The sequence below is a fragment of the Colias philodice genome, chromosome 16 (genome assembly GCF_061535455.1).
Source record: "Colias philodice isolate Cphi_HAF_F1 chromosome 16, ilColPhil1 Martin Lab GWU primary, whole genome shotgun sequence".
Lineage (NCBI taxonomy): Eukaryota > Metazoa > Arthropoda > Insecta > Lepidoptera > Pieridae > Colias > Colias philodice.
Window position 1 is genome coordinate 9,460,303 of NC_143101.1, and position 121,896 is coordinate 9,582,198.

Here is a 121,896-nt window from a genome sequence, read left to right on the forward strand (position 1 = left end):
CACAAATTAAAATTATAAGAACAAGGAAAAATGCCATTCACAAAAAAATAAATAGGTCGTTTCCACATTAGCCTCCTTAACAGTATCGAGAGTAAATTCCTTACACATTTCTAGGAAAAAGCTGACTCATACTCTTAGCAGGTTTAACAATTGCTTACAAACTCCAATATAAACCCACAACTTGCTGACGAAAAATAACATTTATTCCAATCCAATACAATTCATATTTATAAGTAAAGCAATGGTTTATATGACGTTATAATTAAAACGTATAACGGTCTGTTAAGGAAATAGTACAATGAGTGGAATGTAATTGTAATACTTGGTATAATAGAAAAACCCGTCAAAAAATGTAGCAACTATGTTTATAAAATAGATTTATAATCCAGTTTATGTGCTTACCAAGACCTATTATATAACATGTGTAACTTGTATAAGCAGTATAAGATAAACTGTACCTATCTGTATCTTAAATTTTGTTTTTTAGTAACATCGACAAGTTGTAAAGTTGCTGTCAACAGTTTCCAGCAACGTTTTCGCCACTCTTCTCAATCTCTTGCTCAATAATATTTAAAATGAATCTAAAGTTATATAAGACACCAATTTTATCATGATTTTACCACTTTATACTTACTTAATAAGCACCTAGTTACTGGTTAGGCATTAGGCAATACAGATAAAATGACAAAAAGCGTTTGTCGCTACATAATATAAAAAGTCGCTACACGCAGTCTATCTGATTTCAAAGAAATACGCACCAGATTTCGATAAGTTTTAATTTTAATCGGGTATGAGGAATTTATTAAATTTTAGATAAAGCAGGCGAAGCCGCGGGTGGAAAGCTACTTTGTATAAATGGAAATATATCTAGATATAATGCAAGTACCAGGACATCAGAATTCAATAAGAGGTACGTACGTACCTACAAGTTGCTCAATACTCAATAGCAATCAAATAATAGAACAGTAGCAGCTGTTGTCCAATTTGGAAACGTGAACGCAATCGTGCTGTCGAATTTAGACGGCCATTAGCGGGTTTCCCGCTCCTCTGTAGACTTTCAGCTAACATGGACCTAGCTCGTCTGGAAGCCCCTTTAAAAGCTTATTTTATGAAAAAATGATAATGCACCTAAATATAGGAATTTTAAATTTATAAATATATCGTTCTCCTTTAATTTCAGTAGCTTTGAAAAATAAGCTTAGGAACATGTAACTGAAACAAAACTTGTTGCGAAAGTGTTTCCAGTTTCCACCCGTTTCTATCTGAAACTACAAAAACAACTAAGATCCACAATAGATGCAAATTGCAATGAGAAATTAATGAGTGTCTTCAGCACGAAATACGAATGCTTGTGATTCGTGAAACAACGTGTATCGATGTCGTGTATTATCAAATCACGACATCTTTTCTGTTGCTGCAATGCCACAGCCTTGCCACAGTACACACTACACAGACCATATACCATCATAGATTTACTACAACTTTAACAGCCAATTATTGTATGTATTTCAAAACTCGCCAATAAAATTTAAAATGTCGTTAAAATATTACCAACAAACATATCAAATACCTCATTTATTAATAATTTAAAGTTTTACTAAATGAATTTAACAAATATTTAAAATAAAGGTCGCTTCCATGTATTTATTAAGTAAACATTTAGCGAACACTAAACAGTGCTGAGTTAATTAGCACTGTTTTTACAACACAGACTTGAAGTTGTTTTTAAATCCACGAATTTATTTCGAGAAGCAATAACCTCGAATAATGTTTGTGCTTAAACTAAATGCAATGAGGTTTATTTGCCAATTCGTGTTTCGTATACCTACATATTTATTTTGTTAGATTCTAGCTTCTGTGTTTATTTATTTTAAGAAAATGAAGCTAGGTATTAGAAAAGTTTCAAATGATGTGGAGGAAAACTCAATTTTTATTTTTATTATTTTTTTAAGCGAGTTTAATAACCCGAATACGTGCCGAATACTGATCCTGATAACGCTAGAACGAATGTATTCTATTCTATTCTAATTTCTAACTAAGTATAATGCGGCGATTACACCTAACGAGTACAGTGGCGAGTCAGTGTCCTCGGCCGAGTGCTCGGTTGGTATAAACACTTCAACGAGTGCTCGGCCGAGTACTCGGCCGAGAAGAGTGGCGAGACAGTCACTAGAATTCCAATTTGTTTACTCGGCCGAGTACCCACTCGCTATCCCGCTCGGCAGGTATAAACACGCACTCGTCGCGTCACTCGGCCACTCGCCACTCGTTCGTTTCGTCATTGTATTTTTTCAAAGAATTATTATTTTTATTTATTATTTCTTATAAATCCCACAATTCGTTAATAATATCTGGTAACAGCCGATTTAAAACCCGTTTAAATTCTTTTTTTTTTCGATCCATTGCAGACGTCCGCGTCGTGATCAAAACTGAACTGACTCGCCACTAGTGAAATACGTGTAAACACCCACTCGGTTCGGCAACTGTCTCGGCCGAGAGCGTATTTACTGACTCGCCACTGTACTCGTTAGGTGTAATCAGCGCATAATAGAATACAGTATTCAACGATTGGTTGTAACTTGTAAGTACATGTCCATAAAATTTTTGCATCTCTCGATTTTGGGATGAGTTTAGATTATTGTACATCTTTATTATATGTTTCCTCTTAATAAAACCATTTTTAATGAAAGAATGAGGACACAAATAAGGACATAGTATCTCTGTATTAGCACAGTATAAATATATGGCGTAAGGCCTCTGCAAATGTTCATGGGTGGTAGAGGCGCTTACCATGACGTGTATAATAATAAAGTGTATAATGGCTTAAATACAATCCAATTGAAGCAGGTTTTTGTTATAAAAATTAAAAAATTATATATAATTGATAATTTGAAGTTTTCAGAAAATTTAATAATTCGCGCGCTTCAACTTTAAATGTAGGCGTCACAAGATGTCTATCCGGTCAGTGCTTGCTACCGTGTATCAGTGCTCCTACAGTTGGATGAGTTGTGAATATAGATAATATAGAATACAGATATAACTTTATAAAGAATAGAAAAAATTCGATCACGAGACGGGACTCGAACCCGCATCCTTCGCGCCATTCCGGGGCGGATGCCTAACCAACTCAGCCACTCGTGACCCGCCAGAGCAATCGAATTTATTCTATTCTTTCAGTTTTATGTGTCTGAAGGGACACACCGCGCGCCATCTATTGAGATGATTAACAACCATTTCAACCAATATGAAGCACTTTTCGGTGTGCGCTTTTTGCGGTGTGTCCCTTCAGACACATAAAACTGAAAGAATAGAATAAATTCGATTGCTCTGGCGGGTCACGAGTGGCTGAGTTGGTTAGGCATCCGCCCCGGAATGGCGCGAAGGATGCGGGTTCGAGTCCCGTCTCGTGATCGAATTTTTTCTATTCTTTATAAAGTTATATTTATAAAGCATTTGAATGCCATAAAACCAAAAATATAAATTCAACAAAAAAGGTCGTGTTCCATCGCTACAATATTGTATTCACTGAAAAGTGCTTCATATTGGTTGAAATGGTTGTTAATCATCTCAATAGATGGCGCGCGGTGTGTCCCTTCAGACACATAAAACTGAAAGAATAGAATAAATTCGATTGCTCTGGCGGGTCACGAGTGGCTGAGTTGGTTAGGCATCCGCCCCGGAATGGCGCGAAGGATGCGGGTTCGAGTCCCGTCTCGTGATCGAATTTTTTCTATTCTTTATAAAGTTATATTTATAAAGCATTTGAATGCCATAAAACCAAAAATATAAATTCAATAGAATACAGATAATTAATAAAATTGACGTAACCGCACAACTGCGTTCTCACCTTGACAGCGCCGTAAACAATTTATTGTCTATTTTTACCCTTGAATAAGTGATTAATGTTTATTTTAAATTATATGCAGGAAGCAAAGATGCTCGCACAGTGCTGTTAAAAATAACAAGTGTCAATATTTGATTTGTCGTAATAACTAATACTGGAAAATATTTTTTTAAGATTCTTTTCCGTGTTGATTATTCTAAGGCAATATCAAGATAACCAAAATATATTAGTCTAAATTGTTTTACATCTTAATTCTAGCAGAACCATAGTAATAAGCAAATAATTACTCTAAAGTTCATGCAAATACAAACCTATGTAACTAGGTAGCTTATATAAACTTAATATTTATGAATATGTTGGTATAATTGTAGAATTAAAATCAAACAGGCCATGACATTCCAGAAAACGGTCAAGTGCGAAATCAAACCTACACTGTGGGTTCATAATACAAATACTTAAATGCTATGATTCAAACATTAGATTTATGGTTATTCTTCTGTTTGTACATATTAGGTCTATGAGACGAAAATATTGTAACTGAACCAATGATAGAGATGTAAGAAATCTACAAGTGTGTCTTTCTGATACTATACTTTTTTCGTTCATAAATTTAACTTTATCCATCTTATTTTCTTTATCCATTTAACATAATATTTACTTTCATGTGAACTCATTATAATTAATTACTTGATTAAAATACTATTTATTATCTAAACACTTGGGAGTCTAGCAAATGGGTCAAACGTGGCAAATTACGTTTCATAGATAATACAAAACTTCGCATTGTCTATATATGATTTTAAACGATTTTAGACCTTATGAAATTGACATAAAGACAATATAGTTTTTTGTAGGTACGTTTTTATTTATTTAGTTCTGCAATGCGTGAGTCACACCCTTTGGGTTGGATGAGTTCTGAATACTATAATATTTATGATACGCCTTCTATGGACTAGCTTGGACTATGGACTTCTATAAAATAACAATTTGTAAGTACAATCTATAAATTATCACTTAGCAATTAAGTCAATTTATATAATATAAAAATGTATTGTTTATTATCAACGAAATTAAACAAAACTACAAGACAATTAAAGATATATTTTTTAATTTTTACTAAATTCTAAAATCTCGTTTATTGTTTTTTATATTTCAAAAGTTATTGATTACTGAGTATTCATTAAAATTAAGATGTGTTTTATAACATTTTTTTTTTAATAATCTTATTGCAAGTACAACAACTGGTAATAATAATAATAATTGGTCTCGCATTTAAGAATTCGGAATTCAAAAATGACATAACCCTCAGGGCTCAGACCTCAGTGATACCAGTTTCCTTAATCTGATACAAAAAAGTGGGTAATTAAAACAATAACAGTTAATTTGGAAATAAAATGATAATTACACAGCTGTAATGTAGCTTGGTAATTAAATGGTCTGTCAGAATGGGCTCGGCGACTCCACCTCCTTGACCCACTTGTGAAAGGACAATGTCGCGCCCATATTCGCTTTTATGGTACTTATGTATTACAATTTTATATACCTATTTCATGATTTCATAGACCATTGGACAGCCCACTTGTTAAATGTCAATGCGTTTGACACATGCAGCCATATTGCAGATACAGAAGGTGAAGATTTAGATTTATGTTTATTCATAGGTAGTATAAAACAAAGTCGTTTTCCCTTTGTCCCTGTATGCTTGTATCATTGTATGTATGTATGCTTAAATCTTTAAAACTACGCAACGAATTTTGATGCGGTTTTTTTAATAGATAGAGTGATTTAAGAGGAAGGTTTTTTATCCTATCTATAATTTATATAATTTATTAGGTTTAAGTCAAAGCGGGCGAAGCCGCAGACGGAAAGCTAGTATGGTGTAGGTAAATAATTAAATAAAAATTGAATTGAATCAATATAAATAATTTGTAATGTTCGAGATACATTACATTATCTGTATTATATAGAATACTTAAGTTGCATATACTTTTGCGGTTTGCCTATTTTGGCATCTCGCATGGTACTTTTGCAACTTCAATATTTAATTCTTAAAACTACCTCACTTCTGATTATTAGAGCAGGCTCCAAGGAGATGTTCGTTTGCAAAAATAGCGGACCTAAATCTGACTTCTGATATATATTGTATAGATCCCAGACATCCTATAGACAGATGTTGCCAACCAGTTTTGTGGTCCCCCTCTCCCCACAACGGTAATTAAATATGACATACAAAGAAAAAAATAAAAATTTCCAAAACATGCCGTGTGGGGTATCAAATGAAAGAGCTTATTGAGTAGATCACGAATATATAGCATACTATAACATTTCTTACACTTTCTCTAAGATTTTTTAGAAAATTTACGAAAATGCTCCATTTTTGAGTTAACTTTAAACCACTATAGATTGAAAACCCATGAATATATTTTTTAAATTATTATTTTAAATAATTAACAATAGTCCATTGTTTACGATTCAATAGTTCGTAATATATGTGGTGGATTTGATGACCCCACAAAATGCTTCAAATTGCAAGGCGCAACTTTCACTGAAGTTACCGATTTGAAATCACACAGAGGCTGATTCAAGAATGTTCTGCCATATTTTTCATTCTGTCAAACACAACGACAGTGCAGAGATAATTATTCGAAGCCCTGATACCGATATTTTTGTATTAGGCCTTTATTTCTGGCATTAACTTGAAAATATACTCGCCATCTTTGAATGCTCCCCCCACTCCCCCATGCAACTATTTCACTGTACGAAATATTGAATCGTAAACAATGGACTATTGTTAATTATTTAAAATAATAATTTAAAAAATATATTCATGAGTTTTCAATCTATAGTGGTTTAAAGTTAACTCAAAAATGGAGCATTTTCGTAAATTTTCTAAAAAATCTTAGAGAAAGTGTAAGAAATGTTATAGTATGCTATATATATATTCGTGATCTACTCAATAAGCTCTTTCATTTGATACCCCACACGGCATGTTTTGGAAATTTTTATTTTTTTCTTTGTATACCATATTTAATTACCGTTGTGGGGAGAGGGGGACCACAAAACTGGTTGGCAACATCTGTCTATAGGATGTCTGGGATCTATACAATATATATCAGAAGTCAGATTTAGGTCCGCTATTTTTGCAAACGAACATCTCCTTGGAGCCTGCTCTATATTGTAAAAGCTTTTTCAAATAATAAGTTAATCAGTGTACCTGAAAAATCCTTCAAAAATAAAAATAAAATAAAAAAGGCCCTTTGCTTTCTCAACGCTAATATAGGTAGTTATCCCAAACCTCATAAAAAGCAATGACTTGTGAGCTTCCTTTGCCAATGCCGAAGAAGGGCTGTTTCTGTTTATTTCATATCGCGATATCACAACTTAATTTTATTTGATTTTTTCTGTTATCTTTGCCTACTTTTTATATCAATGAAATCCATAAATAAAACATGCCAAAAATATGAAAATAGTCGGATCTAGGCCTAGCTCGCTTACCGTAAACTCATTAATTCTAAAATTAAGTTGTTAAAAGGTATACATACAAACCCAACGTTTTCCTTCTTCATTAAAATATACTAACTACGCTCTAATCTATTAACACCAATTACCTACCTTAATTATGTAAGAAACAGACAATCAACATTGTAATTTAACCTAGAATTTACAATGTACCTAGGAAGCTAAGTAGGAAGCCTAGAAAATCTAGGTCTTCATTTGAGTCTAAGCCTAGACAATAATAGACGCGGAGTACTAGGATATCAGCGTCGGCTAGGAGTTACTTCAGCTCTTAATTTTATGTTTGTGCTATAACAGGCTTGCGAGCATACGGAGAGACTAAGGATAAGTGCATCATGACAATGTTATATTGTTTCAAGTTATACTGGTCATTATTAAAAAAAATCTTTATAAGACATTATTATAATATACTAGCGGTCCGCCCCGGCTTCGCCCGTGGTACATATTTATGTTTTCTCTGCATAAGAACCATCCTGGTACTTCAAGGAATATAATAAAAAAAGAATTATCGAAATCGGTCCACCCGTTCTCGAGTTATGCGCTTACCAACACATTTTGCGATTCATTTTTATATATAAGACCAGCGGTCCGCCCCGGCTTCGCCCGTGGTACATGTTTACGTTTTCTCTACATAAAAACCATCCTCGTACTTCAAGGAATATAATAAAAAAAGAATTATCGAAATCGGTTCAGCCGTTCTCGAGTTATGCGCTTACCAACACATTTTGCGATTCATTTTTATATAATATAAGATTATAACCAATTATAACATATTTTTAACGCTTTTTTCACAGTTCTTTGTGACCGAAATTACTATCAGAATATATGTAACATCAGCTCACTGCTCACTGCTGCTGCTGCGTCACTCTTGTCAGTGTGCTTCCCAGGTAAAAATGGCATATTCAGATTATCATCTATCTTGGTAACCAGTAACTACCTAGCTAATTTCATACGAATCTTACAAAGAAAGCAACAAAATATTATATCCTTAAAAAATTTCACGTTTACATACTGCGTTTATTTACAGACTGTAAGCATGGATGTATCAACCAATGTGACCCAACCCTTGCCAAAAGGCTGTCATTCGAGAACAAGAGATTGTGCAATGCAGACTAGAATGGGGTCATTTCCGAACTACATCGACGCAATTTGTCGACATTATATTTTAATCTCAGTTCCATTGGCATAGAGCTTAATTTCGTATGTGTACAGTAAAAAAAACAATTTATAGTCCATGAAATTTATTTCCTTCACAGATCTGTGATTTCCTATACTTTTACAAGCGTTCGGTGCTTGTCTGACGCTATCAGCTATGCCTAGATTAACCATAATATTTATAATAATTTAGCTTTTACTAATAAACTAATTTAAGGAAGTCGATACAAATGACCAAAAATATAGTTTCAGCTTTTCATCCTTAGTTTCGTTTCATTCTAAACACAAACCACGATTTCATGTTTATCACAAATAGTAACTAATTACTGGAAAACGTTTATCCTGTTACTCTAAAATTACTGTTAAATTATTTTATTTCCCAGTACAAGTTCTCAAGTACATAAGTGTCACTCGCATATCAAAACAATAAAGAAATAACGGAAACAATATAATCAGATAACATTCACGGAAATAAATGTAAGGCATTCTTGGCTTGAGGAAAACAAAGGTGTGACATGTTTTTAATGTTTTAGTGTTGAAAAGAATTTAGGTACTAAAGTACAAAACAAAACAGGTAGGTAACTAATGAAAAAAAGCGTGTATGTCGAGCACACGTGTCAGAAGTGCAACTTCCTTGACAAGATTCAAAATATTAAAACCATCACCTGATTTGACGGTATTGCCATGACTGTAATATATCTTTCGTAATATTCATATGTACCTAGATATTATGGTTGTATTAATTAACCTGGAAATACTGCACCGAATTGTAAATATTATTATCTATTATTATCAAAATAGAAATCAAGCAAGGAAAATCATAAAGTTTCAATCTTACCGCTTACGCTAATAACCAAAAAATATTTCATAGAATAAACACATATTCAAACCTAATATACTGTATATAATTTAAACCGGTTTTGGCATAGAAATATATTATATATACTTAATATTATTTTAGTGGTTTTCCCTTTTTCAGATAATGTTATCAAGTTGGAGCGAAAACATAATAATATTTAGGAGTAAATGTATTTAAACTCGATACGGTATTTTAGCACTCAAAACTTCCTACTAATAATTAATTAAATAATAACATAGAAAATTACTCTGTCTGATTTCACGACCGATGATTTGCTCAGTTTTGTAGAAATGTTCAATCTAAAATATATAAAAAAAACATACTTACCTATGTACCTAGGTATTAGTTAATAATATTATTAACCATTAACCACTAATTAAACTTTTTTACAAAAGCATGGTAGATTCATCCTAATAAACGTAAAGCGCACGAGAAAAGCCGCAGTGCAAAGCATGTATTATAAATATCTGCAGTATAAATCCTTATTCCTTTTTGAGTCAAGCGTGGGAGGGCAGTATGGTAACTTGGGCCGTTATGAAGCTTTCTCTAACGTTTTTTGCAAACATTTGTATTTCATATTATATTTTCTTATGTGTTTTTAAACAAGTTCTTCATTTATGTTTTTTTATTGCTCCGAGTTTAAATTAGATAAAGTTTTTAAATGTGTAAATATCTTTATCTTAGATCAAACAAAGGATAAGCATCTGCGACTGCATACAATCTTATTCGATATTATTAATTATTAATTACTAGCGGTCCGCCCCGTCTTCGCCCGTATTGTATTTCGCAATAAAAGGTAGCCTATGTTCTTTCTCAGGGTCTAAAGATTATCTGTGCCAAATTTCATCAAAATCGGTCCAGTAGTTTATGCGTGAAAACGTCTTTATAATATTTAGTATAGATTGTCATCAAGTATAATTATAACAGATTTTAATCTACATGTATTGCAACAGTTCACTAATAAATCGTTAATTATAGTAACAGAATTAAGTGGAACCTATTTTTCCACGTATTGTATTTGAATAAATATTACAAAATATAAAAAAACTCAGTATCTGACCTTTATTTCTTATCAACGAAAGAAGACTTTCTAAAACGTTAATATATTTTCAACTTCCTTATAGTTTTTGTTGTTTTTTACAAATTCCGTGAAAAAAAGACAAAATTCATTCAAATTGTAACTGTAGGTATTGCAAAAACTTTATCTTTTTCAAGTAAGTAGATTTTATGCAAAATTATAATAAAAACCTACCAATTCTTTTGATATAAATTGAAATTCTGCGAATTAGGTACATACTTTACGAATAAATTATATTTTCGTAGAAAATACCTACACTTATTAATAGAAATTCGATAATTCTGCAATCTTATAATAGTTACTATTGATACATACTTTTACGAATTAATAAATTACATAGCTGTTGTAATCATGCTTATAATATGAATGTATCATTGGAAAATCGTCAATTTTTGATAGTCATTTAATCTGCATGCATTCAAGATACCGTTTGTCCGCCCACAGAATTATTTAAAAGCCATTTTTACACAGGGTGTCCCAAAAAGTAGTGATATACTGAAGCTGGGAGGTAGAGGACCTAGAGGGCTATCTGAACCACCCCCATGTATGTAATGCGATTTTTCGTATATTCGGAATTACCTATGACTTTTTTTTTAATTTTTCGCCCTTCGACGAGTACGATGAGATTTTTACTCATGGTGATTATTGCGGTATAAGGTATATAGGTACATATAGTATATAGAATTGTACACATGCAGTGGTTTTATTTTTAATTTTTTCTCATGAATATAATATTATTATGTTATAGATATAAGCTTTGTTATCGTCGGCCTTTTATGGAAGTTGATTACAAATTGCCAAGATAATACGAAGCCAAACAATTTAGCAACCAGACTAATCAAATATTGTTTCGTCGTTTTATAATTTGTTCCTAGAATTATTCCAGGTTCTGTATTGTCCATTCTACGACGTTGCGAAATACGTCTTCGATAAGAAGATAAGATTAGATAAGTCGCAAGCAAGCTTTACAAACAGGCTATCTTTGCTAATGGTTTAGCCAACTTATGGATTTCGAAATTTTTAATCTGTATATTTTTTTTAAATCTGCAGACGTGAAACTTCACTTTGACAGAGCGGCAAATGAACATGCGGGTCACCATTCGAATATCGAATACAATGGTAATTCTATAATAATTATTGTCACCATTGGGCGTATTCAGAAAGAAAGCTTGAAACTTATAAGCGCTTATAAGCGCCGATAAGCGCTAAGCGATTTGTTGAAACTTGTTGAAACTTGTCGGCGCCTATCAGCGCTTATAAGCGCATGTTCATATATTTTCCTGCGCGGGTTACCAGCGCTTATAAGCGCCGATAAGCGCTTATAAGCGCTTATAAGTTTCAAGCTTTCTTTCTGAATACGCCCATTGTGTTGAACAATGGCCGTCTACCAATTATATTACCTACGTCGGGTTTATTGTTCATTTGCTCAAATATTATATTTAATTCTAAGCGAGGGAATTGAACAGTCAATTATGGGCTAGATTTTTCTAATTTATAATTATTATTAAGATGGTCTTCGTTACATTATAAATTGAAAACAAAATAACGATCAGGTTTTTTTTGAGATGTATGATTAATAAAATGGGAAAACATAAATAATTTCGGCATGGCCTGTAGAATGATATGAAATGGATATCAATTATCAACAAATGCTATCCTGTCGAAGCAGACTAATAGAATTTTCTTTTTAAATAGTTAATATTTTTTACACCACATTCGCGCTTTGAACTAGAGGAACACTACTAAATTAAAATTGCGTAAAAACGCTACATTATTTACGGTGTATAAGCAAAACAATTTGAAGTAATTAATTTTCCTTAATTTTGTACGTTTTACCCTAGTGATAACGGCCTATAAATATTTACCTATTGAAAAATTAAAATATTCCGTTTCAGCAGAACAACATACTACGTCACAATGGTAGAAAACCAAAGAATAATTCAATTTGGAAGCACGTACACTGTTTCGAATTAACCGGGTGTAACGACCGACCGTCCATCGACCGATTATCATATTATGTCTTTGAGCGAAGTAATCAGTCAGTGCTGACAATATTTTGAATCCTTTTTTTATATTTCGAAACAAGTAAAGATTAAAGAATATTTTATAGAAAGTATGAGAAAGATGAAAATGTAAAAAATATACTTTTATAAGTAACACCCTAGCGTCATGATTTCATTGGTAAGTTAAATTAAATACGTCTGTGTCTCTGTGGTATTTTTATAAATATGTAGGTTTAAATTATAAAATTAAATAATTGAGTATAAGCTATTTCATTTACTAGGCTTTTAAGAAAAATGATTACTTACCACTATCATGGGGAACTTAACTCTAATAAAGAATTTTTGTTGTCTGCTGAAGTCTGTACGCAATGAAAATGTCTGCCGTGACGAAAACCAATAAGTTTTTAAGACCCTAATAAATAAAATATATAATACTAGCGGTCCGCCCCGGCTTCGCCCGTGGTACATATGAAAAATAGATGTTGGCCGATTCTCAGACTTACCCGATATGCACAGAAAATTTCATGAGAATCGGTCCACCCGTTTCGGAGGAGTATGCAGACTAACATTGTGACACGAGAATTTTATATAAGTACTAGCAATGCCCTGCGGTTTCACCCGCATAGATAGCGATATCGTTACAGTGAAAAGTCTACTATAGGTTTAATTTTTAATCACATGAAAATCACCTTTAGGTACCCCGTCCCGCACTACGGCCTTTTTTTTTTGTTTTAGTGGGGAAATCTTTCATAGATACCCACGGCCTCCGGGGGAGGGGTTATGTCGGATTCCTACCGACCAAAACCCCACTGTGTCACATGAGTAGAAAGACGGAACAGAGACTAAGCTTCTTAAGAACGTGCAAAATTGTTACCTATTTTGGTAGGGTTGTCACAATAGGTTAAGACAAATTAAACAAAACTACCTACTACAACCCAACCTAGGTATGTACACACTTACAATACATACATACATACTTACAAATGCTAAACTTGTAATAATAATGAAAGGTAAAAACGCACCATGTACAATTCTCATCTTATTAAAAAAGGACCTAATAAAATAAACGCAAGTAGGTACTGACTTGAAAAAGTAATAATCAAAATATTTACTCACCTATTGTACTCCTTGAGATAGTTGAAGTATGATATATTTTTAGTTTTTCTACTATTATTCATACACACAGTACAATAAACAACCATTTTTGACAATGAAATATTACGTTTTATATTAAAATATTCAAACTTGCAAGCTGCAACTAATAAAACAAACAACGTGCGTCGTATCAACCCTGAGACTGTCCTCTGCCTGTGCAAGCGCAAACCGGTTTTTTCCAGAATCGCTGCGTACGCGACAAGCGGCCAGAGTCACACACACATGGCCCCGCGTACTTGTAGTAGTGCAATCGATTCTCGCGTTTGTTTGAAGCTTAGTCTCTGTTCCGTCTTTCTACTCATGTGACTGTGTTCCGTCAAGACGCATATTGGTAGAATTCCTCCGTGACCCCCGCACTACGGCCTGCTCGAACAGTATACCTACTATTTTCTGTAGATTGACACTTTTAAAAATTCGTTATATCTTTTGAATGGAATATCCAATTCTTTTCATTTAAAAAGTATTTTGCTGGTATTGAAACAGTCTATAATAAAACATCATTTAATGGGATAAGGATTAATATATGTGTATGGATAACATGGTTTGATTACTGTCGGCACTTCTATTTACTTTGAAAACGTAAAAAAGTTGTTGTAGTAACATAACTACTGAAGATGGACATATGGTATCGCGGACTTTCTTGTAGATATTGATCCATTCTATAATACCGTAGAACATTTTTTTGTTCTATCTTCAATAGATTCCGCAGCGCACGCGATGACAGAAGTTTTATTGAGGATTTTTTTACACCTTGGGTTACATTATTGCATTTTTGGTAAGGATCTCTAATTTTTTTGAAAATGCAATATAGCCTATGTTGCTCAGTAAAGATGCAGCTTTCTAATGGTGAAAGAATTTTTGAAATCGGTCCAGTAGTTTTTGCGTGAAAACCATACATACATACATACATACATACATACTTACAAACTTTTCCTCTTTATAATATTAGTATAGATAAGAAGAATATATGAATGACAGATCTGGTCAATTACTTTCAAAATTTATCTAGCTTTGCGCTAGCTCTCTAACCATAATACATATAAACTAGATAGCATAATGTTAGCTCGCGTGCACTTCCTAAAGTAATTCATGTATATAATAAATATACCCATACATACATATTAGAATTTTTAATAAAATGGGGTAAAATCACTTATTTTTATAAGTCGGATTTTCATTAGGGGAAGATTAGGGGCATGCAAATTTTACAGGGGAGGCATAAACGGAGGGAGAAATTTTGTGTTCAAAATAAATGTAGGTAAGTAATTAACCTGACTATAAAAAAATATGTCCTATTTGAAGAAGAAAAAACCGTGCAAATAAATTTTAATAAAAATAGCGACAATAATTCGACATTTGTTAGAGTGGATATGGAGTAGAAGGCGCTCTATGTATGTATCTGGCACAACCCAGAAAAGATTTCCATCAATTTAGGTACAAAAAGTACAAGTTGTGTGTTTTATTATTGAATTTAGGAAACGAAAGCAACTAGAAAGAACTATATTTTAATCTCAATGACGAAAATGTCACACTATCATTTTAAATTCAGCGATAATTTTTTCTTCCTTATTTTTTTTAATTTAAACAAATGTGTCGACGTTTGATTAGATAGTATGTATTATGAAACACATTGCAATCTCTTTAGTTTTAGATATAATAATGCCTTCAGCCTTATGGGTGTGGGATTATGTGTGGGTGTGTGTAGTCTCTAATATTGTTTTTTAATATAATATTAAAGCTGGAGTGTTTGTTTCATCGTTTATTTAAACGAGGTTATTTCAGGAACCACTGATTCGAATTAAAAGTCAGGTTGGACATTTAACATTTATTTAAGTATAAAAAAAATAACATTGCAATGGATAGGTACATTAATTCAAAATACAATGTGTATTTCCCGCGCTCAACATTGCAAATTGTTTGTCAAGTGATCAATAATTTATTTGCCATTGTCTACAGTTTGACACTAGAAGCGACACATAATTTGCATACAATCACATAACAATACTCCACATTCACGACATACTTAATTAATAATAGGTTTTTCGATAATTTTCTACGAAATGAGTACTTCTGCTCAGGACTTAGGCTCAGAATGGCTTAGACAGTGCGCGCACGAGCAACTTTGTCTCCGCAACTATTTTGTCTTCGCAACTATTTTGTCTCTCCACCCATGGGCTAGTATGAAAGTGCGCGCACGTAGCGACGCAACTCCCCATACAATTGATGGGAGAGACAAAATAGTTGCGGAGACAAAGTTGCTCGTGCGCGCTAGCTCTTAGCTCTCATATTTTTCAACCTGAAATGAACTTCGGAAAATTTCGGCTTTATTATATTTTGTCAATTTTTCCTTAAAAATTGGTCAATGGAATTTCATGTCCAGAGGAAAATGTTAGCAGATTGATCTTGTGTTTCCTTTTTTATTTTAGTATGGCAATATAGCCAATAAAACGCAGACGCTTCTAATATGCTCCTATCGATAGATTATTTTTGAAATTGTTATAATCTTAAAGTTATTTTGGGAGAGGTAAACACTGGGCTATAATCATAGCTCTCCCTTTAGTCGGCGAAGACATGGCGAAGACTCATAAATTACAAAATATGTGTTTCCAAATACCAGTTACCACCATACCACAGACATATTGTGCCGCAGATTACTATAGCTGCTACGTAAACGCTAATCTTATGTGAGGTTTTTTATCGACCATTCAAAGAGTAACAACGACAAGTAAAGGTGATTTATTAAAGTTTATTAACCATTCCTCTGAAATTAAACATTTATTACCTATCTACTTTTACAAATCTATTAGAACGTTTTTCTCGAGGTAATCCTGTAAAATAGTTGGAATGGGATATCGTATTTCGTAAATCTATATAACAAAATTAACATATCTTCGCCTACGTACTTAGAGCATTAAAGTTGCTCTCACACAAAATTTTGTATTAAACCAAACAATAGAGCATCAACCTCCGTCCGTTGATTTATATGAGGCTACGAAAATAATGTTCTAAATATAATTCTTGTATTACATATTAACGCCCACTTCCATCAATTCTCTTTAATTTATTACTCTATACCATGGTAAGGAACGTTCTCAGAACGGCAGTAAGCGATGGCTCCCCATTCTTTGTCCAAAATTCTTTAAATCGGGTCAATGACACCCCGCCATTTTGGTGTGTGCTTTATTTTATTTCTGTATTTTCGTATACAGTAACTAATGATTCGTGTAACTTGGTTATGGTTTTGAGAATATTCGTAAAATTAAAGTAATAATATTTGGAGCGATTTGCTTCTTTGGTAGATTTGTGCGAAATATTGCATCCCATACAATTCCTACTCTAATCTTATATATAAAAATGAATCGCAAAATGTGTTGGTAAGCGCATAACTCGAGAACGGCTGAACCGATTTCGATAATTATTTTTTTAATTATATTCCTTGAAGTACGAGGATGGTTTTTATGTAGAGAAAACGTAAATATGTACCACGGGCGAAGCCGGGGCGGACCGCTAGTAATAAATAAAGTATAGTAACAACAAGGTAAAAATAACTTGCTTTATTTCTCTGTATCTAAATGACAATATTGACAAGAAAGAAAAATTCACAAAATAGCGCTCAAAGATTTCTTTTTAGCGAAGATAATATTATCTTGCATATTAGATCTGGAACAGATACAATAGTGACTTAAATACTAGATGACTAGATATCATAGACCTATATGAATGAATGAACAAGATACTTAAGTCATAAATTATTTAAAAAAATAATTCGGAATTTACAGGAACAGTCGACCAAATCCAAGACCAACAAACACTGCACAGTAGGTAAATTTTTAAAATTATAATTTATAACCATCTTTTGCTGTAGTCAGGTAAAAATAATATAAGCAAACCCTCCTACAGAAACCCTACAATAAAATTAAACAGAACACCTGTTTTTTATCGATCGTAATATTATTTTATTTCTATCGTACGCACACACATGCACGCGCGACACTGCACACATGCGCTACACGTAGCATTATTATTCTTTGTCTTCGAACAAAGAGCGTGTGCGCAGATAGCGTTGGATTATCTACTTTAATTATTTAAATAAATTATAAAGGACCTGCATAACAAATATAGGAAACAATATGAAACTGGTATATTTGAAAAAAATTAAGGAATAGAATAAATTGGAGCATGCGGCGGGAGTGCGGGACTCGAACCTGCGTCTTTCCCTGTAACGTGGCGAAACCTGACCTTTCAAAGTTTCAACTAACTATGTCTGTGACCTATGTTTGCTTTTCTATTTCCATTTATAGGTACATATTCGTAAAAATCAAGAGTTATGTATCTCTAAATAGTAAATACCTATGCCCTGTGTCCTAGTAGAGGTCCGCAAAATAATTAAGTATAAAGTAATACCGCTCGTTTAAGCTTGTTATTTATAAATGGATTAAAAAAACTACCTATTAAAAATTGTAGAAATTTATTAGCTTATGTTTTAGTGCAACGGATGATATTATTACTAATGCCAGATAATATTATTTTATATTATACTAGCGGTCCGCCCCGGCTTCGCCCGTGGTACATATGAAAAATAGATGTTGGCCGATTCTCAGACTTACCCGATATGCACAGAAAATTTCATGAGAATCGGTCCACCCGTTTCGGAGGAGTATGCAGACTAACATTGTGACACGAGAATTTTATATATAAGATTTATATTGCGAACTTGACATGGACATAATATTATTTCTGCTCTTTGAACCGCCGTTCAAAATCCAGTTATAATCAGTCCAAAGTCCAAACCACTCTGTCCAACATTACTAAATAACTGCATAATATTTGTTTTTTTTTTTTTTTTGTGTGGTGTCTCTCAATGTTAGCCAGAAGGGCTTCTACATTTTAACGCGGACGCGGGGGTGAACTGAAGGTTCACCCTGGTAGCGACATGCACAAGGGCGTCCCCCCTTGACGGGGACCACGAACCTCGGCTTGAGCTGTCGCTTGAGTGGAGGAGGCCAGAAGGGCCCTAATCGGACGGGCGCTCACCCGGGTGGGCGCGGGAACGCGGAACAAGGGACCTCGTCTTCGCCGGCGAAGACGGTGTACGCTTTCTGCTGTGGTGTGTGCGGTGTCGCGGTTGTTTCGACGTTGGGCTTCAATCGCCGCGTCTAGCCGTGCGTTAGCTTTGGTAATGTCGTCGTCGGAGTCGTCCAAGACGTGTCTCGGCCGCCTGCGACGACGAGTGGGATCGGGATTCGCGACGTATGCGATGGCCTTTGTCACCAATGGGTTGGGGTGGTTTTTAGCCTTGTCGAAGTAGCGCTTAGACGCTTGCTTCATCCATTGGGCTATGGTGGGGAGTTCTAGGTCCCTATGTAGGTCCACGTTACGCACGAACCAGGGCGCTCCAGTCGCCGTTCTCATGAACCGCGACTGAATCGTCTGGAGCTTGTGTATGGAGCTGGGGGCGCAATGCGCGAAAACTACACTACTATAAGTGAGGATTGGACGGACCACCGTTTTGTAAAGTGTCACCTTATTTCTAAGGGACATTTTACTGCGACTGTTTAATAAGGTAATAATAATATTTGAAAACAATTCTTTTGTTCGTTATTTTTGTCCTTTGCGCACCGAGCCATAAAGTCAAAGAACCGTTTTTGAGATGCGGATTATTATTATCTCCTTATGCTTCTCTATGGACCTGTTTAAATCAAACACAGCCATGTAAACAATGAAAGAAAGTGTGTCAGGAGTCGCTTTCCGCCATTGCATTGCGTTGTGAAATTCGTGAAAGTGGTAAGGTTTGCGCGCCAATTTGAACGTTGACACTTTTTTAGGAATGGCAAATGACAATACTGTTTTTACTTTTTACAGTTTACTAGAAATCAAATTTATGTTGTGGGACGGCAATAAATTACTTACTTTATGTACATTTTTGACTATATTATTACGTTGTGTTATTGTTAAGAGTTACCTATATAAAATCTTTTAAAAAGCAAAATGTTTTCATGAAATTACAGAAGCAGAAAAACGAAGACTTCACCAACCAACTTCTTTTATTACTTATCATAATTTTATGACTTAATAATAAGCAAGTAAATTGAAAGATAGAAAATGTAAAAATGATGTGCATTGAATAATTCAACATGTGAAAATAAACTTTTATTATATAAATTAAAGAAATAAAATTGTATACTTGGCTTTCAGCCAGCTGCCGCACGTGTCGTCGATACAAAATAAAATAAATCTCCAATACAATACATTACCGTACGTTCCATGTTACATAACATTTCTATTATTGGGATCTGTGACGTCAATGTACTTCTTAAATCTAATTTTTATAAAATTGTATACAGTAGCTAACCCCCAGATCGCTAAATCGTCTGTTTGAAATTCATTAAGAAAATATTAATTAATGAAATGTTTTTTTTTTCATATAAGTACCTATCGCAGTGTTAAATATTAATATTTTATACTTAATCAGTGCTAACGTCAAATCTCGAAAACCTACCAAAATTTAGCAACAGCTCTTATAATTTTAGAAATTGGTAGTTTCCAAAAAATATTAAAAATAGGTACAAGTTACAACTTAAGTAATAATAATCCATCTAAAGCTGACGTATACCTACTTTACAAGCCTCAACCAACTCCTAATAATATCTGTCCACACATTACCCTTTTTTGTGTTCTTACCAATGAGTCACCGCTCGTCGGTAGCCAGTACAGAGAAACCGACCGCACGCAGAGGTTCCTTGGAAGTTGGACTGCTTCCAAACACTATTGTCAGAAAAGTCTATATTTTCTATGGGTTTTTCTTTTTTTTATTTGATGGCTGTATGTACGCACTGTATCCTTAATAGGGTGTATAGAAATAAAACTCATAATGAAATCATTTGAATTATTGTTTAATTAAGTTTTAAATCATAGTAATGATTATTAACAAATAGACGAAATTAATTCATCGTTGTGAATATGTGGCACCTTTAATCAAAATCGAGTCATAGTTTTTGACCATGTTTCCACTTACCTACGCTTAGAAATCTTGGTATATAAGTTAGGACCTCTAATAATCTATACTACCCTTAGAGTTTGTTTGTTTGTTTGAACGCGCTAATCTCAGGAACTACTGGTCCGATTTGAAAAATTCTTTCGGTGTTAGATAGCTCATTTATCGAGGAAGGCTATAGGCTATATATCATCACGCTAAGACCAACAGGAGCGGTGCAATGCGGGTGAAACCGCGCGGCACAGCTAGTACAGAATATAAGGTTCTTTCAATTACTGCTTACCACGTGAACAAATTCAAAGTGCCTGACTAAGCATGTATTAAATGATAAATCATCTAATAATACTTTTAAATGCCTAATTAAACCACTGTGCCATTCTTAAAATAATAAAATAGATTGTATTTTCATAAACATTCAGAGAGCGTTCCTTCGCTATTGAAAATATAATTGTTTAAATAACATCAGACGTACGAGTTAAAACACGACTGTTTGTAAATATTAAATGTATAACAATGCCCATATTAACTACCTACATGTTGTTGCACTGACCCACTTATGAATATAAAACAATGAAATCTTGGACTTTCTAGGGGACCTAAAACGGATATTTTTCTAGAAGCAGCCAATGGTTTTACATGCGCAGAGCCCGGCTAACCGTCCTTACAGAAACGTAGCCTAGTCCCACACCTAGTCCACTTTAACTTTTACAGTACCTATATACGTATTAGGTACCCAAATTTCATACAAATTTGATTTTCCTCAAAACAATCTTAGTGTTTAAAACTGGCTTCTATGTTCACAAGCATGTAGTAGCAATTAAAATTGTGAAAGATTATGAAATAAGTTATTCTTGCACGATACAACATGAAGAAGAGGACTGAGCGAATAAATAAATGTTTGATATCAACCTAATTTTGTTTTATTCAAGGATAAATCCGCCTTGACTTTTGAGCCCCTGTGCCCTAGATCTAATAATTCCCTTAAAAATCATACATGTAAGTACCAATGTACTAATTAAAAAAAATATCAACGTTTTAATTTCATCCGTTATCTATGTACCTACATTCTCACGATTAAAAAAATATACCTAGCCAATTAACCAGTTATAAATTAAATTAAACCATCAATTTAAAGTACCTACATAATAAAATGATATAAATCGTAAACAAGTCAAGACGCAGTGTGGTAGGTTGTTGAAATTTTCCATAAAATTGGTGTCATGGAAACTTTTAAGAGCTTACTATATTTATGTTTGATTTTAAAATCGCGCCAGATTTTAAAATATTTTCATTAATTTTTGCTTTTAGGTTTGTGTAAATAACATAATATTATGATGGAATAAAAAAAATTATGTTTTTGCATATTGTAAATCTGCAGATTCAAATAAAAAAAATGAATGTGTTAGCGGTAGATAAAGATCACTTAAATTATACAATCCTTTATGATAAAATACCGATCTTGAACAAAACATGATCATAAATAGTTTTGATTTTGGAACGTTTAAAAAACAAAGCCTGCTGTTATTAATTTTGGAAAATTCTAGAATGAATTACAACACACTGTTACAGTGATCTGTTGTTTTGTTTACCATAATACAGAGAATCGTGTCACACATATTCAAACAAATCGTATCCATTATCAAAGTAATCACGTCACGTCATCTGGTATTCGGATGTCCGGTTGAATCCATTTGGCACCGATGTTCATGAGTGACCTTCGTTATATTTATAGATATGTTTATCTAAAATCATTGATCTGAAATGTGTACAAACTGTGTTCAACGAACGTGACATTTATGACGAATTTAATCATAATTAAATGACAGCTGACGCACGCTTTCATAATAATGTTATCGTAAACATGGAATATTATAAATAATTAACCGCAAAGCAGCATTACATGCGATTGGTGTCGCATTTTGTTTGGCAACATGAAGATCGTTGGACATATTATATGGAACACAATAATTTTTTGATTCTTTAATTTGCCTTTATGCGTGAAACGTCATTTTGACAGGCCGAATGCGAAATACATTTTTTCAATATGTAGACGTATAATAATCATAATGTTCTTATTACATAAATTTACTAATTATTTAGGTAAGCAGTGCATGTTATGTAAGACCAAAGGCCGGTGACCTTTATTACAAAACTAACTAAACTGTAAATAGGCACATAATGTTGAATAATGGACGTAATATATTATCAGAACCAATAAAATACGGTAATACACTAAATCAAATACTGAAAGAAAATAGCGTTCGATAGCATACAATATGCACAAGCCACAAGGATAACTGTTTATCTTGTTGAAGATCAATGTTTTTCCCCTACTTTATAGTTTCTCAGAACATATAGGGAGGGTAGGTGTGTGCCTAGATTAACGTATTTTTCTGTGCTCTCGAAAATAATTGTATTTTTAATATTTAAAGTGTTTAATAAGTGTGAATTTATGGCTGAATAAGATCTTGTACCTACCAGCAACATATCTCCTTTAGTTATTTTATAAAACTATTCACAACTTTCAAATATTCAACCACTAAGTCACAATGGACTCTATCAAGCAATCACTGACAGAGATGACTGAATTATTCACCTCAAAGATGGCAGAGTTTGAAAAAAACCTACATGGGACAGCACCAACTTCACCTAATTCAAATGTTGTGTCTTCTGAATTTTATGAATTCCGTTCTTTTGTGATGACCTCGCTGAAGACTTTGCATGCACAAGTTGAGTTACTTTTTAAAATATCCGACCAGCAGGAAACTCGATCTCGCCGCAAAATGCTACTTGTGCATGGAGTTACTGAGGAGAGAAAAGAAGATACTGCTGCACTGGTCGCTAAAGTGCTCGCTGACCAGCTTCAAAAACCTGAGGTTGTACCCGAAAGCTTTAGTCGCTGTCATCGTTTGGGTCGTGGCAATACCGATAAGCCCCGGCCTATTTTAGTCAAATTTAAAAGTCTGCCAATGAGGGATCATGTTTGGTTCTCTAAAACTTGCTTCAAGAACACGGGTATTACCATCTCTGAGTATCTCACAAAGGCCAGGCATGACACTTTTATGGCTGCACGCAAGAAGTTTGGTATTCCAAGGTGTTGGACGCTTGAGGGGAGTATTATCATCCGGACCTCTGATGGAGTTCGCCACAGAGTTGTTTCATCCGAGGACCTTGATCTTATCGCTTGTGATAGCACTGAGCTATCTGCTGCAACATCCAACAACACTAAAGATATCAAGGGGACAACCGGCTCTCGAACGAGGCGTCCTAAAAAGTAAAAGTAAATTTCAAATCTATGAGGTTATACCACCCATTAGGTACTTATTATATTTCTTTTAATTTCATTCTTGCTTCTTTTGTTCACGATCTGTTTATTTCATTCACTTCAAAATTATTTTATCTGTGGTATTTTACCTCTTAGCTTTTTACCCTCTAATAAATATGTAATTACTTTTGTTTACTTTTGTATCTACTATCTCTCATAATCCAAACTAACTTGTCAAATGTCAATTGTCATTTCAATGTTGTGATTGTGAGCTGTCACCTGTCAGATATAGACAAGATGTTAGTAGTTGTCAACTCAATTATTGTTGCCATTTGTGAATTATTATTATTTTATTTTTTTTTAACGTTCCATTATGTTTTGTGTGATTTATGTATTACTTTCTAATGCTGCTGGCGGGTATAGGAAAATTTATTATTTATATTTTTTTTTTTTTCTTGTATATATATATATTTTTTTCTCTTTATTCAAATTTACGTTTATATTTTTCTCTTTCTGTATATTATACATATATTTATCTATCTTTTATTTCTTTATTATACTTAAATATAATTTACAAATATTGCTCTATTAAATGACACAGATTGCAGTGACTCCTACCATACTTTATCCAGCTCAAATAACAGCTTCAATGATAGTTTCCATAGCACAGAGTATTTACCACTCGACAAAACGCTTGCTTCCACTTTTTCCAATGTTCCTAACAACCTTAATCTTATCCATATAAATGCGCAAAGTATTCCGGCCCACTTCAACGATTTGCTTGCATCTTTTTCCAATGCTCCCATCCATGCCCTTCTTATTTCTGAAACATGGCTCAAACCCTGCCTTTCTTCCGTTACCTATTCCCTTCCTGGTTTTAATTTGATACGTAACGACCGCACCGGCCGTGGAGGGGGTGGAGTTGCTATTTACTTACGCAACGACATACCGTTTTCTATCGTCAGCACTTCTCCTCAGCCACCGCCAGATGATGCGGCCGAGTATATCCTATTAGAATTAAATATTTCGAATAAAAAAATCCTTTTAGGTGTTTTCTATGTTCCCTCTCTCCTTGTCAATTATTTCCATAACTTTGAAACTATCCTTGAAAACCTACGACCTCTTTATGAACACGTACTGATTATGGGTGATTTCAATACTTGTCTCTTGAAAAATGATGCCCGTAGTCATAAACTTTCCTCTGTTGTTTCCTCTTGTGATTTAAACATACTTCCTCTTAATCCTACCCACTCTGCTCCTGGCTGTAATCCTTCTTTCCTAGATTTAATTATTGTTTCTTCCACTAGCCATGTTTCGAAACACGGGCAATGTTCCGCCGACGCCTTTTCCTTTCATGACCTAATCTTCCTGTCATACCTCCTACGTCCTCCTAAAAAGAAGCACAAGGTTCTGCTGCAGCGTAATTTTCGTGATATGAACTTAGAACGTCTATGTGAAGATGCACAAAAAATAGATTGGTCTCCCGTTTTCTCTGCCGACACAGTGACAACTAAAGTTGATGTCTTCAACACTATTATTGTAAAATTGTACGACGTCCATGCACCCATTAGAGCTATTAGAATGAAACATGCTCCGGCTCCTTGGCTTACTGATGAGCTGAAATCGCTAGTTCACAAGAAGAATTTGGCTAAATCAAGGTTCAAGCAGAACAACTCAGACTTCAACCGGGAGAAATATAAAGTTCTTCGTAATCGCTGCAATACGATGTGTAGAGATGCGCAACGACGCCACTTCCATAAATCTGTTGAGAACGGCAACACAAGTAGTACCTGGAAATTTCTTAAATCCCTTGGAGTTGGCAAATCTAATACTAATATTCCTCTCAATACCAACCTAAACCAATTAAATAAACACTTTACTTCTTCGGTTGCTCCTTTAGATAGCAATACTAAGTTCGATACTATTAACTTTCTTTCATCTTTGCCGACCCCTAGTTTTCCTCCGTTCAATTTCACATCGTTCACTGACAGTGATATTAAAAAGAACATATTGTCCATTGCTTCGAATGCTCTGGGCTGTGATGGCATTGGCCGTACTATGATCCTACCTATCCTTGACATAGTCACTCCTATCATATCACATATCCTCAATTTCTCTATTTCAACCGCTAGCTTCCCCGATAGTTGGAAGGACGCTCATGTAGTTCCTCTCCCGAAAAAGATTAACCCTTCCAGCTTTTCCGATTATCGTCCCATTTCAATCCTGCCCTTCCTTTCAAAAATCCTCGAGAAACTAGTACAGCAACAGCTGTGCCTTTTTCTAACGAAAAACTCCTTATTAGATCCTTTACAATCCGGTTTCAGAGCCGGTCATAGTACGGTCACTGCGCTTGTCAAGGTTACAGATGATATTCGTCTGGCAATGGATAATAAACAGCTAACAATTCTTACTCTTATAGACTTTTCCAATGCTTTCAACACCGTTGATTTCGATATATTGTTGGCATTGCTGAGTTCTCTTAATATATCTCCTGCAGTGATCGACTGGTTTCGTAGCTATCTACATGGTCGCCGGCAGTGTATTCGTGTTGATAATAATTTTTCAACTTGGTGCGATATCACTGCTGGTGTACCTCAAGGCGGCGTGTTGTCACCACTCCTTTTTAGCGTATTTATTAATTCAATAACTTGTAAATTATCTTCTCTCTACCATCTATATGCAGACGATTTACAAATTTACACCCATGCAAGTCTTGAGCATCTTGAACAAGCTGTTGAGTGTATCAATAATGATCTGCGTGCTATTGTGACATGGGCTCATCAGTATGGACTCAAAATTAACCCAACGAAAACGCAAGTAATAGTAATAGGCAGTCCTCACTTCATATCTAGGGTTTCTTTTGAAGACCTGCCTGCAATTACTATCGATGGTGTTGATGTTGACTACAGTCCAACGGTTAAAAATCTCGGCATATGGTTTGACCAAACTCTATCGTGGACAGAACACGTACAACAGGTAAGCCGTAAGATCTTTGGGGTTGGTTCGATGTTAAGACGACTGCGCAATTTTCTACCAAAACCCACGAAAATTTTGCTCGCGCAGTCTTTGCTTCTTTCTATCCTTGACTACGCTGATGCAAGCTATTTAGACCTTACTGAGGAGCACCTTAACAAATTGGAACGTCTTCAAAATTTTGCAATTAGATTTATCTTTGGTTTACGTAAATTCGACCATATCTCCGATTTCCGCTCACAGCTCAGATGGCTTCCTATCCGTCTTCGCCGGAATATGCATATCCTTTCCTTATTATACTCCATCCTTTTTGATCCTAGAACTCCTTCCTACTTGAAAAAAAGATTTGTGTTTATGGGGTCTTCTCATGAACTCAATCTCCGTTCCTCCGACAATCTTACGCTTTGTATGCCTGTTCACACTTCCAAATTCTACGATTGCTCTTTTACCGTACAAGCCGTAAGATTGTGGAACTCTCTCCCAACAACGATCAGGCAAGCCCAATCTTTATATAGTTTTAAAACTCTTGTTAAGAACTACTATCTATCTCTCTAATGCTGTTTGTCTATGTTCTTTGCTGATTTAGTTATCTATTTATGTAAATTTATTTTCCTCTCTTCTAATATTTGTATTCCTATACTGCTCATTTCTCATTTGTTTTTGTATAATATTATTTGATTCTTAAGTATATGTAATCTATGTATAATTACAGTTTCTTGTATAATGTACGTATTTATGCACTATCTACCTTTTTACTGATTTATTTTTCCTATACCCCAAGGTTGCCTGGAAGAAATCGCTTTTAAGCGATAAGGCCGCCAAATTGTACATTTATTTTAAGTTAAATATCGTTTTTTGTAAATTTTGTTTTTGTGTGCATTGTACAATAAAGTGTTTTCTATTCTATTCTATAATATTTTGGCCATAGTGTGATTTTGGCCTAAGCTTAAGTAAGCTTCGGGGAAAACTATGTAACGTGTCGACATTTATTACTTGTTTTTTAACTCTTTATAATTTCGTCACATGATGCAAAAGCAAGAAATGTAAGTTTAATTCAATGTCAGTTGGCTCAGACTCGTCTGTCACTTTCTTTTTCACGTCACACTTCGTGGGCCGTGGGCGTGATTTCTGAATAGACAATAATGAATAGTAATGACGTTTATTATTATCAATTCGTTTGAACTACAACACCATTATTTTTACATTGGTGTTATATTTCTTAATTCTTACGTCATGACATAACACTAATAATGGTGTCATTCTCTGTGTTTATTTTGCAGTAGACGCTTTCATATGTTTACAAACTTCAACAGCTCCATAAAACATAATAATTGGGATAAATAAAAGATAATATTAAATGGTATAATAATCTTCATAATTTATTTCTCTCCATTCTTTTATCATACAATATGTTCAGTATAAAACAATATACTTTGTTAAATTTATAGAAATATATTATTTAGTTATAACTGTTCTTTATCATTTATAAACTTACAAATTATTGTTAACATTCTGAAATCTTTTTGTATAAAAATAATACAAAAGGGTTCACTCGTCAGACTATCGCGTATTTCACAAATATATTAAACAACATTTACAGACGAGCTCCCCCAATATAATATATAATAACAATTCAACTTGTTAGCTGGTATAATTACTTAAAGTACCTAAAGAAGACAATGGTACAGAACAATTTCACTGTAGCACATTTTAATTGGTAACAAAAACAATAAAAACGTAGTTATAGGCTTCCGTTTACAAAGCGTAGGCACTCGAGATTGCTACTTGATTCTAATAATTAACCATTCTCACTAATAAATACATCGCACTTGTACTCATCCTATTCAAACTCATTCGTTCACTCAGCTTTCATACATCCATCAAAATCGGACGGCCTCATGTTACAAGACCTCTCAAGAGCACCGGGTCAGTTCTGAAACGTACAAGAACTCACACTCATAAATCTCACTCACAAATTACAACTCACTCGGTCTCGCATACGATCAGTCTTTCACACGAGCTTTTTGTAATCATCCAGCATGTATCAACTATTTCATCAGGCACCGAGGCGCCGCGAAGCGATGAAAAAGTTAACCTTGTGCAACAAAACGTGATTCGGAACGTCCGATTGCCGAACACATGGCCGCCATTCCGCGAGGGCGGCGCAGGCGGAATTTTAATTAGCAGAACATCCGCTCGTGACTTGTGATACGCCGTTGCCAGCTCTACCGTATACCCCTCTCTATCGCACCAATACCATTGCGGCCCTGTCAAATCGAGCCTCTCTTTCAGTTTGTAAAATTGTGCATCTGTTTATCATGCAAAGCGAAACGACAAAAATATTATAAAACCGCGCCGTCAGGTCACTTCGAACGTAAATGAACAATGGAAATTCCAATTTGGCGGTTCGAAATGTCGAAACCACAGCGGTGCGGGAAGCAATAAACGTAAAGCTGGCAACGTCGCATCAGTCTCGCTCAGTTTGCAGTCCAATGACGTTGCACGATTATCCTTTCTAGTTTCTACACTATTCTAAATGAGACGACGCAATACTGATACAAGGAAAACGATAAAACTGCGACTTACAAAGGAAGCTACACTCGTGAACCGCTAAGTACATCCTTCGAACGAGCAGAGGTTCCGCTTCAGACTTAACACCAGAGCATCTTTTATTTATCACCTTATCACTAGAGTTAACTATATATTACACGATAAAATTAAGATCACAAATTGCTTTGTATGCTGCGTCCGAGCGGGCGCGACTAGCATGGAATGTGGGGAAGGGCGGCGCGCGCGCTCAGAAGTGCGTGTCGATGTGGCAGCCGCCGTTGGCGTGCTCCAGCACCTGCTGCTTCAGCCGCGAGACGTGGTCCTTCAGTTTCACCACCATCTGCGCCAGCTCCGCGTTCTCGCCCTTCAGTAACTTCACTTTCTCTTCCAGCTTCGAGATGCGTTCCAGTTTCCGCCGTCTGCACTTGGAGGCGGCCACTCGATTCCTCTGCCTCTTGCGTTCCAATTTGATTCTCTCCTGGGAGTCCATGTCGATGGGGGAGAGCGGGGGCGAGTTGGTGGCGCTCGGGACGGTCTGGGGCTCGTCCTTGACCACCGGGGTGGGGTACCGGTCGAGCGGGCGGTCGAGGTCGGCGTACACGATGCGCGAGTGCGGCGCGAGCGGCGCGGGCTCGCCGTGGTGCAGCTTGTCGAGCGCCTCGACGAATGGCCGCGCGTACATCTCTTGCTCCTCCGTGGGCGCCGCGGGGGGGAACAGCACCGGCCCGCCGGGCGTCGGAGTTGCGGTGGTGATCATGCCGTTCTGCATGATCAGCTTCTCCAGCTCGGGAGAGCCGAGCTTCAGCAGCTGCAAGTCAGGTGACGACAGCACAGGCGGCCCGCGGGCCCGCTTGCCTCTGCCGAAATCCAAATCCAATGTTAATGATCTTTTCAAATTTTCCACTGGTCCGCTGAGGGGATACTGCTCGTCGTAGAAAGTGGTCTCCATCCCGTGGCCGGATCGAACCATGTGTTAGCACCGAATCACTCGGTATCACTGAACTCACTACACGAACAAAACTTTCTCATGCGAAAACGCACGTCCACTACGCTCGGCGTTCCACTTGTTTCTAAACATTGTCAAGAAACAACCACTGCTTTTATTCCATGACTCAGATAAGCTATTTTTAGCGTTAGCGTCAAATATTCGACGTCCTATTGGTCGAATATGACGCTATATGACGCGAAATTTGCGTGCTATTGGTGGGCACACGGATCGTAACGAAGCGCGAGGCCACAGCGGGCTGTTTACGACTTGGTGCGATTACTGAGAATCGACGGCACTGTTTCCATTACGCTAGCGATAACGATTTATTGCATTAACTTTTAATTGTACTTAAAAATTAAACTGTTTAACTTAACTGATCCTTTCTTCGTTGAATAATGTAAGAGGGTTACTTATTTATAAAGTAATAATTATATCAGGATAGTATGGGAAATTCTCTTTTAAAAAGGTTCTGATGACCACTAGGAATCTTAAACACAAAGAAATAAATATTTAAAATACTTTGATGTATTATTTTAAGAAATGGTGTATTACCACCTAAACAAAAAAACAGTAATAAGCATTTTTAAAGTGAAACTTTTATTACATCGTCTCAAACTTTTTGGTCTGTGTAGCGTATGTCGCGTGACGGTCGGCTGCCGAGTAGGTATAAAAGCAGTGTTCGGAAAGTTTCACTTTTACCGTGGTTTCATAAAACCACACAACATTTTTTTTTTCATTGAGTAGGTAACATCTTTTACCATATTATGCATAATAAATATTATTATGTACATTGTAGGAAATGTAATGATTCAAACAATTAATTATTATGAATTATAATATCAAACTTTTCGGACTGAATATAGTTAGGTACATGTATACAATATGTATAAAAATACCTAATGTACAAACGATATACTTACGTAAACATATTCAAATATATATATCTTAATCTAATCGTCAATTTTATAATCTAAAATTACATTCATTTTCACATCTGTGATATTAAAAAATGGGACATTATTTTTATATCAAACAGCTATAATGGAAACGAAGTCAATAGGAGGCGAGGCGGAGGCGGAGTAGCCGCGCCAAACTGTCGGGCGCGAGGAAATAAACGACGGCGGCGCGCGGGGAGAGGACATACTGCTTACATGAGAGCGAGCGAGATACATGCATCCTTCTCGCTTTCAAAGATAAAAGTCCAGCAATAAGACGGAAAATAAAATGCATCTAAAATTCTTCATTTATGGAACACTTTGTTGTTATTATTTTGACCTTGAATCTTAATATTTTTTAAGTCATTAATTAACGGTGTCCGATTTTAAAATATTATGATCCTCCTTGGGATGTAAAGTTCTATCAAGTTTGAAAAGATATACTTACCTATTACCTACCTACCTAATCGGAACTTTTTATTCGGGCACCAGTAAACAAAGAGTAAACACCGCCCACGATAAAAATTATAATTAAATGCAAACTAGGTAGGTAGGCACCTAATTGAAAAACAAAATTTGTTTACAAATTTGTTAATAACATGCATTAAAAAAATTGCCAAAAGTTTAAAATATAAATAGAAAATTCTAATAACAAAAAATAGATGTTAGAATATACGTATGGGATTTGGTTTTTATTAATTCGCAACAGTTTTGGAATGCGCATTTACAATGAAAAACAAAAAAATATCAGCACCACATTTTTTTTTTTTAATGTTAAACCATCTTGTTTTTCATAATTTAATCCAAAAATTCTACTTACCTACTAAAATTTAATGACTCTAACTTAGAGCATTAAACTCTAATTTAAATAGATTTAATTCCTGTCAACAACAGATAGCGCTGTCTTGTTAAGATTATTTTAAATTTTATATAAGCGCCATCTAGTTTCTCTAAATGAAACGACATAAATGAATTTAATATTTCTATTGGACACTAGATGTCTCTTATTTAAAAAAATTAAATCCTATCAACAACAGATGGCGCTGTTTTAAAAACAAATATATATTTTTTTAATTTCTCTAATAAATTTGTAATTTAAGCATATACTTACGAAATTACTCTGGAAATTTAAATAACATTATTAAAAAGAACATTATTTCGCAACTGTTTTTCATACTAGCAAAATATAAAATAAATATTAGCGCCATCTAGTTTTTCTAAAAGACGAAATAGCTGAATTTAATGCTTCTACTTGACACTAGATGTCTCTTATATAAATAGATTTAATTCTTTTCGACAACAGATGGCGCTGTCTTATTAAGTTCTGTTTAATTTTTTAATTACTTTTATACAATTTTTATTTACTCAAATAAAATTGCTTTAAAATTTTACACAACATTATTTTAAAAAAACATTAATTCGCAACTGTTTCTTTAACTAATTAAAAAAAAGCAAATATTAGCGCTATCTAGTTTTCTTAAATGAAACGACATAGCTGAAGTTAATGCTTCTAGTTGACACTAGATGTCGTAGATGCGTGTGTGTAGAAGAATTTTTTCCTGTCGATAATAGATGGCGTTAGTGTTTTTTTTTATAATTTTATAAATTTTATGTGATTAGATAAATTAAAGTGGAATATTATTAATTCGCACCTGTTTTTCAATGATCATCAAAGATCTAAATGGATAGGTTATAACATACAAACTTTGTACATTTATCAAGGAACGATAAAAATACAATAATTTCATGTAAGAGTGTATTTTAGCTTTATATTAATTATTACATTACATGTGTTTCTCGGTTGAAAACTGAATTCAACTGACAAAAATTGCGCGAATATTTTTAGTAGTACGCTGTACGCACTAGGCATTTAATACGCGAGATTAAAAAAAATAACTAGCAGAGAGCTTTTCCTTAGTCACTTATCACATTGGCCTTATTTTATTTTGTTATTATCCCGGGTCACTTGGGTGGAGTTGAGACAAGCGGCTCGATTAATATAAAAAATCAAGATGTTGTTCATAATATTGTATTTATAAACAACTTTATTGGTTTTAAAAGTAAATATGAACATCATTTATTCACACTACCACTCAGCCCGGGGTTCAATCACCATAGTTACAAATACGAAGTAAGGAAGAAATGGATCAAGTAAAAAAAATACAATGTTCTTCCTTCCAAATCTCAACTAATAGTTAGTTAATAACTAAACTATTACTTAACAAAATTTATACAAATCGGTTTTGGTTAAGGTTTGAAAATTCAAGAAACATGAAACAGTATAAATTTCGCATTTTAACTTTTAATCAAGCTTTAAGTTCATATAATATTTTTAAACGATTGTTACTTGAATTTGTATGGATGTCAACATAATAAATAATAATAGTTAAAAAAAAACTAAAAAACACGCTTTTAGTATGCTTTTAGTTCGGTTTTCTATAAAACGCGTTTTTTATTTTTTTTAACTATTATTTATTTTATCAAATTAGTGTATTGTCATCGGTCCGAAATAAATCTACAAAGTTTGAACGAAATCTGGCCGTTTAAAGTGGGTCAAAATCGCGCCCAAAGAAGTCGGTTACAAACATACAGGTGAAGCTAATATAAAGCGTGTAATAACAAAAGATACGATTTTATTTGCAGTGATATCAGATTGTGCATACAGGTAAGACATTATCGATTCGATACACGGATAATATTTATTATTTTTCAAAAAAATCAAATGCTAGTTTTACCTAGTTTTTAACAAATCAGTCACATAATTTGAATATTTTTCATAATTCCTTAAATTTTATTCAGGAAATATATATATCGCACTTCTAAGCAACGAAAAAGGATTATTTATCTTATAAAATCAAGAAGAAATAAAACAAAAAAAATGTACAAAATATTTTATTCTTAAGTATACATAGGTACAATATTAAAATAACTTATTCACAGTTAATTACAACTTCTCAATCGAAAACAATCTTACATCTTTTATATCTTATTCCTGAGGTTCACAATTCCTGTCATAAAATTGTTATTTTATTTAAAAAAACATTGTAAAATTGCGTTATAATGTGACAATAAGTCATTTGTTTCATGACTTCAGCATGACTTTACGAATTACAACCATATTATTTTTGAACACATTATTTTATTGATTTGCAAATCACGTCCAAACTAATTTTTATTTTTATTTCACAGTAACAGATATAACTCTCACATCGTCATAAGGTTTATCAGTTTTGGGATTCGTTTTTACACTTCCGATGTTTTGGACCACCTCCATGCCGCGTATAACACGACCAAATATAGTGTGCTTGTTGTCCAACCAGGGCTGAAATAAAAATTTATTTTATTAATTTATCCTACTAATATTATAAATGCGAAAGTTTGTGAGGATGTATGTGTACACATTGTGTATGCGTGTGTTTGTTACTCTTTCACGCAAATAGTAACTGACACTACTGAACCGATTGCAATGAAATTTAGCATACATATAAGAGGGTAACTTGGATTAACACATAGGCTAGGTTTTATCCCGGAAATCCCACGGGATCGGGAACTATGCGGGTTTTTCTTTGAACAGGCGGGTGGAAAGCTAGTTCTACTATAAGTGCGAACATATTTTGTGAGGATAAAAAGATGAAATTTGGTACAGATATTAATTATTATATTAGTCTGGTTTATCAAAGAGGCCACTTTTTAACAAAGTCGAACACGATAGAATCTGCCGACTTCACTTGATATTTTATAAATAATTGCTATACGTTATATTTAAAAAAAAAAGCAATGCAAAAAGCAACTATAAAAGATGGTTTATTTTTAAGTTAAGTAGAAAATAATAATGAAGTTAAGTCGAATTTTTTAGATAATGATAAAGCTATTATAATGAGGGTAATGAGTAAAATAGGGCTTATAGTGCTGATGGTGAAGTTAAATATTATGACGATTATAATCCATACTAATATTATAAATGCGAAAGTAACTCTGTCTGTCTGTCTGTTACTCAATCACGCCTGAACTACTGAACCAATTTGCATGAAATTTGGTATAGATATACATATTTTGATACCCGAGAAAGGACATAGGATAGGTTTTATCCCGGAAAACCTACGGGAACGGGTTTGTCTCTCAAAACGCGGGCGAAGCCGCGGGCGGAAAGCTAGTGATAAATAATAAATAAATAAATATTTCAGGACAATTTTCACACACGGCACGATCTAATCCCATACTTAGATTTTCGCTTGTGATATGGAAACCAGATGGCTGACAAACATACATATATAATTTTTAAATTAATACTTAAATAGATAGTTTACACCAAGATACAGAGTAAACACCTGTATTCATCACACAAATATTTGCCCCGGGTGGGAATCGAACCCACGACCTCTGGCTTGGAAGAAAGGCCGCCACTACCAACCAAGCCAACCGGTCAGTCAAGTCATTATTATTTTAAATGTGTAAAATGTTACATTGTTAGACGTTCCTACGCGTAAGTCTTCCTGTATTGATCATATACTAAGTGACCTACCCGAAGCGACTGCGTCAGTATTGCCACTACATTTATCAGACCACGATACTGCACAAATGTTAAGCTTCAATGTTAAAAGTAGAGTAGATAAAGGTAACTCATGTTTCATTTACAAAAGAGATTATAACCTAGATTACATTCGAAAGTTTCAGAATTGCATACGAAAGCTTACATGGTCAGAAATATACAGTGAAAATGATCCTAATACAGCATTTAACGAATTCCAGGATTTGTTTTGTCTTTTTTATTATCTTTGCTTCCCTACAATTCGTATCAAACTTAAAACAAATAAATATAAACAAAAATGGATAAGTCAAGGACTCAAAATAAGTTGTAATACAAAACGTCACCTACGATTTTGTTATTATAAAAATAAAAATTCATTTAATAAATATAACTATACTTCGTATTCTAATATATTAAAAAAATGTATATTTAAATCTAAAAAAATTGCAAATATCAAATACATAAATAATAGTAAAAATAAATGTATGGCGACGTGGAAGGTTATTAAAAACGAATTTAATTATATGAATAATAAACAAGATATAAGTGGCATAAAGGTTGGTAACAGTACTTTGACGAATCCGGTGGATATAGCCGCCGCTTTCAATAATTAATTATATTGATTCTATTGATAATATGACACCAGACAATGAACACATAAAACAGGCTTTATCTGATGATATTATAAATCCTGCGACGATGTTTCTAATGCCTATGTCAGAGAATGAAGTCAAATTTGAAATTTTATCATTAAACGCTACTAATGCTGAAGGTTACGATGACATAAATACTAAAATAATAAAAGAGTGTGTAAATGAAATAGTTTCAGTTCTAACATACCTTATTAATTTATCATTTGAAACAGGAACGTTTCCAGAAAAACTAAAAAAGTCGATTGTAAAACCCCTTTACAAAAAAGAAAATAAAGAAGAAATTTCGAATTATCGCCCTATAACACTTATACCTATTCTATCTAAAGTATTTGAGAAGTGTATGCTCAAAAGAATCAGAAATTTTTGCAATAAATTTAAAATAATAAACATAGATCAATATGGATTCCAAAAAAAGAAATCGACTACTCTAGCCACTTTTTCACTGATACAAGAAATATTAACTGGAATCAATAACAATTTTCTGACAACATGCTTGTTTTTTGACTTATCAAAAGCATTCGATTGTGTATCACATAATTTATTATTAGAAAAACTTGACAGACTAGGAATAAGAGGATTAACCCTCCAGTGGCTCTCATCCTATATAAAAGATCGGAAACAATGTGTTAGAATTAGTAAAATTGACAAAAATAATGAAATAACATTATATACATCTAGAGAAAGAGTAACTAAATATGGAGTACCACAAGGAAGCGTCTTGGGACCAATTTTATTTTTGTTATACATTAATGACATTTTTAATATTATAAAACATAGATGTATACTATTTGCAGATGACATCTCAATTGTCGTGACATCTAATAAAATTAATTGCACTATTAAAGATCATGAAATTGACATAAATTCTACAATTGACAAAATGATACGATGGCTTGAAAATAAAAATTTATTTACTAACCTTAAAAAATCAAAATTCATACAATTTAATAAATCTTCTAATAAAAAATTTAACATTGCTTTAGACATAAACAAAATTGACGCATTACAAAATATTAAATATTTAGGTATTACAATTGATGATAATTTGGACTGGAAGGCTCACGTAGGTGATGTATGTAATAAAATTAATAGATTCGTCTACGCGCTTAGACGGGTTAAAGTTACCACAAATTTAGAGACTGCCGTGACAGCATACCGTGCCTACGTAGAATCACACCTTCGCTATGGATTGGTAATATGGGGGAACAGTACTGCTAGGGATAGAGCATTCATTGCGCAAAAACGATGCATGAGAGCCATCTGTGGAATAGCACCCACTGAATCATGTCGACCCTTATTTAAAAAGCTTGGTTTATTACCCCTACCTTGTTTATATATTTTTGAATTGTGTATGTTTGTTTTTAGAAATAGTAGTTTGTTTAAAACATCCTCCCAACTAAACTCGAGATCACGAAGGGATCCGAATAAATTAATTTTACGAGAGAACCCTCGTATCGTCAAATACAGGGAAAGTTGCGTGGGGATGGCCGTTAAAATATTCAATCATCTGCCAAATAACCTAAAGACGTCTAATGATTATAAATTTAGAAAAAATCTTCTTAATTGGCTTAAGGAAAAAAACTTCTATACCATAAAGGAGTTCATGGAAAGTTCAACCCGAACGCACCATTAATTCCTTTATGGTAATTATTTTAATTTTGCATGCTTGTATTGGCTGAACATGTTTGTGCTTTATTAATATAATTGTATCACCATTGAATACCATGTTTAAAGCAAAATAAAGATTTTATTTATTTATTTATTTATTTATTATTTATTGTTATGATTTTAAAAGAGCAATTATGGATTTTCTCTCTACTCTATAGAAACTGCTTCCCGAAACAGTGGAAAATTATGATTTTTCTGCATTTTGGCAATACAAAAGCGCTTTTAAAGTAAATAAATGTTTGAGTTTGAGAAACTGGTCCCGAACTGATGAGCTAGCGCTAGTGAAGGGCTAGGTGATGAGCTACTGCTGGTGATGGGCTTCTCCTGGTGATGGGTTGGTGATGGGATACTGTTGGTGATGAGCTGGTGATGGGCTGTACTCACGGTGGGCGCGAGCGTGACGAAGAACTGGCTGCCGTTGGTGTCGGGCCCCGCGTTGGCCATGCTCACGGTGTAGGGCCGGTCGTGCTTCAGCTGCGGCCGGAACTCGTCCGCGAACTCGCCGCCCCATATACTCTCACCGCCGCTGCCCGTGCCTGAAAAAAAAAAGACGGGTTGCACTCCGGGAGTGCCGGCAGAAGTGAAATCTTGATTATTAACGTTGAGCATGTTTGATATCCATCCGTCTTTCGCTTTTTCGATCAAGTCACGTGTCCTGACGCGAGTTTAAGATTTTATACCCAACGCCGCTAAAGAAGTTTTCACTTCAAAATTAATCATTTTAGTTTATTATAGGGTGTTCCATACGCGGAGTACGTAGGAAATTATATAGTTACTAGCTAGATAGATAACCTATAGCCTTCCTCGATAAATGGGCTATCTGACAACGAAATAATTTTTCAAATCAGACCAGCAATTCCTGAGATTTGCGCGTTCAAACAAACAAACAAACTCTTCAACTTTATAACATTAGTATAGTATAGATAATAGTAATAAGTAAGTATAAAATTTACTGGGGAAAAAAAGTATCATTTAATTTCACAGCTACTTTTTCACTAAAACCTCACCTGTAGGATCACCAGTTTGCACCATAAAGCCCTTTATAACTCTATGGAAGATGTGCCCATTAAAATATCCGTTTCTCGCGTGTCCACAGAAATTCTCCACAGTACGAGGCGCGTCTTTACCGAATAGACGTATGTGAATATCACCGAGAGACGTGTGTATGATAGCTTGTTCGTAGAGACGTTGGACACCTGGACAAAGAAAATTATTTTTATATACAAGTTTTCTTTTTAATTGCTTTTGTAACTTTTAATGTAAGTTCCACCTGGATTGTATGGATGTATTTTTTGTTAAAATTATAAATTAAATAAAATAAATTTTCAAGATTATTTGTTGCTTTTTTTTTTCGCCACACATTTCAAACCAATAGAAGCATATTCCAAACCAATAGAAGCATATTTTATAAAATTTATAAGTTAAATAAAATAAATTTTCAAGACTATTTGTTGTTTTTTTTTTTTCACCACACATTTCAAAGACTTTTCCCAAACCATCTCATGTTACTTTTGTAAAATCTTATGTGAAATAGTGCATTGCATTGATCGAATTAAAAAAAATTAATTCTACTATACCAAAAGTTTTTATAGCTAAATCTGTACCCACCTTGTCCTTCCGTAGCCGATATGATATCCTCCTTCGATGGTTTCTCATTGAATATATCCCGGTCAGCATCAGGGCTCTTCACATCATCAGGACTCCTCCGGGAGAACATATAGAACCTGTTCTTCTTATACGCCGTGCAGAACAGCGTGGGGTCCATCTTGATGGTCAATAGCGTTGGGTTCTCGGACCCTTCCATTTCTAATGTAGCCGCTACTTTTGATTGGTTCGTACGACCCTGGTTGAGAAATAACATTTATTTTATGTCAAACAAGAGTAGGACACTACTACAGATATCAGATAATATAAATCGTGCGCTTTGACACTACTTATAAAATTAAAATGGTTGCGAAAAAGAATTTTTATTTATGATTAAACGAAAGCGCCGCACACCACCACACATAGTCCCGTACACAATATCTACCTATATTACATAATAAAATACATAATCGCCTCGTAATAATAATAAAAGCCTCGGCATATATATACAGCCTCGTACAACACTGGCCAATATAAAAAATAAACAATCACCTGAAAGAGCGCCAAATGAAGCGCGCGCAAATTCTCCGGCTTGCCGAGCGTCGCTGCACATCTATTTGTTGTCAAGTTAACTAGTTTTACACCAAGCATCGTCGCGTATGCAACGAAATGTCCGCTGGTGTCGAACACTATGTTCGCCAGTTGGGCCGCGTCTGATTTCTCTAATTCACGCTCTGTTGCCATGCTGAAAGAAATCATGCAAATTTAGGTGATGAAGATTCATTTACTGTTTTTTTTAATGTACATTATATTGAAATTGGTGTCAAAAATCATTGGTGACATCATCAACATTAACATTCATTCAAATTAAAACCTTATGTTGTTGCAGTAATTGCAGCCCATACCACTCATTAGAAAATAAAAAAATTTGAGCGTGACTAGTTGTTCCAAGATAAAGAAAAGTTTTAAGATATACACTAAGTTAAATGCCAAGTACCAGAATTATTATTAAGTGCAAAATTCAGGAAAAAAGGATGAGGCAATTCTAAAATAGATAGTCAAAAATAATTACCGTCTTCCAAACTCCATGTTGGGCAACTGTTGTGTCTGATGCTGTAATTCTTGGTAGCGCTGCAAACTCTCATCCAGGACTTTGTGAAGCTTGCCGGTTAGGAAGTGGAATATTCTTACCTAAAATAATAATTGAAATAAATATTCTAGGAGGGAAGTAATACTCATTACTTAATAATTTATTCTACTTATATGTAAAAAAAAATATAAAAAAAAATAGGCGCTTGACGTCGAGTTGCGGAGAAATGCCCGTCTACTTATATGTTTCATGTCATCTCCTTGTATGTTTCATATTCTTTTTTCGTTTATATATCTTCTGATTCTCATTTGGACGGCTAAATCTTAACATTACACTGTTACAATTCAAGAAATGATTTTGTACAAAAATAACAATGAATTATTAATTTTAAAGAGCAAATTACCTTTCTATCCAAACTAATAGAAGCCATTTTCTTTCCATCAGGCGAGAAAGCGAGCGCAGTGGGGTACGTCTTATTCTTGAGGAAGTCGAATAAATCTGTATCAAGCTTTGATGTGAAGCGAACGTTTTTGGGAAACTGGTACTCGTGCTTTGGTCCTGTCCAGTACTCTACGATACCTGCCTGAAGTATTTAAAATAAGTTTTATTATGTTATTTTACAAATTAATTACTTCACCAAATTCGCAAGGGTTGTCTTAAAATGAAGTATAAATAATTATCCCCAAGATTAGCTATATTATGTAGCATCATAGAATTAACTTTGATTTGTATATTTCTCTTGCATTTTTGACAAAATGTCGATCTTTATATATGTAAGTTCAAAACTACGATAACTACTTAATATTCATAATTTTGTATCCATTTTGTTTCTTCTAATTAAAACTTGTTTCCTACAAAAATACAAAATTCTACCTTATCAACAGATACAGCAGTCTCAAACACTGGATTATATTTGATAGTGGCCACTTCTTTTTGGTGCAATGAAAATGTGTGCAAGGGAGTGCTTGTTGTCTGCGTGCCGTCAAATATGTGTATCTTATTGCTGTTCTTTTCTGATCTGTGGAAAAAATTAATAAACATTTAAGCACAAATTCTTTGTATACTTTTAATAAATAATTCAATCATATGAGAGTTTATTTATTCCTCTTGGGGAAGACAAAGCCCTAACCGAACCACAGTTTTTTTAACTTTGAATGCAATTATTATTAATTGTCAATTCAATTTACCACACCAAGTTTAAAATATTTACAAGTATACAATAAACGGATTAATACAGTACATAAGGCAAAACATAGGATTTGTAACAGTTCTGTATAATTTGTTTTTGTGACCAGTTTTGCCTACTTATTTAACCTCTCAAGTAATACTTACATTGCCAGAGCTGATATGGGATCACCAGCTGAGTGCACCCACTCTGTGCAATATGGTTCAAACTCTATTGAAATCATGTTTATCATATCTGAAACAAATATGTACACAGTTATGATTTGTCCTTTGCCTGAAGGTTGCCTGGCAGAGATGGCTTTGAGACATAAGGCCGCCATTGGTACATTTTAAATGGTTCTTTTTTGCTTTTCCTTTAGTATGTTGTACAATAAAGAGTAAATAAATAAATCACATAAAATAAAATATAAAAATAAATTAATAAAACATAGGACCAACCACATCTTGCAGAGTATTTTGCTTTTTCCTCCTAACATAAGAGTGAATGTATGACATACATATGTTTATACAAATGTTTGTTAGTCTTTTACAAAAAAATACTGGATATGTATTTGGATCAAACTCTCCAGTGACGAAATATATATCAGAATAACACATGAGCTATAGAATAACTGATATAGTATAGTTAGAGTATATTAATAATTAATAATTAATTTGGTTGAACTTTCTTCAATACGGACTTACCGAAGTTAATAACATCAAACACTTTAACAGTCTTCTCAGGGGATACAGTACATAGCAAAGATCCTGTGCTGTTAGCTGACATGTGACTGATTGATGCCAAATGACATCGGAAATGCTTTACAAATTCTATACCTTCCTCCTAAAATGAAAATAAAGAAAGATAGAAATAAATTGAATATTCAATAGTGCAGACTTTTTTGAAAGAAAATAAGTAGCATGTTTTATTAAAAAAATGTTATTAATCCCTCAGTCCCTGAATCACAGACACAATAGAAAATCTATTGTGTCGCGGCCCGATCGGGCCGCTTCGGTGGTCAATGGGTTAAACCTCTAAATAAATCCCATATTATTAAATTTTAATTATTATCACACTTGTTTCAATGTTATGTATGTTATTTTATTATTTCTGTGTGTTTTTGTTGATTTGTAAAAAAAAGAGATTTTACCTGTTTCTTCCAAAACTTAAGATGTCCATCCTGACTGGCTGTGATAACGAAATCCGTTTTTGTGACTATAATATGTGTGATAACATCTCTGTGCATGTAACTGCGCTCATATGTCTCAGATGAGGGCAGATTTTCGAGATACAGAGATTCAAACTCTAACACTGAAAATGTTAAAAAGAAATTAGTGAAATAAACATGCAACTGTATATTATTAATTTTTTACTGACTTTTCGTTATCATCTCAACAAAAAGTAGTTATTTAGAATAGATCTACCATGCGACTCGTCAAAACAGCAGCAAAATACAAACATAAACAATGTTCGTATAAAGTTGACATTTTACCCAAAAATTTGTTCTATAAGACCAATGTTATTATAAAAATTGTACACCAGAAGTAGTCTGAAGTATTAAATATCAAAGAAAGCGATAAAAATAAACCTTTTCTCTTTTTAGGCTTTGGTTGAGATGCTTCGGAAGGCATAGGTCCTATCCAATTATCACCTTCCTCTTCTTCTTTGCCCGCTTCTGGACTAGCAGGTCGCTTTTCTTCCGACATATTTTTTGGGATTTAACTTCTATAAATATTTTATTTCATTAGGTAATTATTTCTATAACAACAACATCCCACTATGCTCAACTGCTCCCAACTCATTCAACATGTATGTCATTTATGACAGATGATTATGAATGGTATTGACCAAAGATTAAACTACTCTCCACAGAGCAAGTAATATAGTACTACTCTCTAACGAGAGGTATAGGTCGCGTCATGTAAAAAGAACGCTGACGGTTAAGCTGCGCATTGGCGATTTATTGGTCTATTTGATGTTATGAGGTGGTATAAGAATAACAAATATGTAGTTGAGAAGCCACGACTCGAGAGCCTACTTCAAAAATAAAATAAGCAGCAAATAACTTTCGTGCTAAACTCGATACATGCCAAAACACACCCCATCACTTTCATCCAGCGTTCTTTTTTCATGATTCGCGTTATATTGACATTTCAATTAAAATGGTTTTACGAGTTCTATCCTTGGTTCTATCAAAGAGAATTCTTAAATAATCACTATGTTGACAGTTGCTTCGTGGTTGCTTTGGAATATGCGCTGGACTCTGTGCTGGGCAGCTTTTAATTATTTAGTCCAAGAAGCTTATATCTAACTAGCGTTCCGCTCCGGCTTCGCCCGTGGTACATATTTCGCAATAAAAGGTAGCCTATGTTCTTTCTCAGGGTCTAAAGATTGTCTGTGCCAAATTTCATCAAAATCGGTCCAGTAGTTTATAAACCTTTCCTCTTAATATTAAGTATAGAAGTATAGATACACTGGAGATTTCAGTATGAACATTAACTTGTAACAAGAAAATATGACCTTGAATGACGCCTGTATGTTTTTTATCCCTTTTACACCCACTTGCCAAGTTAGGTGTGAAAGGGATAAAAAACATACAGGCGTCATTCAAGGTCATATTTTCTTGTTACAAGTTAATGTTCATACTGAAATCTCCAGTGTATTAGATATAGCTTTTAATAAATAAATAAATTTAGTTATTTATTATATTTTTTAATAGTGATTTTACGTGGATTATACATAAATCTGGACCAATTGAAATAAAATCATGTTAAATATCTGACATCGATGATAATCGACTTACTCAATTTTGTTGTTATTATCATGACTGTTTTGTTTATATCCCGATCACGTGATATATGCATGCCTCATCAAAACATTCAAGGCCTCCAGTCATTCGCATTGATTATGTATAAGTTTCGATGATAGTCGGTTAATTATTAATGTATACATATCCTTAAAAAGCAAAAACGATGGAAGTTTCGTATTTTATATGGCAAGAAAGTTATGGTTATGGCGCGTCCTAAACTTTTTATTATTATGTCTATGGTCAAAATGTCTTTTACGAATTCGTAGTGATGGTGGCTGGCTTCCTTGCAGACATAGCTTCATAAATTACGTCTAATTTGTAAAGTTCATCAATATTTTACTGAAAAGAAACTAGTTCTATTAGTGATTTAAGTGCTCAAGAAAATATACATCTAATCGGTAAGTGGAAAGTGAAATAAAGACGTGTGATATGCGCGGCTACCGGTACTCTACACGTGGTTATGTGTTATACCGCGTACTTGTAAAGAATATGTTTGGTCAAATTCAACAATGAGTTCATGTTCAAATTCATGTTACTGCAGTGTAAGTGCAGTGGAAAAAATAAAAGTTTTTGATTTAACGTCATGTTATATATTAGGTTGTTTATTGAACGTGGTTTGACAGCAGTTATTGCGATCCACATCAAATTAAGGTAATTGTTGAGCGTTCGCCTTTAGCAATAATCAAAGAACATTAAAACCCATGTATTGTAAACAAAAATGCTAGTAAATACACCTTTGTTCATGTCTTGCTTGATAGTTTCGCAAGTGCCATGTAATCAGCTTTTTCTTTTTGCTCGTGACGCATCTAAGTGTCATACAAGTGTGGGAAAGTACAACTAATAAGTATAGTTGCGTGCTAGGCGCTAAGGACGTAAATGTCTTGTCGTTAGTTTAATCTAACACAATATATGACATGTCTATAGGATAATTAGTTGAACATAACCTTAAGGCCCTACCTAACAACTTTAATACTTTATATACACGTGTAGTTCGCAATTGGAAAGCAATTTGGTCATTCTCAGGCACATGGATGTGGAATTATCGCAATTGGGAGATATTATAACCTTAACATTAATCTTAATCATAGTGCATAGAAGTTTCATTCACCTTTTGATATGTCATGAATTCTCAACTTTAACAGAATATATAACAGGTTGAAGTTCTTGTACCAACTTCATTTAATGCTTATAATTAGTATTCATATAACTATGCTATCTGCTATATGGTACATGAGGAAAATGTGTTTTCTGAAGTTGTTGTTATGTACATAGTAATTTTAAATGAGTCACATTCCATAATATTGGACTATCTTAAGTATTTAATTGTCAAACATATTTAACCATTGATTTTACCACATTGTCAAAAACTTACTCCTCATGGTGTGTTGTAGCATGTGTTATCAAAAATTAAAAATTTTGTTGTATTCCTAATAATTATTTAAGATTTCTCTCAACAAAATAACAAGCCTTTTACTGATATTCAAATCCACCATGACTGAGGCTGCAATATAACAATTTTATGTTGATCCAATATAATCAGACTCGCCAATTCAAATTTTCAATGTATATTTACCTACTTATTTAATAAAATCTTTTCGTTTCCATATTTTGAAGCTTTATCAGATTATTTTCAAAAGCCTAAAGCGACAGCATGCATACTACAATATACTTTCCCTGTGTAGTTCCTAATACTGTGAGTTTCCGGGATAAAAATTATTCTTCGTCCTTTCTTGGAACTCAAACTATCTGTGTATATTGAATTAAGTTTATATATTAAGTAGATTCAGATTAAATTGCGAAATAACCATTAATTAATACATTTAGATTAGTTAACATATTAATGAATTGCCACATTTTTCATTATCTTATCTTGGAAAACATTAAAAATTAATTGAGTTTTAGGTTTTCTAAAAATATAAAGATGAACTAGGTATACAGAATTATAAAAATGATTGCTTAAATAAGCCATCCATCCTTATTATTTTTTAAATATTTTTTTTAATCCATAAATGAGTATTCTATATTGCTGTAATTTTTTTTACATATATGGTACTTATATAGTTGTATTGAGACCAACTAGATGTTTCAATAAAAGTCAAATCAAATTTACATAATTTTGATACAACTTGTTTATTTTTTTTTATTATTTATTACATTTAACATAACAATCAAATTCTGGTAAGTAGTTCATGTTCATGTTAGAAGTGTTTAATTAATTATTATTGAATAACAATTTTAAAAGTACATAATGTGTACAAGATAACCCCATGATGTCATACCTAGATAAAAATTATTTATTATTTAGACTAGGCTGATTGTTTCTTTGCCCCAAAGTGTCATCTATTTTTGCCCAATGCCTCATAGAGAACTGAATTCACTTATTATTATAATTCCACTTGGTTGTATAAACTGTGTGGTTACCTACCGTCAGATAATTTAGTAAAGATTTCATAAAATTGTTTCACCAAGTGAAAGGTGCAGGGAGTTAGGGAACGGGAAAATAGTCTTAAACTATTATTAAATAATTATGTAAATAGATAACTCAAAAACTAAAAGTTTCCTCAGTGTGAAATTTCAGGTTTAGGTTCCATAGGACAATAGCTAACCACAAAAAAATTTACGACTCAACTTCACGCCCTATAATGTACAGTTTAGCCAAAATATTTTGCAACACTATCATAAATAGTCAAATACTAACAAAAAATTATGAGTCATGTTCCAAATGACTAAACATGACGAAATTCTTCAAACGAACTTAGAAATATGCAAATTCATAACCACACTGGTCCATTTACGATTCTCTGTATCCATTGATTGATGTTACGAGAAGCAACAAGCTGAATTACATTCCCTATCGTGCTTATTAATTTGCGTTCACCGCGATACAATTGTCGGGACTGCAACAGCGAGACGCGATGCGCTCGCGCTTATCAGACAGGGTCAAGAATACGTTACTCAGCTCAAATAACAGTTCTAATTCACTCTCTTTCGTATACCAACGTTAGAGAGAGACGCACTGCGGGGTAACGACCGTGCAGACGATTGTTACTGACTTCGTGTCAACGAAAGTCCAGAAAACAGGTCATTCAATGACGGCGCCTCTTATGAAATTGATGCATTCATGCATATCTGATTAAGGCATTAGTATCAGCCGTTGCTTATTAATCATTAGTAAAACATAAAACTTAAGCTCCATTAAAAAGCTGTTGCATCAATATAATATTGTCTATTTCTATGATACACGTGTATATAGCTATTTTAGTATTGCTTTATTTTTATAACGACTGCATAGGTCATCGTTCTCGTCATCTTATCGTAATAGAGCTAGTGACGAAACAGTATGGTTGACTTCCGAAGCAGGTTTGGTCGGAAGGTTTCAACTATGTAACGATACACGGGTGAAAGTGCGTTACTAATGTTACACACACACATACACGCAACAGGTGCAGCACCTTCCCACTTAGTTTTTTCGATGAAAACCCGATTTCTTATCGACGAGCCAACAAGTTAAAAGTTAATTTACGGACCAAAAAGTAACGAATAGAAGTTAAAATTCATAGATCAACAATAATTATTAATTATTAATTATTAATACAATTTCTTATTTAATAATGACAAATTAACGAATGCAATATTAATTTTTTTTTAAACATCTGTTCTTAAACTTTAAATACACAAAACAACTAAAAACTTGCATAATGCATATTCGCTTCGAACAGCTGTGCATTCAGCTGGTTATATATAGTGCATCTGGTAGGCAGTTTAACCCAGTTGTTACTATCGTTCTTTTAAAAGGACGCACCATAAATAAAATTATTATTAACAATGAGGGCATTTTTGAAAAAAATGTTTATATTCATTTGGCACCTCACGGTTGTAGGAATTGGAAAATTAAAGTGTTGTGTCGTTTTATAACAGTGGTATATTTTTAAATTATTTTAGAATTTCTGCCATTTTCCATTGATAAATCAAGTTAACTGTATTATCAATAAATTACAACAAATTACTTGATTTATTTTAAATACACGTAATTTGAAACGTGTTTTATCAGAAATATATATTACCTACTATTAGATTACATTTTATTTGTGATATTTATGCAGTTTTAATTGCCGTTCTTTTAAAAGGCCAGTAGTAATATGTACTACTACAAAGTACTTTTTTGCGCATGCACTCTTTGAAGAGCATCACAGCATCGGCGAAGCCATGGTGCCCTATTATGGCGGCCATCCATGCAAGCAATTCATAAGAGGGAAACCGATAAGATGGGGGTATGAATTTTGGGTCGGAGCTACACGCTTAGGTTGCATAGTTTGGTGTGATCCATACCAAGGACAATCGAATGATGTTGGTAATCAAAACAAATACCAAAAGCCTCTGGGGTTGCGTGCAAGCGTTGTATTACAGTATGCCGATGTACTGCGACAAATATAGGGCAAAGCTGCATTCCATTTATTTTTTAACAACTTTTTTACGTCCATTCATCTCATTGATGAACTTCTAGTACGAGGAATAAAGGCTACTGGCACAGTACGTGAAAATCGCGTCGCGAAATGCCCTTTGCCTACTGCCTATGAGAATTGAAAAAGACACCACGAGGTACATTCAAGCATCAATCGACCAGAGCAGAACAAATTTATTTTGCAAATGGAATGATAACAGTGTTGTGACTGTTGCATCAAACTTTGATACGATTCAGCCTGTGTCTACAACGGTAAAGAGATTTTCACAACAACAGAAGAAAAATATACTTGTCGTAAAGAAAGTACAAGAAAATGGGAGGGGTGGACAGATCCGACCAGAGCATCGGTTTGTATAAGACATCTATCAGAGGCTAGAAGTGGTATTTTTCTTTGACTTGTCATGTACTTGATATGGCAATACATAATTCTTGGCAAATATATAAGTAAAAGGGGGCCATTATGATTATCTCCACATTTGTAGAAGTGTTGGAACTGCTCTGCTCGAAACATATAAGAATGAGGAACGTAAAGGTGCTAGAGTTTCCGTGAAACCTCTCGATTTGATGGAAAAGATCACATCATTAGGTACAGAGACAAGCAGCTTCGGTGTATAGAATGTCACAAGAAAGCCAATTTCTATTGTCCTAAATGTAATGGAACCTTGCATCCTAAATTATGTTTTGAAAACTTTCATATTGCTACATAAATATATGTGAAATGTATGTTGTCATTTTAATATCATAGTCTACCTACTTAGTAGTACATATTACTACCGTCCTTTTAAAAGGACACCATTTTCCGAGATTTCCACGATAGATAAAATTTTTATACTATTTTTCCAGTTAAACTTTTTGCAATATGGACACAATATGTAAATTTCACCTTAATATGATAACAAAAATTGTTTCAGTAACATCTGGGTTAAATACATACCTATTAAATTTACTCATATTACATATACCTACTCCAAACAGTCACCGTGTACATTTTTCTATTAAAATTGTAAATATAAAATATTGTTTTAACGTGTGTTTTACACAATATTTATTATTTCGATTTTTCATAGAGCTCACTTCGTTTGAATTACATTATATACCTACCTACGCCCCTGCACATTTCAATTGAGTCGGCACGCGCCGAAACGAACAAATAAGGTGCTTATTGTATAGTAGCTCAAAGCTGATGTTCACGCCTCCGTCCACGTGGACAAACCGTATATTTTTATCTATGAAAACTGATTGAAAAACAAATTAAGATGAATCGAAACCAAACAAATTCTTTACAAATAGGTATATTAAAGTAGATAATCGATTTAGATGTTTTAAACGTAGGTACGAACAAAAATTGTAATTACGATTGTGAACTCCATCAAACAATCAATTTAACAAAAAAAAAATTATACAAAGAAAAAAAAGTATAAAGCACAGATATATTATGTAACTGCAGAAGTAGTGTGTATAACAGAAAAATTGTGATGGTTGCAGAAAATGAGTTCAAGCGTGTGCTACAAGTGTAACCGCACCGGGCACTTCGCCCGCGAGTGCACACAAGGCGGCGTGGCGTCGCGCGACGCGGGCTTCAACCGGCAACGGGAGAAGTGCTTCAAATGTAACCGCACGGGACACTTCGCGCGCGACTGCAAGGAGGAGGCCGACCGTTGCTACAGGTGTGTACAGAATGGCAGATGTGTAGGTAGTGTAGGTGTAGTAATATTTTAGGAGCCCAGGAGTTTGATGATTATGACCCTTCGTATGTCCCCAAAAAGCCTTTACAGGAAGGCTGATAGGAAAGTGTCCACTAGCTAATAAATAGCAGTCTTGCAAAGTCCAAAATTGGAATTACCTAGAACCAATATCGGAATTGAAGTCCCGGGTGAATAATAAATATGTCGCAAAGATATGTTCTACTTCTACTAATGGAATCTTGTTTCTCTTGCTTTTATTTTGAAACTAGCTGCGCTCCGCGGTTTCACACGCGTGGCTCCGCTCCTGTTGGTCTTAGCGTGATGATAATATATAGCCTATAGCCTTCCTCGATGAATGGGCTATCTAACACCGAAATAATTTTTCAAATCGGACCAGTAGTTCATAAGATTAGCGCGTTCAAACAAACAAACAAACTCTTCAGCTTTATTATATTAGTATAGATGTACATTGAACAGGTAACATTCAATTTCTCTTTTTTCATAACACATTTATGCCAGTAAGTAATCATAAAGCGGTCGGTGTTTAGACAATGAATCCCATCTAATACTTATGAAAGAATCGATCGATCTAACGACCGCTTGAAGTTTTTATAATATTATGGTAACAGAGTATAATTAAATATTTCTCTAAGAGTATCGCGTCATTGAACCTGACCCTGACCGAATCGATCCACATACGACACTGGCGAATTAAAGATACTAATGTTTATCACAAGTCATTGAACTTTTTGCCATCGTCGGCCGGACGTATGAAATCGTGTATGCATATAAAATAATGTATGTATTAAAATTTCTAATAAGGAAAATTAAATGTTTATCAAGGTGAATCTGTAAGAAAATTTGAATAGTTATACATATATGCAAATATTGTTAATTTTTATTGTTCAGTTCAATTTATATGTGCTTGTTAGACGTTTTATTTCTTTTGTTTGTGGCGATAATTGTTCCGCATGTGTTACGTAATGACCTTAATAATTGCTACAAAGCAAACAAAAAGTATTATTTTTTCAAAATTTAAATTACAAACTCGCACATAAAAGTAGCGTTAATGTGGTGAATCCGTTTCCAGATGTAACGGCACGGGGCATATAGCGCGCGAGTGCGCGCAGAGCCCGGACGAGCCGTCATGCTACAACTGCAACAAGACGGGGCACATCGCGCGGAACTGCCCCGAGGGCGGGCGCGACAGCTCCAACCAGACGTGCTACAACTGCAACAAGTCCGGCCACATATCGCGCAACTGCCCCGACGGAACCAAGACCTGCTACGTGTGCGGGAAGCCCGGACACATCAGCCGCGAGTGCCCCGAGGCCGAGCGGAACTAACACGAGACCCGCACCCCCTATACACATTATAAACAAATTCAACTATGTATATTATGATGCCACGCACGGACTGTAAGCAAAGGACGCGTTAAGCATTAAATCGTAAGGCCACAGACTGTACGAAATGAAATTAATACAACGGAATTATAAGCAGCGGTACGCAGAGACTGAGGGTTAATGTTGACTTGTATATAGGTCTCCCGCGCGGTGTTCGCCGTAGGTTAATGTTTGTTCTTGCACGTGAAGTTGTGTTTTAAAATCATTTAATAATCGTGATTGAACTATTGATGAGGTAGCGTTACAGTTTTTAGCATTACAGAGTATATATTTAATATATTTTGTACAGATTTATTTGTCAAAAGATAAATTGGTTGCTGGCGTATGATGACTTTTCAATGTTGTGGAGGCCCCGGAGATGTGACCCACGTGACTCCTGCTTGTTTTGTCGTTAAGCAGGAGGCGCCCTTTCCCTCATATCTTCGACTATAACACTATCAGTTAATATTTGTTTTTTTTTAATAATTCCTTTGTTTATGAGGTCCTGCTGATTTGTGGAGAATTCAGTGGTTAATTAATTAGAATTTCATTAATCAGAATATTTTTTATTTTGTTATCCCTTACAATGTGCCTGTACAGTAAACACATGGAATGTAAAGTATCAGCTTCAGTGGGAGATAATAAAAATCTTGCCTTATTTTCAATAAGTTTTCCCTCTTGCCCTGATTCTCGCCACACAATCACACAAACACCAAACCAAATCCTATTAGACATTTTAAATTTTAACATTTAGACGATAGAAAAAATTAGTGAAGGGTATCTTGAGTACAAGATACAAGAAGAAACTATAAAAACAGATTCACTTAAAAGTCTACTTACTGGTTGTTTTGATTCGAAATATTATGATGATTGGTGCTTTTAGAGTAGTGAGTGGAGAGAAAATGATTTTATTATCATTTGAGTGGTGGGATTTCGATATAATTTGTATAGGAAAAATAATAATAATATACAGTACTTGTAAAATACAATCAAGCTTTTTTAATCTTTGCAAAAGACACGAAAGCAATTACGCTTCTGTTTTTCTCAAAACTACTACTACTGGCAATTCTAGAGAAATCATTTTTATAGAAAACGAACGTATCTGCGCATTTTTCATGTTAGACTTCGCTTGTAAAGAAAAGCTTCTTTTTTGTATAATGAAAAAACATATATAATTATTTATAGGAAATTACGTCACGCTATCAGAATGTGACTCAGTGTTTTGCACCTAAGAATGCTCGTTATATTTAAAATAAAGGATCTGACTTCAAGGTCTTCTTACACATCAACTTACATTCTAATCAATTTAACTTCTGATCATTGTACCACAGTCCGCCCCTAGCGATTAATGTATATATGTATATATAACTGATTATATAATAATTATATTATAACCGATAGCGCTATTTTAGCGAATAATTTCATTTTATTTTAATCATAACAGTATGTACCTAATAGATAAAAACAGAAAAGCTTAAAATGAAACCGACCAGGAGAAAATAAAGAGGGTATTTTGGAACAATATCTCTAGTTCTCTGCCATTATTGTACTTAAATGCCAAAATAAATTATTCTTTCACGCCATAATAACTGAACTGATTTTGATATTGAACATGAAGATAGATTAGACTAGGAAAGATGCTAGGTTTTTAACAAAACTAATTCTGAATAAACACAAATATAATTACTACGGCTGTCACGCGAATGGCGCGGGCGGCCTAACGAAGTGAACGGTGAACGGAGCGTAGACCCATCGTAGACCCAACGGAGTGTTGGTAATAGATAATTACCTACCTATTTTATAATGTAAGTATTAATGGTAAGTATGCAGTTTATAATATGAATACTTGATAGAGGATAGTACAGTACTCCAAAATTAATAAATCTTCGCTAATTTATTATCGTATTTCCAGAAACACCCGAATCATCCCGAATAATTGAATCGTCAGTGCCCTAAACAATGGACTTGCACCTTGTTCGAAAGAATAGAGTCAGAGTCATACACAATCGAAAACAATTCGGGCGATAAGCGACGGTAGCCTGTCAGTCAAAAAATTCAAAAATCTGTCAGTCGTCTTTATATATTGGTGGTGACCGCACGTATTATCTCTGTATGGAATTATATAGAGCTGCTGTTACATACCCTTCTTAGTTTTATTACAAACTTGAATTTTCTGATAAAATGATTATTTACACAGATAGCAGTGGGGAAAGTGAAAATTAATAAGAGCATAATGAAAGTTCAGATCATTCTACGATATCATAAATAGAGAGAATCCCTGATTCTGTAAATCCTTTGCACTGAGATTTCAATGATTAGATTTCATAATTTAAATGTAAACCAGCGTTTGAAGATCATTTTTTTAAATAAGTATAAACTTTGTCTTATTTTAACCTTCCAAATATCCATCATTACGCCAGCTTCAGTAAGACACTTTAATAGTTCTAAGTATAGCATTTTCCAAGTAAATCAATACAACAAATATATATTCGCAATCGTGTGGCTTATCCTTACTATTTATATTATCGAAACAAATTTCGTTACTTATCTCTTTTACCATAAAATCACAATAAAACTCATAATTCTAATAAACTATGCATGAAGAAAATACATTGAACCACTCTATATGGGTGAAGTCCAAAATATTGACGTAAATGACACAATAGTGACACAAAATGTTGTGCGATAGTGACACAAAAGTCGCACAGAAATTTACACTACTGTAACACAATAGTGGCACAAAGTGGTAGCAAAAAACTATAAAGTTGAGGTTACATTAGGAGTTATAGAAACCTATAGTTTTAAAAATAGAAAAATAGACATCAATATCTAAATTATTTTCAGACGAAATTAAAACAAAATTATAATCTAAGAAAAGAAAGGTTTAATAAGTCTCCAAAATTTAAAGTTTATGAAGTAGTCAGTTTTTTTTAGTGGAGTAATTGCTTCGACGTGGCAATCGGAAATTATATTTCCATATTCACTGCTAGGTGCTATTTGTAACTTTTTTTTCAGTTCTTCATAATCTTCTTCCATTTTTGCCATACGTTGCTGTTGTACTCTCATTTGATTAAAAAGTCTGTGATAACCTTTTTTCAGAGTGAGTACGCTATTACGAAGCTCTGTGTTTTCTTTCCGCAATTTTCGTTCAATTCGTCTTTGAATATTTCGGGCAATGGATTCCAGGTTGTATTATGGGATATTCATCATCTTGTGAAGCGTTACTTCGAATAGTCTATTCTGTGTTTGTTGCTCTTGGTCTATCTCTTAGTTCATTAAATTATCTCCATTTTTTCCTTCGTTCTACTTTTTGTTCTTCTGTCAAAACAGCTGTCTTGGTCTTGTACAATTGTTTTGTCCTTTCTAAATTCCTTTTTTTAAAGCTTCAAATTTTTCAGGATTATCTTTTTTTAATCGTTCTCTATATCTTTTGGACTATTCTGCCGAAGTAAGTGTCATCTGAAAGATAAAAAGAAAAAATGTCTTATTCCATGCCTATTAGTCGGCTTGTTACGACCAACAGTCTAAATTTGCCACTATAGGCAAAGTATTTTGGCAGAATTTTTACTTGACAAAAAAATTTAAATACTTCCTGAATTCCAAAAATATTTCAAACTATTCCTATAATTAATAAAAATAACTTCGTTAAAAATAACCGAACTTCAAAGCACTAAGCCTTTAGTATTAACCTTCAAAACGTAAATCTATTGTGTCTGCTATTCGGCGTGCGACGGGCATATTCTAAATTAAAACGATCCCAATACTCAATTATTGATAGCTTTCTCAAATGCTAAACAAATATACCTAGTACTAAGTGTATCTCAACCTTATTATGTTAGCACAATTGTGGTGACACAGAAATTGTACAACTGGTGTTACAAAAGTAATACAAAAGTGTCACAACTGTGAGGTAGCACAGTAAGTAAATATTGATTACTCTGAAACTACACTGTGAATCGTATTAAAATGAATATTACGCAAACACCCATGCTTTTTTTTACCTAGAGCACTATTGAATTATAATTAAAACACAAGACTTACCGTAAGAATCGTTGAATAACCTGCCGAAAAATTTCTGACCACACTAATCCACTTTGAGTTTTGGCTGGTTCACACTTTGATTAGTGTGAGTGCAGGTGATTAGTGCGAGTGCAGGTGTGTAGTGAGAGTAGTGTCCAATTGACTGCGAGTGCAGGTGATTAGTGCGAGTGCAGGCACGCTGCGAGTGAGGGGGAAGGGAGGGCGCGCGGGACGTGGCTACTCGGTGTCCCTTCGTCCAGCATACTCACCACAACTCACCATGGAATCCTGATATTTCATGAATGTCAAAAAACTGTTCTGAAATAGTGCTAAATAGTGCCCAAAGGAAAAAAATAGTGCTCTTGTACTTGCGAAGTTATAGCCATAGTTCGATGAGTATGCTGGACGAAGGTTTCGCCCAGCATACTCACCTCCGTCCGGAGAATCTGTATACGCTTCAAACATAATTCATACTTCAAAAAATAGTTCCCAAATAGTGCCAAACGGTGCCCAAAAAGAAAAAACAGTGCTCGAATAACTTCGGAGTTACAGGCTTCGTTCAGTGAGTATGCTGGGCGTAGGTTCTACGCCCAGCATACTCACCTCAGTGCGCGAATATCGAACGAGCTATAGGAACAATTTACGTCTCAAAAAATTGTGCTTGAAATAGTGCCCAATATCAGTCCAATTTTTGCTTGACTTTTGACCTAGAAAACCATTAAATTTGATTGTAAACTTCTACATACATTACATTGAGTACAGTCGAATACAATATTATTAACTTTCTTTCTAACAATTTTTGTCTTGTGTAAATTATTTGTTTTGTTATATTGTCTATGTAAGGGAGTATTTACTTTAGAATCGCAATATTATTAAGTAATTACACATTATTTTAATAATACTTTATAATAATATGATTAAGCCTTCGCGCGTCGCATGGGACCCCGGTAGCTAGGAACAATGATTTTATATATTTGTCTAGATCACGGCGCTTGAAGGATTAAGATATCAAATGAAGTAAATCATGCATGAAAAATAAAGTTGCTGTTATTAATGCTTTCATTACAACTGACAAAATTATTCAAAATAATCATTTTCCGGATCAAGGACGGTACCACAACGTTTACGGAATTGACCTGTATTCCTCATGTGATAAAGTTCAATATAGTGTGGCAGTAATGGATGCACGTACGGTCAATAGGTATGGGGCTTACGACGCGCGGCGCCCGCGACGCTAAACATTTTTTTATATGTATATTATATACAATATTAAAACTACAATTTTTTCTATTTACATTGATTATATTATGAATGTTAACAAAAGCTGTGAACTAGTTAACTAGAATTCTGATTACTTTGGCCCTTTAAATAGTAATAAATAACGTAAGTAATTAAAAATGTTTTTTATTGCTAAACCTTTCATTGATGAAACTATTGGAAAGAGTTTTAAAAATTTGTATAACTATGTCACAGTACTAGTTTTGACTGGTTATAAGTTTTGCCTGCAACATATATACAAAAAGAAACTGTATAATTTCCTTTTTACAATTTTTCAAGATATTAATTTTATTGGCTGCAAATGACTGTTTTTATTCAGACAAACACACAATGCAATGAAGTAATAGACTTCATTTAGGTACGCTTAAAGTTTCATTCATTTATTATTATTTATAAAATATATAATAATGCATTTAATCGAAAGTTTTTGACATGTGAGAAAATACCATAATTATTTCCAATAACATGAAGTCTACAATTAGAAAGTTTAATATTTTTGTCCAAAAACATGTGTCGACGACTGTACCCCATTTTACGTTAGTATGTAGAAGTTTACATTAAAATTTAATGGTTTTCTAAGTCAAAAGTCAAGCAAAAATTGGACTGATATTGGGCACTATTTCAAGTACAATTTTTTGAGACGTAAATTATACCTATAGCTCGTTCGATATTCGCGCACTGAGGTGAGTATGCTGGGCGTAGAACCTACGCCCAGCATACTCACTGAACGAAGCCTATAACTCCGAAGTTATTCGAGCACTGTTTTTTCTTTTTGGGCACCGTTTGGCACTATTTGGGAACTATTTTTTGAAGTATGAATTATGTTTGAAGCGTATACAGATTCTCCGGACGGAGGTGAGTATGCTGGGCGAAACCTTCGTCCAGCATACTCATCGAACTATGGCTATAACTTCGCAAGTACAAGAGCACTATTTTTTTCCTTTGGGCACTATTTGGCACTATTTCAGAACAGTTTTTTGACATTCATGAAATATCAGGATTCCATGGTGAGTTGTGGTGAGTATGCTGGACGAAGGGACACGCTACTCGCAGTCCACTCGCAAAAAAATAGAACACGCTTCTATTCACTTTGCTACACAGCCTACTAAAAACTCGCACTAAACAGTCGCTGTCCACACGTAGTACTACTCATCACCTGCACTCGCACTAATCAAAGTGTGAACCAGCCATTTAACAATGCGAATGATACAATACGGCCGTTATTCTCTAGCTGTTATAGACAATTACGCGCAGTGTTGCCAGTCCTCCAAAGCGAAACCTACCCTGTTTATAGTCTATAGAAACTGCCAATGAAAACGGTTGCACAAAATAAGTAGCACAATTGTTTAAAATCGCACATAAATAACAAAAAACAGTAAAAAAGCACAATATTTCAGTTTGTTCCTTATAGCCTACGTGAAAAAGGTTGCTCATTATACGTTTTTGCTGTAGAATTCAACATTCAGCCTATAAGTTACATAGAACTTGTTCAAAAATATCTTCAAAGTTCACCCTCCAAAATTATTATGCCGTTTTGTACATAATTTGGTCGCGTTAGTAGATAAATTATTTTATTTACTCTGCTATTGAGTATTATATTATAACATTGGGTCTTTGGCATGCTGGACAAATAACCATTTAATTTAATAGTAATTGTCGTAAAATTCTATCAGACATAGTTTTCAAGAAAAATGTTTGGGAATTTTTTGATTGGGCAAATGTGTCAAAATTTTGTTCTTTACCCATATACCTACATATCGTCTTCGGAGGCTCGGTGAATATGGCAGTTGCCGAACAGTGACGAATTTTTCTATGCGCATTATCAGTTTGGGAGTACTGTATGCAATATGCATGCATTCAGAACCACTATGGCATGATTAAATTAAGAAAACTTACGACACGCTATGATGCCAAGATGATTAATTAACATTGCGCGCGGCCGGTGTGGCGGGGTACGAGCGGGGCGAGGTTCCGTGTTCATAGATTAAGCAATGCACGCAGATGCGATACATTGTGCAATCTATTTACTCGGTACTATCTGATGGTTCTGAAACTAGGGAATAAAATAAAAAGATGATATTATATAAAACTATGTATTTTAATTTCCTTTATATAATACCAGTTTAGTAAGCTTTAGTCGTTTTGTGTAATAAACAATAGTTTTATCAGTTTTTGCTTCATGATGTAATCGAGTTTTGGAGTATTAGTTTATAACCCTAATTAAATGGATTCGATGATTCAATATTGATGGCTGATTCAGTGACTTATGCTACTCAACAACTTCTACTTTCACTATTATATCAGGTGTCGTATTTAAATCAGGTGTCGTATTTAAATCAGGTGTCTTATTTAAATCAAATCCGAATTTATCTGTAAAATTTTGAAGAAGAGTTTTGTACCTGGCACATCTTTTCTTGAGATAATAATTTTGACGTCGTAATATCCTAAACTTCTTAGCAAGTTTCTTTCTAGCTGCAGATTCCATAAGTAATTTTTTCTTCAGTACAATTGTTCTCGGACTGTCGAAAATTGATTCTGAACTGCTTACTGAGTCAGACAATGGTTCTGGTTTAAATGAAGGTGGTTCACTGGTTTTTTTAGGCTGAAAAAAAAAAAGGTTTCAGTGTAGTCGGTTGTATTTTTATCGAACATTATGAACTACCACAACCTAACCTTATCTATGTTGTGCTCAAGTAAGTATTTTTATCACTAAAAATGAAAGACTGATAAAAGTTAAATTATTACATCAATGCAGGGTACAGCTGTTTTCCTTAAGTATATTCGTCCTGTCTTTGTGGTGTATTTGTCATCTTCTTTAAAATGAATAGAACAAACACGTGAATACTCTGATGGTAACCATGTGTCCTCACTACGATTTTTTTGTACAAATTTAATCCACTCCTCCCTTTTTTCGTGGCCGTGATGCGGAAACCTATAGACAAGTTGAATTAAAACTAAACAAGATGGAAATATTCTTGTTTAATGCTTTTCACTTTGCGTAGTCGGGTTAACCGTTAAAAGTATAAATATTTGAAATGAAATGAAATGAAATGAAATAATTTATTTGCAGGAATTGTGGTTAATACAAGGTTTTACAATAATATCTATACTAATATTATAAAGAGGAAAAGTTTGTAAGTATGTATGTAAGTATGTATGTATGTATGGTTTTCACGCAAAAACTACTGGACCGATTTCAAAAATTCTTTCACCATTAGAAAGCTGCATCTTTACTGAGCAACATAGGCTATATTGCATTTTCAAAAAAATTAGAGATCCTTACCAAAAATGCAATAATGTAACCCAAGGTGTAAAAAAATCCTCAATAAAACTTCTGTCATCGCGTGCGCTGCGGAATCTATTGAAGATAGAACAAAAAAATGTTCTACAGTATTATAGAATGGATCAATATCTACAAGAAAGTCCGCGATACCATATGTCCATCTCCAGTAGTTATGTTACTACAACAACTTTTTTACGTTTTCAAAGTAAATAGAAGTGCCGACAGTAATCAAACCATGTTATCCATACACATATATTAATCCTTATCCCATTAAATGATGTTTTATTACAGACTGTTTCAATACCAGCAAAATACTTTTTAAATGAAAAGAATTGGATATTCCATTCAAAAGATATAACGAATTTGAAAGTGTCAATCTACAGAAAATAGTAGGTATACTGTTCGAGCAGGCCGTAGTGCGGGGGTCACGGAGGAATTCTACCAATATGCGTCTTGACGGAACACAGTGGGGTTGTGGTCGGTAGGAATCCGAGATAACCCACGGCCCCTCCCCTGGAGGCCGTGGGTATCTATGAAAGATTTCCCCACTAAAACAAAAAAAAAAGGCCGTAGTGCGGGACGGGGTAAAGGTGATTTTCATGTGATTAAAAATTAAACCTATAGTCCGACCTATAGTAGACTTTTCACTGTAACGATATCGCTATCTATGCGGGTGAAACCGCAGGGCATTGCTAGTTGTTTGATAAAGCGCTAGAGACAGATATTTCTTTTAATCCATACTATAATATTATAAATGCGAAAGTAACTCTGTCTGTTTGTCTGTTACTCAATCACGCCTAAACTACTGAACCAATTTGCATGAAATTTGGTATGGAGATATTTTGATACCCGAGAAAAGACATAGGCTATACCTTTTATTGCGAAATATGTACCACGGGCGAAGCCGGGGCGGACCTCTAGTATTACAATAAAGTCCGCACAACTCGCCAGCAACCTGGCATACAAATATTTATGTGTATTTAACTCACTAAAATACAATATATTTTTAGATTAAGTTTAACATTTTAACATTTTAGATTACAGTTATTATTATTATCTATCTTTAGTGTTTACAAGCAAAGAACTCATTTATATTATAAAAGCAATGAGATTGCAGCCACTTTTTTAATTTAAGTTTAAACAATTGCATGGGCAATTCCTTAAATGCCATTGGGATTCCGTTATATATCTTCGCACTCATAACATGGCTGTTTTTGCTACATAAAGCAGTGCGACAAATTGGAAGTTGCAATCTGTGAGGATCCCTGGTTGGGTACTGACTATTTTGACAACTTTTAATGTACATATAGGGATGCTGTTTCACAAATATTCCAACCTCCAAGATGTATAAAGAAGTAAGTGTTAAAAGTCCGAGTCGCTTAAATAAGTCTCGACAACTTTCTAAGGGCCCTACTCCACATATTGCTCTGACACACCTTTTCTGAGCTATAAAGACTTTTTTTACGTTTGTAGAGTTGCCCCATAAAATAAGACCATACCGAAGCAACGATGAAACATAACCATGATATGCAATGATTGCCGCTCTCTCATCAATAATCTGTTTAATTCTTCTGAGGGCAAATACAAACTTATTTACACGGGTACAACAATTTACATACTACACTACGGTAATATTTTCTAGTAAATTAAATGGATTTTTTTAACAGACTCATCGATAGTGTCACGTCGTGTACAGAAATGTTGTTACTTGTTAGTCTATGAAAATGGCGTCGAACGCAGAACGCGTGGTGATTTATTGTAAAATGATAACAATATTAGTAAAATGCATGACTTACGGATAATAAGGAAACTTACTGGTGAAAAGTCACTCCTTGGGCTTTGTTTGTATTATGTGAACTGTTGAAACAATATCTCATCACACACGAAGGCATTTTGAACAGAGCAATAGCACGTGTTGACGGGGCAAGCGGGGGGCATAGACTAAGTGAGATTGAGACGCTTGTCTCTAACCACAGAACAGTAAAAACTTTCTTTCGTCCCGTGTCATGTTACAAATAGTGTAGTAGCGATGTAAATAAAGCAATGATATGAATGATCGTAGATATACTACGTCCATGGTGATACGAATTAAATGTGGAGGGTAGTAAATCACATAGTAAATGCATACTATAAAGTATTTAAAACGATAGTTTAGAACTTATTTTATTTTTGAAATCTGGCAATTTATTCTATCAATGAAATGACGCAGGACGCTTCAAATAATTTAAATGGCAACTTTAACTGTCACACATTCACCGGGTGTGGTGCGGCTGCGTGAAACAAGTTTTGGCTTTACTTTTTCGTATGAATTCAGTAATGGAACCGCGTAACGAACTTGTTGTTAATTTCTAAAAGAAACTTTTAAACAATACTTTTAATGTAATAAATTTAATATAGTGTGAACAGTGTTATAAGCATATCGTGTTTCTTGTTTAAAACAAAACAAAGCCAACCGTTTCCATGGGCGTTAACTTCGGTTAAAATTAAGTAAGTTATTGAATTAATATTAAGGTTAATCTTGTCTTAGATTTTATAAATATGACCTGTATATAGTCAAGCTAATGAAAAACTTTGTTATGCTTCTATTGGGTGTGAGCAAGGTGTGAGTTTATACATGTTTCTGAGTAAGAAAAGGTTGATGTCAAAGAGTAAACAAAACGTTTATGAAGTTAACACCTTAGTTGAAATCACGATTCTACAAGTAAATAACTAATACAATAACTGCAGTTCGTTTAAAATTCTTTGATTACAAACAGAGTGCAGTTTTATTTATTCTTTCACAATAATAATTTACCCACAGGTATAAGATTGAAGAATGAATCTCATATACATAGCTCCATTACTGATATTGCAAACATGTGCCGGTCAGGACTATGCAACACCAACATACAACACAGATTACAACCAACCCAACCCAACAAATGACTACCTCAATACTAATGACCCTAGATATGATAATCCGTATGACCCAAATCGGAGGTTTCAAAATCGTAACCAGTATGACAATCCCTATGCAACGGATAAAAGATATAATCAGTATGATAATCGTAATAATGTAAATCAAAATGTATATACATCTGAGAATACCCCTCGACCAGTCTGGGATTCGAATATAAATTTTCCACCGTTCAAAGCTGGTGAATTGGAACATGACAGTGTTATTATTAATGAAGCGTAAGTATATTTTGTAATCTTCTTAATATATATAAATCTCGTGTCACAATGTTTGTCCTCAATGGACTCCTAAACCACTTAACCGATTATAATAAAATTCGCACACCATGTGCAGTTCGACCCAACTTGAGAGATAGGATAGTTTAAACATGTAGGTACCACGGGCGAAGCCGGGGTGGACCGCTAGTTACATTATAAGCACTAGGACAGAGATGTATGTGCATTGTGCATTATAAAAATTATTATTGATTTTGTAATAATGTATGTAATTTTTGTAATGAATATGAATGAATTGTGAAATATTAATTATAATAATGTGAATGAATAACAAATGAATTGATTTTAATAAAATAAAATTAAGAAGACATAATATAAAATGTACATATCTAATGTAAAATGTATTTGCATGCCGTTGAATAACGGCTAAACATGCTGAAATAATGTATCTTATTCTTAACACCTGTGTATACCATGTTTACTTGCAAATAAACGATTTATTTATTTATTTATTTAAAAATAATTATATACTTGATTAAGTATTCAATGGAGCAGGGCACATGTTTAACATATTTTATTAGCAAACAATAGATTTAAATTATATTTAATTAGCTCTGGACTCTATTTCCATGAGTATGGACTTTGGTTTATACATTAAATAAGTGATTGAAACAAATTTAGCATAAATTATGAAAGCTATGTGGTGATATTCCTTGCCTAAGTTTAAATACTGCATCATAAACTAGACAAGACCAATTTGATATAGTTTGGAAGTAGTAGTATAGATATTATTTTCAGATATGAATCAAGGGAAGTCTCTAGTAAAGTATTTTATTAAACTTTCAACATAATATATATTTAGAATTATTAATATTTAACCTCTTTCATAATAAGCTTAAGAAATGTGGGTTAGGCTAGCTAAATATATTTTAAATCAGGCATTATTTTCTTTATAGAAATAAGTAACAACATATAGAAGAAAATACCTACATAGTTTAAAAATTAACATTTTTACATCTAATATATATTATAAAGGCGAAAGTTTGTAAGGATGTATGGATGTTTGTTACTCTTTCACGTAAAAACTACTGAACCGATTACAATGAAATTTAGCACACATATAGAGGGTAACTTGGATTAACACATAGGATAGTTTTTATCCCGGAAATCTCACGGGAACGGGAACTATGCGGGTTTTCCTTTGCAAACGCGGGCGAAGCCGCGGGCGGAAATCTAGTAATATATAACAATGTTAATTTTTAAACTATGTCTAGGTACCTAAAATCTTTCCTCTTTTCAGTACATATTTTATAGTAGCATCAAAAATGGTCCGTCCAGGTCAAATATATAAAATTTCGGCAAATATACTGAAAGCAAGACTGCAGATGACAATAAGAGCTTCTATTTCATGTAATGGAGTGGAAATGGCTCATGTTGTTGAGAAAGTGAAAGAGGGGGTACCGGAGATTCTGAATATGAGAGTAAGTTACATATTAATTATTAATCTATACTTAAATCAGTGTATTGCACTGAATGGCAGGCCTATTGTGGCATACATATATTTAAGTTAGATTTAAGTTTCTTGTTTCATTTTTATTTGTATTTTTGTATGTATCCATAATAAACATATTTCATTTCATTTCATTTCAAATTATAAAGATTATTGCTTTTGTCGGTAACAAATAAACTCAGAAACTACCTACTCTATCAAGACTATAGAGTAATTTTTATATACTTTTGATCTACAATTTCGAAGTTGTAGATCAAAAGATTTGTTTATCGTGAAGTTACTAGTTTTATACATTAATGTATATTTTCTAATGCATAAGACTCTTAATCAAAATTCTATTATGACAATAAAACAATGCTGTTATCAATTTACGAATTATTCTGGAAACAAAAAGATTGAGTTATCTGTGTACCCAACTTTGTGTTTTTTTTTTATGTCAGAGCAAGCAAAGGAGCAGGTCGGCCACCTGATGTTAAGTGGTCACCACCGCCCATAAACACCTGTAACACTACAAGTGTTACAGGTGCTTTGCCGGCCTTTTATAGACAAATAAGCTCTTTTCTTGAAGGGCCCAATGAACGATTGTGTTCTTGTGTTTCTATGATACCAATGCCACTATCACCCTATTCCATAAGAAAAGATTAACTATATGTCTCATTCAGATACCGCCAACATCAGTGCCCGGCGAATACAAGTTGCGTGTAGAGGGTCTCTACTTGGACGATCCCTTCGGTGGAACAGCATTCGCCAACGAGACACAGCTTGACTTCTCCCAGAGGTTCATGACTATATTCATACAGATGGACAAACCAGTTTATATGCAGGGACAGACTGGTATGTATTGAAATTATGAAAAATAAAAGTATTAAAAAAAATATAAAAACTGTCTGCATAAGTATGTTTAATTTCTATTTTTACAAGCAATCTGAAATTATTTTTAACATTTGTTAATTTAGTTCTCAATAAATTACACATTAATGAAGGTGTGTTTTTTTATCAAATTTGTGATTTATCATTTTCATAAGTTATATTTAAGAAGCAATTGATTACTATTCAGTTGTATTGAATTAATAGTTCATTATATTTGCCGGTCTACATGTGTTGCACAATGATAATGGACCCATTTCAATTTGAACTGCAATCTAGATCTAAAATCTAGACTCTAGTGCACTCACTCTAACCTAGTTGGCAAGTTGTGGGCGCGTCTGCGTTTTATTTATGCGCATAATGATCTGTACATTTTCGTTATACTATGTATATATGTATATGAATTTCAGAAGTTTCAATTGATTTCGTAATCATTCAAAATTAATATAAATTAATTTAATATTCTCAGAAATGTTTATTTTTTCGAAAATATGTTCTCGAAATTTTTTTCGACTTACATCAGTTACAATTGAAAAATGTTTTAATGATTTTCAAGGTATAGAATTTTCATTCCCATTAAAAAAGTATAGCTTTCCTATTCCTTCCTTGCAGTGCGATTCCGAGTGATTCCAATCAACACAGAATTAAAAGCATTTGGTAGGTCCATAGATGTCTTCATCTTGGATCCCAATGGACGAATCATGAAAAGATGGCTCTCCCGACAGGTAAAGTATTATCTTATAGCCTGATCAAATGTACTCTTAACCTCCAATTTTTCCTATGTCCTCTTATAGGGTATCATGTAAGTCTGTATCAAAAAAATGTGTGCGTGTACTAGTATATACACGTAAGAAGTGAAACTTCATTATTACCTTATTTTTCAAAAAATAATTTACTATATGCAACTTTACAGAAATACGTCGAATCACGCGTGGTAGGGATAAGAAAAAGATGGCGCGTAACGGAAAAATGACACGTGTAACGAAAAAATGTAACACTAAATTTTTTTCCAACCCCGATAAAGAAGTTTCACTTCAAAAATAAAAAAAATGTGATAATTTAAAAGACACAAATCAAAGTCTTGTCTATTAGTTTTCCAACAACAGGTATCTAGATCAAATTCACAACAAAGAAGAAATAAAACATAAAAGTGTCATTTTTCGAGACGCTCATATGTTACATATTGTCTTGATTCAAAACATGATAGAACTTGAATCTACCAAGAAACAAAGGCGATACTCGATATTCCCATTGAAACATACAAGCTTATACACAGTAACAAGTTACGTAAATAATCAGATTATGAGCTTAAAACCCATTGACATAAGTTTACAAGTGCTTTCACGGATGGAAGGATTTTGATTGTCGCAATGCAATAAAGAGTTTTATTGTTACACTTTATATGTGCGCAAATAATATATTGTCGGTGTACAGACGATTTGTTTCCATTTCGAATTTTCTTTTATACAAATGTGTCCAACATTTGAATTATTTTGAATGAAATGTGTCCAACATTTTAATTCAGAATTCTTCTTTAAGAATTTACATTTGGCAACATTAAGAGCGCTTAAATATTGTTTTTAGAAGTAGTAGTTAGTAGTAGTTTATAGCCCACTTTTTTCTCTTATGTTTTATACTTTCCTATATTTGCCAAAAAATCTAAACACAAACAAAATTCTCAACAAAATTCTTCTTTATTCAAGTAGACTTTTTCTTGAAGTGGCAGTTTCTACACAGGAGAAACTTTAGTTGCTCTTTCCAAGTAAATTTTATATAGAAACATTTGCAGTTCTTGCACTACATATTCCATGGATTTTTAATACCAATGCAATTCCTCAGAGTAACTTCGGCACAGTGAGCCTTCAATACCAGATGTCTGAACAGCCGCAGTTTGGCGAGTGGCGCGTGCGTGTAGAGGCGTTGGGACAGACGGAGGAGGCCCAGTTCTTAGTTGAGGAGTACTATCAGACTAGGTTTGAGGTGAGTTTAAAGATATGTTAAGTTATATAAAAATCATGTTATGTTATAGTATACAAAAAATGTTTAAAAAGTTATATGTATATACATACACTCTAATATAACTTTTTAAACATGTTTTGCTTTGTAAATAAGTATCGACTGTCCTTTTACAAAACTATTTTCTATTACTGTGTTAGTATAATAAGAAAAATATCTGAATAGATTGAACACAAATACTTGGAATTTTTTTTGCAAACAACATTATGAATCAAAATTTAATCCGTCTTACACGCAATTGCACATAACACTCGCGCAGTGACGTCATCACAGAAGCGCGCGATTGAATGCGGAAGCACATGAAGTCGGTTAAAAAAAGAAGCGGTGAAACTTTATCATTTTAATTTTGATGTAATGATGACCAATATTGACAAAACTACACTCACAATAACAGTCCTAAGTGTAACTCTGCCTATTAATACCTCGGGCAGAGGTTTCTACTGAGCGACATACAATAAACTCTGATCATTATTTACGCGAAATTACGTGTCAATTTGGGTTTTTTTTAAACAACTTTATAGCAAATATGTCGTCCTATAAACAACTAGAGGTATATATGTATATCAGCATTAAAATGTTCCATACACCAGGTGAACATAACGATGCCGGCGTTCTTCTTCAACACGGACGCGTACATCCACGGGCGCGTGATGGCGAACTACACGTTGGGCGCGCCCGTGCGCGGCAACCTCACGCTGCGCGCCACGCTGCGCCCCGTGCCGCAGCACCGCCCCCGGGACCCGCGCCTCGACCGGGATCCCTTCGCGAGGGGTGAGTAGGATCCGGGATATGTGGTACCTGGGATCCGGGATCCGTGGGACCTTGTGATGATCTATTCAAATCATCAAATTACGGGATACGAGGGGTACTTAGGATCCACGATCCGTAGGACCTATGGGATGCTTTCGAATAATTTTTGTTTACATACTTGCTAATTACGATACAAATTGAATGTTCTATAAGATATTAAGAATAAAAAGCCTACTTAAAAACTATGCAACAAAAATAAGAAGCTAAAAATTATTTAGCTCGAGGGGTAGTTATATTTGAAAATTAAAAATTAACTGAAATTTATTTTTGTTTGATTATTTCTTTCACTAATCTCATTTATGTATATGTGACGGTAACACTGTAATTAGATTTTACATGAAATTCTGACTCGCGATATAACATACTATCAAAAAATTGCTCGCAATATTGAAAAACTGTCCAAAAAATCGTGATCCATAACATAATTTCCCCCACAGCCCGACCGAACTACAACCCGTATCTCTACAACGAGAGCGCCTACCAACCCTTCGAATACGGCCAAGAGGAGTACAACCAGCGAAACATGAACTATCGACCGGGACAACCGAATCAAATAGACCATCCCGATTGGTGGTACGATCCGCAGAAGGTGGTGACGAGGATGTTTAATTTTGTGAGTATATTTTGCCAGATTTTGTGTTAGGGCAAAAAAATTCCGAAACACAATTTTTTTGCCCTAACACAAAATCTGGCAATCACAAAAACAAAATCTGCTATACAAGTTTAGTTGTTATATTCTTGTGAACAATCGAAAATAATTTTAACTTTTTTAATCACGTACGAAAAATGTCAATAGTCAAATATTTTATCCTATTTTTATTTAAGTACGAGTTTATAAATGTTAGAATTATTTTATATTGTAATTGAAAACAAAATCCCTCAATTTACTAACTTATTAAATAATATTCAAATAACTGCATTTAAAACTATGAAATTACAAAATTTTCTTAACAAAAAATGCGTATTAGCTATCTAAAAAAAACTAAACAACCGAAATTATTTTTCATTGTCACAGGACGAAAAGTACCCATTCTGGATGCCGAAGCCCGACCCTATCGATTTCGCGAACAACGGCAACAACCTTAACTACAACACCTATACGACCTCACCGTCATACAATTATTATAACACAAAGGGATATGATCAGCTGCCGTATTTGAGATTCGTAAGTAATTCCTGTTCTCGATTCAATATTTTGAATAAATTATAATTGGTAGTTTCACTTTCATATCCATTGATTTACCAAAAAGTATATTGTTAAGTTTTAAGACATTGTATTCATTTTCTATTCCATTATCACATCAATTTCTATTCAAAAAATAAAACAATACCAAATTACTTTATAACGCCGCTATTTATTACTCCTTATTGGAGTAGTTCATCAATTTTTCTACATATTTATAAATTACGTAATAAAAAAAAGCGATGTCAAGGGACATCCGGATGGAACGAAGTGTTAAGTTAGAGAGAGACAGACAGAGAACCACGCGCACGCCGCACAACTCTAGCAAAAAGTGTCGTGACAACTTTTCGTAAGAATTTTTTCCGTCTAGCCCCATTTCAGAACGCGCGATAAGGAACTTCGTTCCAAAACCAATGCTAATTATTAAAAATATCCTTATAATTCAACAGTTCAACGGCACATACGACTTCAAGTACCCAATGTCCGAGTTAGCCCAACTGGTGCCATCTCTAGATGGAGTAGAAGTGATCATCACAGCATCCGTTGGTGATCCGTTTCTCGATGACGTCATAGAGGCTTACAGTATAGCGAGGATATATAATTCTTCACTCTCTGTGACCTTCCTCGGTGGGGAGCTGCAGGTGTTCAAGCCGAGCATGCCGTTTGATGTTTATGTGAGTATTTTTTTTGTTATTAAAATTTATATTTAAATCATTACTAGCGGGCCGCCCCGGCTTCGCCCGTGGTACCTACATGATTAAACTATCCTATCTCTCAAGTTGGATCGAACTGCACATGGTGTGCGAATTTATAATGTATTATAATCGGTTAAGTGGTTTAGGAGTCCATTGAGGACAAACATTGTGACATGAGATTTATATATACATATTAAGATTTACTCCTAATGAAACTATTCAAGGAATTGAGGCAGTTATAATTGACGCTTTGTAAATACCAATAAAATTAATTGACAGTGTTATGTATAAGTATCATTTGTAATTGAAGCTAAAAACGAAAATATTATGATAAATAAATAATCTTATATATAAAAATGAATCGCAAAATGTGTTGGTAAGCGCATAACTCGAGAACGGCTGAACCGATTTCGATAATTCTTTTTTTATTATATTCCTTGAAGTACGAGGATGGTTTTTATGTAGAGAAAACGTAAATACGGGCCCACGGGCGAAGCCGGGGCGGACCGCTAGTAAATAAATAAATATTATAGGACATTATTACACAAATCGACCTAGTCCCACAGTAAGCTCAATTAAGGCTTGTGTTGTGGATACTAGGCGACGATAAATATAATATGTATTTAACAAATACATATGTAGATAACACCCAGACCCAAGAACAAATAATTGAGTTCATCACACAAATATTTGCCCTGACCGGGGATCGAACCCGGGACCGTCGGCTCAGTAGGCAGTTACTTTACCACTGCGCCAACCGCGTCGTCATAATCATCATTTGATGACATATTTACCTTTTTTTTTAGAAAGTCATTCACTGGACAATTTTTAATGAATAATATTATGTGAAATTAAAAGAAATTACGTATGGATAATAAAATAAAATAATAAATTTTTCCAAGCCCCATTTTATATTAGTTTCTTCATCTTCTTGTAGGATAATGTTTTTAAGCTATTGCATAGCTTCTATCGCGGGCCTTGAGCGCGGGGACCGAATCGAGAAAGTCCGTAACGAAAAAACCTCACGCTCCCCACTTGGACGGGCTCGGAGGTGTGGCTTGAAGGCATAGCATGCAATAGCTTTACCGCGGCAGTCCCTGAGTGCCACACGTCGTTTTTTTTATATTTTTAATTCGTATTATAATCTTTCAGATGGTAGTAGCATACCACGACGGTTCAAAACTCCCCGCATGGCAGGCGGCGGGTATTTCCCTCGTAGTGACCGCGCAATTGGAGGGGCGGGGCGGAGCCCTGGAGCCCCTGCGGCCCACGCTCGTGCCCGGCCATGATGCTGTGTGGCATTTGAAGATCGATCTGTATAAACTTTTACGTGAGTATCATTATAATGCAAAGTTTACTAAATTTTTTTCGGTTATTGATTAGTTTTGATCTATATTTTAACACTATTATGGTGAATATAATATTTTCAAAATGAGTAAACTTCTCCATTGTATGTCTATCAGTCAGTGTATTTGTAATTCTTTCACTTGTAAATAATTGAACCAGTGAAAGAAAAATGCAGAAATGATGTACTCAAGCTTAACCTATCAAACGTCCTATGCACAGCTGTTGTGCGTTTCAAGAGTGTCGAGGGAGTTCACGAAATCTAGCTTTTTTATGACTACCGAGTTTGAAATTTTTATTTACCCTATTGTTCTATAATTATATGCCATGTATGATATATTTTTGGAAAGAGGAAGAAACTAGTTATAGCATAAAAATGTAATCATGACGATATATTTTTTCTATAAAATTATAAAAAATGAAATGCAAAAACATGATTTTGTTAAAAAATAAATAAATTGCTCGTTCAATAGAGATTTGAAATTTGAATATAGATAATCAAACAAACTGACATATTCGAAAATTCCGTTAAATATAAATTTGTATTTTTTTTTGCAAGTAGCTTAAATGTGTTTGATTTTTTTTGTCTAAATAAGCCTTGAAATAAATGTTTCAGTTTTCTTTCTAACGAAAATTCCATTTCAGATCTGGAGAAAGACCCGAACTACCGCGAGACCCTAGACGGTATAACGGGCGTGCGTCTCAATGCACAATTAGCTGACGCTCGCGGAGGTCGGGCGACCGCTGACGTACATTTGGTTGCACATTACTCGCCCAACCATCATCATATACGAGTGTCCACTAGTACTACTAACGCAAGGGTGAGTAGATTTCTTTGATTTTTGAAGTGAAACTTCTTTATCGGGGTTGGAAAAAAATTTAGTGTAACATTTTTTCGTTACGCGTGACATCTTTCCGTTACGCGCCATCTTTTTCTTATCCCTACCACGCGTGATTCGACGTATTTCTGTAAAGTTGCATATAAGTAGTAAATTATTTTTTGAAAAATAAGGTCATAAAAAAGTTTCACTTCTTACGTGTGTACACTAGTACGCGCACCCATTTTTTAAAATAATGAATTCAATTGTATAGAATAAGTCCATTCGACGATATAAGACGGCGCCTAAGCAGTCGATGCATCAATCTGCATTGCGACCTTCGATGCTATGATATTGCAAATTTTGTACACCTTTAAGTGAATACTGTGAAAAATATTTCGTCCTGCAATAATGCTAAATATGTTTATTTATGTGAACGTCAGGACGATAGACAAAATATAGTTGAAATAAATTTATGACAATTCAAAGCTTCTTAATCGGAAGAAGTCTAAAAGAAAATTCTCAATGTCAATATGAAATATTAATCTTTGAAATCGAAATATTACACTGCAGCCGTAAGTTATTAAATATTTAGAAATTTAAGCTATACAATATAAATATACTAAATAAATGTATTGTTACAGGTTGGTGAATACATAATATTCCACGTGCAGAGCAATTTCTACATGGAGGCATTTAGCTATGTTGTCATGTCTAAAGGAATCATACTCACTAGCGGCCAGGAGAATATGCAGGTATGTTTGACATTTGTAAAAAACATGCAAAAAGTATTTTTTGCTGATACGAAATCATTAGAATTAATGTGGTTTTTATATATGTATTAAAATATTTGTTAGTGTATCAAAGAAGATCAATGATAAATGGTATTGTTATTTATGTCAGAAATCGTTTGAAATATTAGAGTACCTAGTGGATGAGTTACATTTTAAAATATGTAAGTTCCTCATTAATTGAAATAAGATTATAATAATTATATTATATTTATTTATTTGTACGAATTTAGTGAAATATGGTTAATTCTGTTTTGTGTTTTATACATGTTACAATCAACAGATCATCCGTCAATAATTTGCATGAGTTAATGAAACAGGCGATTTTTTTAAATTAAATTTTGAAATAGGTATATTTTATCTTATTTAATTGTGTAATATCATGTTGTATGTATTGTACCCAGGAGGGTGTCCGCACGTTCGCAGTGGCGCTATCAGCGGAGATGTCGCCCGTCGCCACTGTGGTGGTGTGGGCGGCGCAGCGACGGGCCGTAGTGCTGGCCGACTCGCTTACATTCCCTGTTAATGGCATATCTAGGAACAATGTGAGTATATGCATACGCACGCACGTACATATAGTAGCAACACATACGTAGAAACACGCACACCTATGTATACGCACATGCATAGATTCACACACACACACACACACAATACAAACATTTATTCGCATGGACATGTAGATAAACAATAATTTTATTGTTAAGTAATAAGTATGTTTATAAAATATTGTTTAGTTTGTTTTGTTTTATTTTACTATACAAATAAGATTTTTATGCCTCCCTTTATACAGCTAACACTTATCCTTTACCTAAGGGGTCGCCTGGTAGAGATCACTCTGAAGTGATAAGGCTGCCCGATTCTACATATTAAAGATGTATGAGAGTTGTTATTTACTTTTCAATTTTATAAAAATATGTAAGTATAATAAAGTGTTAAATAAATAAAAACACAACGCACTTGTATACGTACGTGCGCGTGGGTACGCATGCACACACATGCAAGCATAATTTATGATTACGTGTATTGACACAAGGATCATGTACAAAACGCGCGTTCCTTCACTTATGTTTTAAGGTGCATGTCGCTGTCTTAGATTGTTTGTACATGAACGCGTTTATATATACAAACACACATTAAATTTATAAATTTACAGATTTGAGTAATTTTTAACCTACACAAGCCCTCTCTTCAAGCGTAGAGTGAACAGGTACCTTCTAGGGAAGCGCGTACCACATCTTAGACCACATCTCAGCTTAACATCAGGTGAGATTGTGGTCAAGCTCTTCCCTATCGTCAATAAAAAAAAAACACAAAATATTAATCAATAGATAACTCATAATAATATTGCGTGTATTCCAGTTCACAGTGTCGATAAACAACCGCAAGCACCGCACGGGCGAGCGCGTGGAGGTGGCGATCTACGGCGAGCCCGGCGCGTACGTGGGGCTCTCCGGGATAGACGCCGTGTTCTACACCATGCAGGCGGGCAACGAGCTCACATACGCTAAGGTACAACAGAGCTATATTTATCTGTTTGTTTGTTTGAACGCGCTAATTTCAGGAAATACTGGTCCGATTTGAAAAATTCTTTCGGTGTTCGATAGCTCATTTATAAGGAAGGCTATAGGCTATATATCATCACGCTAAGACCAACAGGAGCGGAGCACTGCGGGTAAAACCGCCAAGCACAGCTAGCTCAAGAAAAACTGAAAAAAAATTGCAATACATAAGGGCCATGTAAATCCCACGGGTTTGACAATCGCGAAGACAGGACGTCTGTCGGGTCAGCTAGTGAAATTATATATAATTGATGTTTTCATTTAGAACTACCACAACATTATTCTTATTACACATTATTAAACACATTATTTTTATTACCAGGTGATATCAAAGATGTCGCAGTTCGACGAAGCCACAAACGGCACGTTCGCGTACACGTGGCGCTCGCACTTTGGTGACGCGGACGAGCTGGTCTACTTCCCTTCTACAAGCTTCGGGATAGACGCTAATAGGACTTTTGAGTGAGTTCTTTAAAAAGCTTTAAATTTGTTTCACTTATTTTTGACGTGACAACGTCTTATAATTCGATAGAGCCGGATGCACGCACGAAAAAACATGACTCATGCGGCGTTACCTCGCTCTGAGGCGTTCCATGTAAGACCTGAAGTGCAAGCGAGAGCGCGGAACGAGCGACAAAGCAGCACAATTGGCCGTTGTCACGTTCAACTATCGTCAGTAAACCGACTTTACAGACAACCAATTTTTTTTTAAATCTATTCAAATAGTGCGAAGAAGTTCGCTGTGTCTGCCTATCTGAACGCGGTAAACTTATAAACAGAATGGATTTGCATTGACAATAATAGGCAAAAAAAAATTTTGATGTTGATGTTGATGTTGATTTTTTTATTAATTGTGGTATTAATTTCTCCTTGTGAAAATAATAAAAAAGTATCTCATTTATGTATGCGCGAGTTTTTTTTGCGTAAACATAAATTATGAATGACTTTTGCTGTAGGTATTATTATTACCAGTCTATTTCATACGCAATGTTTTTATATACCACTTTCGTCCTATAAAAATTGCAAAACATCTTATTCACTCATTTATCTTTCAGATACGCCGGTTTAGTGGTTTTTAGCGACGTCGCAGTAACCCGTCGGCACACAAACTGCAACTTAACGCTCGGTTTCGCCGAATGTCTCGACGGCAACTGCTATCCCGTGGAGAAACATTGTGATGGAGTCGCTGACTGCGCGGATAGGACGGACGAGTCGCATTGTGAGTGTTGCTATGGTTACGGGATGTGTTGCTATGGTGATGGGGTGCGTTGCTATGGCAACGGATATGTTAACACTGCTGTTTAGTGTCTTGACGGCAACTGCTATCCCGTGGAGAAACATTGTGATGGAGTCGCTGACTGCGCGGATAGGACGGACGAGTCGCATTGTGAGTGTTGCTATGGTGATGGAATGCGTTGCTATGGCAACGGATATAGGACGGCTGTCTGTTGGTGGTTTAGTGATAAATGTATGTAGTGTTGTTAGTGTTACCAAATTTAAATTTATATATGAAAAATTTTCTGCATGTAAAATTTTATAAATTTATTTAGTTTAGTTAAATCCACTCTATGTACACGAACTTAATACAGCAATAAAGTCAACAAGCACCCGTTCTTAATTTGAATTATGTCCGTGCGTGTCGTGCATAGAAATCTAAATAACAAGACACTAGAAGTCGTAAGCGTGCGTGACCTTGTCGCCACTCAGGTGATTTGCACATCACCAGTGCATTCGTCACTGTTCAGTTGCTCTGGAGACGTATGAGTGTATACATGGTGTGTTTCAGCAATTCCCATTGCGGAAATTCTTCCACAAGTTGTAATTATACTTATAAAGGAATAATATTTCATCGGAAAATATTTTTTTTTAGAAATAATGCCGTTTTTCCTTAAAATTATAGAATATTTACAAGTATTACGAGTGTCACCATAGTAATCGAAATAACAATGAATGACACAGTCGACCATTCTTATTATCACGTTTGTTCGTATTGGAGCAAAAAGTCTCATATACTTAGGGATGTTATTCTAAAATAAACCGTAAATTCGTGCGTTAGGATACATATTAAAAAGCTTAATTTAATAGATAAGTTAGTTTTCACTAAAATCAAGCTGTCCAATAAAAGGCATAGTTTACTTGTGTGTACTGTTTAGCTTTCGGTTTGAATGTGTTGATTTTGGCGACAGCTGCAGCGGTTTTCATACGAATTATGACATTATAGCACTTCTATGTGTCTTGTTATTTAGATTTCTATGGTATCGTGCGTGTTCAAATTCGTATAGCATTCCAAATCTGAATTGTATCCATGCGTTCCGAGACAACGTTCCAAATTCAAACTTTTCCTTCATCTGCAGGTCCGCGCGACACGTCGTACGAGCTGAGCCACTTCCGCAAGTTCCGGTTCAGCCGCGTGCAGCGGCAGTACGAGAACGTGTGGATGTGGCGAGACGTGAACATCGGGCCGCACGGCCGCTACGTGTTCACGCTGGACGTGCCGCAGGTGCCCGCGCACTGGACCGTGTCCGCGTTCAGCATGTCGCCCGCGCTGGGGCTCGGCATGCTGCCCGCGCCGTGCACTGTGAGTGGGGGGAGGGGGGAATAGGGGCAATGATCCTTTTTTTTACAATATAGGAAAATGCGAAAAGGCGAGTGGACGCGATTCTACAGCGCATGGTTATCTACAGACGTGTCCGGAGATACCGATGAATTCTATAAAGAAACAAAAAAAAAATCGTGATAGCTTTCAAAACGTCTGAATGGTGTACAACAATTTTTGCTTTTTTGAATATATCCTCATTGATAATTATTAAAATTTCATGCAAATCTCATTTGCTTATCTTGCATCTCATTACAAGTCCAAAAAAAAAAATCTTTCAAAAAGTGCGCTCGCTAGTGAAACTCAATTTCCAGTACATCGGCGTGCTGCCGTTCTTCATCAAAGTGGAAGGGCCGGACCAGTGCCGGCAGGGCGAGCAGCTCGGCCTGCGCGTGGTTGTGTTCAACTACCAGCAGCAGGACATCGAGGCGGTGGTCGTGCTGGAGGCCTCGCCGCACTACAAGTTCGTGCATGTTGAGGAGCACGGCATTGTGAGTGAAACCATTTGTTACCATTATTTTGCTAGTAATGTTTTTGGTTTGGCCTCTGTCTGGGGTGTGTTGTCTCTTTCTATCTTGTACAAATTCTTTTAAGATAAACTAATTATTTGATATTTAAATACCTATAAATACAACAAAAGATACAAAGAAAGATAAAAAAGTCTAGTGCATGTTTAGATCTAGTCTAAAAATTACGGTATATTAACCTTTTACAGATTTATAGCTTGTTTCACAGCTTTTCCATATTATGTCCTATTTGTGTTCATTTATCAGTCCAAATAAAGTATGATTATAACTTTCAATCTGACTTATTATTTATTAATAATTCAATTGTACCCAGGTCCGCTCGTACAACCCGCGCACGTCGTTCGGCGAGCACCAGTTCTTCGTGTACATATACGCGGGCGACGCGGCCACAGTGCACATCCCCGTGGTGCCGGCCGCGCTCGGCGAGGTACACGTGCACATACACGCGACCACACTGCACGGCGTGCACAGAGCTACTAAGACGATACGGGTCGAGGTGAGTGTGTATACAGGGCTTTTTAAGTGGGATATCAACGGAGATATTCAAAAAAGGAGCGTGCCAGAAGTGAAACATCGTGGCAAGATTCGAAGATATCCAAATCGAAGCATAACTCCGTGACGTGATGGTATTGCCATATTGAAATTTTACTATCAACGTGCTTAGAAGTTTCACTTCAAAAAATACAGTTTACGTGAGCGTACATAAGACCAAGATACACAAGCGCTGCTAAGATTTGAAAAAGCGTTATGTTTATTTTGTTTTATCTATTCTGTGATATTATGGTGCACAGCAAGAATTAATCTCGTTCGTGGTTTTATTGAAATACAATAAAACATGTAATTCAACACTTTCAAGAATATTTAATTTCCTTTCAGAGTTAAAAAACTCGTATTCGAAACTTTAATAGATTACCTTATCTAAATATGGTGTAAAATCTTCACCGATTACTATAACAATACCCTATTTGTTACACTACATACATAAAATTAATAATCTAAAATAAATCTTTTCCCCCCAGGCGGACGGTCTCCCCCAATACCGGCATCAGTCTGTCCTACTGGACCTCTCGAACCGCGCGTACGTGTTTCAATACATGCACGTCAATGTAACCGAGACACCAATAATTCCATATGAAGTGGACAGATATTATGTCTTCGGGTCTAATAAAGCGACGATTTCCATTGTGGGTGACGTGGTTGGACCCCTGTTTCCGACTATGCCTGTTAACGCGACTAGTTTGCTGGATTTGCCGATGGTTTGTGTTTTGATTTGTTAAGTTTTTAATGTTGACTGATTTGAGTTGGGATGAAAATTAAAAATAGCCTATGTTAATTAGGAATATTTATTTTTATCTCTTAAAATACAAAAAGTTAAATCACTAAATTAGTTAAAAGATATTATTGAATAAATAGAATTGATAGAACATACGTATGAATACTTCTGTATGATATCATAGATAATTATAGAACTATCAAAATATTGTTTTGTCTTTTTCTTTTTGTTTATTTATTGCTCTTCTTCAACGTTTAAATAAGTCAATTACAAAATTTTCTTTCCTACTAACTAAAAATAACACAAATTTCACGCATAGGAGTCAGGCGAGCAGAACATGTTCAGTTTCGCGGCGAACATGTACCTGACGCTGTACATGCGTCTCATCAACCAACGGAACCGCACGCTCGAGCGAGACGCGTTCGCGCACATGAATGTGCTGTATCAGCGGCAGATGTCGTATATGAAGCCGGACGGGTCCTTCTCATTGTTTAGGAGTGATTGGTAAGTGTTCTATAAGAGTTTAAAAATAGAATTTTGTCTTTGGCTGGTTGTAAAAAAAAAATAATAAAAAAATAGCGCGGTCCTCGCAGAATAAACAGGTTTGAAAAAGGAATCTTAGAATGTTGTCTTTGACTGATTTAAAAAAAATGAATAAGAAATAGCACGAAATCCCCCCTTATTTTATAATGACGTGTTCGTGCACAACTGCACATGAACGTGAACGATGTTATTTTTTCTAATTTTGTAACTTTAATTTTAAAATATGCAGAAATGGTTATTATTATTATTTTTTATTAGGAACCAATCTGCATCGAGTGTTTGGCTGACGTCTTTCTGCGCTAAAATCTTCCAAGACGCATCCTTCAACGAATGGGAGAATTACATTTACATTGATCCTAATGTAAGTTAATTACTTTATTTTTTTTTAAATTTAATAAATTAATAGATTAATTGTGCTTTTAAATATAAGTAGCCCTTCAAGGTTACATTTATATGTGTATTATTTCTTTGGTCCAGAATATTGATTTTTGAAGTGCCTCTATCACGTTTATTAGACCTGTCTCCTGTTCTTAATCTTGATAATTTCCCAAATATTCATTTAGTTTAACGTATTTATATTTAAACATACCTGACGATGATGTTTCGAAACCGGTCGTAGTTAATTGTAATAAAAATTATTAAAGTGGAACTAGTGAATTGTGTGTTTCTATTACTATAAAATGCAGTTCCATCAAGACATAACAATACAAAGTGTAAATTGTATTTATAATTAATATAATAATAATAAATTCTTTATTTAAGAGTAACCAAGACCCAATTTAAACACAATACATACACAAAAATCAATAATACACATAAAATTAATCTCACAATCATAAAATATAAAATTGATATGTCACAAATAATAATCAATGAAACATACATAAAATCACAGAAAAATTAAATAAAAAATTGGTTGTTTGTAAAGTAGGTTTACGATCGAGATGTTTACGTGATAACATAATGCAGTGGCAGCGCTCGAGATGAGACGGGAGATCGGTCCGTCTCTCTCTCGTTATACCTGCGATCGCGCTCGTGAGGTTTTGGTGTGACACAAGTTTCTGAACATGTCACCCGACTAAAACGATTTTAAAAATGTTATCACGTTAAAATAAAAATTGTATTTATATTTATAGGTGATATCAATGGCGGTGTCGTGGGTACTGGAGCACCAGAGCCCCGAGGGCGCGTTCTACGAGGTGACGTGGCTACCGGACCGCAACGCCAACACGACTATAGCGGTGCCGAAGGACAGCCAGCTGTATAGGGAGGCGGGCGCGCAACTACGGGGGAGAGAGGTAGATATAATCCATACTAATATTATAAATGCGAAAGTAACTCTGTCTGTCTGTCTGTTACTCAATCACGCCTAAACTACTGAACCAATTTTCATGAAATTTGGTATGGAGATATTTTGATACCCGAGAAAAGACATAGGCTTCTTTTTATCCCGGGAAAATGATGCAATCCCGGAAATCCCACGGGAACGGGAACTATGCGGGTTTTTCTTTGACTGCGCGGGCGAAGCCGCGGGCGGAAAGCTAGTTCTAATATAATAAACTAGCTACGCTTCACGGTTTCAACCGCGAGGCTCCGTTTCTGTTGGTCTTAGCGTAATGATATTATACGTAGTTATTATACGTAGTTGGTCTTAGCCTATAGCCTTCCTCGATAAATGGGCTATCTAACACCGAAAGAATTTTTCAAATCGAACCAGTAGTTCCTGAGATTAGAAACAAACAAACAAACTCTTCAGCTGTATAATATTAGTATAGATATTTTATTTTGCTTAGAATTTAAATTTATCTCATTTAGGAATAACGTCGCTTTCTGCTGGCGAAAGAATATGTGGCAGGATTTTTATTAAATAAGCAAACTGTATTTTAGAATGTATTGCATGCATTGTAATTCACAATTTCAAATACATACTTCACGTTGTTTTATTGTTGCAGGTGAACAACTCGATAATATTGGAGCGGAATATATCTTTGACTGCGCAAGTGGTTATAACTCTGGAATCTGTCAAGAATCTCAAGGATATAGGCGTCAGAGAGGTATGTTTTACTTGAATTTACTAATTAATTGTTTTGTTGTGTGTGTGTCATGCATACAAGGTTTGGTTAATAATTATTGGCTGTTTTTTTTAGTAATAGTTTTTAATAACATGTTATGTGGTCATTGTGAATTTTATAACTTATTTATTTTTTTTAAATAAATAAATATTAAAAAATTAAATTATTATAATTTGTGTGTTTGTATGTGCGCACATAAACATAATTTACATCGCAAGGTTCTGTTATTTATGTGTGTGTGTGTGTATGTGATCATTATGTACAATGTAACGCGCACGGGCGGGCGTTACTGTGTGCGTGCGTCCGTGTTTGCGTACGTTTTGCCCTGTTTATTTTATTACTTTTGCACTGCGTCTCCTTGTCCACCAGGTTGTCTGGAAGAGATCGCTGTCTGAGCGATAAGACCGCCTGTTGTGCTCTTTTATTAACAATGTATTGTGTCCTTACTTGTACTTTTCTCTGTGGTGCACAATAAAGTATTTTTGTTTGTTTGTTTGTTTGTTTGTGCGTGTAGGCGTGCGTGCGAGTGTGCGTTCTATAATTTATAACCGTGTGGTTAGGGTCTGACGGCGCGCGTGGCGACGGCGCAGCAGCGCGGCGTGGCGTGGCTGGAGCGGCACCTGCGGCTGCTGGGCGAGTGGGCGGCGCCCTACGCGCTGGCGCTCACCGCCTACGCGCTCGCCTGCGCCAAGGCGCCCAGCGCGGAGCACGCCTACCGCCTGCTCAAGCGGCGCCAGCGGGCCGAAGGTGCGTGTATACAGGGTGTCCCACTAGCGGTGTATACAGGGTGCTTCACTAGCGGTGTATACTGAATGTTCCACTAGCGGCGTATACAGGGTGTCCCACTAGCGGCGTATACAGGGTGTCCCACTAGCGGCGTATACAGGGTGTTCCACTAGCGGCGTATACAGGGTGTTCCACTAGCGGTGGATACAGGGTGTCCCACTAGCGGCGTATACAGGGTGTTCCACTAGCGGTGGATACAGGGTGTCCCACTAGCGGCGTATACAGGGTGTCCCACTAGCGGCGTATACAGGGTGTTCCACTAGCGGTGGATACAGGGTGTCCCACTAGCGGCGTATACAGGGTGTCCCACTAGCGGCGTATACAGGGTGTTCCACTAGCGGTGGATACAGGGTGTCCCACTAGCGGCGTATACAGGGTGTTCCACTAGCGGCGTATACAGGGTGTTCCACTAGCGGTGGATACAGGGTGTCCCACTAGCGGCGTATACAGGGTGTTCCACTAGCGGTGGATACAGGGTGTCCCACTAGCGGCGTATACAGGGTGTCCCACTAGCGGCGTATACAGGGTGTTCCACTAGCGGTGGATACAGGGTGTCCCACTAGCGGCGTATACAGGGTGTTCCACTAGCGGTGGACACAGGGTGTCCCACTAGCGGCGTATACAGGGTGTCCCACTAGCGGCGTATACAGGGTGTCCCACTAGCGGCGTATACAGGGTGTCCCACTAGCGGCGTATACAGGGTGTTCCACTAGCGGTGGATACAGGGTGTCCCACTAGCGGCGTATACAGGGTGTTCCACTAGCGGTGGATACAGGATGTCCCACTAGCGGCGTATACAGGGTGTCCCACTAGCGGCGTATACAGGGTGTCCCACTAGCGGCGTATACAGGGTGTTCCACTAGCGGTGGATACAGGGTGTCCCACTAGCGGCGTATACAGGGTGTTCCACTAGCGGTGGATACAGGGTGTCCCACTAGCGGCGTATACAGGGTGTTCCACTAGCGGTGGATACAGGGTGTCCCACTAGCGGCGTATACAGGGTGTTCCACTAGCGGCGTATACAGGGTGTCCCACTAGCGGCGTATACAGGGTGTTCCACTAGCGGTGGATACAGGATGTCCCACTAGCGGCGTATACAGGGTGTCCCACTAGCGGCGTATACAGGGTGTCCCACTAGCGGCGTATACAGGGTGTTCCACTAGCGGTGGATACAGGGTGTCCCACTAGCGGCGTATACAGGGTGTTCCACTAGCGGTGGATACAGGGTGTCCCACTAGCGGCGTATACAGGGTGTTCCACTAGCGGTGGATACAGGGTGTTCCACTAGTGGTGTACTGTGATGGGATTTAGGCAGGAAAAAGTAAAAATTTTTAAATTAACTTGAGATACTTTATTAGACGATATGCGTAGCACTAAGGATAAAGGCGGAAGAGAAAAATTATACAATGACATATAGGTATTTGACATACACACATTTGTTATATATAAACTCCTTCTTTCACCAACATACTGAGCCTGAAGGGACTTATAGTTTTGCATATATGTACATACTAATAAGTAGTAAGTACATACTAAAAAATACTTAAACAACAAAACGACGTCAAAAAATATTTGTTAATTTTTTCCTTAAATTCCATGTTGCCAACCTTAACATCACGCAGCTGGCATATACCGATTCGCTTATAAAATAAACATAATATAAGACATAAACTTAACCCTTTGTCACTTCTGCCATTCACTCTCGTTTTAATTACCGCCACGACGAATTTCGCAAGATCAAACTTTTAAAACTTAATCTCCCATACTGGCGTAATTTTTGACACGTATTTTGTATGTTCCAAAGGTGGTCTAATATACTGGGGTCAAGAACCAGTGCCAGCGCCGCCATACAAAATGGAGAACCAAAAGCCTTTCCTCTTACCGCGACTGCCTTACAAATATGACTCGAACAACATTGCTACGACTGCGTACGCGCTTCTTGCTTGTATGGATCATCAGGTAAGTGAAATTAAACCAAATTTGTCATAAATTATTAAGTTACAACTCAAAAACTACTACTTCACCAGTTTTATAAATAACATTAAGCAAAGGTCCCAGCAGACAGCCTTGGTGAACACCAAATTTATATGAGACCTAAATTGCATGAATCGCAAAATGGACGATTTTTAAGATCATTTTTTTATATTAAGATTTATATATGTATTCATATTTATTTAAGATTTTGCTTTTTCATAATATAATGGGATCTTAATTTTCCTTAGGATAACAATGAACCAATCGTTATGTGGCTCAATTCTCAAAGGCTAAAGGAAGGTGGTTGGGCGTCTACTCAGGTGAGATTTCTTAAACTTTGTTAATAATTTTGTTGTACATTTTTAAGTTAAAATTAAATAAATGTCACAAAGATTTCTTATGAAACTTTATTTACTCGATAGTGCTTAACTTTATGACTGGAGTAAGATTTTAATAAAATGACTCGTTTTTGAATACTTAAATAATTAAGTATTCAAGTTTTTGGGATAACCCAAAAACTTTTTTTTCTTTCTGCGCGTTGAGAGTAAAATTTCAAGGTCGCGTCATGGCAATACGTCATCGAGTAAGGCGACGATTTTGGTATCATCGATTCTCGCCAAGGAAGTAACACTTCTGACATACGCTCGGCAAACGCGCTCTTTTTTTGAAGTGAAAACTTCTTAAGCGGCGTTGAGCACTTTTTCTGTAATGGGTATAAAATCTTAAACTCGCGTCAGGACACGTGACCTGATCGAAAAAGCGTAAAACGGATGGATATCAAACATGCTCAACGTTAATAATCAAGTTTTCACTTCTGCCGGCACTCCCGGAGTGCAACCCGTCTTTTTTTTAATTATATTTCATCCGTACAGGACACGTACATAGCTCTGCGCGCGCTGATCGAGTACACGAACCGCAAGCGGCTGCGCGACGTGAGCGCGCTCAGCGTGAGCGTGGACGCGGTCGCGCTCAACGGCTCCACGCGCTCGCTGCGGGTGGACAACCACAACCTGGCCGTCATGCAGAGCATTGAGGTGCGTACCCAGCGTGGCGTGGCGTGGCGTGAGCGTGAGCGTGGCGTGGCGTGAGCGCGCTCAGCGTGAGTGTGGACGAGATTATTTTTAATTTGCAACAGGCGACGCGTCCATAAATGACGCCTCTTATTTCTTATGTATTAAAAAAAAAAACAACGAATGTCAACGTCATTTTACACCAGTAAAATAAGAACGGATTAATAAATTAGTTTAAAACAAATTAAAAAATGCTATATCCAAATAAAAAGCACTTGCTTCATGTTTTCTCTAAATCTTTCTTTAATAACTGTATTTTTAAAAGAAGTTGTTGTTTTTCCAATTCGAATAAAGCAACTTTATGCTTTAGCTCTTGTTCTAAAAGCTTTCGTTGTATTATTTTCTGGTGTAGTTCTTCTGTTTTTATTTTGATTTGAATCTTTGCTATTTCGTGTTTTTCTTCGGCTAATTTATCGAAAGGCATTTCTTCTTTTGATTTACCTGCAACACATAGAAAATATTTAATCGCATATAAAAACAATTCTTTTAAAATCAACGCCTCAACAATGTTTATTCTTAATCTTCTTCAGTACAATTTTAATTATACAAGTGTTTATAACTTACTTCGAAATATTGGTATCCTTTCTGCACATAGTTTCTTTTTGGGAGGTTCGCTTTCCTCTTTTTGTATTATATTATCTCTAAATGACTCTGCAAATCAAAAGAAAAATAAGTAATGTGTAATTTTACATAAATCAAAATGTGCATAAATAAAAATATAATTTGTCAAACCATTAGTTAGAACATTAGGAACATCGCTTTCTTCCTCATCAGGCACCCGGTTTGTAACAATATGGGAAGTACCTGTAAATTAAAGGCCGTTATTTTTAAAGATTTTTTAAAGCATTAAAATATTTTTAATTGTTTAAAAAATTCCAAAGAACAGAAAAAATTCGACTATAGTCACCAGTTCTTATAAGGTAAGTACCTATTCGTAAAAAACCAAAGACTTTCAATCAATCTATATATATAAAACTCAAAGGTGACTGATATAGTGATCTATCAACGCACAGCCCAAACCACTGGACGTATCGGGCTGAAATTTGGCATGCAGGTAGATGTTAGGATGTAGGCATCCGCTAAGAAAGGATTTCCCGAAATTCCTGCGGGAACGGGGAAAAACGGGGATGCACGTACAAAGTCGTGGGCGGAAGCTAGTATAAAATAATATTCTAAGGTACAAAATTTAAAGTCGTGTCACCTACTTGGTAGACCCGAATCGGAGTCAAACTGACTTTCATTGCTATCAACAGAAAGGCGCATAATTTCTTTCACTTTCTCTTCTGCAATCGTAAGTCTTTTAGTTTTTCCTTCACTTTTATAGAACTCGGCTATCTTTTTCCTAGTGTCCCTTTTTATAGCTTCATACTTAATTTTTAAATGTTTGTGGTCACGAAAAACAGAATTAGTTACACTGTTGAATGCCTTTTCGATGCCTTTCCAAGCTTTTTCTTTCTCTTGCCAAGTACTGGCGTCGCTTCTTTTACTCTCAATAATATCTCTTCTTGCTTCGATTAACGATAGCAGGAGGTGCGTTTCGTCTTGCGAGAAATTTGTGCTTCTTTCGCGTTTCTGCTTTTCCATTTTATTCGAAGACAACTTTACAGTTCATGTAAAATTACGTACAAAACAAAAACAACAAATCCGCCTAATCACCAATAATTTAGAAACAAACTTTTTAGTAATTATGCTTTTAATAATGTTTGAATTCACAAAAATAAACGTATTATTAATAAAATACATAAAAGCGAGGTTAGCGTCTCAACAACTATTAAGTGACTGATATTTTTATCAACCGGATACGTTATCAGCGAGTATAAAAGTCGCTGACACAAAAACACCTTATCAGAAGCCCATATCTGTTACATAGCGGTAAATAACAGATAACTATCTGAAACTTCATAATATTATGTCACACGTTAAACCTTTACTTATTATTAAATGTTCGTTTTATACTGTATTATAAATAAATCAAATAATCTAGCAGAAAAAAGAAAATAACACCGTAATATTGATTTCTATATATATGTATGTATTTTACACGTGGTGCAGAAAAAAATTTAATACGAAGAAACGGCTTTGACTTGTAACTATTCATTTTATATTAATATTATTTTTTATATATTACCTATAATATAACTTAAACGTTCTGGTAACAAAAACATATGGTCGTGTTTTTGTAACAGGTCCCTGGAGCACCACGAATAATAACTGGTGTTGGTATGCGTTGATACAAATTGTTATATTATTAATTTGGGTATTAGATTATGGTCATGTCCTTGCGTTTAGTTTGTGTGCTTGTAAATTATCTTAGAGGCATGAAGATCGATGAAGGTTGAGGCACGAGAAATCAAAGGACATTATGATAGGCTGTTACTTCGCATTTCTCATTACGTAAAAAAATATTGTGAATGTACAGGTTCTAGAAGTCTGGGGGATCATAAACATCACAGCCCGTTACTTCCGCCCGGCACTTGTTATATTTTATTCTAAATTCTTAACATTACATTTTATACTTTCCATCTAAAACATTATTTATCCCCCAGATCCCGGAAGCGTGGGGCACAGTGAAGGTAACGGCCCGCGGCGCCGGTTACGCCATACTCCAGATGGCGGTGCAGTACAACGTGGACGCGGCGCGGTTCCAAACGGCGCCGCCCGCGCGGGCGTTCGACCTGCGGACACGGGCGCACTACCACGGGAGGAATCAGTCGCATATCGACTATCAGACTTGTGCTAGGTGAGTGCTAATCATTTTTTTTTTTGAAGTGAAAACTTCTTTAGCGGCGTTGAGCACTTTTTCTGTAATGGGTATAAAATCTTAAACTCGCGTCAGGACACGTGACCTGATCGAAAAAGCGGAAGACGGATACCATTCCAAAATATCAAACATGCTCAACGTTAATAATCAAGTTTTCACTTCTGCCGGCACTCCCGGAGTGCAACCCGTCTTTTTTTTTGGTCAATTTTCACACACGGCACGATCTGATCCCATACTAAGCTTTCGCTTGTGTTATGGAAACCAGATGGCTGATAAACATACATATATATATAATTTTAAACAAATACTTATATAGATAATTAACACCCAGACACATAGCAAAGATCTATGTTCATCACACAAATATTTGCCCCGGGTGGGGATCGCACCCACGACCTCTGGCTTTGAAGGCAGGGCCACTACCAACCAAGCCAACCGGCCAGTCGAGTTAAATCTTCACTAATAATTCAAGTTAAATCTACACTAGTATTATAAAGAGGAAAGATTTCATTGTTTGTTTGTTTAAATTGAATAGGCTGTGAAACTACTGGACCGATTTAAGAAATTCTTTTACTATTAGAGTCCTACATTATCCGTAATAACTAATAAACATAGGCTATATTTTATGATGTTTTTATCCCGAATCCCGATTAAAAAAATCCCCTCTTCCAGCTGGACGCTGATCTCCGAGTCCCCCCGGTCAGGCCAAGCGGTGCTGGAAGTGGGCGTGCCCACGGGCTACTTGGTGCAGCAACAACGCCTCGACTCGTACGTGCTGGCGCGGAAGGTGCCGCACTTGCAGCGGGCCAAGTACACGCCCACCAAACTAGTGTTCTATTTTGATTATGTGAGTATACGCGGGTGAAAATAATAATAAAAGAAGCTAAAAAATACGCTTTAGGGCTGATTTTTCAATCCTTGCTTAAAACTTATTCGTCGAATAATGTATAAAACTACCATTTTAAAAACGTATTCTAATTGCCCGTATTTGGCAGTTTACGTGACATTTTAATATTATCGTGTAATAGTTTATTCAACGAATAAATTTTAACCAAGGATTGGAAAATTAGCCCTTAATAAGATAAATGAAATTATTGTATTGTCATTGATCTTTCAATTGTACACAGTTTGAAATAAATCATACAAATGAACATATAATATACATATACGTGAAGCTTATAAAATGTGTTTAAAAAATTAGGAATCATAGAAACTTCCGATTAAAGTGAAATTTCGTGCATCGTCTCTCGAAAATGAAAACGTCGTTTCATACGAATTATTTCAGATTTATTACGAACATAGTAGAAGCTGAATTTGATATTTTTGGTTTTATGGCATTGAAATGCTTTATAGTCCGGGATACATCGCCCATTTTTGCAAGTGATTACTATCAAGCTAATTTTTCGTGAGTAGCTTTATTTTGATGAGATGCCCAATAATTTCATGTTCAAAACTCTCGATTGTGGTAGTTACCAGAGGAAACAAGGATAAAATATTTTGATTTGATGGTTCTCAAATATTAATTACTAACTGAATGTTTTTTTTTGTTCAATCTCAAGATAATTATCTAAATTATTCGAAAAAATATTTGTCCTACAAAATCTATGGTTTGATCAAAGAGTCCCCCTTTCCAATGTGTATCGATAACGAAGTCATCATAAATGATTACTAACTAGCTGATTTTTTTATTTTCACTTATTTAATACTTATATAATTCAACAGACATATTGTCCTACAAATTGCGTAGTAAATATTTGAGAACCGTCAAATCAAAAATTTTCATCCTTGTTACCTCTGTAAGCTACCACAATCGAGAGTTTCGTACATGAAATTATTGGGCATCTCATCAAAATAAAGCTACTCACGAAAAATTAGCTTGATAGTAATCACTTGCAAAAATGGGCGATGTATCCCGGACTATTATAATTTATATTTAATATAAATTTATGAACAATAGAAAAAAAAAATCGATCACGAAGCGGGAGTCAGGCGTCCGCCCCGGATTGGCGTGAAAGGATGCGGGTTCGAGTCCCGCCTCGTGATCGAATTTTTTCTTCTGTTTATAAATTTACAGTAGAAGTTCTCAAAATGTTTTAATCAATAACACTATATATTTTTACAACAGTTGGAGCAAGAGACGACGTGCGTGAACTTCACACTGGAACGTTGGCACCCGGTGGCCAACATGTCGCGGTATCTCGCGATACGAGTCTACGATTATTACGCACCGGGTATGGATATTTTTATTATTTTACTTTTGCATTTCGACTATTTTATGACATATAGACAATCTTCGTGTAAATAAAATATATTCTTGAGAAATTCGTTACATATTTTGAACAAACTTCGTGATAATCAAATTCAAACTCACTTGACAAAAAAGTTATTTTTAAAATACAGACAGATATTAGTTTTTATTTGTACAGTGTAAATAGAGCACTTTTGTATTATTTATGACCTTCTTTTTTTTTAAATAACCGCCAACATTATTAATTTTCGAGTTTTATGCATATTAATTAAGAGAATAGATAGAAATAGTCTCTGTGAAAAGTATCCTAGCAGAAAAACGTTTATCGGGTCAGCAATTTACAAGTATCTTTACAAGTATAACTTATATTATACCTATAATATAATTCCAGAACGATTCAACGAGACAATCTTCGACGCACTACCAACCTATTTACTGAACATTTGCGAGGTCTGCGGCTCGTCCCAGTGCCCGTACTGCGCGGTGTACAACGCGGCTCGCGTCGCATTCGCTTCGCTTTCGCTTCTCGCGCTGTGCGTGCTCGCGAGCGTGCTGGCGGGAGGGCAAAGGGTGTACGATTTTGTACGGTGGTGATTTTGATGAAATTTAGTATATTTGTGTTTTCTTTCAGGTGTAGAGTGGTTCAGTTTGATGAAATGTTAGAAGGAATAACTGAATAGTTTAAAAATTAAAAGTCTAGAAAAAAAAATGAAAACAAATATTTGAAGAATTGACAAGAATTGTTTGCAAAAAATACGTATATTTATACGTCCTGAACTGGGTAACTAAAATAATATGTAAAAGAAAGAAGAATTGGTTCCAAAAAATACCTACCTATTTTTTTATACTTACGTCACAAATTTGACGTCTATGTAAAATAAAGTTTAATCCTAATGAATCACTCTGTATACTGAATCTTAATTTTGTTACTGTATTAATATCGTCGTCCTGTACATTTCTTGTACGTCTATGTGACTATTTAGTGCATTTATTATAATATGACACTAATTAATTAATAAAAGGCGTGATCGTTTGCAAGTTAATCATAACAAATTATTTATAATTACATCTAATAAAAGAAGTTATTTTGGCTCTCTAAAAATTTATACCACGACATGCCAAAAACGTGAAAATCTTATAAAAGTAAAAGACAATAAATTTAAAAAGACATTCAAATTATGGAACCTAAAACAATAATTAAAAAGCATATCATATTTTAATGAAATGTGCAATTTTCAAATATATAAGACATCTTTTCAGGTTGTATATTTAAAGTTACACGATACTATGTAATGAAAAGTTATTTAATAACATAATGAAGTTATATGCGTTTTGTAGATAATTATGTATCTATCATTTCAATAACCACCGGTTAGATTATATTTATATGTATTTTTTGTTATATTTTACTTCAACAGTGAACAAAATTTCTTTTAATTTTGAAGAACATAAGTAGAAAAATCTCCATTCCAATTTAGTGTTAGTATTATAAAGAGGTGTTCACTTAGCGTAAGATTAAAACATTTGTAATATAATTTCTCTACGAAATAAACATGCCTGTGTATATAACGTTATGTTTTGTTGCAAGATTTTGTAACAAAATTGCGCTTTTACCAAATCATTTCGCTTTTTAAAGAAATCTGTTTTCGTTTTTTACAATTTTGCATTTTATTTCTTTACTAAACAGGTGCTTTTTGAATGCGCGATACAATTTGAGACTTGCTTACGAATGCCTAATTATATAAAAGACTAATTTACAATTATTTTTACAACTTTATAAGTCTTATTATATTGCTGCATACAGAAAAATGATAAGTATATCATAGCATGAAATGCAACCTTGCCCTTAAGTCTTAAAAGGCAAAGTGCATCCACACTTTATGTATATAATATTAAGCGTAGTTATTATAAGTTTTACATAAGAAACATATTTTTTAAATTTACCCATTTGTACACGATTAAAAGCACATGTCAATAAATTTGCCTTATTAATTTAAAATTGGATGACACTTAGATTTATATTTTAGATATATGAAGACAAAATTGTAAGCCAATTGTAATTTTGTATGAGAAAAATTATTTTTACACTAAAAATAGATTTATTCGTAGAATACTTATATTTTCCAAGTATGTACAAATAAAAACCCGTCCAGACATTAAATTAACAGCAAAATTCTGTTTAAAATACAGTCTAAATATGTATAAATCGTTGTTTAACATTTTTATTTTATTTTATAGAGTGCAAAGATATTTTGTTGCATGATCGTACTATAGTATAATAACTATACAAGTATTGATTCTATGGCACCTCATCCAATATACATATTTACTCTTTAAATACTCCCTTTTTCCTTTTACTAAGCAGCTAATATATGATTATAATATCGACGCAGATATGTATAGGATTCTTTTTTAATTATTTTTCACAAATGTATTAACTATACTCTATGTTTCTATGTAATAAAGAATATCTATATGGAGTTTCACATAATATTGTGTTTATGTATATTAAAATTTTTAAAGAAAGAAAATTATATAAAAAAGAAATTTAGTACAAATAAATTTTACAGAAATAAAATTATGTATCTAAGTATAATAATATTAAATTTTTAAAACTTGATGTCTAAAAATGAATAATATCTTTTAGAATATTTTTTTTCCTAAGTACAAGTTATTATTTTCATGACTACTATTCTTATTATCACAAATTATTTTACATAATATTATATGAAATTCTATACAGTGATACCTATTGTATATTGCGAACGGTTTTTTTTTAACATAAGCTTAAGACAGAACTAAGTGTGAAGAGTAATTAATTTATATCAATACAAATATTTACCTGCCTCTGATTTAATTGTACCTTACCTTATTCTCTATAATAAAATATATAAAGAATAGCGATCATTGCTATAAGTACCAGTGTATTGAATCTTATATAGTAACAATATGCATGTTACTTAATTTTTTCCGTCCAAATTTACCAATGACTGATTTTTCTTTGTATTTGAGAATGTGTGTAATATTTTATGATTTGTAATGTAACATTTGTAGGAGTGAAATCTCTGAGTAAAGATTTATTTTTAATAAAGAGTTCGAAAAATTATGTTTGTTTTCTTTGTTATTACCTACCTATCCTATCCTATTAAATCCATTTATTCCATCCATTAAATTGTCTTATATTCAGTACCATACATCAGTCAAAGTATATTTTTTTTACTGAGATGAATTAATTAATTATTATATTAAGAGCTAACAAAACGAGTTTGAGAATTATTCAAAATTAGGTTTTCCTATTATCAACAACTGCAGCTCGGGCTGAAAATACCTAGGAAAATTATGCACATTCGATGTTCGGTAGTCCCCTGTTTCCTCCTCCAATACTGAACCATCTGAACCGATTTAATTACTTTTTTCATAATTTAGTAGAGAAAAGTATTAGGCTATGTTCCTACGTTTTGCTTTTTTATATAATGTTTCAAACTATTGCAATCAGATACACCAATTATTACTGTGTAATGTCGAGAATATTATCAAATTATTGCTCATATTATATATTGTGTAAGTTTATTTTATTTTATCTGATGCCTATATTCCATGCTTACTTCACATTTTCTAAAGATGGTTTTCATTTTATTTTACAAATTGGACAAATATAGAAAGATGTAGTTATTACTTACTGATGTTCTTTTAATTCTGTTCATATATCAATGATTAATATTCTACATAGTATTAACAGTTGTAGCGGGATTGAAGGAGTTTTTAGGTATATTTGGGAATTATAATGAAGAGCTCAGGTTAGGTCGACACGTCTTTTAATATGAATAAAAATCTTACAAAAAAAGTATCAAACATGCTGAACATGAAATTTGTTTTTAAAAAATTGTAAGGCGCAAAAGTTTAGAACATGCTCCCCGCGTTGAAAGGTACTCTTTCAAGATCCATCAGCAACCTCAGGAAGTGGACATATTCTGGAGAAGGAACGCCGAAGCACGCCGGTGGACGTCCTCACATCAGCAACTCGATTGATTCCATCAGAGCCTGGATGCACAGCTACAATCCTCCCAAGTCTCCACTTTAAGGGCGGCAAGTTCTCCTCCTTTATTACGACGAGAGTGTCAATCTTTAGTGGATTTTGATCCTTTTGCCATTTAGTGCGGTGCTGAAGCTGCGAGATATACTCCTTGGACCACCTTGCCCAAAAATGCTGTCGCAACTGCTCAATTCGCTGATGACGAGAGAGATGATTGGCGGAGTGTTGTTTGAAATCAGGTGATGGTAGTGATGTTAATGGACGTCCAATTAAAAAATGACCAGGTGTGAGTGGCATCAGGTCTTCCGGGTCTGACGAAAGTGGAGTGAGTGGCCTTGAATTTAGAATCGCCTCTATTTGAACTAAGGTGGAATTCAATTCCTCGTATGTAAGATTACAAAGTCCCAACACTCTAACTAAATGAAATTTAGTGGATTTTACGCCTGCCTCCCAAAGTCCCCCAAAATGTGGTGAGTAAGCTGGAATGAAATGAAAATTGATACCTTCATCAGCCAGATTGTCAGTAAACGAATTGCAATTACCTTTTAAGAATTTTGAAAGCTCATTATAAGCGCCGACAAACGAGGTCCCATTATCCGAATAAATGTTAAGTGGTTTTCCTCTTCGTGACATAAAACGTTTAATAGCGAGTAAATAATTATTGCTCGTTAAGTCACCAACCAGTTCAAGATGCACGGCCTTCGTACTGAAGCACACAAAAAGCACAATATACACCTTAACGACCCTACAACCTCGCCCTTGACGGCTGACAGCAGAAAGAGGTCCAGCGTAATCTACTCCTACATTTTCAAACGGAAAACTGGGTTTTATACGATTGGGGGGTAAATTACCCATCAGAGGGGACAATGTGTTACCTTTGATCCGCACACAACGTACACATTTACGGAAGGTAGCCTTTGCTAAACGTTGGCCACCAAGAGGCCAATAATTTTCTCTGATTGAATACAATAACAGTTGGGGTCCTGCATGTAACAAACGCTTATGCTCATGTTCGAAAAGTAGCTTGGAAAATCGATGAGCGGACTGTATGATTGCTGGATGCTTCTTTTCGTATGAAAACTCAGAATTGTCCAAGCGACCTCCAACTCTCATAATGTTATTATGGTCCATGAAAACATGAAATTTATGTAACGCACTCTTCCGAGGCAATGATTTATTATGTAACAATAAGTCATATTCCTTTAATGATTCCCTTTGAGATAATTTTATGACTAAGTTTAATCCCTCCTTTAATTCTTCCTCACTAAGCGAGCTTGCAATAATTGTCTGCTTTTTGCAAGCTTTGATAAATCTCAACACATAGGCTGCGGTATGCTTAAGTTTGTTGAAGTTCGAGAAACGGTTGAAATCAATTAACTTATTTTCTTCAGACGTTTGACAAACTACTGCATTGAATGATCTTTCAGAGCGAGTCTCCGGTAAGTCGATTTTATTTATTTTATCTTTATTCTGACAGGGCCAACAAGATGGGTCCTTTTGCAGAAAGCGAGGCCCTAACCACCATCCTTCAAGAGAAAGAAGGGAATTTATACTGACACCTCGAGAAATCAAATCTGCGGGGTTCTCATCAGTTGGTACATGTCTCCAGGTACAGTTTCCTGTTTTCTCCAAGATCTCAGCGACACGGTTTCGTACAAAAGGTTGCAACTTACTGGGCATCATTCTCAACCATCCGAGAACAATGGTGGAATCAGTCCAGAAAGTGACGCTGTGAACTTTGACACGTAAGGAACTCAGAGCTTTTTCATAGATACGTGAAGCAACTAAGGCCCCACAGAGCTCTAGTCGAGGAATTGTGGTCGGTTTTATCGGAGCTACACGGCTTTTTGCCATCAACAGTCGCACCAAGATCTCACCTTTGACATTGCCACTTCTCACATACAAACAAGCTCCATACGCCCTTTCGGACGCGTCAGAGAAGATATGAAACTCGACCCACTCATAAAGCTCGCAAATAACATGTCGCGGCACGCGGATATGATTTAAATTATTTATTGTGAGAAGAATTTCATTCCATGATCTCTGAACGTCAGATGGTAATGGATCATCCCATCCTAATTTGTGCAACCACAATTGCTGCATTAACATTTTCATGTTTATGATGCAGGGTGACAGAAGTCCCAAAGGGTCAAAAATCTGTGAAATAACAGACAATAAATCACGTTTTGTGTTGCCTCCTCTAATCGATGAACTAATCGGAAAAGTGAGCTCGTCGCTATTGGTTTGCCAATTCAGTCCTAAGGTCTTACTTGACTCAGTGGAACCAATGTTCAAATCAACTGGAGACTGAATTGATTCTGACGCAAAACACGAAAGATTCGACTTCCACTTTCGTAGTGGCATGCAAGCTGATGCCAACTCCGCTGTAACTTGCTCACGAATTTTACGCACTTCTTCAATAGAATCACCGCCTGTAAGCAGGTCATCTACGTAAAAATCGTGAATGATTATCTCCTTAACCTTCTCATCTTTGCATTCAAGGCCGATTTGCTTCAGGCATCTTGTTGCTAAGTATGGAGCACTTGCTGTTCCATACGTGACAGTATTTAACTTATTAACAGTCAAAGGCTCTGTTAAGTCAAATCGCCAAATGATTTGTTGGAGATGTCTAAAATCGGGATGTACCATCACCTGGCGGTACATTTTCTCAACATCTGCGGCTATAATAATTTTATGTTGCCGAAATCGCAAAAGAATAGAAAGCAAGTCATCCTGAACTGTGGGTCCCACCATCTGTATGTCGTTGAGACTTATGCCAGTTGTAGTGGGACTGCTTGCGTTGAACACAGCACGCAGTTTCGTGGTTGTACTGCTTTCTCTTAAAACGCCATGATGTGGGATAAAATTATTGACGTGACTAGGGTCCACTGAATCACATTTGGTCATGTGGCCCATGGATTCGTACTCAGCCATGAATGATTTGTACAATGTACGTAAATTTGGATTATTCTCCAAGCGGCGCTCCAAAGACAAAAAACAGCGTTTTGCTTTCATGAACGAGTCGCCAAGTACTTGTGGAGATTCCTTTAAAGGTATTTTGACGCAAAACCGGCCGTCTTCCAGACGAGTGGTATTGTTTATAAAATGATCCTCGCATAACCTCTCCTCGGGGGAATAATTTGATAACGGTGACTGAACTTCTTCTAATTGCCAAAAGCGACTGAGATCGAATTGGCTGTCACTGCTATCAATGAGGTTGTCATTATACATCGGACTCACCATGCTAAAGTTGCACATTAATCTTTGGGATCTTGAATGGGTACTGGCACCTATAGGGCCTGACACTAACCAACCCAATCTCGTCTCACAAAGAATTGGTTTCCCTTCACCCAGAGTAATCTTTTGTGACCCTAAAATATCCCAGAAAACATCAGCTCCTATGATTAAGTCGACTTCGGCAGGCGAACTGAAGTGGGGGTCTGCCAGGCAGATTTCTGAAGGGATGTTCAAGTTTGACAAATCAACTTGTTGAGAGGGCACATTATCTGTGATGGAAGGTAAAATAAAACACTTAATGTTTAATGAATAATTTTCATTCAATGATTTAATTGAAAGGCTGCACATTGCAGAGATTTGTGATGAGTTCATATTAATACCCATGATGGATTTATTTATTTTAGTGATGGGTAAACCCAAACAATCGTGTAACCTTTGTGTCATAAGGCAAGATGTACTTCCGCTGTCTAAGATTGCACGCGCTATGTGTTCTTTATTTTGCGAATCATAGACCTTAATCAGTGCAGTTGAGAGAAGAACATCACCAACACCTTCATTGCACGACAAAACTCTCGCTGACAGAGTAACTGAGTCACCGCTCGCTGCGGGCGTTGGAGGCTGGCCCACAGTGGATGCGTTATTACCGGGACGTACATTAGATTGTGATAAACTATTATTGTTACCTTTCTGAGATTTAAAGTCGTTAATATGTATTAAGGTATTGTGTTTCTTTTTACACACTCTGCACCCTGCTTTCTTGCACCGATTAGCAAAATGCCCAGGACTTAAACAATTAAAACATATTTTGAATGAAGGTAATAAATCAAGACGGTCAATATTACTTAAAGATAAAAATTGTGGACAATTGCTGAGTAAATGACCACTGTTGCATTTAGGACATGAATTAGACCCTGAAGATTCAATAGACACCATAGATTTGATTTTAGAATTTCCCTTTGATTGTTGATTTGACTGATTTTGATTTCCGGTATTTCGTGATAATTCTAATGTCTCAATTAAATCTGCATGATTGCGTAAGAATGATTCAAATGTAATAAAGTCAATTTTAATGTCTTTATCCAACCTACCTTTAAACTCTTCCCATTCACGGAATGTTTTTGAATCTAGTTTCTGAACAAAAATATAAATTAATAATGTATCCCAGTGCTGGACATCCTCACCAAGTGACTCCAAAGCTCTTAAATTTTTATTGATCTGGTCTATTAATCGCTTTAATGCTGCAGAATTTTCTTTTGTGACAGGTTCCATGTTGAATAACGCAGAAACATGATTGTGTATTAATAATCGTTTGTTATCGAACCTGTCGCAAAGTAACTGCCACGCAACATTATAATTTTTAGCGGAGAACTCGATCGACTTAATAACTATGGCCGCGGAACCCTCTAATGACGATCTGAGATAGTGAAACTTATTAATATCGTCAATGTCACTATTATCATGTACTAAGGCCGCGAACGTATCATGAAATTCAAGCCATGTTTCATATGAGCCGCTAAATTTAGGTAATTGAATGGTTGGTAACTTAACGACGTGATTAGAATGACTGTGGTTTGATGGGCATTTGGAATCATCTTTTTTATTAAACTGATCAATTAACATCTGAGCATGAGACATAGCATTGAAATAATGGGACTCAAAATCCGTTCTTTCCTTTAACTGAGACTGCATATCATCAGACTCACATTCCAATGCAAGTTGAATGTCATCGAACCTACCATACATTGATTTCATTTTAGTTAACCGCAATTGCAATTCGCTTACCGTCGGGGGATCCAGTGACTCGGCATCAATTTTATGTACATAAGAAGAAAACGAAGTTAACTGACCCTTGTAACTGGCACGTATCTTTATGGGATCCTTTCTTGGAGACATTTTGGTAGGCAGACGCAAACTCCACTATGTAGTGAAGAGAGTGATGGGTTTAAATTACACAATTATAATCCGAAAACGATAGTTCCAAGCAAAATTCCACCTTTCAGACAATGCGGCTGAGTGTGATGTTCCGCCAACTCCACCGATAGGTATAATTCCTTCCGTAATCGTCTCTTTATAAACCAGGCGGCGGCGTAGATCCGGCGTAGATCCAGGACCATGTAGCGGGATTGAAGGAGTTTTTAGGTATATTTGGGAATTATAATGAAGAGCTCAGGTTAGGTCGACACGTCTTTTAATATGAATAAAAATCTTACAAAAAAAGTATCAAACATGCTGAACATGAAATTTGTTTTTAAAAAATTGTAAGGCGCAAAGGTTTAGAACAACAGTGTATTTATAATTAACCCATTGAGCCCCAAGCGGCCCGATCGGTCCCAGACACAATAGATTTTCTATTGTGTCTGTGGTTCCGGGGCCTGAGTTACTAATGAAAGTCATGTTAGTTACAACACTTATACTTCATCAGACATCAATGACTCAATACATTTTTAGATTCACCTCCTTAGATTACGATAATTCATAATTTAGGTTCTAGCGAAGAAAGCCAGGCAGGTAACTTTTTTATCAGTCATGTACTATTTATAACAAGCAAGAATTGATTATTTATCTCATTGTGACATTGCAAGTTACAAAATATTAGTAAGAAATATATTGCACATCAAAAAGGGGTAACAAACTTTTGTTTGCAAGAAAACACATAATAATTTAAATAATTTATTGTATATAGTTATTCCTATATAGTTTAACACAAATTTGACTAAATAATAACACTCCTATTGTCTCTTCTTAATTTGTTTTGCTTTAGAAGTGGACGCTTTAGCACCACCATTGAATAATGATGTGATCATCTCGGACATCTCTGGAAGTTCAGACATTTTAGCCATATTGCTAATTTGCTTCAAGTCCTCTTTTGTTTCTGGGTCATTCATCATTTTGGGTAAAATCATGATGAGCAGTAATGGGAGCACCATCATAATAACCATCGGGTTGAACAAGAAGTCTGTCAACCTCCATTGTTCTCTTACTTGGAAATATCTGAACTTGGTGAATGCCTTCATTTTGAGAGGATAAGGAACTTGTATTACCTGCGATGTTTGGATATAGTTAACTTTACGTGCTCTAAATTTGCCTTTGGAATTAATTTCTACGCGTACAGGCTCGTACATATAGTCTGGATTCGCAATCTCAACCACGTATGACCCAGAAGGAACATTGTGTATACTAAAGGAGCCGTCGTTTTTAATAAATCCAATGTATTCACCACCGTTTACGTGTATTCTTGTATCTACTTGCCAATTACTCGTATCTTGTTCTTCTGGTGGAAACACTCGGCCTTCGATGACATATCTACCAACACCAACTTCGTCTTCCATGGAATTTACTGCGTATGATACATTTGCAAAAAGCAACAGCGTTACGGTCGAAATAAATATTCGTAACATTGTTTTGTTAATTTCACGTGATGATAATGAAAATCTGATTTGAGACGATCGAATCACACAAATATTGTAAACTTTTTTATCATTGATTCATTAATGTCACTGTCATAATGATGTATGTCAATTAATGTCAATAGTCGTAGACAGTCAATAGTGAATAGTCACTTATTCCTTTTTTTTGGTAGACTACAAGCCTTTTGGTTCCATTTATTCGGATTATAAAATATCCTATTTAAAATAACTAATTTTGTAGGATTGCTCGGCGACTCAAACTCGATGCTCTTTTTTGTGTCCTCACACGAAAAAGATTCCATGGCTCAAGCATTAACCATTATCAATGAAACTGAAGCGACACATAGAGTTTTATTAAATCGTTACCTTTCCGCAAACCAAGCATCCTAAGATGTTCTATCTTACTACTATTATAAAGGCGAAAGTTTGTATGGATGTGTGGATGTGTGGATGTATGGATGTATGGATGTATGGATGTATGGATGTTTGTTACTCTTTCACGTAAAAACTACTGAACCGATTACAATGAAATTTAGCACACATATAGAGGGTAACTTGGATTAACACATAGGATAGGTTTTATCCCGGAAATCCCACGGGAACGGGAACTATGCGGGTTTTCCTTTGAAAATGCGGGCGAAGCCGCGGGCGGAAATCTAGTAAGTAATAAATAACTTTTATTTGTTCGTCTGCTAGGCTTTCACCGTTCAACCCATACCGCCGTTCTATAACTTACCTAAATCTGTCCAATGCCTATATTATCATAAATAAATAATATTATACCTACTTTGATAATAGTTATTTTTTACATAATTCTTAAGTTAACGTAACTTTACGTGACTCTGTTTCACCCGCAGGCGAACCCTAAACCCATTTCTTTAGCATTATTACCATTATTTTAAATTTTGGCACATATTAAAGCTTCATCACTGCAGAGTATCATCAAAATCCGTTCAGTGATTTTTGTGTGAAAAAGTAACAAATAATTAACGTAACTACTAATCAATATCCTGTTAGTAGGATTGAAAATTATTTTGGTTTAATACCTGGTATTTGGTAAATTATTCCAGATTATAAGTACACGTAGGAAAATCTTGTGGTATCAATAAAAGAACTTTACTTAATAAATTAAATTGTATTTTGCAATAAATTCTCATTATAAACCACCTATTTTTGTCACCTGATCGAGTCTCTGATAGCCTGTCTGCTATCAAAAGCAAAATTTCTAAAGTTCTCAAAGTTTTCCAGAATCGCAATCCGAAAGGTTATCAAACCTTACGAAATCAATGAAGATTCAGAGCAATATTGATAACATGTATATCTTCGCATATACAAACAGCGCCGTAAGAGAAAATGGCCAGTGTAATTCAAGCTGCGTATCGGGTCACTACAGATTAACGTGAATAAAATAATTACCTATATGGATATTTCGCACAAAATGATACAGACTTTTCTATTTTTCGCGTGCCTCGGCCTCGGGGCCGGGATGTCGGTTGTGAACCCGGGCCCCAAGTTCCCCCCCACTAAGGGAGAAGTGTGGCCCAAACCCCAAGAAGAAGCTAAAGAAATTAAGTACTATTCATTCAACCCTTCGCATTTTAGTGTTAAGGTATGTATCGAATACGAATATTTATTACCCGGTGTTTAAATGGAATATCATTTAGCTATACAATTGATTTTTTTACAATAAATAGTATTACTATCATTGATTGATGACTTAACCTGTAACAATTATTCTATTTTCATTGCAGTTATGATTGATCTAGTATGCGATTTGTGATTTAAAAAAATTATATGCTTGGCGCAATTATCGATTAGGTACCGGCTGAGTGCTCACTTTCCTTGATGATTGTTTGTTAGGTTTGTTTAGACGGATCATAAAGTATTGTAAACAATATTTTATAAATAATCAATGCTGATTCAGGTTTTTCATTGATGATGCACTAAAATAGTTGCATTAATCATGTCGATAGTGATAGTTTTGCAAATGCAATGCGAATGCGCGGAAGTAGTGAAAGTACATACACCTAGGACAGAACAACCTAGGAGATAGACACCGATATGGCACAAGGAACAGAAATAAAATTGAAATGCCATTTTACCGGTTAGCTAAAGTTAAAAATTCATTTATGGGCCAAGGTATACTTTTTTACAACAGAATTCCTCATAGTATTAAAGAGTTTAGTAGTGTTAAATTTAAAAATTATGTAAAAAACGTATTAGTTCAGAGAGCGTATTACCGCATTAAGGAATATATGGAAGATAAAAACCCATGGAGGGTTGTCGCGTAAAAACCACAGGACAGTTCTTTGTCATAATATTATGATAATATATATACGTACAGTTACTTACATATTTTGTAAAATTAAAATTGTAATACTGAAATGATTTAAAAGAGCAACTATGGAGTTTCTTGCCGATTCTTCTCCATAGACCTACTGCTTTCCGAATCGGTGGTAAATTTTAAAAATATGTATCTTGACGTTTCAAAAGTGCTTCTCGAAGAAGTCTAATTGAATAAATAAATGTTTGAGTTTGAGTTTGAAGGCAGAAATTTTAGAAACCTTTCAGCATTCCAAAAATATTTTTAGTTATATTCAAAAACTTCTTGTGCCTTAAAAACTAGGATATTGACCTATATCAGTATTATTTATATTCTACTAATCAGCTTTTACCCGCATTTCGCTCATATGGTAGTTATATCTACGCGGGTGAAAAAAATAACAACTGCAGGGCATATTATATGAGAATCGCAAAATGTGTTGGTAAGCGCATAACTCGAGAACGGCTGAACCGATTTCGATAATTCTTTTTTTATTATATTCCTTGAAGTACGAGGATGGTTCTTATGTAGAGAAAACGTAAATATGTACCACGGGCGAAGCCGGAGCGGACCGCTAGTTTAGAATAAAAATCATTATATCTGTTTAAGAACCTAATGGAACTGAATAAAATTGTTTACACAATACACATTATTTTCTCCCGAAGTTCAAAGAGCAAAAATAATTTGGAAAATCCAAAAGTGCACGCCTCATAATTTTTTTTTTAATAAATATTTATTAATTATTATTTTTGTTTATTTAATAACAATTAAACCACATCGAATCAGACCCTGAAAAATGAAAGGGTTCTATTCCTGAGCATACTCAAGCGTAAGAGAAAAAAAAAGACTCGATTAGTAAAGTATTTCGGTCGCTATCGTGTTAACAAGAAAAAGGATCCGCACATACAGACACACGGACGTCCAAGACAGAACTTTTTTAAACTGTTTTTTAACTAGTTTAAATAACAAAAATGACATCAAAAATATCATGAACGTTAAAAATAGTGTTTTTTCTTAATATGTGTGTGTATGTATTATCTTACAAGTGCAATGTATGATACATAAAGACATTTTAAGTTCGAAATTTCAGATGTTTTGCGCGAAGTGACAGTAGTACCCACCTCAACGCTTCGCTTATGAGGCGTGCAATATTTGTAAAATCGATATGATTAAAATGCAGAGATAGTTAGGTACCTACGTATATCTTTTAGGTAAAAATTACTGTTTTTTCTAGATTATTATTAATTTATCAATTTAAACCATTATTCTGATATTATATTAACCGGGTACTTAGTTAGTTAGTGTGATTATAGGTACATTTTTCTTAATCTTGTCCTATTCTGGTACCTGCTTATATCAATCCTCTCATCCTTTGTTTCCAATCGGTCCTAGGTATATTACTTGCTCTGTGAATCGGTCAATCGAAGTGTTTGATCACATAAATAAATATTTATATATTTACATTAACTACAATAGTGTTGAGTGTTATCACTTATCACAGTATGCAACAATAAATCAATGTAAACAATTTACTGTAATATTGAACGACATTCGTTAAAAAAATCCCCGTTACTTGCATTGTTTCCATACCATATCGCTTTCGGCTTTTCCTAAATCCTTAATCACTAAAATGTGTTTGAGATAATAAACGTAGGGCGTAGGCGTATGCGCAAAAATTATTTATCTTCCAATATAGGTACATATATTTTTTTATGACCGATTAAACGATATGATCCATAACATGACTAAATCATCCCACAGGTCATAGGACACAAGTGTGCGATCCTCACAAACGCGATAGAGAGATATTCATTCGTGGTCAAACACAAGATAGGCTCAACCCTGTCCCGTCGCGAGAGACGCAAGCGCAGGAACGGGCGGTCACACGATGAGAACTACCGGGGTCGGCTGCAGGAGCTCGAGGTGGACCTCACGTCACCTTGCGAGGAATACCCACATGTGGATATGGATGAGAGCTGTGAGTACATTGAACCCAAAAAAAAAAGCGCAATTTGTAGCCAATTTTTTACTGGTAAATCCTGAAGCAAGTAGCTTACCATATAAAAGTCATGAATATTAAATATGCATTATGTAGCGATTTTAGATTTGAAGTTATGTACCTATACTAACTTTCTCGGTCGTGAATCTCTGGGAGCAGTATAAGCATTCTGAAAATGATAAAGTTTACATATTTAGACTTTATTTTTTCGTTAATTAATAATGATATTAAAAAAATAAGTGCTATGTATTCACAAATACGCACATATTTAAAAAAATCTTGTCTATACATAAAAAAGTATTATCATATCGGTATGCATCGGAAAATCCTGGGTTGCATTATCAGTGCAATGTAGGTAATGTAATAATGGTATTTAAATAGAAACACAATTCATAATATGTAGGCCTAATGTTTTACGGTAATCGTTATCTATGTATAATGTAGAAATATTTATTTATTTACATATTCCTCGTTGTACCAAAACTAAACACAGATTACATAATATTTGCCATTTCTTTCCCTTGATTGCGAATGCAAATAAGTTGTATGATGGAGACCAAAGCAAAATTTCTAATGTTTTATTTGGGAAAAAATAATAAGGAATAAGGAGATTGGAATTAAAAAGTTGCCTAGAATATCAAGACTGATTCAATTCTGTTGTAGATTTCACTCAGATTGTATCGGATTTCTTCTCCATTGAACTATGACAACTTACGAAAAGAAAGTACAATATATTGTGTATAATTTCCCACAAGCAATACTAAACTATAAATCATTTGTTTAACTGTCCCATTTCTTATAAATTTCCAGTTAAGGCGAACATAGCATGGCATAGCTGAATTTTTTATACATACGACTGATATTTGTATTTTTGGCAATACGCAAATAAACGAAAGTAGGGTCCATTTTGCAAAATATAGAAGAATCTATGAAAGAATGACACTGAATCTGGCCTATAAATTTAAGAATTTACTTTATATGCATTAATGATTATTCCAGATAACCTGAATGTGTCTGCAACTGCAGCATTACGGAGCCCGTCTATCTGGGGAATTATTAGAGGCCTCGAGACATTTTCACATCTATTCTATCTTTCTGACGATCGAAATGTAAGCATACATGATTATGATCACAACACAGTCCTATATTATATCACCAGATTCACGACTTATTTACTTACATTTAATGGATTTTAATGCAGTGCAGCGGCGACTATACAAATTTCGTACAAATTTATGGCAATACCTGTAACATAAAAAGAGTCAAATAGGCTCTTTCGACATAATTTAGACAAGGATTTTCTTAATATTTTAATAACAACTGTGAAAATAAATCTTATTCGCCCTTCTCTTCAGGAACTACGCGTCAACAAAACGCAAATCATCGACTACCCGCAGTACTCCCACCGGGGTCTGCTCCTGGACACATCGCGGCACTACATCTCAGTGGCGAACATCTTGAAGACGCTCGACGCGATGGCGATGAACAAAATGAACGTGTTCCACTGGCACATCGTGGATGATCAGAGCTTCCCGTACCAGAGCGAACGGTTCCCGGAGTTGAGGTAAAATAAAAAAATGGTGTGCGTTTTTTTTCTTTAAGGTTGATAATTGATATATAATATTGCTTTCTTCCGCTATTGGACGGCACACGATTCCCATGTATTTTCTTTCGTGTAGGTAGCATAATTTCATCGAGAAGCATATTTTGTTAATTCTTAAAAGGCGGCGCTTCTCAATCTATTTGAATTTTCGATTGATTTTTGATCCGGCGACTACATCTTAAGCTATCCCGGATATTGCTTATTTGATTTGAATGTTTTAATAAAAATTTCAGTCAACAAGGCGCTTACGATCCATCTATGGTTTACACAAAGGACGACATAAAAATAATTGTTGATTACGCAAGAGACCGGGCGATTCGCGTCATTCCTGAATTTGATGTACCTGGTAATTTTATATTATGAATATTTTTAACGATACCGATAGATTGTATCATTCGTTATAGTCTGATCACTGATGTTTGGTTCTCTTTCATGCAATAATGATTTTCTACAGCTTAAACAGTCATGTCCTGAACCTATATTTTACTTTTGTACCCATTTACCGAAAAATATCTGACACAAATACCTAATGCATGTTCTCTCGGTAAAGTTTACCTTCATTTATAATTGGAAAGAAAAATATTTTTCCAGTTATTTTAGAGCCTTCTATGACTTATTTTTATCGTTATTCTTCATATCATCAGCATTTTCAGCGGTTACATTATTCTCTCATTTTCAGGACACACACGGTCATGGGGTAACGCATACCCGAGTGTGCTCACGGAATGCTATCGAATGGACAAAGTGATTGGCCTGGGTCCCATGAACCCAACCAAGAACATCACGTATAAACTACTCCGGGATCTGTTCCAGGAGGTGCAGACCTGGTTCCCTGATAAATACTTCCACATTGGCGGTGATGAAGTGGAATTGGATTGCTGGTACGTTAAAAATTCTCGTCTTTACTGGACATTTTTCTTTGGCTCTCAATATATTATGATGAAAAATAACATACAACTGAAAGAAATTGTGTCGTTTATATTCTTCCTTTTTGTACACTTTTGTTACTTCGATAAGTAAAATAAACACAAGATGGAAAAAGCGTTACTTAAATTAATAATTCTTTAACTACAATATACATTTTTCACAATATGTAATTTTAAACGTGTAAGTCCACTTTTAAATATATGCATAAAAAAACGATTTACAGGAGATCGAACCCCGAACTCCGCGACTACATGAACAAGAACAACCTCACCGTGCCAGAGTTGCACGGCATCTTCATGTCCAACGCGATACCATTGCTAGCTAATGACTCGGAAGTCGTCGTTTGGCAGGTAATTACCCTTCTATAAAAAGACTTTAGTTTTTTTTAAAAGCATGAATGCAAAAATATGTTTAAATTAAGATAACAATTGAAGACTTACAATGTGACTTACAACTACCCGCATTTTTGGCTTCCTTTTCTACTTTCTTGTTTTACATCAACATTAATCTTGTTTGTGCAAGGAATTGAATTTATAAATTGTCATGAAAAGCACAGCAAACAACGCAAACTACCTTCAGCACAAGCCACGATTATATCACGATTGCATCCGCATTCATATCAAAATACAAGAAAACTTAATAGCTACTAATAAAACTACGAATAACTCACCTACAATAATTAAATTATTAATAATATTGAATACACGAAATTATGATTAAATTATATTTATCTAAACAGGAAGTATTCGACGAACACGTTCCTCTATCCAAAGAAACGCTTGTGCAAGTCTGGAAGGGAAGTTGGATTAGCGAAATGGTCACGGTAAGATTCTATTACATCATTAATACTGATCTATAATCAACTACTCTGCCGAAGTAGTAAGCACGGACTAGATATTGCATGGCAATTGGCATCGCATCGCAATTTACGATAATAAAAGTAAAAGCAAAGCGTTAGTGAGGATATTATAAAAAAAGAATTTGCATCACCTTTAGAGCGTTTTCACATTATCCGATCCGATATCGGATATCGGACGCCGATAGCCGATATCCGATATCGGATACAATTTTCCCTTTCACATTGTCCGATAAAATCCTTCCGATATCATCATGAGTGTTGCCAGAAATTTTTAGAGAAAACTAAACTAAATTGCCAGTTGATAAAAAAGGTATAATTAAAGAAAATTCAAATGAGATGATAGATCATAGTTGTACATACATTAAAAATAACTACTTAAAAAAAACAACTTCAAAAAAAGAAAAGTAAAATGTAAGAAAGATTTGATATTTAATTACTGTATATTATTTAGATGTGCTATTTACTAAATAGTTTTGAATTTTGATATATCGGTCATTTGTATAGTACCTATATGTTAACACATTATAAATTAAATAAATTTATATCAATACCTACTACAACCTAGTATTAGTTAATAGTTTTAGTAATACATATTATGTATCAGTAAATACCTTTCAAAATCTATTAAATGTATTTTTAACAAGACGTGCCTAGTCATTTAGTCATTTTTTCACTATATACATTTATAAAAGTTCATGTAGTACCTATGATAAATTTATTAAGTGATACAATCTTTGTTTACATTTTCTATTCTTTTTCTTATTACACTATAAATAATATTGTCACCCGTTCAAATATATATTTTATAATATGATTGTTGTAATTTCCTGTAAGTAAAGATACATAAATTATTTTATTGTCATAAGCAATTATTTTAGTATTAAGAGTTTTCAAATATTCTTTGTTGTTAATTCAAAATAAAAATAAAATCGGTGTGAAATCTCCTCCTTTTTTTGAAGTCGGTTAAAATCAAAGCACTCAATGATAACAATAGGTACCTACAATAAACAGCACAACCACAGAGCACAACCAACATCCGAGTAGGAGGAAGAGCGAGGCAGAATGAGTTAAAATAAAGATGATAGACACCAATATTTTCGAAGATAGATATTTGAATTTAAGAACGCAATATATTTTTGTTTACTTCAGTTCAGCCAATTGCCGTATATTTTAATACGGTAATTAAAATAGCTGCCGTATAAATCGTATTTTTAATGCCTTTATATACTTAAATGTGTGTTTTCTTAATAAAAAAAGGTTTCTTTTAATAGAAAGGATTTTAGGTTAAAGCAAGGAATTTTTTTAAAGATTTAGCGCCATATAAGACTGAAAATACACAAACTAGTGCTTTTTTGCTGTTGGTATACTGCCTTTTCGAAAATTGAGTTGGCAACACTGAACATTATCGTCCGATAGCTCACGGGCATATCGGTGTCGGCTCCGATATCCGATATCGGATCGGACAATGTGAAAGACAGGTACATATTTCATACATTTTACTTCCCTCCGATATCGGATATCGGCTATCGGCTTCCGATATCCGATATCGGATCGGATAATGTGAAAACGCTCTTACAGTTTCAGTTCAATCAAAATAAGTAAAATATAGCCAACATGCGCTTAAAATGCGCAGGTATTTTTGTCTTATAGGAAGAAAGTAGAAATGGCTTTAAAAAAAACAATACCTATAGGTACACATTATGTACCTAGCGAACGAAACAGTCCGAGCACGTGTTTGAAATTTGAATGTTGCCAGTTGCTACTTTTTTGTACTTATATGTTTAATTTCATACATTTTATGGAAACTTAATAATAAGATAAAAAAAATATTCTACACTATATTCCTTCTAGAAATTAATAATTTCATCAACACATACAGATAAAAATAATATATCAGCACAGATAAAATTTAATTGTTAATCCAGGTGCTCACTGCGGGACATCGTTTGATCTTCTCGTCCACCTGGTATTTGGATGCACTGGGCAGCGGCTGGACGGACTACTACTGGGCTGACCCTCGCCAGATGGTGTATGATGTAACGTACAACAGGACGCTGCTTGAGAACATTGTTGGCGGCGAAGCGTGCATGTGGGGCGAGATGGTAGACGATAGGAATGTAATGAGCAGGTAAACTTGACCGCAACTAATATTTAGATATATTTTTACAAAAATATATAATATCTACTGAATCGAATTCAATTATTCCGCGCTTTGAACAACTAATATAGCAAACGCGATTATGAGCACATTAAGACAACTATTCATCAAACGGACATACAGTTAATTTATCTTTATAATATTTATTTTGTATGTGATGTTTTTCGAGATGTACGAATTTAATCTATTACAGGGTATGGCCAAGAGCAAGTGCAGTAGCTGAGCGGCTGTGGAGCGCTAACACAATCGGCAGGCGGTCTGTCTTTGACACGATACCAGCAGAAGTTTATCACCGCATGGAAGAACACACCTGCAGGATGATTCGACGAGGCATTGATGCCCAACCACCCACTGGACCTGGCTTTTGTGTTGCTTAAGTTCTTAAGATATTATTTGTTATAAGTGTTTGATGCTCAAATAAATAAATTAAATTAGCGTATGATTGTTTTATTTCTGTTATACCTAATTCTTAGCTTTAAATGGCTACATTTTCATAAATTTATAGAAATATTTAAAATAATTAACAATATCTGTTTATTTTAAACATGTCTTGTTATTAAGCGAAAAACCTTAACTTACTGATGAACATGTGAAAGTAACTTACTGACTTCCCGTATTACTGTTCTATGCTCACTGAAGTTTCTGATGAACAGCTGATGAACATGTGAAAGTTTGTAACAATGCATGGATGTCTTATTCTTTCGCGTAGAAACTAATGAAGAAAACATACCTATTTTGCCCGTGGTTTCGTCCACGAGAGAAAAATCTAGTAACATTATGAATCAGCGATGTGAATATAAATTTGAATTGGTCACAGAGAATTGGTTATTTCACGGGCTGTGAAGGCATACTTATTTAACGGTAATATATTTTTATTAAATTATCACTAATACTGATATAATCGAATCTGACTCGGATGGGCAGCGTTCGGGAAGTTACATAACATCTTTTCGTCCAAAATCCCTCAGTGCCTGAAGACCAAAGTCTTCGAGCAATGTGTGTTGCCGGTGATGACATACGGTACAGAAACGTGGTCTCTAACCCTGGGCCTTGTGCACAAACTCAGCGTCGCTCAACGTGCTATGGAAAGGGCTATGCTCGGAGTTTCCCTACGAGATCAAATCAGAAATGAGGAGATCCGTAGGAGAACCGGTGTCACCGACATAGCTCGCCGGATTAGCACGCTGAAGTGGCAATGGGCTGGGCACATAGCCCGCAGAAACGATGGCCGTTGGGGCAGAAAGGTTCTCGAATGGAGACCACGTACTGGACGACGGAGCGTGGGACGTCCACCCACAAGATGGACAGACGACCTGCCGAGTGGCAGGGAGCCGCTGGATGCAGGCCGCCGGTGACCGGGCGAGGTGGAAAACCCTGAGGGAGGCCTTTGTCCAGCAGTGGACGTCCCACGGCTGACACGACGACGACGACGACGACTGATATAATCAATATATCATTATTATTGTGATTATTATATTGATAATTTATTAAAAATTCTATCCAGTATAATGATCACAGATATTTAAAAAATATCAGAACATTGCAACACTGGAAAAACCGGTCTTTTTTTCCGTTAGTCGTTACGCATATCGATTATTCGTTGTCTGTGAAGTTTTGTAAACAATTTGTTTGAATGGTTGAATACATGTGCACTGGGTTTCTAAATATATTTTTTAATATATAAAATCGGGAAATGTTTCATCATTTACACGCATAAAATACAGGAAAAATGTCTGGTTATTTGGAAGTGAAGTATCCTTTCAAATCAAACCTCGGCTTAAATCCTTTCAAGGTGAATTTCGTAAGAAGTGATTTGTGCAACACCTGTTCCCACCTTTGTTATTACTTATTGTTTACTTTTTGTAGTCTTGGAAGAAACAATGGTGCATTTTACGACCGAGTGTGACATGTACGGGTGGCGGTTCGCTCGCTGTGTATTGTAGCGAGGCAGGAGCCCCAGCAGGGACGGTAGACTTACCCTCTGGGTGTATAGTGAAAAGGGCGAAGTCTCGCACGAGGCCGCATGCTTTCGCGGTATTTTCCCTGGATGCGCCTTCGAAACCGCGGATACTATTAGCCGCACAAACATTACAGGATGCACAATTGTGGATGGATAAAATACGTGATTTATTGAACGGTGATAAATTAAGAGGTAAGTCTACCTTCAAATATTTTAATAAATTTTACTCAAGTATCCGTAGCAGTAGGTAGTTATGATTCCCCTTTCATTATTTATTTCGCCAAAATAATTTAAGTGGAATTATTTTCATTTTGGTAAATTAATTATTGTAGAACATTTTTTCATGTTTAGTCTGTTTATATTATACATGTGTGTTCAGTTCTTTTGTTTTTAATAAATCATATTTTTAGGTCACAGTAGTCATCATATAATAATTAATATATTCATGTGCATCACACAGCCTTTATTTTGTGTTAAACTTGACGTCACCAAAGGACATTGAATGCTAATTTCTATTGTTTAAAATTAAATGTTTTGTTTCAAATTTAATGTACTTCTTCCTGTTTTGTTTACATATTAGGTTAACTAAATGTTTTTGTTTTAATGAGGTTAGTAGGCAAGATCTGTGATGTGAATATAACAAATATTTTCCTCAATACCAGATAGATTTGATACTATTTTTTAGAATTACATTATTTATTATCTTCACAGTAGATAGTATTTAGAAATTTAATTACTGTATTTACTAATAAAATTAATCCAATATTTGTTTAAGTCTAATAGTTTAAATAAATTTGCTTCTGTGTCCATATCAATGTTCCCATATGTGCTAAACATCATCAAACCATCGCAGATTAAACCTCACTCGTCATCCTCAATCATGCTTCATTCATCTCATTTCAGGCTCAGAATCATTGCTCAAAGACTCATACCCAGTCACTGTGGTCGCTACAGAATTGTCTAGGAAATGTGGCTTGATGACTGACAGTGTGTTAACATTGTCTTCCGCTGGTCTACTAGTGGCCCAGCCTAACACGAGTCTGAAAATAGACTGGCAACATATAACTGATGTGGTACTGACTAGAGAGAATGGCGACAAAAATAAGACTTGCACTCTTAGCATAGATAGGTGTGTTGTTTTCCTGTTTTGGGTTTTTCAAGCCCTTAGTATGCATGTTTGATAAATCTAGCTAGGATTGCTTGTGGGAATTTTGTCTTGTGTTTGGTTTTACACAAGGTTTGTAATATTGGGAATGAAGGCTGCTTAGTTTTTAAATATACATACAATATATCAGTCTGGCTGCAACCACAAATAAACACAAGTATAGTCTTAACTGCTTATAACTTAAGTCTTAAAATAAGTTGAAAATTATATTTTAAAACTTGTTTCAATTATTTAAATACAAATAATACCTGAAATACAATTTAATTTCTCATGCTCACACGGGACTATGCTGTTATTGGATACCTTACTTTCCTGCTACACATCCATATAAGTACTTTATAATATTATGCTTTCCTCCTATAATGACATTTTATTTACATATTTTATAATTAAACTGGTCAGAGTTCCATACATTATATTCCTTTTTTTAGAAAAAAATAAAATAATATTTTTTGACATGCAATATAGTATAAAACAACATTCTAATAGTCTAGTTAGTGTTTGTAAAAAAATTGTTAAAAATGTAAAAGAATTTCATTTAAGGAAGATTTTTAAAAGGTAATTACATATTTCAAATTTTACTAGCAAACATAAAAACTGTTACAAAAAAGTGGAAACAGTAGCAGGTTATTATGGTTTTTGGAAAAAAAATCCATTATATTATGCAGTGTGTCATATTTTTTTAACTTTTAGGTTTGAAAAAGATTTATAGACAAATGACATTCCATCGCCGTAGATTGATTTCATTTCTAACCTCTAAGTTCAATTATGAAATTAATTTAAAAGTGTATCATAGTTTATATAATTTTATACAGTAAATTACTATTATTATTTATATATATTACTATACTATTTCGTTTCAGCGGTTTCAATCAAGGCAGCGGTGAGATGAAGTTCTGCACACCACTCGCTGCTGACTTGGTGAATGCAGTGCGACAAGCGTTAACCGCAAGACATAAAAAGCTTAGTCGTAGTGATGGCGATCTAAGGAGTGACGATATGGGTAATGACCAACATATATAAAAATAATTAATAATCATTTATTTACAATTTCACGATAAAATATTAACAATTAAAAATTAAGTGGATTATGTTTCTTTAAAAAATCTTAACTATAAAATGCAGTTTCATCAAGAGGTAACAATACAAAGTTTTAATTATCTCATAAATTACAAATACAAAAATTAGTCCATTGAATAAAAAGTTCTAGAGTGCGTGAGTTAGTAACGTAAGATGTTTCTTCGGAAACATGTCAAGAGTCCCTAGGTAATAAACATACTAAAACCCCGGGACACTAGGAAGAGCCCCGGAGTGGGAGGAGGGGGGAAAAGGTCCATTTTTTTCATTTTTCGCTTAAATCTCAAAAATGGTACATGTTAGAGAAAAACTTTCAAGGAAAAGTTGAAAGTCCATAAAATTATCTACAAGTTGTACCTAAATCATTTTTTCCTATATCCTACCGTTTCTGAGTTACACGCAGTAAAAAATAATTTTGGCTCAAACAATTTCCCCATACGATCAAAAAATATTTCTTTCTTCCAAAAAAACTCAAATGTGCAACTTGTGACCGGTACTGATAGATTGCTCTTAATTAGGTCTATAATTGGTAAAATAAACACATTCCTCCATGGAAGCCTTTAGGAGGAATCGATTGTCAAAATATTATATTAGGGTAGTTTGAGTTACTGAACTTGATCTTTTTATTTTTTTCTTCCATAAAACTCAAAAGTGCAACTTGTGACCGTTACAGATAGATTGCTCATAATTAGGTCTATCATTGATAAAAATACCAGATTCCACCACGGAGGCCTTTACGGGGAATTGAATTTTATTAGGGTAGTTACGATACTTGAACTTTTTATTTTTTTTCTTCCAAAAAACTCAAATGTGCAACTTGTGACCGGTACTGATAGATTGCTCTTAATTAGGTCTATAATTGGTAAAATAAACACATTCCTCCATAGAAGCCTTTAGGAGGAATCGATTGTCAAAATATTATATTAGGGTAGTTTGAGTTACTGAACTTGATCTTTTTATTTTTTTTCTTCCAAAAAACTCAAATGTGCAACTTGTGACCGGTATTGATAGATTGCTCTTAATTAGGTTTGTAATTGGTAAAATAAACACATTCCTCCATGGAAGCCTTTAGGAGGAATCGATTGTCAAAATATTATGTTAGGGTAGTTTGAGTTACTGAACTTGATCTTTTTATTTTTTTCTTCCAAAAAACTCAAAAGTGCAACTTGTGACCGGTACAGATGGATTGCTCATAATTAGGTCTATCATTGATAAAAATACCAGATTCCACCACGGAGGCCTTTACGGGGAATTGAATTTTATTAGGGTAGTTACGATACTTGAACTTTTTATTTTTTTTCTTCCAAAAAACTCAAATGTGCAACTTGTGACCGGTACTGATAGATTGCTTTTAATTAGGTCTATGATTGGTAAAATAAACACATTCCTCCATGGAAGCCTTTAGGAGGAATCGATTGTCAAAATATTATATTATTAGGGTAGTTTGAGTTACTGAACTTGATCTTTTTATTTTTTTCTTCCAAAAAACTCAAAAGTGCAACTTGTGACCGGTACAGATAGATTGCTCATAATTAGGTCTATCATTGATAAAAATACCAGATTCCACCACGGGGGCCTTTACGGGGAATTGAATTTTATTAGGGTAGTTACGATAGTAGAACTTTTTATTTTTTTTCTTCCAAAAAACTCAAATGTGCAACTTGTGACCGGTACTGATAGATTGCTCTTAATTAGGTCTATAATTGGTAAAATAAACATATTCCTCCATAGAAGCCTTTAGGAGGAATCGATTGTCAAAATATTATAATATTAGGGTAGTTTGAGTTACTGAACTTGATCTTTTTATTTTTTTCTTCCAAAAAACTCAAAAGTGCAACTTGATACCGGTTCAGATAGATTGCTCATAATTAGGTCTATCATTGATAAAAAAAACAGATTCCACCATGGAGGCGTTTAGGAGGTATTGAATTTATTAGAGTAGTTAGGTAAAATAAAAAGCTTTCGAATTTTTCACATTTCATGGGATGTAGCTCGAAAACGGCTGCGAATAGAAAAAAATGATCTTGGTACAACTTGTAGATAATTTTATGGCCTTTCAACTTTTCCTTGAAAGTTTTTCTCTAACATGTACCGCTTTTGAGATTTAAGTGAAAAATGAAAAAAAATGGACCTTTTCCCCCCTCCCCCCACTCCGGGGCTCCTCCTAGTGTCCCGGGATTTTAGTATGTTTATTACCTAGGGACTCTTGACATGTTTCCGAAGAAACATCTTACGTTACTAACTCACGCACTCTAGACCCCCCTTGGAGGGACTCATTCGATGGACTAAATTAAGTTTCTTGTGCTTTTTGTTTTAAATCTTCATTTTTATGTGTTGTTTGTCTCAATATAGGCAATTTGTTACAGGTGAAAACCGTCGTACTAGTTGGTACAGTGGGCCCTCTGAAGTGTCACTTGATGATACAGATCTCATTATGTCTAAGGTAATTTATAAACTACTAGGTTTCCGCCCGCGGCTTCGCCCGCGCAGTCAAAGAAAAACCCGCATAGTTCCCGTTCCCGTGGGATTTCCGGGATTGCGTCATTTTTCCGTAATAAAAAGGAGCCTATGTCCTTTCTCGGGTATCAAAATATCTCCATACCAAATTTCACGAAAATTGGTTCAGTAGTTTAGGCGTGATTGAGTAACAGACAGACAGACAGAGTTACTTTTGCATTTATAATATTAGTATGGATGTACATATATGAAAAACAAAGACAACAAAATTTAACTATTTCTCTATGAAATATATATATTTTTTTTTAATTATCTTAATAATTGTGTCTCTTGCAGGATTGTCAACAGATCCCCGATGGACAGCTGTGGCGATGTGATGATACATTGGCTCCTCTTTCAACAGATGATAGGTAACTATTTGATTAGCTCTCTGGGTTATTATTTGTCTAATATAAAGCTTTTATTGTATCGGCTTTTTTACAGGGGTTGAGTATTGAAATAAGAATATAGGGTTGAGGTGAATGTATGCTACATAATATAGTTAAAAAAAAACAAGCAGATGGATTTTTTATGTTAATAATTTTCGACAATGTAAAAACAAATTTGATTTGAATTTAACGAAATGTTATAAGTGCATGTGTACGAGTGTGCATGCGTATTTGCGTGCGTGTGTACGTGACTTCGTGCGAGCGTACACGGGTGCGTGCATGCGTACTTACGTGTGCGCATTCGTACGTATATGTGTGCGTACGCGTTTGTGTGCTATGCTTATACTTTGTGTGTGTGTGTATAGCGGGTGGTCGCGTCGCTCGGCCGTGTCGGTGGCGTCGGGCGTGTACGAGGAGATCGCGGACGAGGCTGTACGGGCGCGGCCCGAGCACACGTACGAGTCGGTGGAGTGCGTGTACGGCACCATGCGGCGCGCCGGCCGCCGCGCCGCGCCGCCGCTGCCGCCGCGCCAGCACGCTAGGTGAGCCATTGACCCCCATTGTCCGCCACTGTCTCCTACTGCCCGCCACTGTCTCCCACTGCCCGCCACTGTCTCCCACTAGTGACACTAAAATAATTTATTTATTTCAGGCAACAATGTATTTACAGTTACAAGATCGTAATATCACTTAAAACTGCGGCTATGAATTTAAAACTACTTAAATACTATTCTTAGGGATTTTAAATTCAACCTAGAAGGGATTATTCCTTACAAAATTACTTTATATGTCTACTTTCAACAATAAAATAATAATCGACTCAAAATAATTATTAACACAACTAAGCACAACCAAAACGACCGTTACGTCCGAGAGCCCAATGGAAAGTGTGTTAAATTTGCTGTTCAGCTCATTTTTATAACCACCCACTCGGTTCGGGATGTCAGTTGGGAATAAATTTATAACTCTATATTAATCCATACTATATGTCTATATTAATTTATTAATCAATATTATAATATACTATATTAATTAATTAATCAATATTATAATATACTGTCTGCCTGTTACTCAATCACGCCTAAACTACTGAACCAATTTTCATGAAATTTGGTATGGATATATTTTGATACCCGAGAAAGGACATAGGCTACTTTTTATCCCGGGAAAATGATGCAATCCCGGAAATCCCAAGGGAACGGGAACTATGCGGGTTTTTCTTTGACTGAGTGATCGAAGCCGCGAGTGGAAAGCTAGTATCACATAAAATAATTAACGAGCCGTGAAAAATAATCGTATTTGTTGTCAGCACGCTATCGCGCGACGGTCTGTCGGCGGGGTGGCGCGGCGCGGGTGACGTCACGCGGCACGGCTCGCTCGGCGAGCTGGCCGAGCTGCACCGCAACAACAAGGGGATGCGGTACAAGCACACCTTTAGCGTGTTCAGGTATACACACACACACACACACACACAATCAAATATTTATTAATAGTTAAATTTTTAACAGGGCATGTGAATTTTTAACAGGGCTTTTTACTACTTTTAAATTTACTTGCTGTTTTATTTCCTTAAACAATATGACAAACAACATAAAAGTACAATCTTTCGAATTCATATTACCTATATGCACAAATACACACGCCCAACATACTAACAATAAATAATCATTTGAGATCAATGTATAATTTTAAAAAATACCTACGTAAAAAATGAATATAATAAAATATTTTTTCCAGAAAACGTTTGAAAAGCGACTCGCGCGTGACCTCCCCTAAATCGGAGAAAGAAACAAAAGACGTAGAGACGAAAAAGAAAAGATTCGACTTCACGCCCACACGGGACATTTTCAAGAGCTTCAAAGTACACAGAAAAATGAAGAACCTCAAAATAACAGGACTCGGCAAGAATGAGACGAAAAGCTGCGAATATCTCGACGAAACGGACCACGTGGCGTCGAACCGTTGTTCCAAATCCGTGGAATGTATAGAGAAATTTGACGATTTTGACGTGTCTCTAGAAATCAATGATACTAACGTATCTGCTCTTGCTCTACCCGAAGAAATAGTGGAGTTAATATTTGGCGATAAAATTAGATTGAATTCCAATAATTTTGAACAAGAAAGTGAATATATGCCCATGTCGCCGATCGTTCCGCCTCCGCCGATAGAACAACACTATATAGTGATGTCCCCTAAGACAAATACTGCTTAGTCGGTTTTTTGATTAAAATGCGTAGCGATTTTCGACTAGGATATTTGTGTAGTCGATTTTTAACTTAAGAGCTTGTGTAGTCGATGTTGACTGATATTTATAACTGGGTTTTACGGATAGTTTAAGGCGGGTATTTTTGGGACTTTTATAATAAATGTAGGTATTTGCGCGATAGACGTTTTGGAAATTTTTAATGTTTGAAGAAAAAAATTAACAATAGGGACAAGTATCTATGATGCATTGATGCGTTTATTGACAAAGGGCGTATTCAGAAAGAAAGCTTGAAACTTATAAGCGCTTATCGGCGCTTGTCATGTTCATATATTTTCCTGCGCGGGTTACCAGCACTGACAGGAAAATATATGAACATGACAAGCGCCGATAAGCGCTTATAAGTTTCAAGCTTTCTTTCTGAATACGCCCAAAGGAACTAAACCTATTTCTTAACTTATATCACATTATATTTCAAAAGCTAAAATGTTATACACTTCAAACGCGTAAGTGGTAAGTAA

At 35.0% G+C, this 121,896-nt stretch overlaps 11 protein-coding genes across 11 annotated transcripts; 5 read left to right on the forward strand and 6 right to left on the reverse strand.

Annotated features, from left to right (window-relative positions):
- Positions 1 to 22,969: 22,969 nt before the first annotated feature.
- Positions 22,970 to 24,044, forward strand: LOC149481907 (uncharacterized). Its single transcript, XM_089704602.1, has one exon. The coding sequence runs from the start codon at positions 23,154 to 23,156 to the stop codon at positions 23,880 to 23,882; it is 729 nt and encodes a 242-aa protein (XP_089560728.1). The 5' UTR covers positions 22,970 to 23,153; the 3' UTR covers positions 23,883 to 24,044.
- A 4,151-nt stretch (positions 24,045 to 28,195) lies between these two features.
- On the reverse strand, positions 28,196 to 30,483 carry Jra (Jun-related antigen). Its single transcript, XM_089704560.1, has one exon. It carries the CDS (start codon positions 30,360 to 30,362, stop codon positions 29,640 to 29,642), a length of 723 nt encoding a protein of 240 aa, XP_089560686.1. The 5' UTR covers positions 30,363 to 30,483; the 3' UTR covers positions 28,196 to 29,639.
- Positions 30,484 to 34,353: 3,870 nt separating this feature from the next.
- LOC149481909 (peptidylprolyl isomerase domain and WD repeat-containing protein 1) lies at positions 34,354 to 43,825 on the reverse strand. Its single transcript, XM_089705069.1, has 12 exons — positions 43,592 to 43,825; positions 43,154 to 43,314; positions 42,708 to 42,846; positions 42,171 to 42,258; positions 41,712 to 41,856; positions 41,242 to 41,421; positions 40,821 to 40,939; positions 40,301 to 40,493; positions 39,773 to 40,007; positions 39,172 to 39,360; positions 38,549 to 38,700; positions 34,354 to 34,637 (listed from the first exon to the last, which is right to left on the reverse strand). Exons 1-12 carry the CDS (start codon positions 43,707 to 43,709, stop codon positions 34,494 to 34,496), a joined length of 1,863 nt encoding a protein of 620 aa, XP_089561195.1. The 5' UTR covers positions 43,710 to 43,825; the 3' UTR covers positions 34,354 to 34,493.
- A 1,223-nt stretch (positions 43,826 to 45,048) lies between these two features.
- On the forward strand, positions 45,049 to 52,901 carry CNBP (CCHC-type zinc finger nucleic acid binding protein). The gene is made up of 3 exons (XM_089705087.1): positions 45,049 to 45,210; positions 50,760 to 50,941; positions 52,050 to 52,901. The coding sequence occupies exons 2-3, from the start codon at positions 50,763 to 50,765 to the stop codon at positions 52,303 to 52,305; spliced, it is 435 nt and encodes a 144-aa protein (XP_089561213.1). The 5' UTR covers positions 45,049 to 45,210; positions 50,760 to 50,762; the 3' UTR covers positions 52,306 to 52,901.
- Positions 52,902 to 59,410: 6,509 nt separating this feature from the next.
- On the reverse strand, positions 59,411 to 62,897 carry LOC149481911 (uncharacterized). The gene is made up of 3 exons (XM_089704792.1): positions 62,738 to 62,897; positions 60,385 to 60,571; positions 59,411 to 60,241 (listed from the first exon to the last, which is right to left on the reverse strand). The coding sequence occupies exons 1-3, from the start codon at positions 62,812 to 62,814 to the stop codon at positions 59,909 to 59,911; spliced, it is 597 nt and encodes a 198-aa protein (XP_089560918.1). The 5' UTR covers positions 62,815 to 62,897; the 3' UTR covers positions 59,411 to 59,908.
- A 255-nt stretch (positions 62,898 to 63,152) lies between these two features.
- Mcr (macroglobulin complement-related) lies at positions 63,153 to 94,097 on the forward strand. Its single transcript, XM_089704791.1, has 33 exons — positions 63,153 to 63,409; positions 63,723 to 64,096; positions 65,394 to 65,574; positions 66,266 to 66,437; positions 67,083 to 67,195; positions 68,310 to 68,450; positions 69,077 to 69,257; positions 69,734 to 69,909; positions 70,312 to 70,461; positions 70,929 to 71,153; positions 72,327 to 72,504; positions 73,164 to 73,339; positions 73,981 to 74,091; positions 74,532 to 74,672; positions 75,490 to 75,639; positions 76,012 to 76,151; positions 76,745 to 76,908; positions 78,044 to 78,267; positions 78,600 to 78,776; positions 79,126 to 79,308; positions 79,832 to 80,068; positions 80,405 to 80,589; positions 80,887 to 80,989; positions 81,765 to 81,926; positions 82,581 to 82,682; positions 83,261 to 83,447; positions 85,291 to 85,445; positions 85,709 to 85,780; positions 86,333 to 86,494; positions 89,077 to 89,270; positions 89,964 to 90,138; positions 91,417 to 91,522; positions 91,931 to 94,097. Exons 2-33 carry the CDS (start codon positions 63,738 to 63,740, stop codon positions 92,131 to 92,133), a joined length of 5,385 nt encoding a protein of 1,794 aa, XP_089560917.1. The 5' UTR covers positions 63,153 to 63,409; positions 63,723 to 63,737; the 3' UTR covers positions 92,134 to 94,097.
- LOC149481913 (uncharacterized) lies at positions 86,751 to 88,224 on the reverse strand. The gene is made up of 4 exons (XM_089705103.1): positions 87,736 to 88,224; positions 87,263 to 87,334; positions 87,095 to 87,181; positions 86,751 to 86,971 (listed from the first exon to the last, which is right to left on the reverse strand). Exons 1-4 carry the CDS (start codon positions 88,112 to 88,114, stop codon positions 86,751 to 86,753), a joined length of 759 nt encoding a protein of 252 aa, XP_089561229.1. The 5' UTR covers positions 88,115 to 88,224.
- A 1,376-nt stretch (positions 94,098 to 95,473) lies between the features above and the next one.
- LOC149481914 (uncharacterized) lies at positions 95,474 to 100,078 on the reverse strand. Its single transcript, XM_089705313.1, has 3 exons — positions 99,991 to 100,078; positions 99,268 to 99,492; positions 95,474 to 99,078 (listed from the first exon to the last, which is right to left on the reverse strand). The coding sequence occupies exons 1-3, from the start codon at positions 100,076 to 100,078 to the stop codon at positions 95,474 to 95,476; spliced, it is 3,918 nt and encodes a 1,305-aa protein (XP_089561439.1).
- A 1,388-nt stretch (positions 100,079 to 101,466) lies between these two features.
- EMC7 (ER membrane protein complex subunit 7) lies at positions 101,467 to 102,302 on the reverse strand. Its single transcript, XM_089705111.1, has one exon. The coding sequence runs from the start codon at positions 102,205 to 102,207 to the stop codon at positions 101,539 to 101,541; it is 669 nt and encodes a 222-aa protein (XP_089561237.1). The 5' UTR covers positions 102,208 to 102,302; the 3' UTR covers positions 101,467 to 101,538.
- A 1,231-nt stretch (positions 102,303 to 103,533) lies between these two features.
- On the forward strand, positions 103,534 to 112,520 carry LOC149481916 (beta-hexosaminidase subunit beta-like). Its single transcript, XM_089705072.1, has 10 exons — positions 103,534 to 103,825; positions 106,301 to 106,517; positions 107,538 to 107,647; positions 107,894 to 108,102; positions 108,375 to 108,487; positions 108,821 to 109,022; positions 109,292 to 109,418; positions 109,808 to 109,891; positions 111,853 to 112,055; positions 112,279 to 112,520. Exons 1-10 carry the CDS (start codon positions 103,637 to 103,639, stop codon positions 112,460 to 112,462), a joined length of 1,638 nt encoding a protein of 545 aa, XP_089561198.1. The 5' UTR covers positions 103,534 to 103,636; the 3' UTR covers positions 112,463 to 112,520.
- A 1,160-nt stretch (positions 112,521 to 113,680) lies between these two features.
- Positions 113,681 to 121,640, forward strand: LOC149481917 (uncharacterized). Its single transcript, XM_089705121.1, has 9 exons — positions 113,681 to 113,877; positions 113,952 to 114,237; positions 114,949 to 115,174; positions 116,074 to 116,213; positions 118,654 to 118,730; positions 119,081 to 119,154; positions 119,538 to 119,714; positions 120,482 to 120,619; positions 120,910 to 121,640. Exons 1-9 carry the CDS (start codon positions 113,815 to 113,817, stop codon positions 121,382 to 121,384), a joined length of 1,656 nt encoding a protein of 551 aa, XP_089561247.1. The 5' UTR covers positions 113,681 to 113,814; the 3' UTR covers positions 121,385 to 121,640.
- The last annotated feature ends 256 nt before the right edge of the window (positions 121,641 to 121,896 follow it).

What these genes read in the sequence shown, in the direction of transcription:
- LOC149481917 (XM_089705121.1), top strand. Translation starts at nt 113,815, where the DNA reads ATGTCTGGTTATTTGGAAGTGAAGTATCCTTTCAAATCAAACCTCGGC. An exon ending in GAACGGTGATAAATTAAGAG is followed by an intron (nt 114,238 to 114,948) that starts GTAAGTCTACCT and finishes ATCTCATTTCAG; the next exon opens with GCTCAGAATCATTGCTCAAA. An exon ending in TGCACTCTTAGCATAGATAG is followed by an intron (nt 115,175 to 116,073) that starts GTGTGTTGTTTT and finishes ATTTCGTTTCAG; the next exon opens with CGGTTTCAATCAAGGCAGCG.
- LOC149481913 (XM_089705103.1), bottom strand. Translation starts at nt 88,114, where the DNA reads ATGGAAAAGCAGAAACGCGAAAGAAGCACAAATTTCTCGCAAGACGAA. An exon ending in TCCTAATGTTCTAACTAATG is followed by an intron (nt 87,182 to 87,262) that starts GTTTGACAAATT and finishes TTTGATTTGCAG; the next exon opens with AGTCATTTAGAGATAATATA. An exon ending in AAGGATACCAATATTTCGAA is followed by an intron (nt 86,972 to 87,094) that starts GTAAGTTATAAA and finishes TATGTGTTGCAG; the next exon opens with GTAAATCAAAAGAAGAAATG.
- LOC149481916 (XM_089705072.1), top strand. Translation starts at nt 103,637, where the DNA reads ATGGATATTTCGCACAAAATGATACAGACTTTTCTATTTTTCGCGTGC. An exon ending in CTTCGCATTTTAGTGTTAAG is followed by an intron (nt 103,826 to 106,300) that starts GTATGTATCGAA and finishes ATCATCCCACAG; the next exon opens with GTCATAGGACACAAGTGTGC. An exon ending in GATAGGAATGTAATGAGCAG is followed by an intron (nt 112,056 to 112,278) that starts GTAAACTTGACC and finishes AATCTATTACAG; the next exon opens with GGTATGGCCAAGAGCAAGTG.
- CNBP (XM_089705087.1), top strand. Translation starts at nt 50,763, where the DNA reads ATGAGTTCAAGCGTGTGCTACAAGTGTAACCGCACCGGGCACTTCGCC. An exon ending in GAGGCCGACCGTTGCTACAG is followed by an intron (nt 50,942 to 52,049) that starts GTGTGTACAGAA and finishes ATCCGTTTCCAG; the next exon opens with ATGTAACGGCACGGGGCATA.
- EMC7 (XM_089705111.1), bottom strand. Translation starts at nt 102,207, where the DNA reads ATGTTACGAATATTTATTTCGACCGTAACGCTGTTGCTTTTTGCAAAT.
- LOC149481911 (XM_089704792.1), bottom strand. Translation starts at nt 62,814, where the DNA reads ATGCCTTCGTGTGTGATGAGATATTGTTTCAACAGTTCACATAATACA. An exon ending in CAAGGAGTGACTTTTCACCA is followed by an intron (nt 60,572 to 62,737) that starts GTAAGTTTCCTT and finishes ACTTGTCTATAG; the next exon opens with GTTTCCGCATCACGGCCACG. An exon ending in CAGCTGTACCCTGCATTGAT is followed by an intron (nt 60,242 to 60,384) that starts GTAATAATTTAA and finishes TTTTTTTTTCAG; the next exon opens with CCTAAAAAAACCAGTGAACC.
- LOC149481907 (XM_089704602.1), top strand. Translation starts at nt 23,154, where the DNA reads ATGGACTCTATCAAGCAATCACTGACAGAGATGACTGAATTATTCACC.
- Jra (XM_089704560.1), bottom strand. Translation starts at nt 30,362, where the DNA reads ATGGTTCGATCCGGCCACGGGATGGAGACCACTTTCTACGACGAGCAG.
- Mcr (XM_089704791.1), top strand. Translation starts at nt 63,738, where the DNA reads ATGAATCTCATATACATAGCTCCATTACTGATATTGCAAACATGTGCC. An exon ending in TAGGACGGACGAGTCGCATT is followed by an intron (nt 76,909 to 78,043) that starts GTGAGTGTTGCT and finishes CTTCATCTGCAG; the next exon opens with GTCCGCGCGACACGTCGTAC. An exon ending in TGCTGCCCGCGCCGTGCACT is followed by an intron (nt 78,268 to 78,599) that starts GTGAGTGGGGGG and finishes CTCAATTTCCAG; the next exon opens with TACATCGGCGTGCTGCCGTT.
- LOC149481914 (XM_089705313.1), bottom strand. Translation starts at nt 100,078, where the DNA reads ATGGAACCTGTCACAAAAGAAAATTCTGCAGCATTAAAGCGATTAATA. An exon ending in AAGAGCTTTGGAGTCACTTG is followed by an intron (nt 99,493 to 99,990) that starts GTGAGGATGTCC and finishes AATCTCAGAAAG; the next exon opens with GTAACAATAATAGTTTATCA. An exon ending in TGCAATCTTAGACAGCGGAA is followed by an intron (nt 99,079 to 99,267) that starts GTACATCTTGCC and finishes CTTCCATCACAG; the next exon opens with ATAATGTGCCCTCTCAACAA.
- LOC149481909 (XM_089705069.1), bottom strand. Translation starts at nt 43,709, where the DNA reads ATGTCGGAAGAAAAGCGACCTGCTAGTCCAGAAGCGGGCAAAGAAGAA. An exon ending in TTAAGTTTTGGAAGAAACAG is followed by an intron (nt 42,847 to 43,153) that starts GTAAAATCTCTT and finishes TTTTCATTTTAG; the next exon opens with GAGGAAGGTATAGAATTTGT. An exon ending in GTTTGATGTTATTAACTTCG is followed by an intron (nt 42,259 to 42,707) that starts GTAAGTCCGTAT and finishes TATTTGTTTCAG; the next exon opens with ATATGATAAACATGATTTCA.